Source organism: Heterocephalus glaber, unplaced genomic scaffold, assembly GCF_053883595.1.
Source record: "Heterocephalus glaber isolate CG9 unplaced genomic scaffold, H.glaber_assembly_v1.0 deba00001466, whole genome shotgun sequence".
In the NCBI taxonomy this organism is placed as follows: Eukaryota; Metazoa; Chordata; class Mammalia; order Rodentia; family Bathyergidae; genus Heterocephalus; species Heterocephalus glaber.
The window spans coordinates 197320-339256 of NW_028258313.1; the positions used below are offsets into that span (position 1 = coordinate 197320).

The 141937-nt window shown below is 47.4% G+C and overlaps 6 protein-coding genes, 1 non-coding gene and 1 pseudogene across 9 annotated transcripts; 6 read left to right on the forward strand and 2 right to left on the reverse strand.

Moving 5' to 3' along the window:
• Positions 1-1955: 1955 nt before the first annotated feature.
• On the forward strand, positions 1956-2133 carry LOC147826507 (U2 spliceosomal RNA; annotated as a pseudogene).
• Positions 2134-20188: 18055 nt separating this feature from the next.
• On the forward strand, positions 20189-21162 carry LOC101724510 (olfactory receptor 2AJ1). Its single transcript, XM_021255677.2, is given in 1 exon segment — positions 20189-21162. A coding segment is annotated over 1 exon segment (951 nt). The 3' UTR covers positions 21140-21162.
• A 19300-nt stretch (positions 21163-40462) lies between these two features.
• LOC101724154 (olfactory receptor 2AJ1-like) lies at positions 40463-42014 on the forward strand. The gene has a single exon (XM_004841928.2). The coding sequence runs from the start codon at positions 41055-41057 to the stop codon at positions 42012-42014; it is 960 nt and encodes a 319-aa protein (XP_004841985.2). The 5' UTR covers positions 40463-41054.
• Positions 42015-55265: 13251 nt separating this feature from the next.
• Positions 55266-56285, forward strand: LOC110348495 (olfactory receptor 2T11-like). Its single transcript, XM_087181028.1, has one exon. It carries the CDS (start codon positions 55319-55321, stop codon positions 56225-56227), a length of 909 nt encoding a protein of 302 aa, XP_087037154.1. The 5' UTR covers positions 55266-55318; the 3' UTR covers positions 56228-56285.
• Positions 56286-63518: 7233 nt separating this feature from the next.
• On the reverse strand, positions 63519-81935 carry Pgbd2 (piggyBac transposable element derived 2). Its single transcript, XM_087181023.1, has 3 exons — positions 81755-81935; positions 68358-68419; positions 63519-67641 (listed from the first exon to the last, which is right to left on the reverse strand). The coding sequence occupies exons 2-3, from the start codon at positions 68372-68374 to the stop codon at positions 65889-65891; spliced, it is 1770 nt and encodes a 589-aa protein (XP_087037149.1). The 5' UTR covers positions 68375-68419; positions 81755-81935; the 3' UTR covers positions 63519-65888.
• A 900-nt stretch (positions 81936-82835) lies between these two features.
• Positions 82836-98435, forward strand: LOC106009134 (L-amino-acid oxidase-like). 3 transcript variants are annotated; one of them, XM_021255693.2, is made up of 7 exons: positions 82836-82984; positions 90297-90526; positions 90769-90881; positions 91358-91559; positions 92912-92980; positions 94929-95065; positions 96610-98435. In XM_021255693.2, exons 2-7 carry the CDS (start codon positions 90299-90301, stop codon positions 97439-97441), a joined length of 1581 nt encoding a protein of 526 aa, XP_021111352.2. In that variant the 5' UTR covers positions 82836-82984; positions 90297-90298; the 3' UTR covers positions 97442-98435. The 3 variants fall into 3 exon arrangements, with proteins under 3 accessions (XP_021111352.2, XP_021111353.2, XP_087037150.1); XM_021255694.2 differs by lacking the exon at positions 82836-82984 and adding an exon at positions 87387-89475; XM_087181024.1 differs by lacking the exons at positions 82836-82984; positions 92912-92980 and adding an exon at positions 87387-89475.
• Positions 98436-101171: 2736 nt separating this feature from the next.
• On the reverse strand, positions 101172-101243 carry Trnae-cuc (transfer RNA glutamic acid (anticodon CUC)). The gene has a single exon. It is a non-coding gene; the product is annotated as a tRNA-Glu (tRNA).
• Positions 101244-127973: 26730 nt separating this feature from the next.
• Positions 127974-137732, forward strand: Znf692 (zinc finger protein 692). The gene is made up of 11 exons (XM_013071072.3): positions 127974-128539; positions 128697-128728; positions 128936-129160; positions 129831-129879; positions 129969-130082; positions 130321-130512; positions 130599-130661; positions 130752-130830; positions 131164-131278; positions 132936-133035; positions 133148-137732. Exons 1-11 carry the CDS (start codon positions 128361-128363, stop codon positions 133533-133535), a joined length of 1536 nt encoding a protein of 511 aa, XP_012926526.1. The 5' UTR covers positions 127974-128360; the 3' UTR covers positions 133536-137732.
• The last annotated feature ends 4205 nt before the right edge of the window (positions 137733-141937 follow it).

The window sequence follows — 141937 nt, forward strand, 5'->3', positions numbered from 1 at the left end:
TTAACATCACTGGTCATTCGAGAGATGCAGATGAAAACAACGCTGAGATTCCACCTCACCCCAGAAAGAATGGCTGCTATCATGAAATCAACCAATAACGAATGCTGGTGGGGGTGTAGGGAGAAAGGAACCCTTCTCCATTGCTGATGGGAGTGTAGACTGGTGCAACCACTGTGGAAATCAGTATGGAGATACCTCAAAAAACTAGGACTAGAGGTCCCATTTGACCCAGCTATTCCCCTGCTGGGGATCTTCCCAAAAGAATTAAAAGAATCCTACCACAGCAATATATGCTCACCCATGTTTATAGCGGCACAGTTTGTAATAGCTAAAACTTGGAAACAGCCCAAATGCCCATCAACTGGAGACTGGATAAAGAAAATGTGGTTATTTTTTTAAATGAAATGGAGTACTACTCAGCCATAAAAAATGAGAAATTAGAGACATTTATTGCTAAATGGATGCACATTGAGGGGATACTCTTAAGTGAAATAAATAGGACACACAATGTGTAAATACCGAATAGTTTCTCTGGTGTGAGAAACTGAAAGTGTAAATAAGGACTAAAAGGTATACTAGATAATGTGAAATAGGAAGAAAAGGGGCAAAGGGGAAGGGGAAGTAGGAGGGGTAGGGGAAAGGAAAGAAGGGAATGGAATTAATTTGAGAAAATGGAAAAATAGAAACAAAATCTTTGTAAATAGGGAGGGATGGAGGGGTTGAAGGGAGGGCTGGGCAAGGCTGAAAAATAAGAACCAAGTGAGATTATGTAAAGGTGCAAATTTCCAATGATGAACGTCATTATATTGTATACCTAAAATGTACCAATGATTAGAATGAATAATTGATAATGCCAAATAGGAAGAAAAGGTCCAAAGGGGTAGGGGTAGTGGGAGGGGCAGGGGAAAGGAAAGAAAGGAAAGGAAAAATGATGAGAAATGGAAAAAATGTAAATAAAGTCTTTGTAAATAGGGAAGGGTGGAGGGGGTGAAGGGAGGGCTAGGAATGGGGAAAAGATAAGAACCAAGATGCATCATGTAAAGGTACAATTCCCAATGAGAAATGTAATTGTGTTGTATACCTACAATGTACCAATAAAAGAACTTAAGAAAAAAATAAACAAATAAATAAATAACAACAAAACAAAACAAAAACAATGAACCAAATGTCCAAAGTAAACTGCATGTCACTTTTTAGGAAGTAAAAACTTTGAATCATAGAGAAAACTATATACTGAAAATATTATTTGAATAGAAATACAAATTGTCACTATAAAAGTTCTAAATTATTTATTAAATTTCTCCCACAAAATTAAGAAATGTCATAATTTAATTAATTTGATAGAATAAATATTTATTGAGGGCAACTTTGAACATATTTCCATTATTTCCTTAGTAGACATTTTGAGTAGGTGGGTCTACTCAAAACGAGGAGAACAGTGTTATGTATACTAATTTACAGGATTTTACTGACCTTTGAAAAATCTTTCAGATTAAAATGATCTAGATCATTTTGGAGCACAATATGCCCTTACTGCTAGAATGATTTGAGGTTGTGCCAGGTGTACGCACAAGGCAGTTTCAAATACACTCATCACCAGAGTCATAGCTCAGTAAGCAGACAGGTTTTCTAAATGCAAAAGGACAAATTCAGAGTTCTGTGCTGCTTGGTTACTGAGTTTAGCCACATGGTGGTGCCTGCTCCATCTTATACAAGGTTTGATCAGACAAAGCTCTTTCTTATACCACTATTTAATGCCATGACTGGTGCAGATAGTCAAACGGAAATGAGTCATGCAGTTTTCCCACACATCTGAATTCTGAGCCACCTACCAAACATATCAAATACTGGCATGGATTTTTTTTTTTTTTTTTTTTTTTTGCCAAACCACCAAACTCTAGCATCTATGAGAATTAACAATAGCCATATAAATTCTCTGTAGAATCAATATTACCATCGCTTCTCAGCCTTTTGGCTAAGATCAAGTGTAGAATCAATATTACCATGGAAAGTACAGGATGTACTGTACCCCAGTTTGACATCTACTTTAAATTCTCATTATCAGCACTCCCTCCTGCTGCTTAGAGTTGCTGATGGCTAGATTTTCTGTGATCAGGAGTAATCTCTCCCTACTCAGCATTAAGCCTTTTTCACATTAAAAAAAGAATTTGGCTAAGGGTAGGTGGGAAGTCATAAATGTTTGGAAATGAGCCCCGTAGCTATGATTCTTTACTACTATTGAGGTTTAGAAGCTGGTTTGTATGTCAGCTAAGATCTAACTTAGCCGACTTCTTAGTAATCCATCATTAATGGTCTAGAAGTCTTTGCAGTGAATGACCCAGAGGGACAGAGTCCCCAGACTTTAATTAGCTTTGATCTCAGACCAAAATAGTGTGCCTCAGAAATTAGGGGTAATTGTGTGATGCGGATGGTCCTCACTGTGGAAAATACTGAATTGTTTCCAAATTTATAGTCCTGTCTCTAGAGTGCGATGTTGACAAATGACAAGGAAAATGACCAGACGCTCTCAGGGGTGTGTAATCTACTCAGCTGTGTGGAGACAGGTGTCCCATATCACATTAGATGATCAAATTCTGTTTCTATGTTGTGACACTTCTTTTTTATAAGTGTGTGTTTGTAATACAAAAGTTATATTTATTTTCGGAAATTGGTATGAGAACATATTTTGATAGTTTTCTATCCCTTTGTCTCTCTCCATAAACTTTCCTCTCCCCTGAGATCTTTCCCCATCTCCAAAACGTCTGATTTTTGTTTTTTATCATCTTTTCCTTATTTTACTCTATTTATATTTTGGGTTTCTCAATGTAATAAATACGATGCAATATTTAACTCTCTGTGTCTGATTTATTTCACATAACATTACAGTCTCAAGATCCGCCCTTTCTCCTGCAAATGATACAATTCTTTATGGCTGAGTATGTTCTATTTTGAACATGTACTACATCATCTTTATCCATGGTCTGTGGATGGTCGTGTAATCTGCTTCCAGTGCTTAGCCACTGTGAATTGAGCTGCTATAAACACAGGTGTGCATGTATCACTAGAGTATGATGTCTTTAACTTTTTCAGAAGTATACCCAGGAGAAGTATATCTGGGTCTAATGGAATTTCTATTTTCAGTTTTTGAGGAGCCTCCATAATGATTTCCATAGTGGTTGTACTGCTATGTACTACTATGTACCCAGCACCAATGTTCAAGGGTTCCTTTTGTCCCACATCCTTACCAGTATTTGTTGCTTTTTGTGTCTTTTTTATTAGTCCATATGTCTATTACATAACAGATGCATTTGTTTTGTGGAATTTATCTTCGCTTGATCATTTTCAATCACAATAAACCTCAAAAACAGGAACCAAAACCTAAGAAATGCTATCCTACACACCAATGGCTTTTAGGTTCTCTCTCTCTCCTCTTAGCATTGTTTCTGTTCACCTCTTTCTGGAGGAAAACAGGTTTGGAACACGCCTCTGAATCTCAGGAAGCACTGAGCTGGGATCTTCTCCAGGTGATCCTAGTCTCCACTGAAGAGAAGTCAGAGAGGGCAGCCATGAAAGATCTTCTCACTACTCCACCGTCGACCTGAAGTCCTGCTGGAAGCAGAGAACAGGGTGGGACAGGGATGTCTCCGGGGATGACAGAAGTCATCCAGTCCTCCTGTGAAATTAGGGGATATTTGCAACAACATAGCCAAGGAAGTAATTGGAAAAGAGTCACTTACTGAGTAGTAATTAGCACTAAATGAGGGCCTCACAAATACTAATTTATAGAATAGGTAACAATACCAAGTTCATTCTGCAGGTGGGAAACAGAGGCATGAGGAGGCTGGATGATTCATTTACCTAGGGAGAAGCATAGTCGGGATGCAAATGAAAGGCCCGGGCACTCCGTGGCTGGGCACCTGCCTGCCACAGAGGGCAGGAGTGCTGGCTGGCCTTGTATAAACTGCTTTCCATAGAGCCCACAGTGAGTAGGGACAGCTGCACGTTAGAGAGGAGGGTGCTGAGATGCTGGGAAGGTGAGCTGTGCTCAAGCTGCTGGGAAGAGCAGGTAACTCAACAGTGACTGACCACAGGCTCAGGAGGGCAGGTGTGACACGTGGAACAGGAAAGTGACACAATCCCCCGCACTGCAGAAAGTAATAATAAGGATATGAAAATGCTAAATGCCTTGATCAGAACACATTGTATGCATGTATCAAAACATCACACTATACCCCATAAACATTCAGTTACTGCATTACTTAAGGAAAAATGTATACATGAGATGTTAAAAATGTTTTAAAGGATTACTGATTTTTGAACATTGATTCTGTGCCTTGTAAATTTGATAAAGGCATTGGTGTTAATATTTTGGTTGGCTCCAGAGGGCTTTAGATATGATCCTTTCACCAACAGGAAGTGTTTCACTTATTCCTTTCCTGGTTGGATATCTTTTATTTCTTTCTGGCACATCTGTGCTCTTGCTAGGACTTCCACTAGTGTGTTAGTATAAAGTGGTGAGGGTGAGCACCCTGTCTTGTCTCTGATCTCAGGAGTTGCTTCCAGGGAATCACAACCACGGATAATGCCACCTGCTTGTCATCTATGGCTCTGCGGTGCACACTCCTTCCACAGCAAATCTGGTGAGGAGTTTTATCACGAGTGGGTGTTGAAATTGATTGGGTTTTGCTGCATCTGTTAAGATGACCAGCTGGTCCTCATCCTTCATTCTCTTAATGTGCCACGTCCCGGTTACAGACTTGCTTATGTGTCCGCTTCATATCCCAGGACCAAACTGCACGTGAGCATGGTGAACAGTCCTTATGGCGTGCTGTTGATTCTGTCAGTGTTTTATCTTGGTAATGCTCCCATCTCCATTCCCTGGAGACACTGCCCTGTAGTGTTCATTTGTTGTGTCCTTGTTTGGCTTTGATATCAGAGTAATGCTGTCATAAAATAAATTTGGAAGTATTCCTTCTTGTTCAATTTTAGGAAGAATTTGAAAATAATTGGTATTAGTTCTTTAAATATTTGGTAGAATGTACCAGTAAAGTCATCAGGTACACACTTTTCTTTAAAGAGAGGTTTTTTACTTTTAATTTAATCTTCTATTAATCTTTTCAGTTTTTCTTTTCATGATTAATCTGTTGGTGCTCTCTGTTGCATTTTTCTTTCAATCATTGTATTTTTCAGACTCAGAATTTCTGTTTTTCTGTAATTCTGTCTTAAATTTGTAGCTTTAAACATTTATTATTTTCCAGATTTCACTGAATTTGTTGTATTTTCTCAAAGTCCACTGAGCTTCTTTGTGGCAATTACCTTGAAATTGTCTGTAGTTTGTATATTTCCAATTCTTCGGAGCTTCCCGGGAAGGATTATTGTGCTCTTTTTTTGGTATTATATTTCCTGGGTTCTTCACGGTCTCTCTCACCTTACATCTAATCTGCACATTTGAGAAAGCAGGAACATATTCCAGCCTTTGTAGATACTTTTTCTAGGAAAACATTTCTTTGCTAGGGATCATTTTCTAGGAAAGCCCTTCCCCTGTCAGCTTGTCCAGCATTGAATGGGCGTTCTCTGTGGCCTGTGGGTGGGCTTGCTGCTGGGGTCCTCAGTCAGCCTGGTCCAGTGCCTGAGCTGGTAGGGGAAGTAGGCCTGGCCCTGGTTCTGCAGGGCTGGCCTGAGACTGGGAAGTCGGGAAGCCTGGGATCCACAGGGGATGCCCACAGATTGCAATGAACCTGTGACCTGGACTCACTGGGATTCACTGGGACAGAACTGCAGCCTGGCCTGCAAAAAGGCAGACTTGGAGCCCGAGGCTGAGGAGCTGAACCTGGTATGCCAATGTGGTCCTGGGCCTCACTGTGTATACCAGCCAAGCAGCCGGGTCTTCTGGGGTGGACCTGGACTCTGGGTCCGCTGGTACCAGCCTGGACCATTGGTCTCCTGGACCCTGGGGCCATGTGGACCGGCCTGCAGGATGGACCTGGCCTGGTGCTGAGGCAGATGTAGACCTGTGACTGAGTGGGCAGGTCACAAACCTGGGCTAACAGGAGTTCAGCTCTGGTTTAAACAGTCACTGGCATGCAACAATGTTTTGATTGTTTTATTTTTAATTGCATTTAAACATCATTTATCTTGATTATCTCTTTTACCTGACTCTTCACTTGTAATATTTATCAACATGTTTGATTAATGTTTTTCATTTACTTGTACCTGTAAAAATTTTCATGTAGAACTTTTAAACCTGGGTTGCCCAGTACTTCCCTCCACTCACATGATTATCTCTTCAGATGCCAAGAATTAACCCAGTCATAGTTTCTTCCTTCTCCTTAGAATACTGTAGCTCATGGATGTGTTATTTATCAGATGAAGACAAAGATGGCTGGTCTGTGTGTGTGTGTGTGTGTGTGTGTGTGTGTGTGTGTGTGTGTGTGTATCCAGCAATTTTACTGATACCACAAGGAACCTCATTTTAAGATCTCATCTTGGACTCTTACAAGAGTATTAATTACTATCATTCATGGGATGGTGCCAGAAGATAGCAGAGTGGAAGCAACCTTTGTGTGACTCTGCAATTAAGAAGAGTCAGCCCCACAAAGGAGAAACTATATTCCTTTCAAAGAGAGAGAGGGAGAGGGCCAAGGATTTAGCTCAGTGGTTCCGCTGCCTGCCTCACAAGCTCAAGGTCCCGAGTTCAATCCCTGGTACCAAAAAAAAAAAAAAAAAATTAAAAGGGCTGGAGATGTAGCTCAGTGGTAGAACACCCTGGGTTCAGTCCCCCAGTTCTGCCAAAGAGAGAGAGAGGGAGAGTTCTGGGAATGAGGAGAAGCAAAAGGAAACAAAATAGCACAAACTTGGGAAAGAAATGCTTAGAAAGATATGGAGCAACTTGTAAATTCAACCTGGCCCATGGCTGGGGTCAGGGAACACAATGCCAAAACCAACAGTTAGCAATCCCTGACATTACCAGCTGGCCAGAGGCCCTATCTGAAGGTAAAAGCCCTGGTCCATGTAAACTTTTGCTCCAGCTCAGGGATTTTGTCTGAAGGTGACTCGACCTACATGACATACTGACATGGGAGATTCTGGCCAGAACTCAGAAGACTAGAATACTGACAGAAATGCAGACCATAACGGCCAGGCTCAGGGAGCTTCAGTTGGGAACAAGGGCTCCATTGCAATTGGACCAGAGGCCATGTTTATTACACGTTGGCACACAATTTTTCTTCATTTTTACCTATGTTCTAAGATGTGGGAGACGCTAAGGGGAGTGGACTAACAAATCTGGAAGGAACTTTCAAGGTATCCCAATCTTCAGGCTGTGATGTAGGTGTTGCTGACACCTTTTAGCCAGATTTACAATGAAAAGCAAAAGCAAAAGCAAATGGGAAAGGTTTGCAGCTTCATTACAAAAGGAAGCATCTGAAAAGTTGGGGCCATAGAGAACATGGGTGCTAAAAGGATTACATTGAAAAGAAGCCAACTATTTTGTACTGAGACAAGAAAAACAATGCCTTCAGGGCTTCTCAGAAAGCAGAAATGCTCCGCCAATCACAAGATCAAGTGTGCAAAACTAAATTTCCCATTTGAAAAGATAGTTCCACAGTGCCATGCGCATTCAGGGACACCTAGGAATTTGTGTCCCTGAGTTCAACCATCCAGACACTCAGAGGCCTTTGCATCCATGGCCCAGGGCGATCAGGCTACTGCTTGAACTGGTAGCAGTCCTTGATGTCATCCATGTGGTGCTGGATTTATGGCCATGCAAAATGCAAGGGTTATGGGATCAGAGAGGCTTCCACCAAGATTTCAGAAGAAGGCTCGAGAGGCCATGGAATTTCTCCCTGAGAGGGCAGTGTGTGAAACTGAAAGAGTGAAATCAAAAGTGTAGTGGAGACCCCAGGAAGTTTCAGATGCCAGGAATGTGGAACATCTGCGGAGGGAAGCCATGGGGAGTGAGTAGAGCCAGCCCAAGAGAGAAGCCATGAGGGCTGTGATCAGCGGTGCTGTAGGAGAGGGTCTACTCAAGCTCCTCGGAGCTTATATCTCATCACAACCTGCCCTGAATGCTGACATGGAACTACAGGATTTAACATTTACCCCGCTGAGTTTCTGCCTGGCTTTAGTCCCATTCTGTCTATCCCTCTATTTCTCTCTTTTGGAATCAGAACATTTACCCTATGTCATTGTGTGTTGGAAAGATTTAACTTCATTTTTTATTTTTATAGGAGCTCACAGCTAAGAAATTATAAGAGACTTCAGACTTGAACTTTGCAGCAATGCTTGGAACTTTTAAACCTTTGGTGACTCTTACTAAATACATTTAGCATAATGAGATGGACATGGTTCTTTTGGGGCCCAGGAGTGGAATGAAATGCTTTATATCTGGAATGTTCTCCCAAAGTCTCATGAGTCCAATTGTGGAGCTTTTGGAAGGTGAATTGAGTCATGGGGTGCCATACTCATGAATTAATCTACTAATGGCTTTATAGCTGAATGGTCTGTGGAGGTGGGGCCTGGTCAGAAGACGTGGGTCACTACATGTGTAACATGAAAGGATGTACTCTTGTTCCTGGCTCCTCCCTTTTTTCTCTGTCCTGGCTGCCATAGGAAGAGCAGGTCCTCCTAGCATGCTTTTTCTGTCTTGGAACCAGATGGCTGTGGACTGAATCCCCTAAAAACCGTGAGCCGATATAAACCTCTCCTCTTTAAAGTTGTGGGTGGTGGAAAAGTGACTAAGACAACATTGTCTTTCATTTCTCTCTTTTTCTTTTGCCCTTTTCCTCTGAAATTCCTGTTTTCTAATGTCTTTCATTTCAGCTTTTTTATTTCTCACTATTTTCATACTTTTACTTTATTGTGCTTTTTTCTCCACTCCTTTAGATTTTACCTCATCTTATATTTTTTTTTCCCAAATTTTCCCATTTATTTTTATCTTCTCCTAACTTTTTTCTCTCTTCTTTACATCACTTCTGGTATTCTCCTGGCATTTCCAACATCCTGGGGTCTGCACTACACTTTTGGTTTCGTTCTCATGACTTTATGCTCTGCCCTCTCAGGTGAAAATTGCCTGGGCTCTCAAGCCTTCTTCTGAAATCTGAGTAGAAACCTCTATGATTCCATAACTCTTGCATTCTGCATTCCCATGAAACCAGCACCACGTGGATGACACCACAGTCTGCCACACGTTCAAGCAGTAGCCTGGTCCCCTTGGGCCATGGCTACAATGGCCTCTGTGTGCTGGAAAGGCTGAACTCAGGTACACACTTTCCTAGGCATCCCTGCATGACCAGACATTCTATGGACTCTCTTCTCAAATGAGATATTTAGCTTTGCACCCTTGAACCTGTGCTTAGTGGGGTATTACTGCCTTTTGCCTCAAGGAATCTTTCTTCCTGTCCCTGTACAAAATACTTGGCTTTTTGAGTGATAATATTTTCAGCAGTGATCTTCTTCATGGCCTCACCTCTGTAGATGCTTCCTTACTGGCAAAACTGAAATCTTTTTAAATCATTCATTTCTACCATTTACTCCTGGTTCTCATTGTACATCTGGCTAAAGGCAGCCAGAAGTACCCATGCCATGGCCTTAATGTTGGACTGCCTTAAAATCTACTGCAAAGATTAATTAGTCCATAGCCCTTAATCTTAGTCTCCCATAGTCTTAGATGTGGGGAAAATATACACAATTTTTCTATCAGGAAATAACATATGTCTTCTAGTCCAATGGCCAATGGAGTCCTTTTTCCCAACTGAATTTTTGTGAGCTTGGCTTTTACTCTCTACATTCCTATCAATACTCTAGTCTTCTGAGCGCTGAACAAAATCTCTTATCAAGCTTAGCTGACAGCATTCTAGGGCTTCTCCAGTAGGCATCTCTAAACCTTTCCAAATTCCTCCCACAAACCAGTTTCAAAATTTCCTGAACTACATGGTCAAGAATACAGTTAAAAAAAAAAGTCCCATCTTTCTGGCACCAATTTTTGTCTTAGCCACTTTCTCATTACTGGGACAACATACCTGAGACCCACAGTCTAAAAGAGAAGAGATTTATTTTGGATCATAGTCGGCTGGCTTCAAGGCAGAAAGAAATTTTCAGAAGGGCATGACAATGGAAAAGGTGTTAGTGCATGGCATCCAGGACTAGCAAAGGGAGGAATAGCGGACAAGAATATACTGTTCCTGGTCACGCCCCCAGTTACTCACCTCTAACAGGGCCCACCTCCTAATAGTAAGTCAGCTATGAACTCATTACTAGACTATTCCACTGATGAGCACAGCACCTCTTAATCAAATCACCTACCAAACACATGACACTTTTAAAGGATAATTTAGATCTAAATCATAACAATGAGCCAATTCAATTTTCTTTTGAAGCAGAGATCTTTTTGTAGTCATATTTAGGAGAAAAACATCTAGAAAGAAGCTTAACCATGTATGTTAACCCAGTGTAATTGACTAAACCCAAATGATGCTATTATTAGCAACAGCACAGATGACTATGGACAGGGTGTGGAGGAGAAATAAAGTATTTTCAAACACAAGATGTCATCAGATTTCCTTTAATTTTTCAAGGCCCTCGCTCAATCTGGCTTCAGTAGTGCGGCCAATAAAATACAACACCTACTCTAACACCTTTCTTTATTTCATAAAGTATATTAGTCATAACAGCTTCCCCCTAGATAGGTATGGGGGGGGGTCCAGTATCTTAATGACCAGCTCACTTCCTCCTTCCGAGTTGGGTGTAAATTTTTAGCTTTTCTCTGTTTTTGTCCCAGCATCATTCCCCATCCAACTGACAGATTCTACATCCAGTAAAAATTATGGACAACTGCCCTTAGCACTGCTCCCAGAGCAGAGGAGATGACCCAATCCCAGCACCCAGGAGGAGGCTCCCAGGCTGCCATAGCACTGCTCCCAGCACAGAGGAGGTGAGCTGCTCCCAGTGCCCAGGAGAAGGCTTCGAGGTCACCATAGCACCACTCCCAGAGCAGAGGAGGTGAGCCAATCCCAGCACCCAGGAGGAAGCTCCCGGGCTGCCATAGCACTGCTCCCAGCACAGAGGAGGTGAGCTGTGCAGAAGCCAGCAACATAAACCTCCCCCGCCCCTAGCCCTGTTGAAATGAGAAGACACATAAACAAGCCTCAAAACCAGACTTCCAAACCATCTACAGCAACTCCAAAGGGAAATGAGATGGAACAATCTGATACTGAACCACCTGGACTCCCTGGCAACAAAAGAGGATCTGGAAAAAATGAAATCAGAAATAATTTCTCACCTAACAGCAGAGATTCTGCCCATAGTGAAACACATGATTAATAAATCTAGAGAGGACACAGATTAAAAAAAAATAGAGGATCTGAGGAACATGATGGAATCCCAACATAAGAAACAAATGGAATCCATAAAACAGACAAAAACAGATTTCCAGCAGATTAAAAACTCCATTGAAAGCTTACACAGCAGAATGAGCCAATGTGAGGACAGAATTTCAGATATAGAAGATAAGATTGCAATTAGTGACCAGGAAAAGAAAAATTTCTTTAAAACTGTAAGGGATCACAAAAAATCAATCCAGCAGCTGCTAGATGATGCAAAGAAGAATAACATAAGACTGATTGGAGTCAATGAAGAAACAGGAGAGAGTGCAGATGACATAAAAAAAACTTTTCACAGAAGTGATGGGAGAAAACTTCCCAAGCAGGGGAAAAGAACTTGACCTACAGATAAGGGAGGCATATAGGACGCCAACTAGCCTTGATCAAAAAAAAAAAAAAATCTACACATAGACATATAATAGTTAGGATTCCAGAAACCCAACAGGAGAACAAAATTCTACAAGCAGTGAGAGAAAAGAAACAAATCACATACAGAGGAAAGCCCACCAGAATCACAGCAGACTTCTTGCCAGAGTCCGGCTCCAGTGGGTTCAGGTCCTGAGAGGAGGTGTGGAGTGGGAGACGAGAGCATGAGACAGACACTGAGTGGAGGGTCGGCAGCTCAGCTTGCCCGTCTGAGTTATACCGAAATCACTTTACTTATATATGTTTTGGTTACACAAGGCTTTGGTAAGCAGTGGGTCCATACACAGTATGTTTTCATACAGAGTTAAAGAAAAGCTGGCATCATCTAAGAAACTTATTTTTTAGACCACCCAGTTCTAGATACTCTTCCGGGTGCTGCATGAACTCTTGCTAATTTATCAGATTTGCATTTGAGGAACAGGAAGCATTTTAAAAAGGCCAGGCTACTTCATTAGGCCACGTTTCGTGGGATCTCATTGTTGTGTGCCCTGCGGGTGTTGGCCAAGGCTGACCAGGTGCCCGACAGTGGGGCGCCTGCGTCATGAACTGGTTGATGTCCCGATCTCCCTCTGTGCAGTCAGGGCATGTGGAGGTCACGTCCCCACTACTCATGGAAGTTTGAGTGAGGGGCTTTTCTGTAAATGGATTTCCAATTTCTCCCTATAATCCCGGCCCAGTAACCATTTCTGAAGCACTGACTTTTATCATTTCAGTGATTTCCCGGGGAGCACAGCACCGAGGTAACCACTACCGCGGAAAGCAAAAGCAAAAGACGGAGTCGTGGTTTCAGCCATAGTCTCGGTTTCGCTGAAGCTGTGTCAAGCAGCGAGACTGTGACCACGGCCTGCGCCAACTTCTCAATGCAAACCTTCAAGGCAAGAAGAGCTTGGAGTGATGTATTCCAAGCCCTAAAGGAAAACAGCCTCCAACTCTGATGTACCCTGCAAAACTATCTTTCAAAATGGATGGAGAAATAAGATACTTTCATGACAAAGAGCACCTTAGGAACTTCATGAATACCAAACCAGCACTGCAAAAATTTTAGACAATATCCTAGGAAAAGACAATGAGGATCACAACCCCAGGAATCCCAGCAGAATGAACCATTGGGTGCAATGAGAAATTAAATGCAAAGGGGGAGAATCCAACAAAAATAAAAAGTCATGACAATGATAAGTCAATACATATATTTATAGCCATCAATCTTAATGGTCTCAATTCACCATTCAAAAGAAATAGACTGGCAGAGTGGGTTAAGAAGCAAGATCCAACAATATGCTGCATACAAAAAACACACTTAATTCAAAAAGAAACTCATAGACTGAAAGTTAAAGGGTGGAAAACAATACTCCATGTGACAGGAACCTGAAAAAAAGCAGGAGTAGTTATCCTCTTTGCAAATCAAATGGATTTCAAACCAAAGTCTGAAACACTTCTGGTCCCAAGAATTTCAGGTAAGGAAGAGTCAACTTATATGTACAAATCTATTGTGAACATGTGTTTTCATTAGTTTTAAGTAAAAGCTTAAGAACAGAACTGTTGGTTCTTAACAGTATTACAAGTAATTTCTATATTGTTTTCCAAAATGGTTTTATCATTTTACATTCACATTAGCACTATTTGAAAGTTCTAACTGGTTCACACATAAGCTGACATCTGTTCTTTTAAAACTTTTAACTTCATCTCCCTAATGTGTGTTTAATACGATCTTGTTATTGTACTGATTAGTATTTTTCTGATTCTAGTGTTGCACCCCTTTCATTGAGCTGTACTGGCTATTTATCATCTTCTAGTGCCTACTTTTTAATTCAGTTGTCTATTAATGAGCTGTAAGAGTTCTTTGTTTATTCTGGCTATAGGTTATATTTATTATAAATATGGTCTGTTTAAGGACTATTTTTCATTTTCTTAATGATGTCATTTAAGGTTCTAAATTTTGATGGAATCTCATTTATCAATTTTTTTCTTTTATACATCATGTTTTTTACATCCTAGGAAATTCTTGCCTACCCTAAATTCATGAACATTTTCCCTTACAATTTCTTCTTAAAGCTTTATAGTTTTAGTCTTTCATATTTAGGTTCATAGATCCTTTCAAGTTATCTTTATGTATGGAAATAAAGGGTTGAGGTTAATTTTTTACATACAGATAATGGATGTTCTAATACCATTTCCTGAAAACACTATCTTTTCCTCTGCTCTTAAGTTGAGTTTATATCCTATAAAATGTTAATGTTAAATAATCTTTCAAAATGCAGGGGACCATATGTGGTTCTATTTCCAGATTTTCAGTTTCATTTCAATGATCTACATGTCTTTCCTTATGCCGACACTGCCTTGATTACTGTAGCTTTAGAGGAAGTCTTAAAATTAGGTAATAAATGTCTTCTAACACTTTTTATTTTCTTTTTTTTTCTTTTTACTTTTCTAGGTCCTTTGTACTCCTACATAACTTTTAAATTTCAATATCCAATTCTTCATTTATAGCAAGTATACAAAGACCTGAATTTTTATATATACCTTGTGTTTTCTAATCCTGCTAAATTCAAGTACAAGTTCTAGGGGCTCCTAGAGATTTCTTAGTATTTTCTCTGTAGATGATCATTTCATCTACATATAAAGATTTTACTTCTACCTTGCCAATCCTATGCTAATTGTGTCATTTTATTGCCAGACTATTTTGGTGGGGCCTAGGTTTCAAAGTTTAATGGACAAATGAAGAGTAAGCATATCTGCCCTTACTCCCCACCTTAGGGAGAAAGCATTGTATCTTCTCCATTCATATAAGGCATTATCGCTGAAAGTATGGAGAACATGTCTTATCTGTTGAGAAGGTTCTGTCCTACTTCTAGTCTCCTGATAGCTTTTACTATGAACAGCTGTAGAATTAAGTCCAATACTTTTTCTCCAACTAGTGACAGGATCATATGGCTTTTTCCTTTCCTCTGTTTAAATGATGGCTTTTGGGGGTGGATCTTCCAATGCTGAACCAACACTGCCATCCCTATAGTAAAACCACTTTCTACCTACTGCCACATCTGACTCCTAATAGTTTGTTTTGTTAGACAAATTTCTATCTATGTTCATACTTTTTTCCTCTATTATCTTTATCCAGTTTTGGGATTAGCACAATGTTGATTTCCTAAAATGAGGGGAGAAATGTTCCTTCTTTTTTCTGCTTTAAATGTTTGATATAATTCATCCGTTAAAATGTATACAAGCCTGTTGTTGTAATATAGGTAGGTTTTCAAGCTAGGAATATACTTTCTTTAATAGGTGCTATTCAAATTTTATATTTCCTCCAGAGTCAGTTTTATTAATTTGTCTTCCAAGGTACTTCTTAGAAGTTGTCAAATTTATTTCAAAAAGGATTTTCGTAATATGCTTTCTATATCCTTTTAAAATCTGTGGTAATGTCCTCTAAATTTTGATATTGTAATTTTTAAAATACATAATTGATACTGTGTAATAGGAAGAAAAGGTCTAAAGGAGTAGGAGAAGTGGGGGGGTAGGGGAAAGGAAAGAAGGGAAAAGAAAAAATGTGAGAAAAGGAAAAAAATGGGAACAAAGTCTTTGCAAATAGGGAAGGGTGTAGGGGGTGAAGGGAGGGCAGGGGAAGGGGAAAAAATAAGAACCAAGAGACTCATGTAATGGTACAAGATCCCAATGATGAATGTAACTTTTATATCTAAAATGTATCAATAAACAATGGAAAAAAATTATGGACAACTAAACTTTTCCATAAAAGTATGTTCATCCATTTACCTTGGCCTCAAATGCAGCTCATCATGGTTAAATTTCCTCCATGGATTATTTTCATAGAAAATTCTTACTTGACCTACAAGATCCAACTCAGATAATATTTTTCTCCTGTAAAGTGTTCTTTGATCATTCACCAATTTTCCACCTAGATAAATGTCCTTTCTTCCATCTGCTGGCACAGGGGTACACTTTTATTGCAGTACTTATTTTCCATACTGCAATCTTTTTTATAAATCATTTTGCTATATTATTCCAGGCTTTATGGATTTATTATTTTTACATTAGCTGAAAGAAATTCCCAGTGCAGTTTAGCATTTGATTTTAATGAAATTTATTTTAATTATCAGTGTTAAGTCAGTATCCACTGAGACTACGATCATCTATCTACCAACAGAAGATTGAGGCAAAACACTGTGCTTCCCTACCTTAAAATCCCATTGTAACTGTAAAGAAATGGTGGGAGTTCAGTAACAGTGCAATGCAGCTGTGATAAGCAAAAAGATACAGGCAGACAGACTGACTGACAGGCACAGAGGGAAATCAGAACTAGAAAAATGTTGTGTCCATTGTGGAAATTAAATAAGAGTCAGAGAGAAGTAAGACTTAAATTTGACCTGGAAGTAGGGAAAGATTTTAGGGACATAGGATATAGGGGATTCCAGGCAGAAGAAATTGGTCTAGAGTATAGCTCCCAGGAAGAGAAAAGAAAGAAAAATGTAAGGAATTAGAAAAATCAATAACTTCATGAGTATGTGGGATCAATGATTAAAAGCAAAAGAAATGTTCACAATGAGCCTCTAGGGAAATGACAGTGACGTTAATCAAAAAATTAACAAAAAAATTAATTCCTGAAAATGTAGTTACTAGCTAGTTTGGAAACACCTTAATGGTACCATAGCAGAGGATTCCTGGAGGACTGGGCACCCAGACACACGCGCCCCTAATGGGTGGCAGGCAGTGCTGAGATGCTGAGAATGAGCGAGCTGCCCAGCTGAGGCAGAAGGAGGTGCTGCATCTGTCAGTCGCACTTCCTATGAAACAGCCTAGATTTCAACTGTGTGTCAGCACCAGTGGGCAGAAGGAATTCTGCGTGCTTCACACTTTCCAAGAAATGATAACACAAACCACGAGGCAAGCACCTTGGTAGAGAAGTAAACCAATTTTTCTGGTTTGTGGAAATCCATTCATAAGGATAATTCTGCAGTCATTTCTCAAGAGCATTTGTGAGGCACAATCTTGGCAAACAGGGACCTGACAGCGCGCAAAACAGCTACTGTTCAGCTGTGTGATGAGACAAAGTTGGGCGCACCTTCGTGGATCATTTCCTAGGTGGACATGGTAATGCGGAGTCTCTTCCCATATACCAGTGAGATAAAATGTTGGACAGTGCTTTGAAGCCAATAAGATAAAAATAAATCATTGCCTTTATGTGTAATTTTCATGATAAAGGCCCCTAACAGTCTATGCCCTGGATCCAAAGCCTGAAAGCTTAGTCTAGCTAACACAGTTTCTTCCATCATTAATCTCATGGCTTAGCGGTTGAAACAGATGTTCGTGAACGTAATCAAAAACAACGACACTGACATTTCAATCCAGGCTGTGTGAAGAGAGTTTCAGATGAGATTTTATAATCACAGAACCCAGCCAATCTTAAAATGCTAAAAGCCTTGGGAAGCAGCATTTGAACTAGAAATAAGGTGATTGGAGACTGCATAACATAACAGTTAAACTGCAGAGCCCTGCAAAGTTAAACACTTTTCAAAGGTCCACCACTCTGCAATCTCAGTATCTCTCTATTTAATGATGTCAGGTCAGGCACAGACAACCTATCAACTGCACCAAGACTCACTGTAAGGAAGGAAAGAACAGATGCCAGCTGGAAAATTTTGTTATTGAAAGGTTTTTAATTGACATGCAAAGACTATACATACATATGGGGTAAAGTGTGAAATTTCAGTACCTGGATACAATGTGTGACGTGAGTAATCAATGTATCTGTTACCTCAAACGTTTACATTTCTTTGTGCTGGGAACAAAGTCCTCACAGGTAGTCATGTTGAAATATACAGCATGTCACTGATCATAGCCACTCACTGTGCTGTAGATCCTAGAACTCACTTCTTCTGTCTAACTGGAATCTTGCATCCCTTAGCTCACCTCTCCTTATTCTGCTGCCCCCTTACCCTTCACAGCTTCTGGCATCCATAGTTCTGCTTTTTTATTTCCATGAGATCAAGCATTTTAAATCTTAAGCCTACCTCCACATCTAAAGTAAGGAAGCTCCTCAAGTCAGTCAGACATCCAGTAACATGTCGTAGACATGGTCAGTACACAATCTCTTGATTCAAAACTAATGGTTGTGTAGAGTTCTAATAAAGGCTGGATGTGTAGAGATCAGCAACTTCGGGAGTGCCAGCCCATAGTGGTCCGCTGGTGTCTTTGAGAAGCTGTGCCTCTTTAATGAGTGCACTGCACATGGAGAGTGTACTAAGATCTTTTCTGCTGTAACAACCTCTGGATTCAAAATCAATCTCTATTTTGGTGAACAAATTTAAATCAAGGGTCTGGATGGAAGCAGCGAGTTGAAAGCAAAACAGCACACGAACTGGAGAACTAAGCAACATCCAAACATTTGAGACCACTTTTCACTCTTCCTAAGGGGAAGAAGGCACCAATTCTTCTAGACTTTTCTTTGTAGAGCAAAGAAGATTTGTGTCCTGTTGATGTTGACACATACAAAATAAACAGACCTTTCAGAAGAGGGTAGGATAGAACCTTTTATAATTAGGTTTTTAATGACTTCATGAAGAAATGAGTGTCATGGGCTGTCAAGAAGAGAACAGAATAGGATACTAATGTATCTTATTCTACTATTGGTTTTCTAGGATTCTTTTAAAATCATGATAAAATTTATCAGTTTTGGATAACTAATAGAAGGAGTGTTTTTCCTCTTTAGGCTGTTGAGCTAACTTTATAAACACTTCGAGGTGAATCTTTTCTTACATTAAGTTTATAGTTATGTTTTTAACATATGCTATTGGCATAAATGTCTCTATTTTTAGAATTTCTAAAACAATTTCCATTGACTGCAATTTTCTTGCAATTGTCCTTTCTTCCTACTGTTCTCGTTAGGTTCATGTAATGAGACATAAAAGCTTTAGGAGAAGATGGGTATGTTATCTCTTGTTGTAAACTCAGGAAGAATTTCTGTAGCCATTTAAACAGTTTTATAGATAACAGCAAGGTGGTTATACACGGCATGATCGAAATATACTTAAATGTGTAAAATGTATTACAGTAAGAGACACATTGTTATTAATCCCCATCAAAATACACCAGCTCACTTCAAGCACACTTATCCCATTGTTCTTGCCACTGTCTCAAACCATTCTGGAAGTCTTCTTTCCTGAGTGTCCTGAAGAGATATTATGAAAAATACTGTGAATGTTACTGCCAAGTGGCATCCAATGGAAAGTTGGCCTTGTAGAAACATTACACGTGTCCTCACCCACCTTATTCTCCGGATCTGGCACTGTGAGACTTCTGGCTCTTCCCCACAGTCAGAATGACCAGGAGAGGAAAACATTTTCAATGAATTCAGGAACAGTGCACTAAAGACACTCACAGAAGGGGACTCCGGAACTGCCTCAGAGAGCGGCAAGGGTGATGGGATAAGTGTGTTTGAAGTGAGAAGGATTTTGAGTGAGTTTTATGGTAGTGTCTTTTATTATAATAAACTTTTTTAAAATTTAAATATTCAACATAGTCTTCAATCACACCTTGTACATAGCTAAGGAAGCCTGAGGAAAATGTAACCCTGGAGGAAACAAGCCCTAAAATTTTCCCTGTGCTTGTCATACAAATAATTGCTTTAACTAGGAGTTGAGAGTTGTATGAATTTTTCAACAGCAGGAAACTTACATGATCGCAGAAAAAGAAATCTTTACCCATTACTAACAATCTAAATTTATTATGGACCATGTAAATAAAATGAATGTTTTCCCCAGATAGAATACTGGGCCAATTAGGTTAAAAGCTTAAATAACTGGAGTATGTAAAGCTCCAGGAGCAGCCCTAATAACGGACTGTATTTCCCCTTAGATTACAGTGCCAGAAAGTCTAAGTGAAGCAGAAATATTTTTTTAAATCCTCCTATAGGTTAAATTCACATTCTTTTATTTCTGGCCAACAATATTTGACCTGAAAAATTTTCAGAAATGTTTTAATACAGAAATCACTGAAAAGTTGAAAATGGAGCCAGTATCATTTTCTGAAAATACGAAAAACTGAATAATGTGCAAATGGAGGTTGTGAATTATCAACTCAATGGCATATTTTGTAGAGTAAAGACATGTAAAATTGCTAAAAATTTGTAGTAATATATGAAAATATGAAAAAAGTAAATTGAATGATTTATTATAATATACATACTCTGGTTCTAAATTACATTAGCACATGGACCAGAAGTACAAAATTATTAAGAATTGATTCAAGTGATCACGGATGAATATTTTTTATATTTGCCACTATCATCATAGTCAAGTTCCGTCTCAAGCTTTAATAGCAAAGTGCTTTACCTCTGTGACATTCCTGTCTCTTCCCACTCACTGTCCTTCACAGCCATGGCTAGAGGAAATGACACAGAACCCACTGATTTCACACTCCTGGGCTTCCTCCCTGAGTTCAGACACGTCACAGTGCTGGTCACCATCATCTTCCTGATTTTCACAGCCGCCTTCACCAGCAACACTCTCCTGATCGTCCTCATCTGGCTGGACTCCCGGCTGCACACCCCCGTGTACTTCCTGCTCAGCCAGCTCTCTTTAATGGACCTCACTTTGACCTCCAGCATCATTCCCAAAATGCTCACCAACTTCTTCTCTGGATGGCGGAGAATCTCCTTCCTGGCTTGTGGGACTCAGATTTTCTTCTCCCTGACGGTAGCCATTGCAGAATGCATCCTCATAACGTTCGTGTGCTTCGACCGCTATGTGCCCATCTGTAAAGCCCTCCGGTACACGGTCGTAGTCAGCCCCAGGGTTTGTCTGCAGATGGTTGCCGTGGGCTGGGCTGGAGGGGCGCTCCCGTCCCTGGTCCACACTGCTTTCACCTTACATTTTCACATCTGCAGCCCCAGAGAGATCCCCCACTTCTTCTGTGAAGTCATGGCAGTCCTTAGGATAGTCTGTGAGGGCATCTTGGTCTACGAGAAGGCCGTGGTGGCGACCAGCGTCCTGGTTCTGCTGCTGCCCTTGTCCCTCATCTTGTCCTCCTACGTTGTCATCTTCCTGGCTGTGCTCTGAATGAGCTCCCCAGAAGGCAGGAGCAGGGCTCTGGCCACCTGCTCCTCTCACCTCTGTGTCGTGGGGCTCTATTTTGGTCCTGGGATGTTTATCTACATGAGACCCAGCTCTGTCAAGACTCCAAAGCTGAACCAGGGTTTGTTTCTGTTCGGAACCCTCCTGACTCCTTCCCTGAACCCACTCGCCTACAGTTTCAGGAACAAAGAAGTTCTCGGTTCACTGAAAAAGTTGGTAGGGCCATGTCGGGACAGAAATATCATTGTCAGTTGAAGGAATGGCAGAAGTGCACCAGAAAGAGGATATTTTTCAGTTAAACACTAACCTCTGGGAGACCTTGAAACACTCAACTAATCTTAGAGTCACACTGCAGAAAACTCATGAAAATTTATTTCCTCCCTCTGTCCTGGGATTGTTGTCAGATCACTGTAGGGGATTCTCTGGTGAGGGATAGGAACTGTGCCCTCAGTCCCCTCTCTCATTTGTACTTTAATACCTCACAAATGTCATGCTGGCTCCTCGAGGAAAGGCGCCCTTCATGTCTACATCCTTAGAACCCGGAACACTGTCTGCACACAGAGCATCCGTTCCTTGGAAGTACTTGCTGGGTAAAGGAGGGGGGAGGATAACACACTGAAGAATCAATCAAATGTGCCACCACTGTTCTATCTTACCTAAAGGAACTGTTCATTTCTCTTCTGATCGTCTAAATATGTAAAGTCTTCAATCTGTATCAGTATTTCTAACTTGCATTTTCACTTGCATTAGAGTCCGTTGCAATCTTCGATAATAATAGCAGACCTGTCGATTCGGAGTCTGTGATGCAGGCCCGCGAGTCAGATTGGTGACCACCTAGTGATTTTCCACCTGAATCTGGGGGTGTGAGCCACTGATCTGTGTGTTCACCTAGTTAATCTTCTAGACCAGCTTGGCAAACTAACTCAACAGCCGTAAGTTCCCTGTCTTTTTATAATGAAGCAGTAAGATGGGTTAAGACAGCAGAAACTGATATGTCATTTGCAAAAATAATAGAGGATAAACATATCCTTGTGTTTTGAACAGCACTTAACTTAAAAATTTGACCAGAAAAACATGAGTAAATGGAGAAGTTTTAAAAAAAAGAAATAAACTCATTGTAAAACTACAGATGACTTAAAATGTAATACAGCATAAAATTTGAAGCAAGGATGCACTATAGGAGTTTCCAAAATACTAATATGTGTCCAAAAACCTGAGTGCTCTACACAGGTAGGGAAAACAGTCGAACTAAGTATATATGGTTTCTGACAAGTAAGACAACCACTTTTTCAGTGACGAGAAAACACTCGAGCGGAGCTCTAACACTAACGTGTGACATTTCCCTTCAATATCCCTCAAGCCCTCTATTTGATTAGAGAACCAAAAGCTGAGTTTTGGAAAGTTTAAGGTTTGTTAAAATTTATTTATTTATTTATTTATTTATATTTTTTTGGCACCAGGGATCGAACTCGAGACCTTGCGCTTTTGAGGCAGGTGCCGGAACCACTGAGCTAAATCCCTGGCCCTGTTAAAATTTATTTTTAAGTGAAAATTTTTAATCTGTATATGTATTATGACTAACATGTTGTTTTGAGACTTGTACATTATGGACTGGGATACACTGAGATAATTGATTTACGCATTACCTCATATACTTAATATTTTCATGTGATGAGAACACTTAATCTACTCAGCAATTTTCAAAACTGCGATACACCATCATTAACTATAATCCACATGGTGTATAATAGAGCTCTTAATTCATTCCACCTTTCAAAATGAAACAAGCCTTCTACCCTTTGGCAACTAACTGCCCATCCTCCCTCCCCTGCACCTCATGAACTGCATTTTAGTATTACATCCACTCTGTAGACTCTGTATATGACACATTAGTGCACAATTTGTATTTCTACACCTAGTTTATTTCATTTAATATCATCCAGGCCAGCTTCATCATGTTTTGTGTATGTGCTGAGTTTTCTCTATCCATTCATCTACTGGTGGACATTAGGGTTAAACTGTGGATTGTTCCACATCCTGGCTCGGAGGAATAATGTCACCGTGAACACAGTGTGCATGTATCGCTTTGATATCCTGACTTCATTTCCTTGGGAGATACGGCCAGTACTATGATAGCTGGGTCATACAGTGGTTCTATTTTTACTTTTTGAGAAAATTCTATACTATTTTTTATAATGGCTCTACCAATTTTAACATGATGTAGGTGTTCCCTTTTCTCCACATCCACTTTTTCTTTAAGTCTTGAGGTTTTTAATATTTGCATATAAGAGAAAGCTAAAGAAATAGTCACCTTTTCAGAATTGTCATGAAACTTAAGAGACAGATTCAGATAGTGAGAGCTTTTGAACACTTCTTTCCATGAGAAATCACACAAAGTCATCTCTATTGCAGAGTGTTGAGTACGTTTTTTTTTTTTTTTTTTTTGAGACAGGGTCTCACTATGTAGTTCAGGCTGGCTGTAAACTCACTATTTAGCCCAGGCTGGCTTTGAACTCACAGATTCTCCTGCCTCAGCCTCCCAAGTGCTGGGATTAAAGGCATGAGCCACCATGCCCAGCTGAGGTATATTACTTCTGTACCTAATCTGTTGAGAGTTTTCATCATAAAAAGGATAAGGAATTTTGTCGAATGATTTTCTGCATTTACTGAAGTGATCATAGAGTCTTTGTCCTTCATGCACTCTGTGCTATCTTATGTGTTTAGATCTGTGTATGTCAGAAGACTTGCATTTCGGGGTGAATCTCATTTGGCTGTGGTGAGTGAGCATTACAACACATTGACCAATTAAGTGGCTGGCTTTTTATTGAAGAGGCTTGCATCTGTCTCATTGGGAATGCTGACCTGAAGTTCTTTCTTGCAGTGTCCTTGTCTGGCTTTGGTGCCAAGGTTATGCTGGCCTTAGGAAATCAGTTTAAAAGTATTCCCTCCCTCCTTTTCAAGTGTTTGGAAGAGTTTGAGAAGGAGTTGTGTTATTTCTTCTTAGGATTGGTATAATTTAGAAGTGAAGATGTCTACTCCTAGGAGACACCTTATTACATGACTTAATGTTCTTAATATTTAGTTGTTTTTATTTTCATTTTTTTACCATTCAGTCTTGGTAGGTTGTATGTGTCCATTAATTTATTCATTTCTTCTAAGTTGCTTAAAATGTTTGAAAATAAAGTTTATAGTAGTCTCTTCTGATCCTTTTTATTTCGGTGGTATTGGTTGTAATGTTTCCTTTTCATTTCTTTTTAAAAATTTAAGTAGATTTTAATTGTACAAATTTATAGGTAGTGTCATAATTCTATACATGTATATAGTGTGTAATGAGCTTATTTATTATTTTTACTTTCAGCATCATCTCCCTTTTTATTAGTCTAGCAAAATGTTTGTTAGTTTATCATTTTTTAAAATTTTTATCATTTTTATTTGGAATTCTCATGAAATAGGTAACCCAGGACTATATTCTGAATCTGAAAGGCGTTCTCCAGTTTTTTTTTCCCTTATATTCTTTCATTGGTACATTTTAGGTATACAATACGTCTACATTTATCACTGGGTGTTTGTACTTGCAAGTGACGCACCTTGGTTCTTATTTTTTCCCCATTCCCTGTCCTCCCTTCACCCCCTCCACCCTTCCCTATTTACAAAGACTTTGTTTCCATTTTTTCCTTTTCTCATAATTTTTATCTTTTTTTAAAAAACATTATTTTATTGATCATTTCTTTTTTTAAAAAACTTAAAGATTTTTATGTCACATTTCAAACATGGCAATAATATTAAATAAATAAAATGTTCAAAATTTCTAAGAGAAATATCTTAGGTTGTGGGAATCTAGTTCAAGATGAGGTCCTGAGACTTTGCTTGAAGCTTTGTCCTTACACTGTTTACTGAAGAATGGGAATGAACTCTTAGCTCCCACAAATAATGAATACTACTATGGGCCCATCACCAGCCATGTGAGCTGCCACAATATCCTGGCACTTAGGAGTGGTCCACAGAGAAGGTTGGGTTAAAAGACAGTGCTGGGAGGGAAGATAGAAATGATCAGGGAAGAAAGACAATGCTAACTGAAGAGTTTCCATTTTTAAAATATTTTTCATAAAGCAGGTTAAGTTGGGCACTTTAATAAACAGTTCTATTTTATACAAAGGTCATGGAAATAAACATTTTAACTTTTTTTAATTCTCAGCAAAGAATTATTCAAATGGGTCTCACAAAAGGCACTCAACTTGGATTTTACCAATGTCCTGTGACTCTATTGCTGGAGGGGCAGGTTTTCATGAAGTGATTTCATCCTTGCAAGGAGAAAGATTAAATTTAAAGTTTTAAGTACATAGCTATTCAGAAGAACAGGACTGTACTGTAACAGAATCATTATTCTTTCATTTTCTGGTTTACAATTTCAATTTTCTTCTCAAACTTTCATGTGTATGCATACTCTTCAAGGCAGGACAACTGAAATCTCTCCTTCTGTCAGTAGATGAGACTTATATTCCCACAACACGAGAGGTGGGTGAAGGCCTTGCCTCTTTCCATATTTTTTGAGCATGCCTTGTTTTCCTCTGAGTTTGAGTAAGAAGAATTAAGGTGCAACAGGTGACTGTGTGGTGACAGCTAAGTGCTGATTGCTGAGCTGTGTGCGACCCTCACCTACCTGCAGGCTCCAGCCTGGCTCCCCTTGGCAGGAGGCGAAACTCTCCCAGGTGCACTTCAGCTCAAGCAGGCTCTGGGAAGTTCCAGGCGGCTGTGATGTGAAAGAGCACTGTACACTCATTTAAGAGATATTTTCTGAGCGCCTACTATGTAGTAGTGAGTGTTCTAGGCACTGTGGATGAGGCAGTGAAGTAAATAAAACCACTGCCTTCATAGAAATTATACTTTGTAGAGAACAAACATTAAATAAATATTAAGTATAGCAAGCATAGTAAGATGCTATGTTAAGTATGGTAAGTGTTATGAAGAAAAGCAAAGTGGAGAGTGACCCTAGAGAAAGGTAGTGTTATTTTATTTATCATGATAAGAGAAGGAAGTGTCTGAAATGATCATATAGTGAGTAGAGATCTTAATGAAGATGGCTTTTCTAGAATAATAGTTTTTTAAAAGACCCTTGGTAGAAGCAGGGGCATCTTCGTGGGAAGGTAACAAGACAGGTGGTCATGGGAGTAAGGGTGCAGTCAGATAGCAGCAGGGGCAACAGCGGGGGTAAACTGGAAGGGCGTTAGCATGGCAAGCCCCATTTTGATTACTTCCTTGTCGGGTAAGTTCTTTGCTATCATAATACAGACAGCCTCCTTAGCCTCCCTGACACGTCCTTCATCTTAGCTAAGTGCGCCATGGAGACAAGGCTAGGGGATTTCCATGGGCCTGAGCAGAGACACCGGTGCTCCCGGGACTTCTAGGAGGGAAGGTGCTAGGAAAAGGGGGTGAACAAAGCAGACTCAGGAAGGCAACACAAAGGAGAAGCCTGCCAGGGGAAATCCAGTGTGGTGGTGTCTGTGGGGAAAGCAGCAGGGCGCCTCTTGGCCCTGGCCCTGCTTACAGCCCGGGCCAAGTGGACACTGCCTGGGAAAGGGTACATCCCTGAGGGAAGGGCCAAGCTATGCAGGCAGCTGGGCTCTGAGACCTTGCCCAGCCCAGAGCTGCCCTCTAGGTGCATGTGTCCCAGCCCCTCTGAGGGAGAGGGGGCCCAGGCCAGGCCTCTGCAGGTCAGGGCACCTGAAAGACTGAAAGCCAGAGTGGGCAGTGACTGAGTTAGGACTGGCGGGCCCTTGGGAGACCACTGGAGCAGACCACACAAGGCACTGCCGGCCGTACCCCCAGACACAGCAAGCTCTGCCCACCTCTGGAATGCAGACACAGCCCTCAGCATGGGCCCAAAGCTGCTGCACCCATGAGCTGGGCCTGCGCTGTGTCTGTGGGCTGCAGGACAACTCTCCTCAGGAGAGACAGAGTTGCATGCAGCAGTGCCAAGGAGAGGCAGTGCAGCCAGTGGCTCACAGTGTGGTGCAGGCAGCTGTAAGCACTCACAGGGAATCATGAAGGGAAGGGGGTGGAGATCTACACGTTTCCTTCAAAAATCAGCAGAAAGGTTACAAGGTCAACACAAAAATCAATAGCTTTCATCTACATGAATGACAGACTCACTGAGAGAGAAATAGGGCAAATAATTCCTTTCACAATAGCATCCAAAAAACTGAAATACCTAGGAATCAACCTAACAAAAGAAATCAAAGACCTCTTCTCTGAAAACTATGGCACTCTGAAAAGAGAGATTGAAGATGATATCAGAAAATGGACCGACATCCCCTGCTCCTGGGTAGGAAGGATTAATATAGTGAAAATGGCCATACTTCCAAAACTGCTGTATAGATTCAATGCTATTCCAATTGAGATCCCAGCAGCATACTTCATGGACCTTGAGAAAACAATGCAAAAATTCATTTGGAACAAGAAGTGACCCAGAATAGCAAAAGCAATTCTAGGTAACAGAGACATGGCAGGGGGTATCACAATCCCCAACCTGCAACTATACTACAAAGATACTGTGATAAAAACAGCATGGTACTGGCAAAGAAACAGACCTGAGGACAAGTGGAACAGATTAGAAGATGCAGAAACAATGCCAGACACACTCAGCCATCTCATCTTCAACAAAGGAACCAAACACCCTCACTGGAGGAAAGATAGCCTCTTTAATAAATGGTGCTGGAAAAATTGGGCTTCAACTTGCCAAAGATTAAAACTAGACCTGTATCTCTCACCATGCACTAAATTAAAATTAAAATGGATTAAAGATCTAAATATTAAAATAGAAATGCTGAACCAGTTGGAACAGAGGTTAGGTAGAACCCTTGAAGACATCGGTGTAGGAAAAGATTTTATGAACAAAACCTCAGTTGCCTGTGAACTACCACAAACAATCAACAAGTGGGATCTCTTCTTATTAAAAGGCTTCTGCACAGCAAGAGAAACCACCAGCAGTGTGAAGAGACAACCCACAATGTGGGAAAAAAATCTTCACCTGCTTTTCCTCAGACAAAGGTCTACTATCTCGAATCTATAAAGAACTTAAAAAGATCAGACCTCCCAAATTTAAAGACCCAATCTGAAAATGGGCATCTGAAATGAACAGACATTTCTCAGACAAAGAAGTAGAAATAGCAAATAAATACATGAAAAAATATTCAACATCACTGGTCATTTGAGAGATGCAAATGAAAACAACACTGAGATTCCACTTCACTCCAGAAAGAATGGCTGCTATCATGAAATCAACCAATAACAAATGCTGGTGGGGCTGTGGGGAAAAGAGGAAACCTGCTCCACTGCTGGTGGGAGTGTAGACTGATGAAACCACTGTGGAAATCAGTATGGAGATACCTCAAAGAACTAGGACAGGAAGTCCCATTTGACCCCGCTATTCCACTGCTGGGGATCTTCCCCAAAGAATTAAAAGAATCATACCACAGTGATATATGTGCGCCCATGTTCATAGCAGCACAGTTTGTAATAGCTAAAACTTGGAAACAGCCCAAATGCCCATCAACTGGAGACTGGATAAAGAAAATGTGTTTTTTTATAAAATGGAGTACTACTCAGCCATAAAAAATGAGAAATTAGAGACATTTATAGCTAAGTGGATGCACATTGAGGAGATACTCTTAAGTGAAATAAATAGGACACACGCGTAAATACCGAATAGTTTCTCTGGTGTGAGAAACTGAAAGTGTAAATGATGGAGCCCGCCATCACTAGTTGAACAGCACCTGACTGGGGGAGTGAGGATGAAGAAAAAGAAAGACAAAGAGACAGAGTCGGGGGAGCTCCCAGCATCCGAGCTGCTTTATTAGCTTTACTGCTCTCTTTTATAGCACTCAAGAATAGAAAACATCTTACATAAGGCACATCTGGAAAGTCCCCAGGCCTTGAGACAGTCCCGTGTTTTCTTTTCCCTAGCTCCGTGTCCTTGTGCTGTTCTTATCACTTTCTCCTACGCCTAACTTCTTCAGAGCTGGGCAGCAAGTTCTATAATATTTCACTTAACCCTTTCATTGGAAATCCAAGTTGTCCACCTTAAAGCTTATAGAGCTGTTGGCTCTCCACATGTAAATAAGGACTAAATGTATAATAGGTCATGTGAAATAGGAAGAAAAGGGGCAAAGGGGAAGGAAGTGGGAGAGTCAGGGAAAGGATAGAAGGGAATGGGATTAATAGGAGAAAATGGAAAAATAGGAAGAAAATCTTTGTAAATAGGGAGGACTGGAGGGGTTGAAGGGAGGGCTGGGCAAGGGTGAAAAATAAGAACCAAGAGAGACTATGCAAAGGTGCAAATTTCCAATGATGAATGTCATTATATTGTACACCTAAAATGTACCAATGATTAGAATGAATAATCGATAATGTGAAATAGGAAGAAAAGGTCCAAAGGGGTAGGGGTAGTGGGAGGGGCAGGGGAAAGGAAAGAAGGGAAAGGAAAAATGATGAGAAATGGACAAAATGGAAATAAAGTCTTTGTAAATAGGGAAGGGTGGAGGGTGTGAAGGGAGGGCTAGGAATGGGGAAAAAATAAGAACCAAGATGCATTATGTAAAGGTACAATTCCCAATGAGAAATGTAATTGTGTTGTATACCTACACTGTACCAATAAAAGAATTTAATACAAAAAAAAATCAGCAGAAAACTGGGTGCTTGACCAGTCTCCCTAGGACACAACTGAAGGTATAAGGAGGCCTGAAGTGGGGAACAGAGCAGGCTCAGTGCCCCAGAGAAACCCTGGAGCACCTCCATTCACTGGCAGGCAAGGGAACAAACCCTAGGAGGGGAACCAGCTCAAGTGCCAGTAGCTGCATCCAACCTCCTGGACATCCACAGAGGACGGAGCTCAGCCTCCCCACCTGGCACAAGTTGATTGCTCCACATGGACACCGTCCACACTGCCACTTCCTGAAGTGCAGACAGGGCTGTGAAGACTGCTCTCCTGTGTCCTCCTGTGTCCTCCCTCTCACTCGCCCACTCCTTCCCCTCTCCCTCTCCCTTTATCTTCTTTTCCTTTTTCCATCTGGTAAATATCTAGCAAGTGTTTGTACAGGTGAAAAGGAGAGTAAGAGTTAATTCATACTTTAGTTTAAACAGTATCTTGAATGAGTGGGTCAGGTTGATCCTCACCAAGAATTGTGTAATGAGGACTCAACACAAGCTTCCTTTCTGCATATTCATTGGTTCCAACATCCTCACAGCTTCCTCCAATTCCAATTATACTTCACCTTTCTCCTTCCTTTCTCCTGACCCAGCAAATGCAAACTCAAAGTCCCTCTCCACCAGCTCCCCACTCCAGACAGAGAAGTAACATCCAGAGAGTCCTTTCTGTTTTCCTGTCTGGCATTTGCTTTCCGAACCATTCTCTTCCATTTCTTCTTCCTTTTTCCCCTCCCTTAACTTCTACGTCCCAGAATGTTTCATCTCTACCAATCCACAGTGCTCTTGGGTTATTGAAAAAAACTGTGAAATTGTTAAAACAGTTAACAGTTAAGAATAGTGAAAGTGTTAAAGTGCATGACTGATGAGGGCCGGCTGTGTGGACACTGGTACAGGCAGTGGTTGCTCTCCCCTTGCCCTCGGCGGGCAGGATTGACACCATTGTGCTGCGGAGACTGAAGAGGTTCACAAACAGCAGCACAGAGCAAAGCCAGGGACGCATCCCGGGGACGCACACTAACTAAAGGGACCGCACAGTCTCGATGGCCCACCCTCACCCCCCAGCACAGAAAGAACAGAGACGTGAGAAAACACCACACCGCAGTTCCTCCAGAAGCCCCTAACTCCCCAAAACAGACCTCACAAGCACTGAAATCCATTACTGAGTAGGACACAGCAAAAGAACTCAAAAGCCAATGGATTAAAATGCTGGAAGAAATTAAAAAAGAAGCAAATAAGCAAATTCATAAGATGTTTACTGAACTTAAAAGAATTTCAGTGAACAGATAAGGAAGTTAATTAATAAAATGCTCAGCAATCTTAAAGAAAATAGGACAGTAAGCTTCAGAGCAGTCACACTGAGCAATGGAGTAGAACGGACGGTGCAGAAGCAAACCCGAGCGCCCTCAGCCACCTAGTTTTGTACAAAAACATACACTGGAGAGGAGGTACCCTCTTTAATAAATGATGCTACGAAACTGCTAGCCATGTGCAGAACGGAGACTTTACAGCCATACCTCTCACCTTGTACTAAAATCAAACCAAAAGCACTCCAAGACCTAGATATTGAAACAGAACACTGAAACTGCTGGAAGAAAAATGGTAAAACAATAATCTTGGACTTCCTGAGCAGAACCTCAACTGCACAACACATAATTCCAAGAATCAATAAATATAATTATATCAAGTTAGAAAAACTCCTGCACACCACAGGAGACAACCAAAAGAATGAAGAGACAATCTACAGAATGGGGAAAACAGTTTTCCAGCTGCTCCTCAGGCAGAGAACTACTATCTAGAATATATAAAGAACTCAAAAAATTAGACCTCAAAAAAGTCCCAATAAAAATTAGTAATTGAAATGAATAGATGCCTCAGAAGAAGAATAAATAGCCAATGGGTACATAGAAAAATGTTCCATATCTTTGGCCATTAGAGAAATGCAAAGCAAAACAACACTGAGATTCCATTTTACTCAAGAAAAAAATGGCTATTGTCAAAAACTCAAAAAACAACAAATGTATGAGAAATTGTGGGGGGAAAGGAACCTTCTACATTGTTAACAGAAATATGAACTAGTACAACCACCATGGAAATCAATATGGAGATTCTTCAAATAGCTACAAAAAAATTTCATTTGACCCAGCTATGCCTCTTCTAGGTATCTTCCCAAAAGAGTTAAAGACCTCATATTACAGTGATCCATGTACACCCCTGTTAACAGCAGCACAACTCATAATAGCTAAATCTTGGAAGTGGCCTATCTGTCCATCAACAGATGACTGGATTTTTAAAATGTGGTGTGTGTACATAGTGGAGTACTACTCAGCCACAAACCAGGATACCCTGTAGTCATGTGTAGATCGATGAACGTTGACCCCATAATCAAACATGAAATAAATCAAACACAAAAGGTTAAAAATTGCATGGTTTCTTTTACAGAGAAACCCAAAGTATAAATAATCTAAACAGCAAAATATAGAGCAGATGACAGGAAACAAGAAGATAGACTTTGTGGGAATAGGAAATGAATCTGGAGAGTGGCAGGAAATGGGGGCAGGAGGAAAGGGGAAGGGGAACCAAAAGGGTGGAATGCAATGCAATGTGAACCGATTCTTCAGGATGAATGTGTGTGTCATATGTCACAAATACGTACTCGTGTAAACTTTTAAGAAAAAATTTAAAAATGGACACATGACCATCTCAAAAGATGCAGAAGAGACCGCTATCAAAATCCAGCGCCCTTTGATGATATGGTTTAGATTGAGAATGTTCCCGAAGGCCTCACGTGCTCAGGGGCAGGGCTTCTGGAAGGTAACTGCATCATGGGGCGCTACAGGTGACTCACTATTAGGAGGTGGGGTCTGGTGGACAGAGGTGGGTCACTGGGGTTGCAACCAAGAAAGATACATCCCCATCCCTGTCTCCCCACTTCTTTCTCGCTTCCTGGCTGGTACCCCTCCGCGTGCCATTCTGCCTTGGACCCACCCATGGACTGTAACCATGAACCAGAATAATCCTCTCCTCCTTTAAGTTGCAGGTGTCAAGTATTTGTCCCAGCAATGAGAAAAGTGTCTGAGGCAGCAAAGAAGGATCGTACCTCAAAATGCTAAAAGCCATCTAGGACAAGCCCCTGCGACACAATAAATGGGGGAAAGCTGAAGGTGTTGTCGCTAAAATCAGGAAGAAGACAGGAGTGTTTGCTCTCATGATTCCTCTTCAATGCAGTACTCAAAATTTTAGCCAGAGCAACCAGACAAGGTTGGAAATAAAATGAATATGAATGGGAAAGAATGAAGTCAAATTCTATATATTTGCAGATGATATGATCCTTTTCATAGAAAACCCAAAAAACATTCTACCAGAAAACTCAGAGAGCTACAGACTCAGCAAAGTGGCAGAATAAAATATCAATACACAATAATCAAGTGCTCCTGTATCCCAATAATGAATCTACCATGAAAGAAAGCAGGAAAATGATTCCATTCACAAAGGCTTCAAAAAGTTAAATACTTAGAAATCAAGTCACCAAGTAGGCAAAAAAAACCAAAACTCTAACAAAAACTATAGAAGTCTGAAGAAAGAGATGGCATTAAAATATGGGAAGACATCCCTGTTCCTGGTAGAATTAATATCATTAAAATGGCCTTGTTGCCAAAACTGATTATAGATTTAAAGCAACCACTGTTAAAATACCAACAACATGCTTCACAGAACTAGAAAATACAATCCTAAAGCTTATACAGAAGCAGAAGAGATCCAGAATAAAGGCACGGATGTGGCAAAAGCGCTCCCTACGCTGCTGGCGGGGGTTAAGACACTACAACACCGCAGAGATTCCTTAAACCCAAAAGCAGGAATTCCATTTGACCCAGCGATACCACTCCTAGGTATTTTCCTAAGAGCTAAAGACGTCATAGTATAGTGACACGTGTATATCCTTGTTTATAACAGCACAATTCACAATGGCTATGCTCTGGAACAGCCTCGTGACCCATCTACAGATGAATGGATTTTTAAAGTTCCTATATAAATTTATATATGTATGAATTTTATTCAGCCATAAAGAAGAACGTATTGACATCATGTGCAGGAAAAAGGGTGATCTTGAAACAACGACGTTAAATGAAATAAGGCAGACCCAGAAAGTTAAATATCAAATGGTCTGTCTTATGTATTGAACCCAAATACAAATAAATCAAAGAATAAAATAAAAGGAAGATGGTAGGAAACAGCAAGCAAACTTTCTAGAGGTAGGGAAAGGGGTCAGGGAAGGGGTGAGGGGAGCCTGGGGAGGTTACTGAACATGATCAAGACATGTTATACATGTACCAATTCCCCAAACAAAAGTAAATACGTATCACAAACAGAGATCAATAAAACACATTAATAAAATAATAAACACATAAGTATAACTGTAATCACCCAAAGAATGTCAAGTCTAGTGGACCGAGATCAAAGTGGATCAAATAAATGGTCAAATCATGCTGAGTATGTAGGGACAGGAGCTTGACTATATGGATGTTAAAACCAACTGTGCACCTGAGGTTCTGAATTAGGGTTTTCATTTCCTGACATTTAGACTTGAGTTTAATTTTCCACGTGCAGGACAGTTTTTCTGCATAAGTCAGATAATACAGAAATTTAAGTGTATCCTGTTTATAAGATCTGATGTTAATAATGGTTACTAATAATATCATGGACTCTGGGAACCGGCAGAATTGTTCTAAAGTTTCAGTCCCACTTGTGTACTCAAACACACATTCTAAGACTCTGGGCAGAGTTAACTTTTCTATACTTCAACTTGGGCATCTGTAAGCTGGATGTACCAAGAGCACCCATCTCTGAAGGTTAAATTGGGCTTGAATGCAGCAGTGTATGCAAAAGGTAAACACACTTGCTGCCATCGTGAATATCTAGAATTCATCTCCCTCAGCTAAAAAAATATGGACAGACCATGATCTATATCTTCCTTCTAGTCTTACCCAAATAAATGGTTATTTATTTTGTATGACTTTGCACAGCGATGCAAAAAAAATCAAAAGTATAATTGTGTATTCAATAGAAATAAATTAATATAAAACACAAGTCAAAGTAAATGAGCCCTACGTAATACAATATTTTAATTTTTTATAATCAATAAAAATCATACTTATATGCAATTGCCACATCAGCCAGTTCCTTAGAATTTAGACCATCTAGTGCAACAGCTCTTTTCTGACAGAGATAGTATGGAAAGTCATGCTAACTCCCGAGCTATCATGGATGTGCTGGCCATGATTCAATTTTTTTTCTGCTCTTCCATTATCCATAGTGAGGTGCATTCCCCTGTCAGCGAGCCACTCTCATGTCAGGAAGAAGAATAGCACTGTGCACATGGACAAGACCTCTGCCTTAATATCAGGATAGCTTTGAAATTGAACTCAGGCAAAGCTGGTGCCTAAGACAGCAAGACCTAGCCAGTCAGGCAGCCACCACAGGGTGCTTAGGTTACAACCTCTCTCCAGTCTGCTGGCCCCCTGGGAGGGAGGGGGGTCAGCAGATGCAGATGTCTCGAGAGCATCCGTGGCCACCATAAAATGCAACGTGTACAGGGAAGGTGAGCTCAAAAGTGTCAGGCCCTTTTTCTTTCAAGACAGGTGGTACCATGAAAATTCACTTCCCTCTACCTGGCTTTCTGGTCTGACATTCTCTAGGAAAGAGACATACAACTAGAAAAAAGGCACAGGTGCCAATGAGAGATTCAACACAAGGACTGTAGGGATTGATGAGGTAAATACATTCTATGAGGTAATTCATGCATTATGATATTAAAGCACTGTGGATGCCTGAAGAATTTCTAAACTTGCTTTCTTTTAAGACTCAACTAAGGCCCTTGTTAAAATACACAGTGTTGGGCTGGAGATTTAGCTCAGTGATGCCGCTGCCTGGCTCAAAAGTGCAAGGCCCCGTGTTTGATCCCTAGTGCCAAAAAAAAAAAAAAATACCCAGTGTCACTTCAGTAGGTTTTGACTGTGGTTCCACGGTTGTGTTTTGACAAGAGACTTCTTTACCTCTGATTAGCAGGTATCTTCCGGGAACATTATTCTACAGACTGAGGGCAAGCTCTGGAGTCAGACTTCCTAGGCTTCCTTCAGGACTACTCCACCTCTACAAAACTTTTCAATCTCTTGGAACATCAGTGTTTCTACAGGTAAAGGGGGTTCTGTAATTACTAATCCATATAAATCTATTCTTATCTTAAATGTTGAGATGTATATAATTAAGGTGAATGCTGGCATTTCATATTATGTTATTATTGTCACTGTCTGTTGTTAAGATTATGCCCTGTGAGTCAGACCTGTGGGCTGCTAACAATTTCTTTGAATGATGTGAGCCTGGCCTGAAGCCAGTAGACCTCACTGCTATAGCTAAGGTGGTTAAAACTAAGCAAATGCTGTCCTTGCCTAAATACTCCCAAGATGTCTTTGTTTAACTATAATTTGATAATGAAGTATTGAAAGAGGTGAGCCAAATTGTTGGATGACCCTGAAATGAACTGAGTAGAAACAGACGCATCCGCAGATACCCCGTGTCCTCCTACTCACAGATCATACACTGCAGTTCTGAGAAGCCTCAGCCATTCTCTCTCTAAGTGTACAAGTATTACTCAATTAAATGTCATCTGAGAGAAACATTCAGCTCCTTATTTGACTCTGAACCCACATCTGACTCATAAATAAAAGAGAGGAGAATCACAAGGCAAAAGTGAAGCTAGGCACAGAGTCTAGGTGAGAAGGAGAACAATGCAGTTTGGATGCAAGAGATAAAAGAAGAAGAAAACTAAGTGGACAGAAATAGAAAATCCAAGTGATAAAACATGAGTAAAGTTCAAATCAAAAGAACCAGTCTCATCAGCAAGTGGGGTGAGTGCCTACTTACAGGCATCTCCATCTGGCACAGGCTGAGAAGACCCCAGCTTTTCCTGTCCCTCTGACTCTGGTGCTTGGCATTCACACACCAGAGACCCTTACTTTATCCTCCCTCTTTTCCCTCAGTGGAGAGTTTAACCTCTCCAGCATGTGAACACTCGGTCAGCATTAGGATAATGTGCTAGCAGACTACTCAGAAGGAGCACTTGGACATCATCAGAATATCTGGGAGCCCTGGGCACCAAGGTGGCCCAGGAAAACCAACTGAAGAAGAAAGACTCACTACAAGGTCAGCAGTTTTCTCCATAACTTGGCTTAAATCAGAAAAGTGGCCAAGAATGTAGATTGTTTTCATGGAACACCAGCACAAAAGCTCATCCATTCTGTAGGGTGACAGATTTGTCTGTAACAAAGGTATTGTGGCTATCTCCCACACAGCTGAAGTACGGCAGTTCTGAGAGCCTGGGGCCTGTTAAATGTTTTCGTCTAAACACTTTGGGAACAGTTGTTTCTATGACTCTAACCAAGCTGGATGTCTGCATAACACTCTCCCATGGGGCAATGTGGACCCCTTCAGTAAGAGCACATGGATAACTGCATGGATCAGGGTCCCTGACACAGCCGCAAAACAGCCGGCATTCAGGAGATGCACTTTAACATCTGCATTATTCTAAGAGTCGGCTTCATAACTTGTTTCTGAAGCTTTTAGTCTTCTTTGCTCTGCACGCGTCTTCCTCTTCACTGTCATGCTGACGCCTCTGCCATCTGTCCACCCACAGATGTGCAAGCTGCAGTTTTCTCCTGCTTGGATCCAGAAGCTCTGAGTCCTGCTCCAACAGATCTGCCAATAATGTTACCCTCCGGGCTCCTCTGCTCCATCGCACACAACGTCCCTGACACCAGGAATGCCCTTGGCTCCACAGCAAAGCTCTCACTACCACAGAGCCTTCTCTTTCCTCTGTGTAACTTTACCAAAATGTTCACGATAAAGAAATTTTCCCACATTTTAATATGATAAAGGTACATCTGTTTCCCTCGAGCCAGCTAGGGTCAGAAGTGCGGTCCTCTTATCACTGAATCCTTACAGAGTTTGTCCAGTTTGGACACTGGACTCTGAACAAATGATGACTGAGTGAGGAAAACGAGTGAGGGAGGAAATATAATTTTAATTTCCAACTCCATTAATACATAACACCGGAATATATGAATGCAGAATTCACATGGCTAAGTATAAAGAGGAGTTAAATCTTACAGATGACTACATGGTCTTGTGGAAATGCATAACCTTAAATGCACATTGTAAAGATAGAAAAAATCATGGGAAAATAATCTATATTATTCTAGAAATAAAGTTCAGTAAAGCACTGTGTGTAGCTGGAAAAGACATCAGATAGGGTTCCGACTCGTGTCTGACGGATCGTGTGAACTATCCTTCACTGTGTGAGCACGCTCAAGTCACAGCCTCAACCAACTTCATTCCCTTACAAATATAACAATGAAGATGTTGGACAAAACTGGTGTTTCTCAGCCTGGCCTAACTGCAGTGTAAGAATCACCCAGAGAGTATTTGTCAACAAGGCTGAAAGGGAAGAGATGTGTTTTTATTTTTAACCAATATTTCAAGTATTTTTCATCAAGAAAGTCTAGGAACTTTCAGAGTAAGTGATTCGAGAGCCTCGGGAACTCTAAGGATCAAATATAGCATGACTCATTTCTCTGAAGTGCTAAAGCAGAAAACACAAAAATTCAACGTCTTGGTCAAATATTCATCATCTGTCTCTTCAAGGTACAAAGGAGGCAGTCTTAGAGATTCAAAATACTTAAGAAAAAAGCATAATTGGTCTTCTGAGAAATAAACAATATATGAAGCTTGTACAAGCTATATTTGCTTATAGTTGTGTTATAAGGCAAACCGCAGCCTGTATGAACACAAGAAGAGAGTCAGTGAATGCACCTGGGGGAAGCACGGAAGAGAGAGCATTTGAGAGGCTTTGAATGTGGGTAATAGTACTTGATTCAAATAAAGCTGAATTTTTCTTCCTCCACAAGTTTATTTAATAATATGCCTCCAGGCCATGAACCACTCACCACCCTCTATCACGTTTATGCACCGTCTCTAATTTCTTATGCTTAATATCACTTCTTTTTTTTTTTTTTTTTGGTACTGGGAATCGAACTCGGGTCCTTGTGCTTGCGTAGCAGGCGGCAAAACCACTGAGCTAAATCCCCGGCCCTTAATGTCACTTCTTAATAGCGCCATAGAGGGACAGGTGAACCTGCAAGACAGCTGAAGGCGACAATTCTGATGTTTATGCAAAGTAACACTTCAGTTACACCTAAGGTAGCCAGTGTTTAAGAACTGCTGGCCGGGCAATGTTCTAAAATCTCTGCATCCATTAATTTTTATATCTGTAAATCATCCTGTGTGGCTGGTAGGTTTTAGCCCAATTTTACAAAGGAAGGAAGAGAGACACAGAAGGGTACTCAAGTTCCCCTCGGCCATCAGGTGGCCCCTGTGGTCACTTGGTAAACAGAGTCCAATCTTTTGATACTGAACCTTTGAGGCTGCGATTTGAACTGATGCATAATCTACCTCTGCTTCTAGACTTTATAATTCCAACCAAAGATTTCTTAACAGAAGAGATTTATATGCTTAAAATAAATCACTTTCACAAGCTGTAACCTAACAATTTCCTCCGTGATAACTGTGCATTCCACTGTGCATCACCAGCTGGACTGTCAAATTACCTCAGTTACAGTTTTCCCCTTCAGGCAGCACAGGGCCACTGAAGAAATGGAGAAGTTCCCTTTTTACAATGGAAGAGATAAGCACAGGCCACCTTGAGTTCTGCAAATGCTTTTCTCCTTTCAAGTTATTGAGTTTTCTACTTTTAGTCTTCAAGAGAATCTTTATCTTCCATGATGCCTCACAAGACTAAATGAAAATAATGGCTTTCCAAACTCCAACTGACCATCTCTTCTGTTGAATTTGCATCTACAAAAGACCTCAACGTGGTGAGTTATTTATTTAAGAAATGCTTATAGTAGATTTCCATCAAACTGATTGCCCTTTTGTTGGGAAAACATTGAAATGTACATCTGTTCATTACTAGTCACGGTCAAGTTTACAGGTTATAACATAGCTAAGTTTACTAAGTAATCCATAGAAGGAAATAAATGAAAATCTTGAAATGTTGAGAATGATTCATAATACCGAAGACACAGCAACAAGAAAAGAAGTTGATATATATTCCAGTGTCCTGGGAGTAAAAAAGATAGACTAGTTGTATAGCCATATGTCATTTGATGTCATATTCTTTTTTCAGCTGCACAAATAATTTTGTCTTGCTTCTTTTTTATTGTATGTTTGCAATACACCCAGTGATGTGTTTGGGGTTCACTGGTACATGTGTATCACACAGCTTGACAATTTTCAGTCACTTTTCTCCCATCCCCCTTACCCCTCCATGACCCTCTTCTCCACTTCCAAAAGGCCTACCTTCTTGCACCTGTCATTGCTTGCTTATTTTACAGACTTATTTGTATTTTAGGTTTCTCATATAAAAGAACATTTTACTTTCTTTGTCTGACTTATTTCACTTAATATTATGGTCTCAAGATCCATCCATTTTCCGCAAATGACATGATTTCATTCTTCTTTACGGCTAAATAACATTCCACTGTGTGTCTGTACCACATTTTCTTCCTTCCTTCATCTGTGAATGGGTATCCAGGCTGCTTCCAGAGTTTAGCTGTTGTGAATTGTGCTGCTATTTGTAAGGTATGCATGCGTCACTATAGTAGGATGTCCTTCATTCTTTCAGGAATATAACCAGGAGACATAGAGCTGGCCAAATGGAATTTCTTTTTTTAGCTTTAGGGAATCTCCACACTGATTTTCATGGTGGTTATACTAATTTATATTCCCACAAGTGACATAGAGGAGTTCCTTTTTCTCCATGTCCTTGTCAGCAATTTTTATTTTTTTATGTCCTTGGTGATGGCCATTCTGACTGGAGTAAGAGGCAACCCCAGAGTTGTTTTGATTTGCATTCCCCTAATGGCCAAAGATGCTAAACATTTTATCAATGTGATTATTAGCCATTTGTACTTCTTTTTTTTGGTTTTGTTTGTTTGGTTTTGGTACCAGGTATCGAACTTGGGTCCTTGCGCTTTTGAGGCAGGAGGAGGAACCACTGAGATAAATTATTTGTACTTCTTTTGAGAAGAGTTTATTCAGTTCATTTATTCAGTTCATTTCCCTAATGGCCAAAGATGCTGAACATTTTATCAATGTGATTATTGGCCATTTGTACTTCTTTTGAGAAGAGTTTATTCAGTCCATTTTTGGATTGGGTCATTTGATTTGGGGGGTTAATAATGTTAGTTCTTTACATATTTTAGATTTTAGTCCTCTACAAGAATAGTACTGGGAAAGCTTTTTCCCATTTAGGTTGTCTCTCCACTCTGTTGACTGTTTCCTTTGGCGTGCAGAAGCATTTCGATGTAGAGACATTACAGTACGCTCGCCTGTCCTTTCAGGACAATGGTGATCAGCCATGGAGAGAAACAATGAGACTCTCACCACAGACTTCATTCTCCTGGGACTCTGGCCTGAATTCCACCACCTCGTTATGCTCATCTGCCTCGTCCTGCTGGTTTACTTTTTGGCTGTCGTGGGCAATGGGGTCCTCATTCTCCTCATCCTGCTGGACTCCCGGCTCCACAGCCCTATGTATTTCCTGCTCAGCCAGCTGTCCTTTATTGACTTCGCCTTGATCTCCACTACGGTCCCCAAAATGGCCACAAACTTCTTCTCAGGGCAGAGAACCATATCACAGGTTGGCTGTGGAGCCCAGATCTTTATTAGTCTAACCCTGGGAATTGCTGAGTGCTTCCTGCTGACATTCATGTCCTATGACCGCTACATCGCCATCTGCAACCCCCTGAGGTACTCGGGCATCGTGAGCCACACAACCTGCACACAGATGATCATAGTATCCTGGGGAGGAGGGGCAGTCACGTCCCTGGCTCATACGGCCTATGCCATGCACTTCCCCATCTGCCACCCCAAAGTGATCCCACACTTTCTGTGTGAGGTTATGGCTCTCTTAAAACTCACGTGTGAGGACATTTCTGCATATGTGAAGTCGGTGGTGGTCTCCAGCTTTCTGGTGGTTCTTGTTCCCCTGAGTCTCATTCTGGCCTCCTACACCCTCATTTTCCTTGCTGTCCTCCACATGAACTCTCTTGAGGGCAAGAACAAGGCTCTGGCCACGTGCTCCTCCCACCTTTGTGTGGTCACCCTCTACTTTGGCCCCGCCATATTGGTTTACATGAGGCCTGGCTCCTCTACGACTCCCAAATTAAACCAGTCTCTCTTTATATTTAATGCCATCCTTACCCCTATGCTTAATCCACTCATTTATAGCCTGAGAAACAAGGATGTCGTAGCAGCTTTAAAGAATACAGTCATCAGTAGATGTCCCTCACGAAAGATGAAAAAACCACTGGGATAGCTGTAGTTGATTACAGTTTTATAAGGCATATTTCTTTCAGTTGCTCTTAAGAGATTTAGGACTTGACAAACTCTATCATGAGATCTATAGATAAGTTAGAGGCCATTTACTTCAATGCTCTTGCATGTCACTAAAAATAAAGGGTAAAATAAACTATGCATGACCTCAAAGCACCATCCAAAGGACCACTTCTTCTGACTTAAAATCCTGAATCTAAGTACTGCTCTCCAATTAGTACATTTTGACTCCCATGTGCCTGAGACACAAATACATTCATCTCCCTAAGCATGCTCATGAAGAGGAAGGTCTAATCTTCTCCTTAGAACAAGACAATTGACATTGTTGGGTGGGCTCAGGAAGTCAAACTTCCAGACTGGGAGTCTGAATTGACATGAGATTAAAACCATCTGTTCTGCCTTGAATTGATGAAGGAGTCAGTGAACAAAATCACACAGCTGCAACTCAAGTCATTATGCTTCATGAGTCAAAAGAGAAAAACTTCCACTTTCTTGGACTAACAAGTATTTTTTCTCTGTACTTCTTTTCAGTTTATACTCACTTTTGTGCCTCAAATCAGAGCATGTAATCTTTCCCTGACAATCAGAATGAAATAACAGCACCTCCCTGCTAGCATTGCTGTGGGGATCAATTCAGCTCAAATACGTGAATCCTTCGAGCCAGTGCCAACAGGGAGTGAGTGCCATGTTATGCAGACTGTGCATTTGAAACCCAGCTGTGCTCCTATCACTCATTGCAGAACTAAGACAACTCAGCTTTTTAAGGCCTTCTAGGCATGACGAGTGGGGCCTTATGTTATATGTAATAAAAATGAACCGTAATTATTTTAGGCTGAACACCTAAGATTGGAAGTTAAAATCAGGCTAGTCAAGGATGGGACAAAACATACACCCACACTTTTCTAGAATATAGATGAAATCTAAATTTTTATCTAAAATGTAAGAACAGAAAGTTGGTACTTTCCTAATAAAAATTTAGCAGTCAAATTTAGGTCATGTTGTGTTTGGATCGGAAGTGTCTCTGAAAAACTCATGTGCTGAAGGCTTAGTCCCTGGGGCAGCAAGGTTGAGGGGTGCGGCCTCTATGACTGGGTCATCAGGGCCAGGACACCACAAGAGTCTCAGTGTCATTGGGCCCTAACGTCACTGATGGACTGACCCACTGGCGCACTCACAGCCGGATGGGCTACTGGGCGTTGCTGCGCTCGTCCAGAGGTGGGGCCTGCTCTGGCAGGGTATTCTCTCTCCCTCTCCATCCCTGCCCCCTTCAGAGCGACACGAGATGCCCACTCCCCACCTGTTCCTCACTAAGATGTTCTGTACCCAGGAACCGTGGAACCAAGTACCCATGGACTGAAACCTCAAAATCTGTGAGGCAAAATAAATCTTTTCTGCTTTAAATTGATTTTTCTCAAATTTTGTCACAGCCACAGAATGCTAACACAGACTGTAATTGTTACAGAGAACAGTAATGTATCACCACTGTCAGCCTCTGCCATGCACCTACAGTCTCTTGACTGAAAACGTGTGACATTAAGTAAAGATACCCATTCGGCCGAGGCCCAGGAAGGACATCGCCAAGGGACCTTTGTGGATGAGTCCAAGTCAGCGTGTCATGACCCAGTGCTCCAGCAAGCACTTCCGCTCCCCCTAAGAAGAACCACCTTAAACAAAACTTCCCCCTTCCCTCCGGCCCGGGCTGGACTTGGCTGCTGGGTATGAAGTTTGTGTTTGTTTGGTTGCTTGCTTTACTTTAGTGGATTTACCATGACTTTTAGTTTTAGAAACAGACCCACATCGCTGCCCTCATTTACGACTCCTAGTATATTTTCATGTTCTGTCGTTTGTCACAAATCATCATTTGAAGACAAGTTGACTTGATTATTACACAATAAATGTGTCATGAACAATGCAATTGGCTTTTCAACTGACGAATCATCTTTGCATCTTCACCTGGGTGACAGTGCCCATTGCGTATCAACAATTCTAGGTGCCTTTTAGAGAAGTCTCACCTGCCTTCGTAGTGAGAAAAGTTTGTAAATAAGTTCTTTTATTACTTTTACTGAAGCATAATAAAACATAATATTTGTACAGCTTTTATGCCATACATTGTGATAATTTCATACTTGTTCACAGTGTATAATGATCAAGTTAGGGAAATAAGCACTTCTACCTCAACAGTTAATCATTTTCAAATGACTGGAAATTTCACACACTTGGTTAGCTTGAGACGCAGTGTAGACTTCTGTAACCAGTAGATACTGCACTGTCTTATGGAAACCAGCATGATTCCTCACTTCTGTGTTTGGAGTGCCTTATACGACTGCTTTCTCTCTCCTCCTGGCTCCCCTTCCCAGGCCCCAGTGACCACTCCTTTACCCTCTTCTTTTATGAGACAGACTTTTAGTTTCCACACAGGAGTGAGGACCTGTAATGCCTGTCTTTTCTCATTTAACCTTCAATGTCCAGTTCCATCCTCGTTGCTACACATGGCAGGATTTCATTTTTGTTCCTTACGTATTCTAAATATTAATCCCCTTTTAGATAGTTTGCAGGTATTTTCTCCCATTCTGTAGGTTGTCTCTTAATTCTGTGGTTTTCTTGCTGTGCAGAAGCTTCTTAGTTTGATATAACCCAATTTCTGTGTTCACTTCTGTTGCCTGTGCTCTGGGCTCTTATCCAAAAGAACTTTCATGTTTTCTAATAGAAATCTCACTGTTACAGGTCTACATTTAGGCCTTCATTCTTGCTTCAGATGATTCTGATGTGTACACTACAAGGTAGTTACCTAGTTGATGCTCCAGATATGCACAGCCAGTTTTCCCAACATCGCTTATTGAAGAGACGGTCTTTTCAGTACTGCATATTCCTGATGCATTTGTCAAAATCAGTTTGCTGTACAAACATAGATGACTCTTTGGGTTCTTTATTCTCTTTCATTCATTGGTCTACACGTCAGTTTTTATTCTGGTGACATGGTTTGTTGGTTTCTATAGCTTTCTAGAATATTCTGAAACCTGCTATTGTGATGGCTCCAGTTATGTTTGAAGTCGTTTTGGTTTGTTGTGTTATTTTTGTTCAGGATAATTTAGGCTATTCTAGGTCTTCTGTGGTTTCACATAAATTTCAAGATTGTTTATCTCTCTTCCTGTGATAAAAGTTATAGGTATTATGATGGGAACTGCACTGAATCTACAGATTGCCTTGGGTAGCTATCTTAGTTAAGGTCTCATTGCTGAGACACAAAACCTGACACGACACCCACAACCTCAAGGAGAGGTTTATTTAGCTCACGGTTTGTGGGGCTTTCAGGGCAGAGTTGACTGGCTCCAAGGCAGGGCGGTGTGGCAGAGGGGCCTGGCAGAGGTGGCTTGCTCAAAGCACGCCAGCAGGAAGCAGAGACAGAACGCTCAAGGGCAGAGGAGGAGACAGACCCCTGCAGGGCCCTGTATGTGTGAACATAGATTACACAGGCCCTTACAGGCCACACACCCACTGACCTTCTGCCAGGCTTCACCTCCCAGCATCATATTTAGCTATAAACCCATCAGCGGACGAATCCAGTGATGCATATCAGGCACCCATGATCCAAGCACCTCCCAAAAGCCCTGCCTATGAGATAAGAGATTTGGGGGAATGTGTAGGTATAAACCATGACAGCATGCTTGTTATCAATGTATAAAATGAGACTGGGTTTTGTACACTGATTTTTTTATCTTGAAACTTTACTGAATTGGTTTATTCAGTACTGGCAGCTACTTTTTTAATTAGTGCATGTTAATAGTACAGAAAGATGAAGATCATTGTGGAAATTTAGTGCATGTATTTAACATTTCTTGGTCCCTTAAAATCCCATTAACCCCCAACTTTTCTTACTCCTCCCCAAAATAAATCCCCATCTCCCAAAGTCTGCCTTTCAGTTTCCTGACATAGCTCCCTTCTTCATTTACTTATTCATTTAATTATTTAACTAATTTAATAGGTTTTTCACTTAATAAAATATGCAACATTTAACTTTCTGTGTCTCTTGGCTTTCATAAAATCTTTTTACATTGGTGCATGTTAATATTACATGACAATGGGGTTTACTTTGGGGAGTTGGTGCATACATGTAACATATCTATCAATTTGAATCCCGGTTCTTTTTTCCTCCTCCCTCCCACTGTCTGCTTCCATGTCTCCAGAGCTCTACCCCCTGGTTTCCTGTCCTCTCTTTTATTTTAATTATATATTTGTCAATTTATTTCTAAGGTTTCACACATAAAAGAAAGCATGAGATATTGAACTTTGTGATCTGGGTAATTTCAGTTGGCATGTTGGTTTCCACACCATCCATTTTCCTGCAAATAAGATTATTTTATGTTTCTTTATGACTGAGTAATACTGCACTGTGTATACATGAGATATGATCTATACATGTGGTGAATGTTTAAATAAAACGTGTATTACAGTAGAAGACTCACTGATCCCCTCAAGTCCTCCCTCTCACTTCAAACACACTTACTCCACGGTGCTTGCCACTTTCTGAAGCAGTTCCGAAGTCCTCTTTCATGAGGGCCTTTACAAGGTAGGATCAAAAACACAGTGAACAGTGCTGTCAGCGCCACCCAACACAAAGGCACGCATCCACCTTATTCACCAGATCTGGCACCGCACAGCTTGCAGCTCTTCCTCAAAGTCCAAACGACCATGAAAGGTAAATGTCTTGGATTAAGGACATCATGGCGGCCGCACTGGCACCACTAAAGACACTCGGGAAACAGACCTTCCAGAGCTGCTGCAGAAAGTGGCAAGAACTATTGGTTAAGTGTTCAAAGCAAAGGGGATTATTTTGAAGAGAATTAATGGGAATGTGGTTTTTGCTGTATTAGCTTTTATTTAAACATTTACCATATTTTGTCATACCTCATATCCCACATTTCATTTATTTATTCATTGGTTTATTGTCATCTAGGTTGCCTCCAGAGCTTAGCTATAATAAAATGTGGTGCAATAAACACGCATCACTACAGTGAGTTCTGTAATTCTTTCAGGGATATGCTTAGAATAGGTACAAGTGGATCAAATGGTATTTTTATTTTTAGTTTCTTGAGAAATCTCCATATTGATTTCCACAGTGGTTGTCATAGTTTACTTCCAACCAAAACTGTAGGAGACTTCTTTCCCTTCATCCTCAACAGAAGTTGTTTTTTTCTATTCTTGATGACAGCCAATGATCATATAATTTTTATCCTCAATTCTATTCATATGGTATATTTCATCTACTGATTTACACATGATAAACCACAGTTGCATCCCTGAGATAAACCAACCTGGTCATGGTGTATGATCTTTTCAATGTGCTGCTGAATTCTGTTTTTAAGAATCTTATTAAGGATATTTGAATCTATGTTCATCAAAAATATTGGCCTGTAGGGTGTTTTTTTGCTTTTTGTTGTTGTTTCCTTTTCTTATATTGCCTTATCTGGTTTTGGTATTAGGGTAATAATGGCGTCATAGAATGATTTTTGAACTATTTTTCCCTGTTCTATTACTAATGGAAAATAAATTTTGACAGCATTCGTATGGTGGCACCTCAATTCACGAACTTAATTCATTCTACAATTTCAGAAAACACGGCCATGGTCATGTTTATCACCAATGCAGAGTTCACAACCAAAAAGAACTTTATTCTTCTATAAAGTTCAGGTACAGTTCAGCAGTATGTCCATTGGTTCCTGGGACTTTCCTTGTTGGCAGAGTTCCTATTTTTTAATTTCAGTAGTGTCTCTGTAATTTTGCCTTTTTTGTTTCTAAATATATTAATGTGAGTCTTTTCTCTCTTTTTGTATGTTTGGCTAAGGGTTTATCAATCATATTTATCTTTTCAAAGTACCACCTCATTAATTCATTTGTCTTTGTATTTTTTAATTTCAGTTTCATTAATTTCTAATCTATTCTTTATTATTTCTTCTTTTCTACTGGTTTTAGAATTGGTTTGTTCTTGTTTTTCTAGGACCTTTGAGATGCATCACTGGGTTATTCATTGGGGATCACTCTAGTCTTATAATATTGATACTCAGAGCTATATACGTCCCTCTAGAACCACTTTCCTTGTGTCCCACAGATTTTGATACTATGCATTGTTTTTATTTTTTTATTCTAGGAATATTTACATTTCTCTCCTGATTTTTTCTGTGACTTAGGGATCATTCAAAAGTGCATTATTTAATCTCCATGTCTTCGAATAGTTTCTGTGGTTTCTTTTGCTCTTTATTTCAACTTTCATTCCATTTCAATATGATAGGATGCATGAAACTATTTCAGTTCTTTTGTACTTACTGAAGTTCACTTTATGACATAAAACATGGTCTATTTTGGAGACAGTTCATAGGCTGCTAAAAAATGTGTATTCTGCTGTTGGGTGGAACATTGTAGATGACATTAAATCCATTTCCTCTAAAGAGTAGTTTAATTCTGACATTGATTTTTTGCCTGGTTAACTTGTCTGTTTATGAGAGGGCATGTTGAAGTTGACCACTGTGATTGTACAGGGTTCTATATGTACTTTCATGTCAAGTAACATTTATTTTATAGAATGTGGTGTGCAGGTGTCTGGTGTCTATCTATTTACAACTGTTACCTCTTCTTGGAGATATTTTCCCTTTACTGTAAACTGCAGGGAAGCACTTGTGAAATCCTTCTGTCCAAGGAAGCCTGCCTGAGTCTGAAAAGTCGCTGCTCACCTAGAAATATGTGCAGTACATGTGTACTGCATGACCAGCCATGGTGCAACCCTTACACCAGGAACAAGCTGAGTCTTAATTTCACTTTAAACAATGCTCCCAGTCTGCTATAGTCTTCTCTAGTGCCCTAGGATCACACAATGGCATCATTAATCAGTGACTGTGTAAACACTACAATGTTTAGTTCTCTGAGCATGGTGACAGTACAGTGTCAGCTCCAGGTGCCCTCTGAGATAGCAAAGATTGAGCAAACCACAGCTACTGCATTAACTTTTTCTCTGAAAATTTTGACCCATGACTGCCACCAGATTTGTAGGGGAAAAACTGCTGAGAGAGAGAGCACAGGTACCGATTTCCTGCAGGTGCTAAGCAGACTGTTCCATAAAACAGCAATAAATGTGATCACTTTAGCTAGTGTGAGGGGGGAAAAAGGGAGTCTTGAATCTGCCTTCCCCAGACTTAGAGGAGATCTTCCTATTTTCCTCCATTTCCTGTTTGTATTCCAAGTATTCAACCCAAAAGAGCAACCTACATTTTAAGGAGAAATGGCATATACCCAGTCAAAACAAAACCCTAAAGTTGTTCATAAAGTTGTAATCTTATTTTACCAATAACCAAACTAGAGGGAAGATTGAGTTACTGCATCCAAAACACTTGAAGAACAGAGATTTCTGTGGCCTGTGGGGAAAATCACGAGTGGATGACATTGCCGAAGTGTATTCGGGGCTGTTTGACATTCCAGGGAGCATGCACACTGGGGCTAATGTCACTGCCGTGCTAGTCACCCTGTCACCGTGTCAATGAAAAGCTACCAGCTAATCATGCAGCACCTGAAACCGTCATGTCTTATTATCGTTTGCAGAAAGCTAAGCAAATATTCAAATACTCTGTGACAATAAAAATATTTTCATTCCCAAGAGAATAATATGAGGTCAAATAGTTTTATTAGAAAATTTGAAAGTCAGAGACAAAGAGAGCAAAGGAGAGAATGCTTCAAATTATCTTTTTTGAAGTTGAAGCAAAGAAAACTTCCTTTTGCTTTCTTAAATTTCTTTTATCCTATATCTGGCTCTGCGACTTTATTCCAATGCTTTTTATTGCACTTTTCTGCTCGTGCCCCATTCCCCCCTTCTCCTGATCCACCAAGTGTTATAGAAACACACTAAAGACACAAAAAAGAAATAATTTTTATTTGGAATGTCTTAAAGGTACAGCCTGATGTATAAGAAATCATAAAAAAAAATGAACAAGCTTCCTGCATGAAATATTAGAGGTCAGTTGTGTGGGTCAAGAAAGTGATGCAAATGAAGCTAATTGGCTTTCATCAGAAACTAATCAATGGGTTGAGGTCACAAGTTATGAGACATCCTGAAAATACTTATTATCTCATATATGGACTGACGTTTAACATCTCTCACTTAGTAAGAACTCAAAAGCACTCCTGGTTCCAAGAAGCTATGACAAATGAGCATCCCTGAAATCACTGATCATTGCAGCAATAGACATCAGAGAGTTTGTTTTTGTTTGTAATCACATGTGCAGTGGTTTAAACCTTGTAAATGATGTAGCAAATTTGACTAGCATCCTTAATGATCCCCTGAGGACTTAATAAAGATTAAGGAGACCCAATCAGATAACACTCAGAGAGCCAAGTATGGTGTTCCATTCTTAGAAACACACAAATGTCAGCTATTATCATTTGTGAGGTTGTTGTCTCTACCTTAAATAGCAATCATCTGTTGTCAGTAGAAGGCCATGCACCCCCTACCTAGACTTCCCAAGTCATTCATGCCAGCAAAATCATCTTGCATTTGACGGTAATTATAATGTCTGCCTACCTTGCCGTTGACATTTCAGGACCACAATCAATTTCTTGAGTACATTCTCTGGATATCATCGTTATCTAACTACATATCTGAGTGAAAATATTTACAAAATAAGCTATATGTAACTAATGTTACACTTGTGTGCACACACACACAAACACACACACACACACAGAGCCCATCCAACAAGGAGAATAAGGACAACCAAATGAACCATTTCTTAAGAAGCAATATTTTCCAACCTAAGCTGCACCTGAGATGAAAAGAGGGGAGTAGAAGACAGGGAAGACAGATGGGAGTTTTCCTTTGCTACTGATTGTTTTGGAAGTACCACAAAGCCAGCAGCACTCCTTGGAGGTAAAGCCAGGTCACTGGGAATGGGGCGAGCCCGTGGCCTACAGCCCAGAATCTGAGTAGCTGTGTGATCTTCCAGTATCGTTCTAAGTGCCTGTGGTGTGGAGACAGTAACTCCTATTCTCCACCTGACATTGTGCTATAGAGATTACGTGACAGAATGTAAGTTAAAGAATGTTTATAAAATCTAAATTTCAGAAAAATATAGTTTTGTTTCACCCTCAGGCAGAGCCACATGAATCTCGATGGCTAAGCCATGGTTCCCATGGGCACCCAGTTCAGCACGGAGCCAGAGCAGACCCCAGAATAACCAAGTGCCCGTCGGGGACCTCATCTGCGTTTGCGTCCCATCACCCCTTGGGGAGACACCACAGAACTGTCAGGTGGAGGTTCCTGTCACTGAAGACAACCACACACAGAGAAAACAACAGATTGAAATCTAGAACCAGAGAGAGGGTCCTGAGCACATAAAAAACCCACCTGGCTAACAATTTCTGGATTTTCTTGTATAGAAGGCAACGAGAAACTGTCACTTGTGTCCGCTCAGGTAATTATCTCTAAGAAAATGGACAAGAGTAAAAAATACATAGCTGTTCAAGCTACATAGCTGTAAAATAAACTAGAAAGCCGAGGTAAGATGAGAGGTAAGATTGCTCTCCTTTACAATATAAAATTTACTTTGATAGAGGGTAACACGTCATTGCAGGGTTTTTTGTGTTTGTTTTTTTCTTTTGGTACCGGGGATCAAACTCAGCACCTTGCGCTTGTGAGAAAGGCTGTGGAACCACTGAGCTCCATCCCCGGCCCATCATTAGCAGTTTTATCTCAGTGAAGTCAGAAACCTATTTCTTTGACTAAAATGAAAAAGACTTAAAAGAGAGAGAGAAAAATTTTACCAAGGAGCCAAAGTCACAGGACAGGTTGTTCGAGCTGCCGTTCTAGCTCATAAGTTGCCTGCCGACATGACCACCTTCGTGTCTTCCTACTTTATTGATGAAATTGTTGAATGAAATACATTAAGAAATTTCCCAAAAGTTATAAATTCTAAAAAAAGTTATAAATTCTAAATTTTTGCCTTAAAAAAATAATAAAACCTCCTAGAATTATGGGTCTCTCTAACCAAGTAATAATCTGGAAATGAAACAATGTTCCATCCATCGTAACTGGTTAGTCAGTTGCTCATCAGGAAATAAGGAGACCCATTTCCTTGTACACCACTGACATTTTCTGTCCAAACATAGTTTCCTTTCCTTCTGCCAAGCATCAGAAAAATTAGGGTTTATTCCCTGTTAAAGGCAAGGTGGAAAAGGATATAGGCTGCACGTAGGGTAACTGGGGAGGGGTCCCCTATGGAATTAGAAAGCACAGATGTACACAGTGCTAACTGGGAAGGAAAAGCAGGAAAGGAGTGCGGAAGAGAAGAGCAAAGTGTAAATGAGAGAAAGTCATGGATGAGTGAGGTGCCGTCTGAAGGTTAATGTGGGGCTCTCGTGGCACATGGGCCAGGGCTCAGTACCTGTGGGGCTGAGGGAGAACAGAGCACAGAGCCAGGGTGAAGGGAGAGCTGCGACTCTGTTGCATGTGGAGGGGGTGCTGAGAAACCCACACTCTGCCCCCAGTCAGTGCTGAGGCCGGAGCCCCCACTGTCAGAAGCCCCCACCGTGACTCCTGGTGTCCTTCGTCCAGGAGCCCGGGCCTCCCACAGAGACGGTGCACTAAAGACGGTCCTCCCACAGATCTGCCACTCGTGGGGTCTGGTCAAGCAAAGGATGGCAGGACAAGAAGGCACAGGCTTGTCCACCCACAAGGCTCTGCTGCCCATAGGACAGGCCTAGGTGACTCTTCTGTCACATCACCATCCAAAGAGTTCAAGCACATGTAAACTTGCCAGCAGATGTAGAGTGAGCACACTGGTGCTGGGGGGGACCTGCTTACGATTTTATTCCGGCTGCAAGCCTTGGGACACAAGAGTCTAAGTCTACACGTCCTGATCCTGTACAAGGCTGCAAACCCAAAAGAAGAAAGCTGCACAGTGGGTGGGGACCAAGGCCAGGATGTGTAATGACTCGGGTTTGAATCGAGTAGCAAATCCATAACAGAATGAATTGCCATTGCTGATTTTTCTAATTTTGCTTTCTTAGTAACAACATTTTGTAGCCTAATTGAAACAATTCATTTGTCTAGCATTCCAGAGAGGATGGCTATCAAGTCAGTAATGTGCCAATAAACAGACCTGCTACAATCTGGTTAACGGTGAGTACTTTCAAATTAGCAGATTTTAATAAATGAAACTTATAAATAGGTAACAGTGAAATGCATTAACATTTTGTGTATGTCCTAGATGATCAAACATCCACATATCAACTCTAACTAGTAATTTAAAACTTAAAATTAGTTATATTCATGACTTTCTAAGCATCTCCTTACAGTCCTTATTCATGAAATTGAATGGTTTTACACTGACTTAAAGCATCTTTCTTCTTCCCTAGGTGATCTAAAGTAAAAGAACCAATATGAATAGGTTGAAAATAGCAAAGCTCTGAAAGTAAATAAGAAAATCATTGTGATAATAGACATGTATATGGTTCCTTCACTGTTAATGTGGCTGGTGATCTGCTGCTGAGCAAACGTTTTCTAAATTTTATCACTAAAATAATAGCAATATACAAATAACTGGGGATAAAAGCAAATTAATTTTTAAGAGCATTCTCTGAGTTTAAAATCCAAAAGTACCATAAAAATATAACAAATTCAGAGAATATTTGTGACAGGCAACCTCAAAGATGACCCCAATGGTCTTTGTCTGCCCATGTTCATGGGCTTTACAATTCTCTCCCCTAAATACAGGCTGGATTTTTATCACTTGCTACGTCTGTTACTAGGATTCAAAAAGACTGTGACTCCCAAATTTTTCTCCCTTTCTCTCCTCTCTCTCTCCCTCTCTCCCTCTTCTCTCCAAGGAAGGCAGCTTTCATGCAGTAAGCTGCCCCGATGGAAAGCAAACTGAATGAAACTGAATGAAACCCCCATACAACAGTCAACAAAAAACTGAGCCTCTCAATCCGAGAGTCCACAAGAATGGAACTGACCTCTGCCAACAATAGTTAAGTGTGGAAGCAGATCCTCACCCAGCTGAGTGTTCACATGAAATGTAACGCCAGCCAGGATCTCAATTACAGTCTTGTCAAAATTTTTAGGCGAAGAGAAAAAGTTAAGGTCTCCTCAGATCCCCGATGGGAAGAAACTGTAAAAGAACACATATGCGTTGTTTTAAGCCATTAAGTCTTGTCATAATTATTATGCAGTAATGGAAAACTTTTTCAGTGGGTAGATGTCATATTCGAATGATGTCCTCCATCTAATCTGTCTCCTAACTTGTTGGAAATGTCACAATAAGTTGTGTTTTAGGTAGAAGAATGATTAGACATGCAAACTTGCTTATGGGCACAGATGGCAGGAATCTTGTAAATGTGCCTCAGTGTTGATAACTTATGAGTATTTTTCATAAGTCTTTTCTTTGTTCTTTCCAGGAATCCTCAGTTAGGAATATTAAGAACGCCTCATTAGTGGGGATAATACTAAGAGCCTTTCGTGCATGTAACGATTTCAGTCTACTTACGCTGTTCTTTTCTGCATTTTTCCTCACTTTTTATACACACAAGAGTAGGCAAGTAGACAGACACTTGCAGTCACACCTGAGAGTTGTACACAGGAGAATCATGTTATGCAGTGGTACACTATACGGTGGCATTCAACATAATTTGTCTCCTGGAGATTAAAAAGTATATCCATAAAAATGGATTATTTTTAATTTTTAAATATTTAATATACATTAGCAAATCAAGTAAATTTGAGAGATTTAAATTAGTTTTATAAAAATTATAGTAGAACACTTGCTCCAGACCAAGATCAGAAAGTATATTTCTTTCAACTTTAGCTGTCCTAGACCCGGAATACTGGATGACACATAGAATGTGTGAATGTGTGCGTGGGGCCAACCGCAGGGACACAGGGGAGGAGGGGTCTCCGCGCAGGGAGGGGGACAGGAGGGAGGGGAGGGTGTTGTGGACTCTGGGCTGCCAGGACTGGACAGAGGATGGGCGTTCACCGGCCTGACTGGCGGCACTTTGTTCTGCAGGTAAAGAGGACAGGTGAGGACTGACTCGGAAACATCTCGTAAAAAGAGCCACTGATTCAGGTTCAATTCTTTCTTAGCCATGAAATTAGCTAAAGTGCTATCACTTGCAAAAAGTCCACAGCTTGCTGGTGCTGCTGAAGGATAAGAAAGGACACTTTGAGAAAGAGAATCCAATAAATTTTCATGAGTCTCCAACTCTCGCTTCTTTTCAGAGTTGACGAGTTCCAGCTAATAAGGCAGAGGCATGGATGCAGGGAATGAGTCTTCAAATGCAGATTTCCTCCTCCGGGGCCTCTTCCCTGGGTTGAAACATAGCAACTTCCTGGTGTCCACCATCCTCCTGATCTATGGAGTGGCTCTCACTGCGAACTCCATGCTGATCCTTCTCATCTGGGTGGACTCTCAACTCCACACGCCCGTGTATTTCCTGCATGGCCAGCTGTCCGTCATGGTCCTGAGTGTAATCGCTAGCACTGTACCCGAGATGGCAACTGACTTCTTTCCAGGGAAGAGAAACATCTCCTGGGTGGCTTGTGGGACTCAGATCTTCTTCTTTCTGACTCTAGGAATCGCTGAGTGGATCTTCATCACCCTCATGGCCTATGACTGGTACTGGTATGTGGCCATCTGCAACCCTCTGAGATACGCCCTCATCATGAGCCCCAGGGTCTGCCTGCAGATGGCTGCCACCTCGTGGGCTGGAGGTGCCCTTACCTCCCTCGAACACACAGCCCATGCCATGCACTTCCCCACCTGTGGCTCCAGAGAGATTTCCCACTTCCTCTGTGAGGTTATGGCCATCCTAAAGCTGGCCTGTGAAGACCTCTCTGCCTATGAGAAGGCTGTTGTAGTGACAAGCATTGTGGTACTCCTCATTCCACTGTCCTTCATACTGGCCTCTTATGCTCTCATCTTCCTTTCTGTCCACCGAGTAAGTTCCACTGAGGGTAGGAACAAAGCCCTGGCTACCTGCTCCTCCCACCTGACAGTGGTGAGCCTCTACTTTGGTCCAGCCATGCTGGTCTACATGAGGCCTACTTCCTACCACAGACCCGTACTGGATCAGGTCCTCTTCATGCTCGGTCCCATCCTTACCCCTATGATGAACCCTCTTATCTACAGTCTAAGGGACAAAGAAGTGGTGGTGCTCTGAAAAAGGCCTTGGGATATTGCCTAACCTCAAGTTAGACCACAAGAATAGGACAGAGACTAATCACTAGCTCTACACCAGTTCAATCAGCCTTGCTTAGAAGTCAAGGTCTTATTTCTGGTCTTTCCATACTTAAAATCACAATGGAATGACTGGCCCTATGGATTCGGATCATGCATACATAAAACCGGTAAAACATGTTTAACTATATTTATACATCCCACAGACAACAGGGTCAAACACATGGACCATGGGCCACCAAAATTAGGCATTCCGGAGATGACAGAAGTGGTGGTGTTGGTGATGATGAAATTTCTCCATTAAAGGGAGTTAAAGCAGTGACGCTTTATTCATGGAGATGTGTATCAAGTTTAGTGCTTGAAAGAAGCAAACCACCAATGAAAGTATAGAACTTATCCAACCTCCAAAATATCTTTCAAGGCGGACTAAAACTAAAGAGCTTTCAGTTTTCAATATTTAAAATGAGTTGCCGGGGATTTAGCTCCATGGCGCTGCACCTGCCTCGCCAGTGCAAGGTCCTGAATTCAATCCCCAGTACCGGAAAATAAATAAATAAAAACATACATACATACATACATACATACATATATACACTGAGTGGCTATATTGGATTCTCTAAGGTATTTATTACACCTAAACATAAATTATTTACTTTAAAATACTATTCTGCTACTTAAATTTTTACTTTAAGTTTTATTACCAAATACTATGTATACACTAAGACTAATTCTAGGTTCAACTCTCATTTTTAAGTTAATTTTTCTATTTATACATGTAGTTATATTGGACTTCATAGGAATGAACTGTTATCTGCATATTTACATCACTAGAATGAAATTTGAACATTTTTTACATTTGTATCCCACTTCTGCCATTATAGGAATCGATATTTACATTTCAACAGAAGAAAATTGAGGTGGCAAATTGTTAGATGTGAAATATTACTGTGCTAATCACTGCCAATATGAGCATTAAATGGACTGCAAATGAACCTGAAGAATTTAATAATTCATCAGTATATCCATCACAGCTTAATTGGTTGTGTTATATAACTGAACTGGAAGCACAGAAAATTATTTAGACAGTCATTTTAAAAGCAAAATAGAAAATGCAAAGAAGTAATATACCTCACCTAAAAATAAAACAAAAGGCTCTAAATTAGAAGGGATATTCATAAATCATCTCCTAATCCTCAGAGAAAAGAAAAAGATGATTATATTTAAACTCAAATGTTGTTGTTGGGGATTTGTATGGAAGAAGTGTTTTTATCTACAAAATGGATAAGTAGCAAAGCTATAACACATTCTTCTTAGGGTGGATTAATGTAAATTATCTTTGCAAGGAAGTAATGTATGTGCCAAAGTGGGTGACAGAGAGTGTGGGGGGAGGAGTAGAAACCATGTTTGTTTTTGTTTTGTTTTCTGGTACCAGGGATCAAACTCAGGACGTGGTGCTTGCGAGTCAGGTGCGATGCCACATCCCTGGCCCCACCATGGGTGTTTTTGACAGTGACTGAGTAAATAAATACAAAGACATATGATTTTCCCCATCAGAATCTGCTCAGGTATCAGCCATCAGATGTGACCATTTCTAGTTCTGGAATAAAGCTGAATTTTTGCACATCAATTGTATTTCTAATACAATCATTCTTTCCCAAACTAAACAAGGGAAAGTTTTCAAGTCCCCTAACCAGCAGATTGAAACAAAGAACCTTAAAGAACCAGGCTGACCATCTGCTTCAGTGTGTGACAGGGAAGTGGTAAAACAGTTGGGGCAAGGCCTATCACCGCTCCTACTGCCTCGTTAACCAGGCAAAGTGCTGGGACCCATGCCCACAAGCGGTGTGGAAGAGCCATCTTCACAGCGGGGGAGCAGGAGGAATCCACCAGAAGAAGACTCGATGTCTCACTTGCTCTGAAAGTCTAACAGCATCCCACAAACAGAATTGTATGAGCACCCTCATCACCTCAGCACAAACGAAGAAAGCTGTAACAGACTGACTTGTTTTTTGATAACAAAAGAGAAAGCGTAGGAACGAAAATCACCAGGTGTAACTCCTCCACTCCTCCACTCCTCCACTGTTGCTGGACACATCCTCGTCAGCAGGATTCTGGCGAACAGGATTCTTAACCAACTAAACTCAGCAGTTAGGCAAAGAAAGCCCTGTCATTTCTCTCCATGGAGACCACCGTCATTTGAGAGAAATCCCTTCTTTATCATCTAATTGGAAATCTTCCCCCAGACATGTGCAGGATGGAGCTGCTGGTGCAACCTCGTTCCCTACTGTTCTGAAAAAAGGTGAGATCTTCAAAAGATACAAGAAAAATAAAAGACATTAAGAGCAGCGAGAGAGGGGGGTAAGGGGAATTGAAAGCAGCTCTTTTCTTAGGTATGAATTTCTTTGAAGGGGAAACTTTTCGGTCTCTAATATAAACTGCAATCTCATTGAGACACAAAGGACTCTGCAGATGACTGAAATCACTGCCTCGGAAGTGAACAATTAGGAAAGCAGCATTCCCGCTTCTACTGCTCATCGCTGAACACAGGAATGAGGTCACTCCTGAGCCACAGTGCTAACCCCATGGGTTCAATTCCTTCATTTTTCGGGGGGTTTTTGTTTTGGGGTTTTGGGGGGGCATGTTATGTAGACTTGACCTGTTTGGGCGTTTTTGTTGTGATTTAAATATTCCCCCTCCCATCCTACAGTTTTGTCACATATCCTCGAGGTATGGTTATAACGCCCCCCCCCCCACACTTGCTTCCCTTCCCATTCGAGGAAAGAGCCTGGGCTCCCATTATTACTCCCACAGAAGCCGAAGCCCAGGTAGTTTCAGCCGCATCACTTCCCCCTTCTGCTGACTGACGGCAGAGCAAGCTGCTCCTTGCCTACGTGCACCAACTGTTTGAGCACAAATCTGAAGTCAGACTGGAATAAGCCCACCAGGGCTTTTCAAAAATGCCATCCAATCCCCTGGCTAGAATAGAGAAAATCCTGGTTTCAAGGTAACTTTCACAACACTGCACTGGAGATTCTTGAGCATTAATAGCTAAGGAAATTTGAAGAGTTGCGGACAGGATATAGAGATTTTTTAATTTCAAAGAAGGAAAACCTACATAACCCAGGGACCGGGCAGTTCCCTGTGGTGGGTGATATGAACACATACACAGATCATTTCTCCAGTGCTGAAGGGTGATGGTGTAGGTATAATTTCCTAGGAAAAGCAATGACGACAGGCAGGTAGCCTGATATGGGAGTTGAGGCCAGTCTGCCAGAAGAACTATCCCTTATCTGAGACTTCAACATGATTAAATTCACCCTGAGGAAAGAGAAAAGCCATGGGTGCAGACAAGCCAGGCTCCTGTCAATGGAAGTCCCAGGGGCTCAGGCCCAGGAGCTCTGCGCTATTGCTGAGAGTGGAGAATGCAGAAGAGCCCCAGGGCCAGCTCTTGCTGCTTGGGCTTGTCCAGACCAGAGAACAGTGTGTCCACAAGGACCATGTGTTTCTTTTCCTTCCTGATTAACTCAGGTTAATTAAAGTCTCAGGACTTCATTAAGCCAGGATACTCTCCTGAGATTCAGCATCTCTTATATTGGCATTGCCCTGGATTTACTCCCCATTCCATTTGGATCCATGGACCACTAAACAGGCAATGGCGAGATGTGTTCACAATTAGCAGTTTGGCTGGCATTCTTTCCACATTGGTCATACACTCCCAGCCCAGAGGGTATTAGCAACACACAATGAAGATGATGAGTCCCTCCAGCTTCCCAAGTGGCAACACCAGAAGGGCTTGAGTGAGGAGCTATGGTCTCGCCTTATTGGAGAAATGAAAGTTTGGGACATGTGCCAACCCCCTTAATTCACATGGAGCAGACTTGTCCCTGGTTAGGGATAGCTGATCAAGTAATCAAGGCAGCCATTGTTCAGGGCAGAGGGAGCACTCTTGGAAGGACTGCCAGTCTCTATCCAGCTGAAGGCTCTCTGAGCATGTCTTCATCTCATGTGAAACAACTTTCTGACTCTCTTGCTTGTGAAACAATCCAAACTCTTCAGCACTGCAGCCATGTTCTTGTCTCATCCCAAGTTTCCCTGTCCAGCTGAATGGAAAATGTGCATCTGTGCCTTGGCACTATGTCCTGCACTGCACAAAAGTGCAGACCAGGGTCTGCATGAGGCCAAGGGCTCTGATGACCAGATACCTCATCCAGAACAGGCATGTGGCTCCATGGGGAGACAGTGCCACAGGTGCCAGGAGACTGTCTCCACTCAAAAGGGCCCTTCCGTTGTACCACATGTAAAACTAACTTGAAACAGACTGAAGCCCCAAATATAAGACTCCAAACTTATAAAACTCCTAGAAGAAAACAGGGAAAAGCATTGATGTCATTGGATCTGGCAATGGTTACTTGGATATAACCCAAACAACACAAGTAACAAAAGCAAAAATAGACAAATGAGAATACACAAAACTTTAAAATGTCCACACATCAACAGAACCAATGAAAGAGTGGAAAGGCAATCTACAGAGTGGAGGAAAATATTTGCAAATCATGTAACTGGTTAAGAAATTAATAGTGGGATAAAGAACTCCTACAATTCAGTAACAAATTGAAACAAGCAAATAACCAAGTAGAGATGTGATACTCTACATAGAAGACCCAAAAAACTCTGCCAAAAGACTTCTAGACTTGACAGATTCAGTAGAGTAGCTGGATACAAGGTCAACACTCAAGAAACAATAGCCTTCCAGCAAGTTTAACACAAATAACAGGCTCACTGAGAGAGAAATTAGGGAAACAATCCCTTTCACAATAGCATCCAAAAAAATGACATATGTAGGAATCAATATAGCAAAGGAAGCAAAAGACCTCTACACTGAGAACTACAGCACTCTGAAAAAAGACATCAAAGAGGATACAAGAAAATGGAAAGACATCCCTTGCTCCTGGGTAGGAAGAACCAATATAGCGAAAATGGCCATACTTCCAAAACTGCCATAGAAATTCAATGCAATCCCGATTGAAATCCCAACAGCATATTTCACAGAACTAGAGAAAACAATCCAAAAGTTCATCTGGAACCAGAGGAGACCTAGAATAGCAAAAGCAATTCTAGGCAACAGAGACATGGCAGGGGGTATCACAATCCCCAACCTGAAACTGTACTACAAAGCCACTGTGATAAAAACTAGCATGGTACTGGCAAAGAAACAGACCTGAGAATCAGTGGAATAGATTAGAAGATAGAGAAACAACTCGAGACACACTCAGCCACCTGATCTTTGACAAAGGAGCCAACCATCCTCACAGGAGGAAAGATAGCCTCTTTAATAAATGGTGTTGGAAAAACTGAATTTCAACTTGCCCCAAATTAAAACTAGACCCCTATCTGTCACCATGCACTAAACTAAAATTGAAATAGATTAAAGATCTAAATATTAAAACAGAAACACTAAACTTGCTGGAAGGCAAGTTAGGTAGAACTCTTGAAGACCTTGGCATAGGAAAGGACTTTATGAACAAATCCTCAGTAGTACGGGAACTAGCACAAAGAATCAACAACTGGGATCTCATCTTATTAAAAAGCTTCTGCACTGCAAGAGAAACCATCAAAAGAGCTAAGAGACAACCTACAATGTGGGAAAAAATTTTTACCAGCTGTTCCTCAGACAAAGGTCTACTATCTAGAATATATAAAGAACTTAAAAAATCAGACCCCTCAAATATAAAACCAAATTCAAAAATGGGCATCTGAAATGAACAGACATTTCTCAAAGAAGTAAAAGTAGCAAATAAACATATGAAAAAATGTTCAACATCACTGGCCATTCAAGAGATGCAGATGAAAACAATGCTGAAATTCCACCTCACTCCAGAAAGAATGGCTGTTATCATGAAATCAACCAACAACAAATGCTGGCGGGGCTGTGGGAAGAAAGGAACCCTTCTTCATTGTTGAGAGTGCACACTGGTGCAACCACTGTGGAAATCAATATGGAGATATCTCAAACAGCTAGGATTGGAAGTCCCATTTGACCCAGCTATTCCCCTGCTGGGTATCTTCCCAAAAGAATTAAAAGAATCATATCACAGCGATATATGTGCACCCATGTTTATAGCAGCAGTGGAAACAGCCCAAATGCCCATCAACTGGAGACTGGATAAAGATGTGGTTTTTTAAAAAAATGGAGTACTACTCAACCATAAAGAATGAGAAACTAGAGATATTTATGGCTCAGTGGATGCACATTGAGGCCATATTCTTAAGTGAAATAAACAGGACACACAGGTGTAAATACCAAATCATTTCTCTGGTGTGAAAAACTAAAAGTGTAAATAAGGATCAAAATGTATAACTGATATTGTGAAATAGGAAGAAAAGGTCTAAAGGAATAGGGGAAATGGGAGGAGTAGGGGAAAGGAAAGAAGGGAAAAGAAAAAATATGAGAAAGAGAAAAAAATGGAAACAAATTATTTGTAAATAGGGAAGGGTGGAGGAGGTGAAGGGAGGGCAGGGAATGGGGAAAAAATAAAAACCAAGATGCTCATGTGAAGGTACAAGATCCCAGTGATGAATGTGACTGTACTGTATACCTAAAATGTACCAATAAAGTTAATTTTAAAAATTAGCTTAGTTGATAAGGTGAAGGCAGAAGCCTGACCTGAGAAACAGATTCAGAGGTTTCAAAGAATGTTTTGGGGGCGAAGAGAGCCCATCTTTAGAAAACACAGCAGACTGGGCCTGTGCCTTTCACCTGCAAAGGGGCCATCTTCTCGCCACTAGATTAAGTCACTGTCTCTCTGCCTCTGGGTGGATCACTGCTTTGCTCCTGTGAGCCAAGCCCAAACTTCCTGCAGCTTCACAAATTCCACAGATTTCCACCACCAAAACCACAGCTCCAGACTATAATGTGCCTCTCTCAAGGGGCCTATACTCTGCTCTGACGGGTGTACTTTCAATTGTGTCTGAAAAGCCTCTTTGTGCCTCTCAGGAAAAAGAAACTCTTTTTTTTTCCATGCCAGGAATTGTACCCAGGGCCCCACTTAGCTACATCCCCAACCTCAAAAAATTTAAAAGAGAATCTCCATATGGTATAGTAATCCACTAATGGGTACGTACACAAAAAGCATTAAGAGCAAGATCTAGAGGAGAAAATCACTTACACATGTTCATTGTGGCAAATTTATAAGAGCAAAACGGAGGAAGCAACTCATATCCATGAATGGGTAAGTGGATAAAGAAAACGAGTATGTACATACAACAGACTACTATTCAGCCTTATTTATTTATTTATTTATTTTTAAATTTTTTTTGGTATTGGGGATCGAACTCAGGTCCTTGTGCTTGCGCAGCAGGCGGTGAAACCACTGAGATAAATCCCCAGCCCTATTCAGCCTTATTTAAAAAATTAAACCCTGTCTTATGCTACAACATGAATGAACCTTGGCATTATGCTAGTGAAATAACTCAACCACAAAAATAAAAAGACTGTATGTTTCCACACATATAAGGTACCCAAATTTGTCCAACAAAGGCAGAAAGCAAAATGGTAGTAACCAAGGCTAAGAGGTAGGGGAAGTTGGGTGTTGTCAGTCAAGTTTCTGATTTACAAGCTGAAACACTTCCAAGAGACCTGTTGCACAATGATATGAACACACTACGGAACTGTGCACTTAAGCAATTGTGTTACTTTTTACCAAAGTATTTTTTCTAAATAGTTGTTCACCTAACTTAAGGTCTCATGGTTATTTTGTTTCTGAAGACCTTCAACTTTGTCTAGGCTCCCAGTCTGCCATCAACATATACTGTTTGTCAGTTGTGCCTAATTTATTAGAATCATAGTTGAAATCTCATCTACAACAACCAGCATGATTTTCACATCCTCTGCAGTCAACAGAGTCATTATTTCCGCAGAACTGTGGTGAACACAAATAGATAGCACATCCAGTGATTTCCCACTTGTGGACCTGCTGATCTCCCATGGTTTCCTCTGATGGCTTTAAGTTCACCTCTGAGAATATGTCAACAAGGAACCGCATCTGGCGCTGAAAACCAGGTGTGGGTCTGGCTGAGCCTCCTCCTGGATCTTAGTTTTGGTTTCGGTTGAGGGCCTGGAAAAGCCTGCATGGGCTCCTACATCCGTTACAACCTGAAACTATTCATCTGTCGCAGTGGCATTTCACTCAACCCACAAGAGGAGTCACAACCAACCATTCGGCAGCTTCTGAAAGCTTTACAGCTGCTTCCACAGTCACTTCAAGGCATTCTCTTGGACCATCAGTAAGATAAACATACCTGGCTTAGAGTCTCCAAGTATTCCTGACCATGGTGATGCAGGAGAGAACTGAATAGCAGAATTTTCCCAACAGTAAACTTCCGGATATGAGAAATGCTTCAGTGTCCAGGCTAGATTATTAAAGATGGAAGTAGAGTACCAAATGTATGAACATTTTTCTAATGTTCGTTTTAAATTATTTCAAAATTTTAAAAACCTTCCAGAGGCGTGGCAGCTCCCTTTACCCATCTTCCATGGATACAGACATCTTGAATGGTCACTACACAAGCACCAAAGCAGGAAAGTAATATTCACAAAGTAGTGCAAATTAATCTACAGAACTTATTCAAGTCTCCTCAGTTGTCCCACTGTCAGGGTTTGAACAGTTTGGTAGATCTGGGCTAGGGTCACACGCCCCGTTCTGCCCCATCGCCTTAGCCCATCTAACCTGAGGCAGGCCTCCTCTTGGTACTTCCCAAGGCTGCAACCCGGCTGTTGGTGGGCAGTGCCCAACCTGGGCTTGTCTGTTTCCTCATATCTGAGACCTTCACACTGAGCTACAGTCCCTGGCCTTTTCCTTTTCATTTTGAGACAGGATCCTGCTAAGGCACTCAGCTGCCCAGGTTGGGCTTGAACTCTGTGATCTTCCTGCCTCAGCCTCCTAGATTGCTGGGGCCAAACAAACCAAGTTTTCCAACATAAAACTGCTTCCTTACTTCAGTATTTTCCCCTTAAGTTCAGAAAATTTTACAGGTGGAATTTAAATCAGTGAAGAAATATTTCCCTTCTAACAAATTATGTGGGAAAAAGTGGATCCCTACCATATAATATTTGTAAAAACAGATTCCATATGGAAATATGGAGTTAGGAAAGTATTTTTATCAAAAACATATGAACTCTGGAACTTTAGCTCTTTGAGCAAATACAAGGCGGACTACTGATATATGGTGAGTTGGATAGCCTGGGACCAGTATGAGACACACATCACTAAGAAATCCTTCATTGTATCACTGTGATACTTAATACACTACTGCCTACACCTTAGATTATAAATCATGGCACACAGTGGTAAATCCTTTCACTGTTTATCTAAGTACTTCTTATCTATCCTTACCAGAACTCAAATGTACCCCAAGGCAAGATGTTATTTGAATGTTTAAATAAATGCCAGTATAAAATACAGATTTGCAAACATTTAAGTGTCCTAACATAAATATTATACTACAGGTGGGCAGAACAGCATACAATAAAACAAATAACTAACATAGGAATGGGGGGAAAATACAACACCAAATCAACAGGTGCAGGTCCTTCTTCAACACAGATGATGCCCAAGTCCTCCCTTGGACAAACAGCTGCCCGTGCCTCACCGGGTGTGGTACTTCCTGAAGCACTTGGCATGCACGCCCTTCTGGCACTTCTCACACCGCGTGTTGGTCTGCGAGTGGCAGAGGGCGCAGCGGGTCCTCTTGTGCTGGTGGATGATCCAGTGGCCCGTCATATCGAAGCGGCTCTCGGTCTCCAGCCGCCTGCCCCGCCTGCCCTGCGAGGTTGTGTCGGCGTTGCTCTCCAGGTACACACAGGCCACGTACCTCCGGAAGGCCAACAGGTCCACACGCCTGTCTGGGCAGCAGATCCTGTGCAGCTGCCACGCGTTGTTGAGGGCAGCGTCGATGATGTAGCCGATGAAGCTCGAGTACCACTTCAGGCCACGGATCTTCACCCTGTACTTGGCGATGTTCTGGTCCAGCCGGCCCACGCCGCCTGCCTTCTCCTGGTACAGCTTCAGCAGCGATGGCGGGTGGACCTGAGCCCGCGCCCCGGCCACACCAGTGTGTTGGCGGGCCAGCCTCATGGGCTCAATGCCCAGCGCACTGGAGCAGGTGTTGCTCACGCTGCTGTCATGCCGGCGGCACACGAGGATCTCCTTGTGCTCGTCCACCTTGTAGTCAGAGGACCCCCTCTTCATTTTCCTCAGCAACTTGGGGTCTTTGGGGGGACACCGATCTGTCCTGTGCTCGCGAACCGTTCCTGTGGCCTTGATGCCCTTCTCCCTCAGAATGGACATCAGTTTGACACTTGTGAAAACCTTGTCGAAGAAGACGTGGTAGGGCAGGCAGCCCCGTGCCCTAAGCGCATCCACGAACCTGAGGACCATGCTGCCCCCCAGGTCCAGGCCGCGCTCGGGCCTGGTAAACAGTGTGCCCTGTGAGGGCTCGAACCACACCAGGTAGCCGCTGATGGTGGTCCCGCACCAGACCCTGTAGCCCAGCCGCACAGCGGGCAGCCGCCTGGAGCCACGTGGGTCCAGGCACTCCCACGTGGACTGGCCGAAGCTGTAGAACTCCTCCAGCGGCGCGTGCTTCTGGAAATTGCAGTTCATCCGGACGATGAGAGGCCGGACCTTCGCGAACCGGTCACTCTCGTCCAGCTCACTGTTGTCTGCAAAGTGCAGGTACGAGAAGATCAGCTCAAATCTGTCCCTCCTGATGGCATCGGCCACGAGAGGATGGTGGGAGTCGGGAGAGGTCTCCCAGAACATCCTCCTCCGGGGGTAGGAGATGTAGCCACTCAGAATCAGGATGCCCAGGACGCACTTCAGCTCCTGCGCCGTGAGGCCCAGGGCGATGCCCTTCTGCTGAGCGTACCGATTGGTTTTATCAACAATGAAATTAATTGTTCCTTCATCGAAAAACAGCTCAAAGAGGCCCACGGGGCTCAGCTCCTGGCTCCTGAGGTCCTCGATGTGAGGGTCTGACGCAGTCCAGCTGCTAAAGTCTGGCTGGACGTCTCTCTCGGCCCAGATGCGCTGATCGTCCGCCCCTGCCTTCTGCCTCTTTGAGGCCGGCTGCAGTGCCAGCTCGCCGCTGCCTTCCTCGCTGCCAGAGTCCTCGGACACGACTGAGGCGTGCAGCACGCTGCCGGGCAGCCGGGGGCCCCGCGGGCAGTCTTCGTCTCCAGAGTCCTCATCAGTGAAATCCCCCGCCGCGTTGTCAGGGGGGGCGATGAATATCTCCTCCCTGTCACTGCCTGGCTCGTCCCCCTCCAGGGCACTCAGAACGTCCAGGAGCTTAGCGGCCTTGGCCTTGGGGCGGGCAGCTGTCCCAGGAGGGGCCCCTCTGCAAGGGAAGGAACACAGTCAGGCAGAGCCCTAGGGAGAGCGCGACTTCACAGAGAAGGGCAGCTCAGGGCAGGGAGCGCGGGAGCTGCCAGGGCCTCAGCTCCACCCGCCAGGCACAGGGCCGGGAGGAAGGTTTCTGGACCAGTGCGGAGACAGACGCCTCTGCACAGCTGAGTGAGTGCTTTCAGGGCCGAGGCGCACCCTTCCTCTGCTCCTGAGTGACGTGTGGCAGGCCGGGCACAGGGGCTCCCTCGGGAAACCTGGGTCGCTAGAGTGGTACCCCTGCCAGCACGCCTCATGGCCCAGACACGGACGCAGCCCTGCTGACCGAGGGAGGCCGAGGTCTCAGTGTCCCCTGTCAGAGGGGCGAGCCAGGTCCTCCAGGCCGGGGCTCTAGAGCCTCACTGCCCAAGTGCAGCTCTCCCCAGATCCTAACAGCTCCCGCGTGCGTGCCGATGTTCAAACTCTGCCCACGGGAAGCTGGCAGGGACGGGGTGGCCCCGGGCGCCCATCGGTGTCTTCCTCCTGAAGGCTGCGGAAGGCTGCGTGGTGTTTTGTATCAGGCACACACACAGGCACCACACCCCCCGGCCTCATCTCTTCTCCACCTCCCTCCTTTCTGCTTCCTTTCTCCTTTGTTCTCAGAGCACCATCTCCTGAGGCCAGCAGGACCGAGAGCTAACAGTGTCACATTCCCTCCCACGTCACTCCTACCTCAAGGCTGACGCCATGATGAACTGGGAGGCCGAGGCGGTCTTCACTCAGGGCCCAGGAAGCTGTAAGACAATGGGAGTCAGTTTTAAAAGCAATGGCCTAATAAGCAAAGCAAGAGCATCTTTACCAGCCAAGAGGAAACAACCCCTGCTAAAGGCTCACCAGCGAAGGGAGCAGATGGTACACACGGGAAACAAGGTATGGCCAACTGGCCGCTCAGGAAAAGGCAAGCCCCTTCTCAACACTCACTCCAGAATGTGCCCCTCAGAACTACCCACTTCTGGGCTGCACTGGTCTTGGGGAGGGGAGGGCGGTCCTGCACACTGTGGGGCCTTTAACATCCCAGGCTTCTTCCCACTAGATGGCAGCAGAACACCTCTTCCTCCTAAGGTGTAAAAATCAAACATTTTCCAAACATTGCCAAGTGCTCCCTGGGGGCAAAATTGGCCTTGGGTGGCAACTGCTGTTCTGGATCAGTGCTGCCAGTAGAGCCCTCCTGTGCTGGCAGAAACGGGCTGCACAGGGCTGCCCAGCTCGGCCCCTGAGCACCTGTGAAAGGGATGGTTACTGAGATGCTGAGCTGCCAGTGGTAGGGAAGTCCAGCTAATGCTAATTTAAAGAGTCACCTGTGCCAAGATGGTGAGAGTCTAAACATACTAAATACTAATTGTCAGTAGCACTGAAAACACTGAATCAGCCCACTGCAGACAGGCAGGTCTGCGAACGCAGTCCTGAGGTCGCCAGTAAAGCTGAAAACACTGAATCAACCCGAGATCCAGCAGCAATCCACTGCCTCCCGCCCTGCTCCTCTGGCCTCTTCTCTGTACAGTCACCTGGTTCCACACTACAAAGACGCAGAGGACACCGGACCACCAGACCACGGTACTGGAGCTAATCAAGTTCTTAGCATTTAAAGAATTCCTGCCCAGAGGTAGGGGCTTCTGAGCTGCCGTGCCAATGCTCCTGGTCCAGAGGAAGGGGCTTCTGGGCCGCCAAACGTCCCCCCGCTCCAGGCCCAGAGGAAGGGGCTTTCGGGTCACCATCCCTACCACCGCTCCCGGCCCCTGGCCCACCTCTCCCAGCTCAGAGGAGGTGAGCCGTGCAGAAGCCAACAGCACCCCCCTGCCCCCCCCCAGTTGAAATGAGAAAACACATAAACAAGTCTCAAAACTGACTTCCAGATCACCTACAGCAACACCAAAGGGAAATGAGATGGAACAATCTGATACTCAACCACCTGTACCCACTGAACTGGCAACAAGAGGGGATCTGGGAAGAATGAAATCAGAAATAATTTCTCAGATAAAAGGAAAAATTGTGCTCCTAGTGCAAGACATGATTAACGAATCTAGAGGAGCTGAGGAACATGATGGAATCTCAACATAGGAAACAAATGGTATCCATAAAACAGATGCCAATAGATTTCCATGAGATGAAAAACTCCATTAAAAGTCTACACAGCAGAATGAGCCATTGTGAGGACAGAATTTCAGATACTGAAGATAAGATTGCAATTAATGACCAGGAAAAGAAAAATTGTTTCAGAATTATAAGGGAACATGAGAAATCAATCCAGCAGCTGCTAGATGATGCAAAGAAGAATAACGTAAGACTGACTGGAGTCAATGACGAAACAGGAGAGAGTGCAGACAACATAAAAAAAAATCTCTTCACAGAAATAACGGCAGAAAACTTCCCAAGCAGGGGAAAAGAGCTTGACATACAGGTAAGTGAGGCATATAGGACTCCAGCTAGCCTTGATCAAAAAAATCTACACATAGGCATACAATTGTTAAGATTCCAGAAACTCAACAGAAGAACAAAGTTCTTAAAGCAGTTAGAGAAAAGAAACAAATCACATACAAAGGAAAGCCCATCAGAATCACAGCAGACTTCTCAACACAAACCATCAAGGCAAAAAGAGCTTGGAGTGACATATTCCAAGCCCTAAAAGAAGACAGCCTCCAACCCAGACTGATGTACCCTGCAAAACTATCTTTCAAAATGGATGGAGAAATAAGATACCTTCATGACAAAGAGCACCTTAGAAACTTCATGAAGACCAAACCAGCACTCCAAAGAATTTTACACAATATCCTAGGAACAGACATTGAGGATCACAACCCCAGGAAGCAAAGCAAAATGAACCCATCTGGCTCGACCAGAAATTAAATGTAAAGGGGGAGAACCCAACAAAAAGAAAAACTCATGCCAATGATAAGTCAATATGTTTCAGTTATAACCATCAACGTTAATGGTCTCAATTCACCAATCAAAAGAAATAGACTGGCAGAATGGGTCAAGAAGCAAAATCCAACAACATGCTGCATACAAGAAACACACTTCATTCAAAAGGAAACTCATAGACTGAAAGTTAAAGGGTAGAAAACAATACTCCATGTGACAGGAACCCAAAAAAAAGCAGAAGTAGCTATCCTCTTTGTAGATCAAGTACATTACAAACCAACACTGATTAAGAGAGACAAAGAAGGACACTACATCCTTGTAAAGGGAACAATCCAAGAGGAAGAGATGACAATCATAAATATCTATGCACCAAACACTAGTGCGCCCAACTATATAAAACAAATACTAATGGACATGAAAAGTCATATATGCACTAATACAATTGTAGTGGGGGACCTCAACACCCTACTGTCACAAATAGATAGATCAACTAGACAAAAAGTCAGTAATGAAATACTAGAACTCAATCGAACTCTTAAACAAATGAACTTAACAGATGTTTACAGAGTCTTCCACCCCACAAAATCAGAATACACATTCTTCTCAGCTGCACATGGGTCATTCTCCAAAATACACCACATACTCACACATAGAACATGTTTAAGTAAGTGCAAAGGAATTGAAGTTATGCCCTGTATATTATCAGACCATAGTGAGATGAAATTGGAGATCCACAGCAAAAGAAACTCAAAAAATTTCATAAACACGTGGAAATTGAACAACACACTTCTGAATAACCAATGAGTCACAGAGGAAATTAAAGAAGAAATCAGACAGTTCCTTCAATTAAATGACAATGACAATACAACATATCGGAATCTATTTGACACAATGAAAGCTGTCTTACGAGGGAAATTCATAGCAGTGAATATGCATATTAGGAAAACAGAGTGAGCCCAATTAAACAACCTGATGCTGAACCTCAAGCTTCTAGAAAAAGAAGACCAGGACAAACCCAAAGTTCATACAGGGGAGGAAATTATAAAGATCAGAGGAGAAATCAATGCAATGGAGACTAAGAGAATGATACAAAAAATCAATGAAGCCAAGAGTTGGTTCTTTGAAAGAATCAACAAAATTGACAAACCCTTAGCCAACCTTATCAGAAAAAGGAAAGAAAAGGCCCAAATCCATGCAATTAGGAATGAAAAGGGTGAAATTACAACAGACTCAGCAGAAATCCAGAGGATCATCAATTCCTACTTCCAGAACCTATACGCCAATAAGATGGAAAACACAGAAGAAACGGACAGATTCCTAGATACATATGAATTACCAAAGTTGAATGAAGAAGACTCAAAAATTCTAAACAACCCCATATCAACCAATGAAATTGAAAACGTAATTAAAAACTTAACAACTAAGAAAAGCCCGGGCCCTGATGGCATCACTGCTGAATTCTACAAGACATTTAGAGAGGAATACTGCCACTACTGCTTAAACTCTTCAATGAAATTGAAAGGGAAGCAATACTCCCAAATTCATTCCTGGAAGCAAGCATCACCTTGATCCCCAAAGCAGAGAAAGACCCAACTGAAAAAGAGAACTATAGGCCAATCTCACTAATGAACATAGATGCAAAAATCCTTAATAAGATACTGGCAAACAGAATGCAGAAGATCATCAAGAAGATCATACACCCTGATCAAGTGGGATTCATCCCAGGGATGCAGGGATGGTTCAATATACACAAATCAATCAATGTAATACACTATATCAATAGAGCCAAGGACAAAAACCATATGATTATCTCCATAGAAACAGAAAAAGCATTTGACAAAATCCAACATGCATTTATGATAAAAACCCTACAAAAATTTGGAATAGATGGTCTCTACCTCAAACTGATAGAAGCCATCTATGAAAAACCAACAGCCAATATCATACTAAATGGTCAAAAACTGAAATCCTTCACACTAAAATCAGGAACAAGACAAGGATGTCCACTATCACCACTCTTGTGCAATATAGTTCTGGAAACATTAGCCATGGCAATTAGACAAGAGAAAGAAATAAAAGGAATAAAGATAGGAAATGAAGAAGTCAAACTGTCATTATTTGTGGATGACATGATACTCTATATAGAAGACCCCAAGAACTCCACCAAAAGTCTTCTCGACTTAATAAACAAATTCAGTCAAGTAGCTGGTTACAAGGGCAACACACAAAAATCAATAGCTTTCCTCTACATCAATGAAAGACTCACTGAGAGAGAAACAGGGCAAATAATTCCTTCACAATAGCATCCAAAAAACTGAAATACCTAGGAATCAACCTAATGAAAGAAATCAAAGATCTCTTCTCTGAAAACTATAAGACTCTGAAAAGAGAGATTGAAGATGATATCAGAAAATGGACAGAAATCCCCTGCTCCTGGGTAGGAGGATTAATATAGTGAAAATGGCCATACTTTCAAAACTGCTATTTAGATTCAATGCAATTCCAATTGAGATCCCAGCAGCATACTTCACGGACCTTGAGAAAACAATCCAAAAATTCATTTGGAACAAGAAGAGACCCAAAATAGCAAAAGCAATTCTAGGTAACAGAGACATGGCAGGGGTATCACAATCCCCAACCTGCAACTATACTACAAGGCTACTGTGATAAAAACAGCATGGTACTGACAAAGAAACAGACCTGAGGACCAGCAGAACAGATTAGAAGATGCAGAAACAACACCAGACACACTCAGCCATCTTATCTTTGATAAAGGAGCCAAACACCCTCACTGGAGGAAAGATAGCTTCTTTAATAAATGGTGCTGGAAAAATTGGGTTTCAACTTGCCAAAAATTAAAAGTAGACCTATATCTCTCACCATGCACTAAACTAAAATCGAAGTGGATTAAAGATCTAAATATTAAAATAGAAACTCTGAACCAGTTGGAACAGAGGTTAGGTAGAACCCTTGAAGACATCAGTGTAGGAAAAGATTTTATGAACAAAACTTCAGTTGCCCATGAACTAGCACAAACAATCAACAAGTGGGATCTCTCCTTATTAAAAGGTTTCTGCACAGCAAGAGAAACCACCAGCAGTGTGAAGAGACAACCCACAATGTGGGAAAAAATCTTCACCTGCTCTTCCTCAGACAAAGGTCTACTATCTCAAATCTATAAAGAACTTAAAAAGATCAGACCTCCCAAATTTAAAGACCCAATCCGAAAATGGGCATCTGAAATGAACAGACATTTCTCAGACAAGGAAGTAGAAATAGCAAATAAATACATGAAAAAATGTTCAACATCACTGGTCATTCAAGAGATGCAAATGAAAACAACACTGAGATTCCACCTCACTCCAGAAAGAATGGCTGCTATCATGAACTCAACCAATAACAAATGCTGTTGGGGCTGTGGGGAAAGAGGAACCCTGCTCCACTGCTGGTGGGAGTGTAGACTGGTACAACCACTGTGGAAATCAGTATGGAAATACCTCAAAGAACTAGGACTGGAAGTCCCATCTGACCCAGCTATTCCACTGCTGGGGATCTTCCTCAAAGAATTAAAAGAATCATACCACAGTGATATATATGCACCCATGTTCATAGCAGCACTGTTTGTAATAGCTAAAACTTGGAAACAGCCCAAATGTCCATCAACTGGAGACTGGATAAAGAAAACGTGTTTTTTTAATAAAATGGAGTACTACTCAGCCATAAAAAATGAGAAATTAGAGACATTTATAGCTAAGTGGATGCACATTGAGGCGATACTCCTAAGTGAAATAAATAGGACACACATGTATAAATACCGAATAGTTTCTCTGGTGTGAGAAACTGAAAGTGTAAATAAGGACTAAAATGTATAATAGGTAATGTGAAATAGGAAGAAAAGGGGCAAAGGGGAAGGAAGTGGGAGGGCTAGGGGAAAGGATAGAACGGAATGGGATTAATAGGAGAAAATAGAAAAATAGGAACAAAAATCTTTGTAAATAGGGAGGAATGGAGGGGTTGAAGGGAGGGCTGGGCAAGGGTGAAAAATAAGAACCAGGAGAGACTATGTAAAGGTGCAAATTTCCAATGATGAATGTCATTATATTGTACACCTAAAATGTACCAATTATTAGAATGAATAATCGATAATGTGAAATAGGAAGAAAAGGTCCAAAGGGGTAGGAGTAGTGGGGGGGGCAAGGGAAAGAAAAGAAGGGAAAGGAAAAATGATGAGAAATGGAAAAAATGGAAATAAAGTCTTTGTAAATAGGGAAGGGTGGAGGGGGTGAAGGGAGGGCTAGGAATGGGGGAAAAATAAGAACCAAGATGCATCATGTAAAGGTACAATTTCCAATGAGAAATGTAATTGTGTTGTATACCTACAATGTACCAATAAAAGAACTTTTAAAAAAATACTAATTGTGAAAAAGAAAAACATTTAAACTTTTTAAGTATTAATGACACCTAGAAAAGGGAAGACTGTCTTGAAGAAAACAAACATTTAAGGAAAATGGATAAATTAAACCTCACCCAACTTGTAACAACTCTGTAGTAGGCAGCCTGTCAGAAGCTCCCCAAGATTCTCCTCCCTCCTGGAATTCATCCTCTCCTCCGGGGAAGCCTGGCCTTGTGACCTGCTGTTCACACACAGGATTTGGCCACCGAGACAATGAGACATCTTTTCCAAGGCGAGGCCACAAAGAGACTGGGGCTCCTTCTGCCTTCTACCTCCATCTCTCTTGCTCTCCCTCCTGCTCACTGTGAGGGAAGCCAGCTGCCCTGGCCTGAGCTGACCGAGGCAGGGAAAGGCCGAGTTCAGTCCCAGCCAACAGTCAGCGGGAGCTGAGACACTTCATCCAGCATCCCTTAAGGAGCCGAATGCTGAGGGACAGTCTCTCCGCCTAGCCCCAGCCCACAGCTGGGCTGCAATCCCAGGGACTGTGAGCTGCAGAAACTCCCCCAAGCCATGCCGAGATTCCTGGCCCACTGCAGCCTTGATATGTTACATGCCTGCTGCTTTCCCGTTCTTAGCTATGGGGTGACTCTCGATCCAGCAACAGATGATTAATACAACATCTATCAACAGAACACCCAAAACAATAGCCACTGCCTGCTGGGAGACATTCACAAGGCACACAGCCAGAAAAGAACCAATATCCAAAATACAGTATATAAAGAATTCCTGAAAACAATGAGAAATATAATTTTATCCCGCTGACATGAAAAGTGTGCAAAAGACGTGAAAGGGAATTCACACAAAAGGAATCCTAAATGGTCAATAAATACTTGAAGAAAAACCAGAAAAATGTAAACTAAAACCATAGGAATCAGCCACCTAAACTGACGGAAATGCACGTCTGCCAATACCAAGGGCTGTGTGCAACCTGCAAACCCAGAGAGCTGGGCAAACACTGGCCAGGCTTCCTGCCCACCGTCAGCCTGACGGGCCGATGAAGGTGAGAATCTCATCTTGGCTCAGGCTACACAGCAGCTCTCAGAGTTCATTCTCTCATCTGCAACGTGGAAGTGGAAAACACTAGCAAGGCACAGGGATGGCCATGCAGGCTGGTGCCTCCCTGGGAGACACTAAACTTCCTATGCGTGCTAATTTATCTGGCCTGAGTCACGTGCACACTAGCACCGAGAGACCAGCACCAGCTCCCTGCCACTCGTCTCTCTCCTGCCTGGGGAGCCATTGCCCATCCTGAAAGCCTGCCCTGCCTCCCTGCTCTACCCTGAACAGCACAGTTAGCACAGGACACAGGCCAGGCCCCAGGGGACTGCAAGGACAGGGCTCGCTGGCACTGTGGGAGCAGGACACTCGAGGTATAGAGGTCCTGCACCATGCAGTTCACTCCTGACTCCAGCCTGTCTCTCACCTTCGTGATATCCACCTGTCCTACCAAACCCATCTGCAACTACGTGGGCTCAGAACCAAATTCAGATTTATAATAATGCAAGCTGTCTTTTCCACCATTTTAGTATAATACACCAAACATTCCACAAGCAGCAAAAAAGTAAGACTGTCTGTTATTTAGCATCCCAGTGTTTGCCTGCCATTCTGGAGAATTACAGCACAGCAGTCCTGAAGTCAGCCACACAGTCACCAGCACGACATATGTGAGCCCTTCTGCATTGCTAGCTGTCCTGCCCACAGTGACCTGATGCTGTAGGGGAAGATGCACTCAGTACACAGCTCATGACAAGAGGCCGACACAAAGGCAGGTGTCAACAGTCCTCTACTGCACACTCTACTCCCTGCACTTCACTGAGTGAATGCAGTTCCGGTCTTGCCTCCCCAGCGAAGCCCCTCCCAGCCTGCAGGCTCAGCTGTCACTCTGCCCATGGCCACTGCACACAGCAGGCCCAGGTCCCCTTGTAGTCACTGAGAGCCCCGGCCGTTGTGTCTGCTCCAGGCAGGGGCACTCTCCGCATGCACACACAACACTCACCCACAGGAGGTCGTGTTGATGACCACCATACGGCCGTGCCCACTCACCAGAGGCCCAGGCCTGCTCAGCCCTGACTGCAGTACAGAGTCAAGCAGATGAGAATCCAAAGCCTCCCGTGAAGCCTGAAAGGAAACCTCCACACCATCTTCCTCACTTCCCCGCCCTGCTTCCTGCCCGGCTCTGACACATGGCATCTTGGGTCTCCACCCTCCTCCATCTCCCGGTGGGACCATTCCAGGCAGGGGCACCTCAGGGCCACCTCCCCCATCCTCGAGACCTGCCTGCAGAGGCCCAGGCCTCGGGTGCCAAGACAGCTGCAGTAAGGCTGCCCCGGAGTCCTCCTTCTCCCATGTCAGAGACAGACCAGACTCACACTACTGCCTCCAGCCTCTGCTCCTCATCCACCAGGAGCGAGATGCTCTGTGGGCTGCTCCCCAGGCCAACAGCAGCTCCCAAACCACAAGGCACGTAGGCAGAGTAAAGGGAAGACATGACATGATCAGGACAGAAGAGAACAAGGCGGTGACGAGCCTCCTAAACACATCATGGCCCAAGTGGTTTGCATTTGCCCTCTTTCATTACTGTACCAAAACACCTGATGCAGGCCAACTTTATACACAAAAGAGGTTTATGTAGCTCATAGCTGTGGAGGTTTGAGGGCATGGCGCCTACAATGGCTCAGCTCTGGGGAGGGCCTCTCAACTCTGCCACTTCATGGTGGAACACCATGTGTGCCCACAGTGGCACAACTGAGAGAAAACATAAACAAAGAGCAAAAAGAAAACAGAAAAGTGGCACATGAACACAGCTGAAATGAACACCTCACTGGAGGGGTCACTAGCAGATGCCAACAGGCTCTGACTGCAATCACCAACCCTAAGAAAGGAGCAATGAACGATGAGAAGCCAGCAGACCCTGGCAGACTGAAGGGACACCACCAAGTGCACCAGCTTACACGCGTGGGGAGTCACGAAGCCAAGGAGACAGGGAAAGGGAGGGAAGGATTCGTAGAAAGGTAATGGCCAGTGACATCCAGGTTGGAGGAAGCCATGGAGACGTGCACCAAAATCAAAGCAAGACACCCCCGGGGACCCACAGCAAGGTGTATCAGGCCTAAACGGGCAAAGATAAAGACAGAGAACCTGGAAATAAGCAGCAGAAAAGTAACCCGTCAAATACAAGCATCTCCGTCCAGTAATATCAGCAGATTTCTCATCAGAATCCTTGGAGGCCCAACACAGACACTACGTGAAAAAGGTTCAGCATCTCAGGCCATTAGAGAAATGCAAATCAAAACCATATGAGATTCCATCTTACTCCAGAAAGAATGATATCATCAACAGACAATAAGTGCTGGTTAGGCTGTTGGGGGAAAGGAACCTTCTACATTGTCGGTGGAAGTGTAAACTAGCACAAACTTCCATGGAAGTCAGTATAGGCCAGCCTCAAAAAACTAAAAATACTAATTCCTTTTGACTCAGATAAACCTCTTCTAGATATCTTCCCAAAAGAGTTAAAGACATCGTATTACAGTGAGGCAGACATACTCATGTTATAGCGCAACTCATAACAGTTAAATCTTGGAAGCAGCTTATATGTTCATCAACAGATGAACTGATAAAGAAAGTGTGGTATTTATACACAATGGAGCACTACTCTGCCATAAAGGATAAAGTTGAGTCATTTGTAGAAAAATGGATGCACCTTGAGATCATAATGTTAAGTGAAATAAATCAGATGCACAAGCTTAAATATTGTATGGCTTCTCTTATGTGAAAAATCCAAAATATAAATAACTTAGCAAAATAAAAGAAAGATAGGAGAGAGATGGACTTTATGGAATTGGGATGGAGATTTGAAAGAGGGGGGAAACCAGAGGTAGGTGAGAAGAAAGGGAAATAAAAAGAATCAAAATGTAACATATATATGTACCATAAACCCATGAGGAATATATTCTCATGTCTCACAAACACACACTAACTTAAAAATGTTTAAAAAAGAAACCTTGGAGCCCAGAGAGCAGTGGAATGATATGAAGTAATGAAACAAAAAACACAGTCAACTGAGAATTCTAGCTCTAGAAAAATGTACTTTCAAAACTAATGAAAAATGTTTATTCCGACACTCACTATTCACAATAACCTAAGTGTCCCTCTATTGATGAATAGGTAAAGAAAATGTGATGTATATACACAATAAAGACCTGTCATTTCCAATAACGTGGGGGGCTTTAAGGAGGACTCACGGCAACGTGTCTTTTATTATATTTTTAGAATTTACATATTCACAGTACATTTTGATCATACCTCGTATGTACAGCAAACAAAAGATTTGTATATAGATCAAAGAATCTAGAATAAGCAAAAAAAAAAAAAGGATAGAAGGAAAGAAAGGAGGGCAGGGAACTATATTACAGTTAAACACACATTCCCATTAACACCCCAATCCCTTCCTCCACTTGAAATACACGCATCCCACCATCCTCACAACTTTCTGAAGCAGCTCTGAGGTCTTCTTTCCTCAGTGTCTGTACAAGGCATGATCAAAAATATGGTGAATGCTGCTGCCCAATGCTATCCAAAGGAAAGGCAGCTCGTAAAAACAGGACGCTGTGCCCTCACGCACCTTACTCACCAGGTCTGGCACCACAGGACTTCTGCCTCTTCCCCAAAGTCAAAATGACCAAGTGAGGTATATACATCATGTTTTGAGTGGATTCAGGACATGGAGGCAGCTGTGACGGCACAACTGAAGCCACTCAGAAAGAGGACTTGTAGAGCTGCTGCAGAAAGTGGCAAGGAGTGAGGAGACTAGGGTGTGCCAAAGCCAGCTGGGGAAGTAAGCGTGACCTACTAATGCCAAATCCCAGGACGCATGCCCAGAACAGCTCCCAAAGCCCTGCATGCGGACTTCTCTGAGCAGACTTTCAAGGGATGTCTAGACCTGACGTCAGCCTGAGGAGCGGGTGATAAAAAGGGTGCCACATTGAGTTTTTGCCACTGTGTTCCCTCTTGCTTGGTGAGCCGCCCTCATGCTGCAGGGTGCACTTCTTCTCCTACTTTCACTTCACCCCAACTAGAGCTTCTTTCTTTTCCTTCCTTTAACAAAACTTTGCTACTGTTCGTGCTTGTCTTGATCAACTCTTTGCTTGGGACAGAAAGAACCAAAAAGCACCTCAAGAAGGAGACCCTCAGCACCCCAAAACCCAGTAACACACTGGGTACGGGAGGCTGTGCCAGCCCCAAAGGGTCTGAAGGCCCCGATAGGGAGAGCTGTCTTTATCCTAAGAGCAGCAGAAAATAATACAGTAATTACAGGCAGAACACCATCAGGTTTGAACTTTTAATGAGCTTTCTAACTGCAGAGTACACAACAGAATGAAGACACCAAAGCAGATACAGAGACAAGGACAGAAAACACCCTGCACAATGGTGGCACCCAAGGGGAGAAAAGGGAATGAAAAAAGGAAAGCCAAGCCTGGCAGGGTGATGCACACCTGTAACCCTAGCACTCAGGGAGGCTGAGGCAGGAGGATCATCAGTTCAAGACTGACCTAGGCAACTTCACCAATTAGTGAAACCCTGTCTCGAAATTTAAAAAAAAATAAATAAAGGGGCTGGATGTAGCACCGTGTTCAAAAAAAGACAAAGTAAAGGCAGCAAGTCTCGATGGCTGCCTGAGAGGCAGGGCAAGAGGCCAAGGGGTTAGTTACTCCGAGAGCTCAGTAGCACTAGGGTGGCATTCACTGAGGAGCCAGGCCTGCGTGCAAGAGCCACAGCGAGCTGGCCAGGCGTCAGGACGAGTGGGTTTTCTGAGATCTGTGGCAAGCTGGAGCCGAAAGAGTCCTCGGGAGGACGCCCAGAGGGAAAGAGGGCTTCGAGGCAGTCTGAGAAGGGCAGGGTCTGGAGGAGGAGGAGATGCAGAAGGCAGGGGGCCTCCACCCCCCACCCCCCCCAAGGCCTCAGGAGGGTCCTCAGCCCAGGAAGGGTCTGGGCCTGGGGCTGCCACGACCACCTGGAAAGGTCGGGGAGAGGGGCAGGCGGGAGTGCGCGCTGCCGGAGGAGACAGGACACCCAGGTGCAGGAAGCACAGCGGGGCTCGCAGGTGTCCGCCAGGGTTCTGCGGATTCTTCTGCTAAATGAGATGTTAACAGCTGCCTAGGGAGTCTGGACGAACTGTATACTATGGGAATATTTTTGTGCCACTTGCTACTGTTTTCAAATTCTGAAAATATTTCAAAATAAAAAATTATTTTTTACAAGAAGTTCATTTATTTCCTTTTTTTTTTTTTTTTGGTACTGGGGATCGAACTTGGGACCTTGTGCTTGCGAGGCAGGCGCCGGAACCACTGAGCTAAATCCCCAGCCCTAAAAAATTATTTTTAAAAATCCATGTTGTAGCTGTATATGCCTCAAAGCTAAGCCTGGTGTAAACCGGCTGGAAAGGTCTGTGTGAAACCTGGTCACCTCCCTCCCCTGTACCTCTATCCAGCGCAAGAAGGGAAAACAAAAGCGCCAGAAAGAGCAGCAAGCAGGCGTGCCCCGCGCCGGGAGCTCCGCCCATCCGCCTATAGCGCAGCACTCAGACCAGCCCCGCCCCCGGCCCGGGCCTTGGCCCCGCCCGATCCCCACCCACCCCGCCAATCCCCAGCTCCTCCGGCCTCGGCCCCGCCCTCAGGCCTGCGGCACCAGCGTCCCCACGCGGCCGTGGAACTTCAGCGACATGCGGCCTATTGTCCCTGCCCGGGTCCCGTCCACCTACCGTCCGCGAGCAACACTGCGAGTGAAGGCCTCGGGCGCCGTTGAGAAAACACAACTTCAAGACCCGGGGCCTGCCAGGGGCTTTCCTGCAGCACAAGCGGCGTGCTGCGTACCAGAGCAGGCCGGACCTGACCCCAGCGGGGCTGCGCTGAGCCAGAGCTCAGACCCAGCGCTGGCCTGAGGCGTAGCGGTCTCGCAACGTCCGGCAAGAGCACTGCCTGCGCCTGGGCCCGCCTCCCTGGCCACGCCCCCGCCTGGCCACACCCCGGCCGGGGCCGCCGTGGAGACGCCGGGACCTCCGGGCGCCTAGAGGGACCCGGAAGTACTCCGAGGCTGGTGGCCCTGACTCGGAAGTGCCCCAGCCGGTGGTAGCGACAGCCCCTGCTAGAAGTTCAGTGGCGTGCTTCTCACGTGTGCCCCGAAACTAGCAGCTGCAATCAAGGGGAAATGCAAATCCTGGGAATCACCCCAGAACTCCGAAATCTGAAACAGGGCTAGGGTGTGCAGGGATGTGACTCAGTGGTAAAGTGCTTTGCCAACGTGGTGAGTCCCCGGGCTCAAGCCCCAGCAACAGGAGCAAAAAAAAGAAGAAGGAAAAGGAGGAAAAATTAAAAAATCTACGGACAGGTCAAAATCTGTGCCTTACAAGCCCTGGAGATGGCTGTGATGTAAATTAGGGCTTAAAGACCACTACTGTTTGGCAGGGTCTCTCAACCTCCAAACTGAACATTTTTGCCTGAGGTAAAATACAGGTAAAATTGAATTTCTGGTAATTAGGAAATCCATTATCTCATCTTATGATCCTATCAGGACCTGTATTTTTACGTATTACAAATATCATAATTGTAGGAAGTTGAGCATACCTGGCTTCTACCTAGTAAATCCCAGTAACACAACTCTCCCACCTTGCCAGTTACTGTCAATGGATGAGGTCCAAGGAAGGCTCCCCAAAGGGAATGATGCTCTCAACTCAGGAGGAGGTTTGTCCAGGGCTCTGCCTCCCCTCGGGGCTCCTGGGTGCTGAGCACTTGGCTGAAGCCCTGGCTGCGTGGACACGGCTGCTCCCAGGAAGTGTCCCTCTCCGGCTGAGTGCGGCAGAGGCTGTAGGTGACCAGTTCTCCAACTGGCCTGCCAACCAGAGAGAGTGTTGGCGGCCTCCTTGCTTCGGCCTGGCCTTCCTCCTCTGGACACGATGCCTTCCCTGGCCCAGCGTCTGATGGCAGGCTTTGAGGTGAGCAGCTAAGCAAGGGCCAGCAGAGAAGGGTGGCATAAGGATAGGGTGGGTGAGGCCCTGTCTCCTAGGACCCAGGAGGCCCCTTCCTGCCACTTCATCATTGCCCAAGGGAGAGGTGGCTACGGGCCTGGGGTGGCCCTGGGGAGCTGTTCATGTGGGTGTGTGTGCATGTGTGTGTGCGTGTGCAGGCGCTGGCTCTGGGCTGTGGGAGACCAAAGTGAGCCTAAGAAACGCCATCTTGGCCTGTGAATAAACTCCCCTCATACCCCTCCCCTTACAGAGTGCTGGAACTCCCCACTGGACAGCTGCTCGCTCGCTGTGCTCCTGTAAACGCGCCCTATCGCTCCCCGGGAACAGATGGTGTCTGGTGCCTCCCTGTAACCGCCGAACCCTGCAGCCACAGAATATCCTGTCTTCACAAGATAGCTGGGTTGAAAAAGAGCTGGGTTGTGAAAGATATTTTGCAGCTGGCTGAAGGACATAGTGGCCTCTCCCTGAACTTCTTTGAGTTACCTATGAAAGCCGTGCTGTGCCCTGCTTCTGGGCTTCACTTCTCCTAGAGGGTGGGGTCCACGCACGTGAATAAACTCCTCTTAGCTTTAACTCTGTCTTTGCCCCAGTGTTTGGTGATCTGCTTGGCAGAACAGGCTGCCCACAGCCCGGGAAGGGCATGGGTAACAGCTGCCACCCCCGGGTGAGCACCAGGCCTGTGCCTGACTCTGCCCTCGGACAGGCCTCCCGGGCCAGGGTCTAGGACATGATGGCGACCCTTGGAGACCAGGTGCCCAAACTGCAACCTGTGCCAACCCCGCCATGTGCGCTGTTTTCCGCTGCTTGGCTGCTGGGCCGACGCTAGGGCGCCTTGGCCCCTGAGCCCACGGAGAGGGCTGTGAGCCCGCCTGGTGTCCAGGGGGAGAAAGGAGGGCTGCTTGGCTCCGGGCCCCGGGAGGGGAGGAGTGGGAAGTCAGAGCCAGAAGAGCCACAGCGAGGTCAGGTCGGCGCCCCAGGCTCTGGGCACGCAGAGGTGGCTCCCAGAGAGGCCGAAGTTTGCCAGCAACTCTACCGTGCTGGACTTTTAAGACAAAGCCAGTGCCCTCAGGTCTGTTGCCCACCACTGTTTTACTGAGAATCCCACGGGTGGTCGGGGAGTGGGGCAGACACAGCCCCGAGCCTGTGCAGACCGCGTCCTGCCCGCCCCCGCCACCCAGCTTCTCAGCTCTGGCAGACTGCAGTTACTTTGCCTTCCCTCCTCCTTCACGGCCTCTCTCCCTTTCCTTCTCTCAACACCTGGACAGAGGTGGCTGTGATGCTGGCCTGGGGGCACACTCTCAGGTGCAGATGTTCTGGAATTGTTACAGAGGAACGAGTGGGACGCTGTGGGGCTGCCACACAGATCGAGATGCACCGGATGGCTGCCACCCGGGCCCTTGCTGCAGGGCCTGCGGGGATGTGTCCTGGCCCCACCGCCTGTCAGCAGGCGTCAGTGGAGTAACAGGCACAGCGCCCGTGCTGTCTGTGGTTCACACTGTGCCAGGTGCCTGGAGGCGGCACAGAGCCCTGAGTGTGCGGGAAGGTGGCGCTGGCTGCAGATCCCAGGGTGCGGTTGGTCTGTTACTGTGCGCGGTGGGGGCACTGCTGGGGATCATGGCGAGGACTCGGGGCCTCAAGCGACACCCCAGTGTCTGGCACAGCCCTGAGCACCTGTGAGCTCAGGACACTGGGTGGGGAACAGGGGCCCAGGCTGCACCGCCCCAAGTGCGTGCCCAGGAAGGCCCAGCTCTGCCCCAGAACAGGGCGCCCCGCAGAGAGGGCAGGAAGGCCAAGACTCACCCCATCAAACCCCAGGCTGGGGAGTCTCCTTTCCAAGCTCCCCAAGCAATGGAAGGCAGAGGAGAAAGGTTCAGGCAGGGAGTGGCGGGGCCTGCAGGAGGCGAAGAGGGGCCGCCCATGGGGGCCAGGCCCAAGCCCCTCAGCTCTGCTCCCCACCCGCTCGCTTGGCCTCCTGCAGCAGCCCGCACCCTGGGCCCATGGACGAGCCCTAGGAAGAGGGCCGAGGCCTGGAAAGGCATGGCTCAGGGTACAGCTCATGCTCCGGAGAGGAAGAGGGGAGAGAGAGGGAGCCAAAAGAGGTGCATATGAAACCATCGCTCCCCCAGCAGCCCAGGCAAAGAAGGCAGGAGAGGACAGCACCCCGGGCCAGTGTGGGGAGCCGGGAAGGTGAACCGGGCAGGACTCGGCTGGGCGGGCTCGGGCTACCTCTGCCGGAGAAGGGGCCAGCGAGGGGCCTCAGCCCAGGCAGGCAGGGTGGGCAGCCTGGCAGGCAGGTGCAGAGGAGCACCAGGCTGTGCCACTGTCTCCCGGGTGCAGGCGGGGTCCACGCAGGTCCGCAGAGAGCTGACTCAGCTCACCCCGCACCCGCAGCTGCAGGCTCCCGACTTCCACCCGGACGTGAAGAGCTCTGCCCCACGGACAGCGAGCCAGAGAGGCGGTTACTGGGGGGTCTGGCTTGACAGGGTCTTGAGGGGCCCTCAGAAGGAGACCCAGGGTGTGTGGTCCTCTGTCAGGCCTGTCTGGGGGCGAGGTCAGTGCCAGCCCTGTGTGAGTCCGAGCTCAGAGCTGTCTGTGGACCTCAGCACTGCTGGCTGAGGAGCAGCTCCATGGCTGAGAAGCGCAGCCTCTATTTACAGGCTCATCGTGTCTTTAGGACCCTCTGGAATTGTTTTGAGTGCGTTTCCTGGAACAGAATAAAAGCACCGTGACTTTGGGTAATTCTGTGTCTAAAGCTGCAGTTTAAAAAAAAACGCAATTTAAATTTTTTTCTTTTTCCTTTTCTCCTTCTTAGCTTGCTTTGTTTCTTCAACCCTCCCTCCGTAGTCCTCCTTTGGGGAAGTCAAGCCCCAGCTGTCCCCACTTCCCTCAGACAGACCTCAGAGCCCAGCTCCTGGGGACCCGAGAACCAGGCCAAGATTTTGTGAGGACAGAGCCAGGCCAGGGCTCCGGCCTCGCTCCTCCCCAGCCTTCCTGTCTCATCCCCCTGCCCTGTTTCCCAGACCAGCAATGGAGATGTGAGCTTGACTAGAAAATGTGCAGAGAGTTTTTACATTTTTTTAAAAAAGTTTACAGCGAGAAATACTTTGCTATGACTCCCTCTCGGAATCCTCCCCTACTTGAGACACACTTATCCCATCCCCCTCTTACCACTTTCTGAAGCAGCTCTGCAGTCCTTTCTTCTGATTGCCTTCATAGGATGTGATAAACAATGTGGTGGATGCTGCTGCTGAGCTCCATCCATTGGAAAGGCGGCTCGTAGAAACACGATGCTGGGTCCTCATCCACCTTATTTTCCGGATCTGGCACTGTGCAACTTCCGGCTCTTCCCCAAAGTCAAAATGACCACGAAGGGTCAGCATTTTGAATCCATTTGGGACATCGAGGCAGCCAGGATAGCGCAGGTACAGACCCCCAGGAAAGAGGACTCCAGAGCTGCTGCAGAAAGCGGCGAGGACGTGGGACGAGTGCGTTCAAAGGGAGGGGAGGATTCTGAGGGAGTGAATGAATGGCAGTGTGTCTTTGACTGCAATGCACTTTTAAAATGTAAGCATTTGCCCTATTTTTCACCACACCTGGTAGCAGAGTGCTGTGGACTGCAGTTACCCTACTGAGCTTATCCCAGGCAGCTGAGCTTTGGAACCTGCTGTGCTCCCTCCTCTGCCCTCCTGCTTCTCTACCCTCCCAGACTCTGGGACTCACTGTTCCCCTCCCTCCTGCTCTGAGATCAGCTCCTCAGCTTCTCTTTCCCGCTTTCCTCCCCTGAGTGAGTACTTCTTGCAGTTAAAGATCTAGGATGTGCGGTTTCCACCTCTGCTCCTCAGTCTCATGCCCCACAGTGTGCTGAGTCCCTCCCAGCCCTGGAGTCCACTCAGGTAGGCAGGGAGAGCAGGTTTCCAACTCTGGGCCAGTGCCCGGGCTGCTCCATGATCGCTTTTCCCGAACAGGACACAGAACTCTTTAAGGTTGGCTGACTCAGGAGGGCAAAGGAGGGGCAGAGGGACACCGGGGACCGGGGCTGTGGTTGGCTTCCTTATTCTGAAGTAGTAGACACCTGTGTGTCACCAGGGCCACCACAAGCTTCTTGGATCTGGTTTCCTCTGTCCTGGGCTGTTCGGCAGATCCTGGCGCTCACAGATATCTTGTTCTCTCCCCCTGGGGCACAGAGGGGCTCTCTGCCCACCCTGGCGGGCCAGTGCTGGCAGAGGGAAGAGCTCCACGCGGATGTCCTCCACCCTGGGAAAGTCACTCAAGCCTGCCTGTTTCCCAGAGGCTCAGGCACACAGCTTCCGGTTGGTTTCTTTAAGGGATGGAGCTGCCAACAATTTCCACCGCCACGTTCCAGCTGTGTCGAAATCCTGGTAAAAGGATCAGTGCAGCCTGTGAGCATGTGCTGAGACATCACACTGAGTACCGTGAATATGTGCAATAACACATCCTAATTAATCAAGCAATACCAGCATCACAAGAGAGTGGAGGGAAAAGGGCCAAGAACGGATTTCGAACTGAGTCAGATTCTACTTCCTAGATACAAAAAAAGAAAAAAGGGATGAGTCCCACTTCCATCTTTTGAAGAAGGAAGAGATGGGTGAATTCTAAAGGTGAAGAAAAGCTGGATTCTGCTGTGTGTGTGTGTGTGTGTGCGCACGCGCGCGTGCACGTGCTGAAAGGAATCAGAAAGACAGACACACAGGTTCCCAGAGGGCAGCAGAAGGAACAGGCGAGGCCCCAGGAAGGCAGCCAGCAGGGCCGGGAAGGCAGTGGAAGGCCCTCAGCGAGGCCAGGTCCAGGCAGGGCCCGCCCGCAGGCCTGTCCCGGAATCCGCGTGAGCCTGACTTGTCGTCCCAGGAAGCTGAATCCTGTGTCTGTCCACCCTGCCTCCCATCTGTGGTCCCCCCACCCCTATACCCCAGCTGGGCTGAGTGTCCCTGGGAGCTTGCTCTCTGCAAGGATGGATTTCTGGCTGAAGACAGAGGACACAGACACAGCGAGAGCAGCGTCGTTCGAGCCGAGACACAGAGGCACCGCTGGTCATGGCCCGCTCTGCAGCTGGCCGCCCCCGCCCGGCCGCGCTTGTCCAGATTGGCTGAGCCGATAAGGCTGGGAAGGGACAGAGGCCCTGTAATCTCCCCACGCACCCGCTGCCTTTGATGCTGGGCTCGCTGTCTTAATTACAGCCCTACACCCCCAGTGGCTCAACAAGGCGGGGCTGGCACTCCGAGAGGGTGGGGCCGCAAGGCGCCCCCAGCCCTCAGGACCCCCAGTAACTCAGCCCCGTGGCAGGCGGGACAGTCGGGGCCTCACATCTCAGAGTAGATGTTTCTTTCGTGTCTCTCCAGGAAGTATGTGAGACAGCTGGTACCTGGACGGGGCAGGACGGCCCGGAAGATGAGTCAGGGAACAGCACGTGGAGGGAAGCCCAGGGCCCTGCTAAAGACCAAGCCCACGGGACAAAGCCGGATGTCAGGAGGGAGCCCACGCCGGCTGCCCCAGGTCTGTGGACATACGCCACTTCTGAGACAAGCCAAGGGGGAAAGGTGGGCCCCACTACATGTGAATCTTGAATTGGAGACAGTGTGTTTCCATTCACTACCAAACCCTGTGGACTTACAAGGAAAATGAACCAGGCATGGTGGCGCACATCTGCGATCCCAGCACTTGGGAGGCTGAGGCAGGAGGATCACCATGAGTTCAAGGCCAGCCTGGGCCACAGTGAGATGCTGCCTCAAAAAGCAAACAACAACAAAAAACTCCGTCGGAAAATGAACCCATAGGCTTTTCAAAGACCTATGGTAATGAGTTTGACCCAAGAGAGTCGGGCAAGAGCCAACCCCTCTTCTTCTTCATGGGCAAGAGGCGGGGGAAGGGACTGCCTCAGTGAGCTCGGGCTGCTGTAGCGAAATCCCACAGACCACGCAATTTAATAGCAGAACTTAATCTGCTCAGAGTCTGGGGCGGCAGGCTATCCAGATCGAGGTGTGGTCGGCAGGCCTGGCTTCTTGCGAGATTTACAGTCAACACCCTTCGGATTGTAGACCACTTCCTCCTCGTCCTGCCCTGGCAGGCGTTCCCTCAGAGTGCACAATCCCTGCATGGCGCACGTGTCTGCATTTCCTCCCCTCACGGCACAGTGGTCAGAAGGCAGCGGGATCCACCTAGACAGTTCCCTCTTAAATCACCTTTTCAAAGGCCGAAGTCTCTCAGCAGAGCTGAATTAGGAGCTACTAGGGCTTCAGCATACAAACATTGGGCAGAGGATGCATCTCACCCCAAAATATAGATGGTAGCTTTAAAAGAAAAAACAACAAGAACAGAACAGGCCCCGACAGGGAAGCCGGGCACGGCTGCCCCAGGGCTGAACCAGAGTGGGACAGAAGCCACCAGGAGATGAGGTGGGAATGAAGACTCAATGTCTGGAGGACTGTAAACACGAGGAGTCTGTGAGTCTCCCACGGCCCTGAGATATCCCGCAGCTTGGGAAGCCCGCACCCACGGGGCACAGCTCAGAGCCAGCCAGTTTATTAAACAATGTCTCGAGGCTCTCCTGTGTCAGCCTGTCCTGCAGCAACCGCAGGGAGTGACGCTTTCACAGCAACAGGCCAGGGGCGGGCAGAGGAGCCTCACCTGCCCTGTCAGTCACTCTCCCACCTCTGCAACGCAGCCCCGACTCCCACAGCTGGAAGGGGGAGGTTATGTTGGCTCACAGCGTCTGGAGCTATAGTCCATGGTCCGCTGGCTCCAGGTGGGCGGCATGGCGGAGGAGGACAGCGCTCACGGTGTGGTGGGCAGGGAGCAGAGAGCAGTGAGGAGCCAGGAGGGAGATGAACCTGTCTGGGCCTCACTCGCCACGATCCTCCTCTTCCACCAGACCCCACCTCCCAGCAGCAGGCCGCCTGCGTGCCTCATGACCAGCCACCTTCCATGAGCCCTGCTGTGAGCGCCCGAGGCTTGGGGACCTCTGGGTAGAAGCCCGACCACCTTCCTGCTGTGCTGAGGGCTGGGCCTCTGGCATGGCAGCCCAGCGGGAGGAGGAGGGCAAATTCGCCCCTGCCTGCGCGCTGGCCCCCAAGGGGCACTGCTGGCTGGCAGAGCCCGTGGAGGTGGACTGGGGAACCCCGTGACTAACACGCACTGTGATAGGGGAGGAAGGAAACAGGAGTGGCGGGTGTTGCATCACAGGCCCAGATAAATCCCACTCAGATCGAGGGTTCAGACAGGCTGTCCCCGTCCCCAGCCGCTTGCCTGATTGCTGTCTCCACAGCCATGTCCCCAGGGTGGCTGGCTCTTGCCCTCCTGAGTGTGCTGGATGCACAGACCCAGGCCTTCAACCCCCGGCTGGTCGAGTGTTTCGAGGACCCCCAGTATGAAGAGCTGCTGCAGCTGGCCCGGGATGGACTGGGGCACACGGCCAACAAAAAAGAGGTGGTGATCATTGGGGCTGGCATGGCCGGGCTCACTGCGGCCAAGACTCTGCAGGACGCCGGCCACCAGGTACACATAGGCTTGGGGAGTCACGTGGGGGACACAGGCTGGAGAGGGAGGGGGACACTAGCAGTGGACAGCCCCGGGGCACGGGCCAGAGGCCAGGCTGGGGCTCCTTGCCAGGTGAAAGGGCAGGAGAGCAGGCGGCTGGCCTTATAGCTGAGGGACCTCAGAAAGGCCCAGAGGGGAAAGCGCCAGCCCTGCCTGGGGATGGGGTGTGAGGGCAGCCTCCAGCCACTGGTCTCTTGCAGGTGACGGTGCTGGAGGCCAAAGGGAACGTGGGCGGCAGGATAGAGACCCACCGTGTCCCCGGAGCAGACTGGTACATAGAGCTGGGCGCCATGAGGATCCCCAGGAACCACAGGTACAGTGGCGAGAAGCGGGCACGGATGAGGAAGCCAGGGCTCGGGGTGCTGGCACTGAGGCCAAGAAGACAGCAAGGGGTGGAGTCCTTTCCTGGAACCCAAGGGGCCAGCGTCAGTTCCCAGCCATTTCCCAGCTGCAGGCTCCCAGGAAACTTCCCTGTCTGAATGGATTCATTTACACAATGGCCTGGCCACACCTGCTGGGCCTGCTGGGGACACTGCTGAGGGACGCCAGAGCTCACGGGGCGGGGGCCACTGGAGAGGCGCGGCCGAGGGACACCTCTGGGAACCCTTCTGGCTCGTCCGGGACCTACGGTGGTCCCGAAACCTCCTGGCCACGTGGCCCTGAGCCTGGCACAGCGACCGGGACCCCGCACCCCTCCGTGGAGCCCAGGGCAGCCACGTGACTCCAGGAAGCAGGGAGGCTGCTCGATTCTCGCCCCAGCCCCACCAGCTCCTTCTCCCCCTCGTGCAGGCTGTCCATCGAGTTTGTCCGGAAGCTGGGGCTGCACCTCACGGAGTTCTGCCCGTGCAACAACCAGACCTGGGTGCTGGTGAACAGGGTGCGGCAGCGCTTCGGGACCGTGCAGGCCAACCCCGACCTGCTGGGCTACGTGGTCCGAGCCCACGAGGCTGGGAAGACAGCCGAGCAGCTCTTTGAGCAGTCCCTGAGGAAGGTGAGCTGGGCGGAGCTCCTGCGCTTTCTCCGGTCCGAGGGGCGCACAGGTCCCCGACACAGGGGCAGAGAAACTTCAGGGGCCCCGGCTGCCTGGCCTTGTCCTGTGCCACTGTGCACTGGGGGACCCCAGACGTCTGCACCCTCGCAGAGGAGTCCAAACCTCGCCAGTGAAATCACGGCAGGTCCAGGCTTCGGCAGCAGGGGGACTCCCACAGGCTTGCCGGGGGACCGGGCAGGTGCTGCCATTTCTGTGGCCGGCTTCCATGGAGCAATCCCACTGCCAGAGCCCCTTCTGGCTGCTGGGGACCAAGTGTGAGACCTGAGCCAGGCCACAGCCAGCAGCGCAGTCAGCTGTCCTGATGTGAGGCTTGTGGTCCGGAGGCGGGACATAGCCACCCGTGGGCCCAGGTTTGCCTGGCATGGGCAGCGTCTTCGCCTCACGTGCCCCGTGCCCCAGAGGGACCTCGGGGTGACCGCGGCCCGGGGACGGGGACCCTGGCTCTGCAGTATCACCTGCCGTGGCCCCGATGGCCACGTTGAGCCCTGAGACCCCATCCGGCCTCCCTCTGCCGCTGTCACCCACTCTGTTCATGACAGCCTCAGGGCCACCGGATGCCCCCAAACGCAGCAACCAAACGACAGAGACCAGGATAGCTGGGTTCAAAGTAACACATTTACGAAGCAAGAAAAAATTCTATCAGCAGGAAATATCATGATTGCAACTCAACAAAAGTTAGTGATGGGCCCGGGGATTTAGCTCAGTGGTGCTGCCGCCTGCCTCACAAGTGCAAGGACCCGAGTCCCATCCCTGGTACCAAAAAAAAAAAATGAGTGAGGTGATTTCTACCACCCGGTTCATTCCATATCCCATCTTCCTCCAAAGTGTCCTTCGAGATAACTTTCCAGATCAGCGTTTAATCCAAGCAGTGGCAGCTTGTCCAGCAATTCCATTCTTTTTACCTAAATATTGTTTTCTTGTGTGATACCTATTTAGTTAAAAGATGTTGCATTTTGTGATTTTTATATTGTTTCTCCACACTCTATATTTCCCGGTCATTATAAACAAGACATAAAGTGCTCATTAAACCTAAAGGTTCTTGGGTCAAAAGAAAAGTGTCCTCGAGTCAGGACATGGCGTCGTGTCCCTTCTGGGGCGGCAGGAGAGCTGCCGGTGAGCCCGAGAGCAGAGGTGGCGTCTCGGCCATCCGAGGCACCTTCGTCCTTGGGCACTGTGGGGACCGGGCCACCAGAACCTGGCTCCCACACAGGCGGAAGCGAGGCCGACACAGCGGGGTGTGCAGGCCGGGCAGGAGGCTCAGCGCGTGACGTCCCTCCTCCTCCCGTGCGCAGGTCGAGGAGGAGCTGAGGAGCAGTAGCTGCCGCCGCGTGCTGGAGAAATACGACTCCTTCTCCACCAAGGTCAGTCCGGGGACCCTCGTCTGAGCGGCCCTCGCTGCCCCTGGTGACCACCCCGGCAGGACCATGCCCAACACTCGGAGATCTTCTGCACTCTGCCTCCTCAGCTGAAGGAAGCTCTAACCTAACCCTAAGGCAGGCCCTGACCTGGACGCTGCTTGCTCAGTGCGGTACACAGGGAGGCAGCCTGCTGGGGGAGGCTCCAGGGGAAGAAAGCCTCAGGCAGCTCTGCAGCGTGGAAGGAGGGGCCGCATCAGAGCAGCACCCCAGCCCGCGCCTCCTCACTGTGCGGAAGGCCTCACTCACACCAGCGAGCCCGGCGGGACGTAGCGCTGGCGGGTGGCTCAGGTCCGGGCTGTGTGCTGTCCTGGGACAGGGTCACAGGCGCGTGGCCATGGCTGGCGGGACAGCCTCTCAGAGCCCGGAGGCACAGCGCTGGCCGGGCTGGGTCCCCTACACACCACACACAAAGGCCACCGCGGGGAGGGGTCCGCTATGCCTGCCTGCAGGCGGACGGCCCCGGAGTGTGACTTTGCCTCAGCTGCGGTCCTGAGAAGGAAGCGGGGTGGGGCAGGGCGTGAGAAGCAGAGGCTCTGGTCTTGAGCAAGACCCGACCACCAGAGGTTTCCCCTTTGGCAACTGCACCAGAGGTCGGGGCCAGGGCTTGCGTTTGCACGTGGACGGTCGCTGTGTGCTCAGGTCCAGAAGGGAAGGGGACAAAGGCGACAGGGACTGCGGAAGGAAGATGACCCGAGATCTCCAGGGCGCCAGGTCCCCAAATCCCTGGAACAGGCGCCCCACTGGGGCCGTCTGGCTCTGCCTCCTGACCCTGGGCGTTAAGGGCTGGCGCTGCTCTCCCCAAGCACGTCCCTCTAGGCACTGCCGGGACGCGGGGCCTTCACACCAGGCCACATCCCCAGCCCTTTCTCTTTGTTTCTTTTGAGACAGGGTCTCATTAGGGTCACGGTGCCCTGGCTGGACTCAAACTCATGATCCTCCTGCCTCAGCCTCCCAAGAGAGCTGGAGCACAGGCGTGTGCAGTGCCTGGCTACCTGGCCCTTCTTTTGGTTTGTTTTTTTGTTGTTGTTGCTACTGTTTTGTTTTTTGGGTCCCGGGGATTGAACTCGAGTCCTTGCACTTGTGAGACAGGCGGCAGAACCACTGAGCTACATGCCCGGCCCCCTCCTGGCCCTTCTTGAGGGTCTCTGCTCTGCCTGGGCCACGCTGCCCTGCAGCCCAGGCGTGGCTGTTGACTCCAGCTCGGTGGAGGTCGGCACCCAGCCCCGTCAGGCCCTGCCCTGGTGCCCAGGCACAGCACAGCCCGGCCGCGCCCACTGAGGGCTCCCTGGAGGAGGGGCAGGGGCCGCAGGACGGGGAGTCCCTGCGGACAGACAGGACAGGCCAGCAGGCGGCAGGGAGGCCGAGAAGGACGCTCGGCACTCAGACTCCCCGGCCCGGGTCCTGGCCGAGCAGCCAAGCCGTCCTGCAGAGGAGCAGAAAGATCCGGCCTCGGCCCGGCTTCTTACCACTGCCTAGTAGGACGGCGTCCCGTGTGAGCTGCTGCGCGTGCCTGGCACACTTCCCTCTTCCCATCCCCTGCCTCCGTATCTTCTCCCGTCCGTTTCCCATCTTCCACCTTTCATTTTGCTCTGTCATTTGTGAATGCATCGCGTTTCTTTAACCCCGAGTCGCTGCAGCTCCCACGTCTGGTTCAGGCTCACAGGGCGGCCCGAGGTGCACGCACCTCCCACAGGAGGTAACCCCAAGGAGGGCGCCCGAGTGAGGCCTGAGGGGCTCCTCTTCTGCCGCTTTCCCGCACTGGACTGAGCATTCGCCCGTGCCCAGCCGAGCCCCGAGTGTGGGCGCCCGGGGCCATGGCCCAGGTGGGCAGCGGGGCGGGCCTCTTGGGGCTGCCCCGCCGCCTGACGCTGGCCTCCTCTGCGCGTCCCAGGAGTACCTGATCAAGGTGGGGAACCTGAGCCGCGGTGCCGTGCAGATGATCGGGGACCTGTTGAATGCAGACTCCGGCTACTACGAGGCCTTCATGGAAACACTGCGCGGCTTCATCTTCTTCTTCCACGAGCCCCAGTGGGGAGCGGGACAGGAGGGTGGGCAGGGGCAGAGGTCGGGGCTCCTGGGGTGGGCTGGACAGACGGTGGGGAGGAGGGAGGCGCCTGGACCACCACCCCCACAGCCTGAAGCCAGGCCACTGGCTCCCGAAGAGAAGGTTTTCAGGACATCAGAGACAGGAAGGGATTCACTGGGCACAAACCCAAAGCTACAGGAAGCAGCTGACAGTGGCTCCCAGGGGCCCTGTCGTCTGGACCTGCCGGTGTTTCAGGGACTGGGTGACGTCCAGACGGGGCTGTGGGCTGTGCGTCCTGCTGCCCGACTGGCCACCATGGGGCTGTCACAGTGCCGACTCCCTGCGTTTCACACTGAGATCCCAGGCCCAGCAGCACTGCTGCTCCCTGGGGGGGGGGGGGGGCAGGGCAGGAAGTGAGGCTCGGGGAAGAGCACAGGCCCAGGGCCCACTTTACAGGCTCACCGTGCCTTCAAATTCCCTTAGGAATTTTTTCCAAGTGAGTTCCCTGGAAGGAAAGGGCTTGAGTAACTTGGGTCCTAAGCCTGAAGATTTTCTTAAAAGTGCAGTTTTAAAATTCCAATTTCCGCCTGCTGTGGTGGCACACACTTCATCCCCAGCACTTGGGTGGCTGAGGCGGCAGGATGACCATGAGTTCAAGGCCAGCCTGAGCTATATCCATGTCTCCAAAACCCTACCCAAGTCCCAATTTCCTTGTCTCTTTTCTGCCTCTCTTTATTTCTTCCATTCCACCTCGAAGAAGGAAGAAATAAACCAGGTGAACATCCCTGAAGGAATGGGAGCCGGGAGGTGGCGGGCAGGGATTTCCGAGCTGCCGGGATGGGGCCGGCACCCCCAGGGCCAGGACCTGAGGCCTCGCCCCGCAGCGTCCCAGCGGCACCGGTCAGAACCCCACTGGGAGAGCAGGAGCCAGCGAGTCCGCCCCCTGTGCCGCAGACTGCAGCCTCTGCTGGGCCAGGGCTCCACACAGGGGCTCTTGACAGCTTTGAGTTCAGGAAACTGTGCCGGGGGTGGGGGTGCTGACCCAGAGCCCGCCCCACCCCGGTCGCTGGCCCCGGAGGGCCTGTGTGGATGAACCCATCGACTCAGAGATGCAGCAGGCCCAGACCTCCTGAGGCCCAGGGCGCCTAGCCGGGGAGCCCAAAGGGGGACACGGAGGCACCCGGCTTCCTGCGCACCCCCTCCCGCTTCTCAGCCTTGGGTTCAGGGTGAATCCACTGAAATTCAAGCCAAGCGCTACCACAGGGAAGAGGGAGCACAGGAAGTCTTGAGCACGAGGAGTCTGGGGTGTCCACCCTGCATCTGGGGCCCTGGCTGGGTGCTGAGGGGCAGCAGGGGCGTCCTGGGTCTCTGCCAGCCTTGGCCCCAGAGCGCAGGTCCGGCAGGTGCGGTGGGGCTGCCCTTCTCTGCAGGCGCGGGCCTTCCTGTCCGGGCCTCCCCGTCAGCACCGCCTGACCTGCAGGCCTGGGGACCCGGGCTCCTGGGACCTCCTCTCCAGCTGCTGCCCTCTGCCTCCCTCCCACTCCAGGTTCTATGAGATCATCGGGGGCTTCGACCAGCTGCCCCAGGCCCTGCACCAGGCCCTCCAGCCGGGCACGGTGCGGCTGCACTCGCCGGCAGAGGAGGTGGAGATGGCCGGGGACCGTGTGCGCGTCATCCACCGGACGCCCGACCCCCTGCGGCCCAGGGCGCACCTGACAGCTGACTTCGTGCTGGTGGCCACCACCGCCAAGGCTGCCCGGCTCCTCCGGTTCCGGCCGCCCCTGTCAGGCAGCAAGGAGGAAGCGCTGCGCTTGGTCCACTACAACAGCGCCACCAAGGTGATCCTGGCCTGCACCCAGCGCTTCTGGGAGCGCGACGGCATCCACAGCGGCAGGTCCGTCACCGACCGGCCCTCCCGCTTCATCTACTACCCCAAGCACGTCTTCCCCAATGGCACCGGGGTCATCCTGGCCTCCTACACCCTGGACGACGACGCCCGCTTCTTCTCCACCATGGACCAGGCGCGGGTGGTGGACATCGTGCTGGGCGACCTGGCCGCCATCCACGACCGCCCCAAGGAGGAGCTCCGGGCCCTGTGCCCCTATTCCTTTGTCAAAAACTGGGGCCGCGACCCCCACTCCATGGGTGGCTTCACCTTCTTCACCCCCTACCAATTCGTGGACTACGCCAAGGAGCTCAGCCAGCCGGAAGGGCGGGTGCACTTTGCAGGCGAGCACACGGCCCTGCCCCACGGCTGGATCGACACGGCCATCAAGTCCGGGCTCAGGGCGGCCAAGAGCATCCAGGCGGCTGCGGGCCTGGCCGAGGGACGGGAGCCCGGGCTCGCGAGAGGGCCCCGCTCCAAAAGTGAGCTGTAGGCCAGGCGCGAGTCCAGCCAGCGTGGCTCGCCAGGCCCCGCTCTCGCTTCGTGCTCACTTCCAGCGGACCCAGGCGCTGCCTATGTTACCCCCGCGCCCCGACGCTGTCTCCACCGAGAGCGCCCGGGAGGCAGCCATTAAAACCACAAAGCACGCTTTGAGTTGAGACTATCACCAGGTGTCCGTCTACATCCCGGGTGGCATCTGTTATTAGCTTTCCCATCGCAACACCCACACGCACGACTTAAAAGTTCGCTGGCTCCAAAGCAAAACTGTCCCGCGGGAGAGCACGGTGGACCCCACTGCTGACTCCTGGAAGCTGGGAAGCGAGGGGGAGCTGTGCCGACAGGAAGGGCGCAGGGGCCAGAGGTGGACCCCAAGGCCGCCCAGACATAGTCGCCCCTCCCAGCTCCGGGGGTCCCAAGCCAATCAGGCTGACGCCACCCGACCCCCAGAGGAGCTCAGCCCAGCGCCGAAGGCCAGACGCTCGCCTTCCGGGCCCTTCCGGTCCTCTGCTCTCTCTCTCTCTCTCTCTCTGTCTTTAATCCCAGCTCCCCACCCCACGTCCCACCACTGCGAATCGTAAGAGGCTGGGGACTCAGGGACCTCCCCAGGCTGCACCACCACAACCCCAAGGTGCACCTTCTGATATCACTCTGTGTTCAGACGAGGAAACCTGGCTCTCAGACGAATACCGGTCACAAATGGTGCCCATGGCCCGGAGATTTAGCCCAGTGGTTCCACCCCCTGCCTCAAAAGCCCAAGGTCCCGAGTTCTATCCCTGGTACCAAAAAAACAAAACCCAAAAAACAAATGCTGCCCGAAGTGATTCAGACTTGAACCTGGCTTCAAGTGTAATTCCAAACCGTCTTGCTTCTTCTAGGCTCTGCCTCTCTCTTATTCTTTTTGTGGTCATGGACAATTAGCAATTCTCTTTGGAGACATCCAGCAATGAATGTATTATGTGGTTGAATGAATAAAAGTTCTCACCATGCCCAGGGCTGTAACTTTCCTCACTTTCGAAGCCTTTCCATCCTGGTAGCCCTAGGAAGTGAAGAGGCAGACAGATGGACACACAGACGGACAGACAGACAGACGGATGGCAGTAGAGAGATTCGCCGTGGATGAGGGTCTGGGAAGCCCAGCACTAGCAGAGCCCTGCCCTGAATTTTGTCCCTAAGGGACTCCCTGGGGTGGGGGTCAGCCACCCAGGGGGCACAGGAAGAGGCCAGCCGGCTACCAAGTGGGGCCGCTTGGCACCAGAGCCCTCAGACACAGGGGAGACGGAGCCTTCCTCCTTGCAGCTGAGTAAGCGCTCGCCACCCACCACGACCTGCACCGGCCCCGCCCGCAAGCCAGCAGGTGAGCCTGCCAAGGGTTGGCAGAGCTGACAGACATGGGGCTCACAGGTTGGGATGAGGGATGTAGGCAGGACTGCCAGGGGAGCCCGGTGCTCAGGTAACTACCGGCAGCCTACTCTGGGGGGTAGACACCCTGGCATCCTCAGTCTGGCTCCCAGGGACAACCCAGGAAAGGGTGGCACACTCAGAGAAGCCGAGGATTCGGGGTGCACGCAGGCCATGGGCGCCTTCTTCTCCGGGCAGTGACCCCCACCCGGCTCCCCTGCACCTCGCCCCAGGCTCTCGCTACCCAGTGTGGAGGGTGAAGTAATTAAAAGTAATGACCATGGTTCCATCACACGAGCATAGCCTCCTCGTGAGTCCTGCCCCAGCATTCCCAACTCTGGCCACCACCGATCCGCGTACCGTTACCACGATCTGGTCATTCCTAGAATCTCATGTGTGAGTTGGGGGGTTGTTTGTCCGGTTGGTTTGGTTGGTTGTTTGTTTGAGAAAGGGTCTCCCTCTGTAGCTCAAGCTGGCCTGGAACTCACTGTGTAGCCCAGATTGACCTCGAACTCTGGGCGATCCTCCTGCCTCAGCCTCCCAAGTACCAGGTTTCCAGGTCCCTGCCACCACGCCCAGCTGTACGTGAGCTTTTGAGATGGACTTTTTACACAGTATAATTCCAAGGTCTATCAGACTGTCTTCTGTATTGATGGATGTGTTTGTGTTTATTGCTAAGTAGCTTTTTTTTTTTTTTTTTAACAATGATGAGGGTTAAACCCAGGACATTTATGTTTTTATTTTGAGACAAGTCTCAGGAAGTTGCTCAAACTGGGCTCATAGTTGTGATCCTCCTGCCTCAGCCTCCCAGAGTGCCGGGATTCCAAGCCGCACCCCCTCGCGGGGTTTCCGGTAGCGATCCGCGGCGTGGGAGCACCACCATGTCAAGCCCCCTCACACAGGAACTTCAGTTATATTCAGTTTGGGGCCGCTACAAATAACAGTGCAATGAACACTCGTGTGTAAGTTTTGTGCAAACAAAGGTTTGTGCTTCTAGGGGACAAATGCCGCGGAGTGTAACTTCCCGCTCGCACGCTGGGTGCAGACTCAGGTCTGCAAACCCCGACCTAGCTTGCAGAACGGCTGTGCGGGTTCACACCCGTGGCGCGTCCGAATGCGTCCCTGCGGCTCGCCAGCAGGGGGCGCTGCACTCCTTACCCGGGCCAGTCTGACAAGCAGGAATTCAAGCCTCCTAGGCGCTAAGAAGTCGTACTCAACCCTCTGGAGCGTCTTTCGCTTCATTTCTTTGGTGAAATATCTTCTCAGGTCCGTTTCCTTTTCCAGTTGGACCGCTCACCTTCCTCCCGCCAGGCTGGGCGTTCTCCGAGCGTGCTGGGTCAGAGGCCTTCGCCCGGCTGCGCCCGCGGGCTGTTCTCCCTCTGGCCGCCCTTTCTTCCCAGAGGGGTCCCACAGAGCGAGTTCGGACCCCGCGAGCTCCGCTTTAACAGCGCTTTGCACTGTGGACCCCGTCCCAGCCGTCACCGAGCGCTCGGCCCTGAAGATCTCCTCCTATTTTCATCTGCAGGTTTTATAGCTTCACATGTCACGTTTAAATCTAGGATTCCTTTTGAGTGAATTTTTGGACAGGACGGAAGTAGTTTTTCAAATAAAATATATCTTTCTACCAATAAATTCTATATTCTTGTGAGAGAAAACTCAGCATGTGCATGACATTATAACAAGGTTTAAAAACTCACAGTGCCAGCACCACAGGAAGTCAGTCACCGTCACCGGCACCGTAGGTCTCTCCGCCTCCCTTTGTTCCGTGGGCTCGTTTCAATTCAGCTGGAAGATCAGGCAAGATTTAAACCCAGATTTAAAGATTAGCTAGAATTTCACCCTTCCCCGGCCCCTCCTTCCCGGGGCCTTGGCGTTGAGCTGAATCTCGCCCTTTGACTGCTAGGGTCTCACTCTGGTACTTTGCCCGTGCTGGGCTGAAATTTGGGATCGTCCTGCCTCAGCCTCCCGTAGGGCTGGGATTACAGGCGTGCCCCGCCACGGCGCTCTTCCGCATCCTTTGGCCACTTTTAGGGAGAGCAGGATTCGTGGGCTGGAAACCCGGGGGTAGGGCGGAGTAGGCGCGAGCTAGGGTGCGGCGGGCGCCGCCTGGGTTTGCGCTGCAGCGCCAAGGAAAGGGAAAGGGAAAGGGAAACGGAAAGGGAGACGGAAGCCACCAAGGCGCGCCCAGCGCCCGGCTTCGCGGCGGCCGGCCGAGGAGTCCTCGGGGAACACTGCGGGCCGCGGTGGGCTGTCCTCGGGAGACCCACGGCGTTCGCAGTGAGTTCATCTCCGTTCTGTTCTTTAGGAAAGAAACAAAAGAAGCCTTCCCTGACCGGGAATCGAACCCGGGCCGCGGCGGTGAGAGCGCCGAATCCTAACCACTAGACCACCAGGGAGGTACTGCTAATGTTTGTCCGCGAGCGCTGAAGGAGCCTGCACCGCCCACGGTGCCCGCGAGGCGTGGCAGCGAGCGCTCAGGCCGCCTGCAGCAGGGGAGGCGGCTCGCATCGCCTGGCCGGGGGAGGTCCCGGGGGGAGGAAGGAAAAAAAAGGGCTTGTCAGAAGTGGGATTCGAACCCAGCCTCCACGCGGAGACCAGAACGCCCGCGGGCAAAGTGCGAACCTGGCGCCTCAGACCACTCGGCCATCCTGACACTAGGCAGCTGGCGGGGCCCACTCGGCCTGCAGCCTGCGCCCCGCCCCGCCCCCCGCCGCCGCGGGCCAGCACCGACCACCCGAGCCCTGCAGCCGGGCGTCGGGCTGAGGCACAGGGAGAGGCTGAGGTAGGAGGATCGGAGTTCGAGCCCCTTCTGGGCAAACTGACAACTTAGACCCAGTTTCAAAAAATGAAAAAACCAGACCTGGGGATGTAGGTCAAAGGGAAGGCCCCGGCACCACAAATTAAACCTAAAGGCCCGGGCCTCAGAGACCGCAGGACGACGCCCCGGGGAAGTCGCTACCTGCACTCGGTTCCGCCTCTCCGCCCGCCCCGCCCCGCCCCGCCCCGCCCCGCCCCGCCCCGGCCTGCAGGCGTGTGGCGTGCGGCAACTCCCGGGAGAGGGCTGGAGACGCGCACGTTCTCGCGGGAGCCTCCTCTCGCGCCCTCCCCGCGCTACTGTCCAGTGCGTGGGAGGCGCGAGAGGTCCGGCCTGCGGGGGAGCTTCCGGCCGAGCTAGTGGGGGGCGGGCTCGGGGCGGGGCTCAGGCCGCATTTGCGGAGCGGGTGGAGTCCGCCTCCCGGCAGGACCGCCGTATACAGAGCGGGTCGGCGCTGACTCGGCTTCCTGGGCCAAATACCACCCATCCATCCATTTCTCAGCCAGCCACCCATCTACCCATCCACACGCCCTTCAGGCACCATCCATCTATCCACCCATCCATGGAAACTTCCTGTACTGCAAACAGTTTGAAAGACCCAGATCCCCGTGCTGGTGCATAATCAGCACAGATGTGTCTCCAATGTGGAGAAAACAGAGTGCAGTCGTGAACAGGGCCAGCGTTCTATTTTAGAACGGGCTGCTAAGTAAAGCCTCACTCAGGTGACTTGCAAATATATCTCACTAACAAAAATACGCGGTTTATGCAAATATAAAAATGCACGCGTGTCAAGATTTTATTCAATTAATGTTAAGAAATTTACACGTGTTTCAAAGTAAATAAGATCATTCGAACTATTGTAATAGGATCTTGCAACAGGGGAGAGAAACTGGCCTCAACTCCACTTCAACAAAGACAGCTGTGGATTTATGGCCCTTGCTGGAGAGCCTGCGGGTAAGAGAGACCTGAGGGTTAGGGGATTCTCGCTAAACCTGCCTTACAGGAGTCTTGCTAAAATTAGGCCAGGGATTTAGGCATCACCAGCCTGACAATCAGATTTAGTGAGGCCTGCTACGGCCGGACGGGACAAGCCAAACATGGCCTATGCCTGGCCCAAAAGAGCCCAGAGAGCCAGGCAGAGAGGGACACAGCCAAGGCAAAGGAGAATTTTAAGAGATTTGAAACGTAATCATCCAGCCAAACACATGCTGCGAAGCATTTGCTGATGCATGTAAGCCCGCTTGCTAATATCCTAAGTGTAGTTATTGCAGGTAGGTAAGTTAATTGCATGTTTTGTAGACAGACAGGGCCAGCCCTTGAGGAGCCAACATGGAGGACAGTCAAGACACACTGAAGGCCAGCACTGTAACAGAAAAGGAACTACCACACCCGCGTGCTTCCCCTCAGGCTGAATAGCAGTGACTGATTCTCTAAGTAGGTATAAGCACCAGTGTGGGGGACCTAGCTCTTACCCAGCCCTCCAGGAAAGGTCCCCGACTGAAAGTCCTTGTGCACTTGCTATGTGACTTGCTGCTCGTTTGGATCCCGCTTATGCAGTATTACCTAAGCAACTATAGTTGTAATCTTACTTGTTGATCATGGTTTTGCCCACCTTGTGATTTCTCATTGGATCAGTATTGTCTGAGTGACTGTACTTGCAATCTTACTAGTTGACTATGGTTTTGTCCCACCTTGAACCTGCCTCAGCTCATGGCTTTGTCCTACAAAACACCTTTGAGAAGCGGGGTTGGCCAATCCCCTCTGTCTCTTTTAATAAATTTTTCCTACTCTTAACTCCATTGTTCCTAGAAATCATTCTTCAGTTTTTTCCTCCGTACCAGGGATTGAGCTCAGGACCGTGGGCTTGGGAGGCAGGCGTGGTGCCACTGCGCTAAATCCCCGGTGCTCGCTCTTTGATTTTAGAGAACAGGAACTTGTGCCTCGGATACCGAGCAGGATTGGGAGTGTTGCACCTATTCCCCTGTATCACAGTCGCCTGTAACGTTGGAAGTTACGGGTGCTGCCCTGAAGTCATCTTTTTTCTGCTGCAGAGAAACCAGTTGTATCTCTTGACAAGTTCTATTTGCGGTGCTGTGAATAGGAACCCCTAACCTTGCTCAGAGAAACCACCCTTGTCATGGTTAGTCCCCCGTGAGGCCACCTCTACTCCCCTAGGAGCTGTCAAACAGCCAGGTGAGGCAGTGAGGGGCAGGCTCAGGCCCAGGAGTCAGGTGACCTCGGAGGGTCTGTCTCACAGCAAAGCAGGCCACAGAAGGGCGCCTCGTGACCTCTTTCGTCTATTTCGAAGATGAGGATAATATTTCCAGCTTTTTCAAATTTTACTTTACTTTTAATTGGCAGGTGACAGTTGGAGATATTTATGGAGCACAATGTGCCGTTCCCATACACGCACCCACCGTGAAGTGATCACATTAGGCTAAAGAGCATGCCCGCTCCTCATCGTTTCTGTGCAGTGAGAGTTACCAGCTCCCTCTAGCTCTCAGCTCTGCATTTTGGGGCAGCGAAGAGGGAAGCCCACAGAAGAGCAAGCAGCGAGCCGTGGAGAACGGCCGCATGTGTGCGGATCAGCAGGAGTAACGGAAAGCTCCCTGCTGTGGGCTCAGGGTCTTTATGTAGCTTTTGGTGCTGGTGCCCGTGACAGAAAGCAGGGAGGCCCTTAGCGCTGGGTAGGCCTTGGTGTCTGGGGCATGAACTGCTTCATTCGCATTTTATTTTTCCCAAGGTCTCTTTCATTTGTTCAAGGACCTGATTTTTGCCTCTTGAATTTTATTAGGCCCTGATAGCCTATTTTGCTATGTTAACTCACTTGGGCCCCAGCTTTTAGTTTATTTTAAGTTAACTGTTTAGGACCTGTGTCCTATCTGGGATTGTTTTTGTTTTAATCTCTTGGTTTTAAGAATTTTTAAAATCCGCTCTTGTGGCAATTTTGACATTCAAAATACATTATTGACTGTAACAGCGTGCGGTGTGATCTTCCCCAGGGACCACTCTTTCCACCAAACTGAAATGTGGGCCCTGTGGCCAGCGCCTCCCTTCGGTGCTCGCCACACCCCGCCCGCTCTGATAAGCAGGGTCCCAGTCTCTGCTTCTGAGGCCCACACATACGTGCCATCACACGGTGCTTGTCTTTCTGTGCTTGGCTTATGACACTTAGCAGGGGTCTTCTAGACTCCTCCATGTTGTCACAAATGGTGGAAGGTTGTTCTTTTTTAAGGCTGAATAGTATTCCACGCCAGGTACCTTCATCCCTTGATGGGCACTTTGACTGTCTCTGTATTTTGCCTGTTGTGAATAATGCTGCGGTGAACATGGGGTGCAGATACCCCCTCCTTGTGTGAATTGCAATTGTTTGGGTACATATTCTGTAATGAGGTTGCTGGGTCACATGGTAATTCTACTTTCTGGGTCCCCCCTTACCGGGAATCAAACTCAGGATCTTGTGCTTACCAGGCAGGCACGGCGCCACTGAGCTACATCCCCACCCCTCACTTTCTGTTTCTTGAGGAATCTCCACATCGTTTTCCATAAGCCTGTACTACTGTCCCCACCAACATGTGCAAGGGTTTCCCTTCCTCCACATCCTTGCATTTGTTCAAAGTGCAAGAGTGGCTGTTCAAATCGATGTATCTGCAGCGGGGTGAGGGCTGGGGAGTCCTGTTCTCTCATCTCACTCCACTCCTGCAGCAGATGTTGTCACTTCAGCCTCTTGCCCGAGGGCAGGAAGTAAGCGTCCTGGGAAAATGGAGGGCACTGTCCACATGCCCTCTCCATTCTCTTCACACTGACCGCGCCCAGTGAGCAGCCTGACGGGTTGGCCTCTGTCCCCTCGGCACGGCCTGGAAATCTCCCTGGCTGGAGTTGAGCTCCTGGAGGCCAGCAACCCTGAAGAAAGCAGAGAATAAAACGAAGTGAAAGGTGTGATTGAAATACATGGTGATGCCGGGGATTTGGCTCAGTGGCACCACGCCTGCCTCGCAAGCGCAAGGTCCCGAGTTCGATCCCTATGGTGAACGTTTAAATGTTTTAAACAGGTATTACATTCAAAGATACATTTCCACGAATCCCCTTCAGAATCCTCCTCCTGACTGCACACACACTTATTCCATCATTCCGGCCACTTTCTGCAGCAGTTCTGCAAGTCCTCTTTCCTTAGTGTCTTTAGTTGTGCAGTTGTGGCTGCCTTGATGTCCTGAATCCACTCAAAGCACGGCCCTTTCATGGTCATTTGGGCTATGGAAATGAGCCAAAAGTCACACAGTACGAGATCCAGTGAGTAAGGTTATGATCTTTTAATTTAAACATAATTAGAGGAACAGAGTCACTGCTTAACTGATGGAGGGGAGGCTGAGAGGGGCTGAGGGCAGAGGAGGGCGCTCGGAGTTCCAGGTGCGGCCTTGAGAAGTCGGGGAAGCCGTCAGGCACAAGCTCCGAGGCCAGGTGAGAGGCCAGGCTGGGCTCCAGTCCATGACGAGGGGTCGGCTCCCCGGGCAAGTGGGTCTGGAGGCGGAGGACTGGGCCTGTGACCTTCCAACTGGAAAGGGAGAGGGAGGGGCTGAGGAGAAGCAGCCAGCGGAGGACGGGCCAGGGGTGCGATGCGGTGCAGAGTCGGGAGAGCTGTGCAGGGCCCACTGGGGGGGGGGGGGGGAGGCGGCGGCGGCGGCCCGGGGCAGCGTGAGTGGCTCGGGGCGCAGCGCCATCCGCGCTGGCAGCACCGGGCGTCCTTTGGGCCTTCCGATGGGAAGGGATCCTCAAAAGGTAGAGTTAGCTGCGGGTGACCCCGGGATCAGGGAAGACTTGGGGTTTCTTTTCTTTGCATGCTATGTGGGGCTCGGGGCATTGAGCCAGTGTTGTCTGACTTCTCAGTACTCTTTGGGTTCCCCAGGTTATGGGATGACACCCACAGAAAGCTGTACAAAATTGTTTTTGTAATTTTTAAAAAATAATTTATTATCACACACACACACATACAAAAAATTAAAACCATTCAAAGAAGAGCAATGCAAGGGGAAAAAACCTACAATGTTTTTGTAATTTTTAATGAGGTTAAACTGACATAACACAAAATTGGCCATCTAAACAATTCAGCAGCGTTTAGTACCTTCACAGTACTGTGTAACCATCACCTCTAGTTTCACAGTGTCTTTGGCATCTTAAGAGGAGGCCTGGTATCTACCAAACAGGGGCCCGCATCCCTTTTCCCCTTGCTGCAGCCCCGTAGCAGGCACCAATCTGCTCTCCATCCCTGAGAATGGCCCAGTCACTTCCTTTGTCCCTGAGCCACTATACCAGACACCCACAACTTCCAGGAGAGATTCATTTTGGCTTACGTTTTCAGTCCATAGTTGGCTGACTCTGAGCAGGAAGGCAAGGTGGAAGGGCCTGGGGGGAGACAGCCGCTCACATCATGGTGGTCAGGAAGCAAAGGAAGTCAGGGAGAGGTGACCACTTCTTCCTACCAACCCCAGCTCCTTGCAGCAGGTCACCTATTTGGTCCACGATTCAGTCACTTTCCAAAAGCTCTGCCTACGAGTGAATGAGGCATCAGGGAGACACCATCTAAACCCTAACAAAGGATTTGCCTGCTATGGACTTTGCGTATAAATGGAATCACTGCAGTATATACTTGCTTCTGATAGCTGTATGGTTAGGGTTTACATTTAAGCCACGGGTCCATTTTTAGTTAACTCCTGTATATGGTGTGAAGTAGGGTTCCAACTTGGTTCTCTCACCTACCAATATGCAGTCATCCCAGTACCATTTGTTGAAGAGAATATTTTCTCCCATTCTTGAGAACCAAATGACGGTTTGCTTCTAGACTCTCACTCTCTTCCACTGGTCTCTATGTCTGTTGTTATGGCAGTGACCCACAGGTTTGGTTACTTTGGTTGGAGCTTTGCAGTAAGGTTTGAGTCCTCCAACTTTACTCTTCTTCTTCAAGACTGTTTTGACTATTTGGAGTTCCCTGAAATTCTGTATGAACTGGAGGACATGCTTGCTTTTCTTTTCCTTTCTATTTCTTTTCTTTCTTTCCCTTTCTTTCTTCCTCTCTCTCTTCCTCTCTCACTCTCCCTTCCCCCCCTCCCCTTCCCGCTCTCTCTCTCTTTCTTGGATTACAGGTATGTGCAACACCATGCCTGGCTTCATCCCTTATTTTACTGCTGATGCTATTAGTAGGCTTCCTCTCCCTTCTTTCCCAGAACTTCTAAGTAGACAGGACAGTGGGAGGGAAGCTGAGGGGACCATACTTATAGCTGAGTCCCCAGGGTTCTTAGAGGAGAACCCCCTCAATGTGGCATACTTTTCACGAGGGTCTGGAGGACAGGCCAGATGGTAATTATGCTCCCCATAAGTTCCAGGGAAGCCTACGTGTAGCCCAGGGGCAGTCCTGCTGAGGAGGCACGAAGCCCAAAACAGGAATCAAGAAGACCCGTCTGCTCTGGGCTTCACAGGAGATGACCAGCACCAGCTGTGCCAGGTGCCCCTCCAGTACACGGCAGGCTGGCAGTGAGGAAGAGGGGGACCCCTGGTCCCTCGAGCTTTCCGGTTCTCACTGTGGCAGGGCTTCATGGTCACTAGCTAAATGAGCAGGCTGCAGAGGGCAAGGTCTACCCAGTCCTGGTGGGCAGAGACAAAGGAGAGATCTTGGGAACAAAGACAGTGTGATGTGGCCCGATGTGGTGGTGAACCCCTGAAGTCCCAGTGCTCTGCAGGTTTGAGGCAGGAGGATTGCAGGTTTGCCTGTGCGCGCGCGCACACACACACACACACACACACACACACACACCAGAAGAGGAATGCACCAAGAACAGAATATGGAGGAATGTCTTCAGAATGTTGGTAGCTCACAAATCCTCCTGTATAGAAATCTAGTGACAGCAGATTAGAAGAGGAAGAACTGGATCCATTTTTGGATCAAGCATAAAACTTTCAAAGTTCAGAGGAAAGAGAGGAGACAAGGAGGCAAAGAAACGAGAAGTCAAAGGAAGGAGAGGAAAAGAGGCAAAGACACAACAATAAATGGGATGAAAGCAGAGAGAAAACGAAGAGAATCGACACAGGAGGCAGGGCAGGGCAGGCACGCCGGGTGGAGGCCGCTCCCTCCACCTCTGGGGTCCTGTGCAGGTCCCTTCCCCGCCCTGCTCACACACCTGGCTCAGGGGCCCCTTGAGCATTCCGGTCCCCTGGACTCAGCCTTCCTCTGGCTTGCTCACCTCTCCTCTCTTCCTGAGTGTGCACAGCGCTAGAGCACAAAGGACCACGGGGCAGAGAGGGCTAAAAGGAAGAACACTGAACTGAGGAAGAGCAGGGCTGCAGGGAGGGGGTGGGCACTGGCTGTGCCAGAGGAACCCCAGCCTCTGACCTGTTCACCCTGCAACCCGCACACCCGCACAGGAGGCCGCTTCTACTGACCACAAGCCTGGTTCCCCGTTTCTGTCTTCACCAGGGTGGGGCGGCAGGAGGGGTGCGGGGCCCGACCCAAGTCTGGCCCGTTTGCCTGTGTATGATATACAGACTTCCAAATAACACCTGGGGAATGGAACTCTCAGCCTGCTAGACGTCTGACGCACCCGGTTTGTGTTCTCTAAAATGGAAGAAAGAACTCCAGGAACAATGGAGGTTAAGAGTTGGAAGAATTTAGTGAGAAAGACAGCTTCTGTCTGAGACAGAAGGGGGCTTGGAAAGTGGGCTGCCCACAGATGCCATGTCTCAAGGGGGTTTTACAGAGCAAAGCTACGAGGTGAAGTGGGCATAACGTGAGGTGGGACAAATTACTGCCACCTAACAAGACTGTAAGTATAGCTGCTTGGGTGATATTTATCCAGTGGAAAATGACACAGTGTGCACAAGGTGGGACAAAACTATAGTCAGCCAATAAAATTATAAGTACAGTTGATTAGGTAATACTGATTAAATGGGGAAGCAAGTCACACAGCAAGCGTACATGAAAGAACAGGGATCTTCTGGGAAGGGATGGCTTAAGGTCTTGGTCCCCCACCCAGGTGACTGATGCCTGTTACAGCATCAATTATTCTCCATCCCCGGGGAAGTATGTGGGAGCGGTTGACTCTGTCTTGAAGCCTGGCCCTCCGGCCAGCTGCTATCTGCACTACCTTCTGAGGGCCCAGCCCTGTCCGACTGCCTCTAATATTTCCAACAGCTGTCTACAGGATTCTCCCTCTAAAGAGGTACCCCTAACTGCAGTTAGGGGAGAATGGGTGGTTATTTTGAGCTGAGAAGGATTAGTGTGGGGATGACCACAATCAAAGGTCCTTGTCTAGGGAACTAATGTAAGCGGCTTGAGCTAGAAGTGATGTTGTACTTTAGGGTTATGAATGCCCTTCACAAGGTCAATCTGGTGGATCCCAGTAAAAGGAGCCTAGCACCTTTGTTGTTGCTTCTATCTGCATGATCACTTGGCATTTGGCAACCTCTAGGCAAGAATGAACAGATTTTTAAAGAAATTGAAGGACGTATAACTAACTACAGCATGAGCACTAGAATGGAAAGGCACGTTGGGGAAAGAGCCATGCCTAGAAACTGTTCCTAAGGGACTGGAATAGTGACTGTAACCTGGTGGCTCTTAGAGCCCTCTGTAGATGGAAGTTATCTGTAAGTCTGATATTTTTTCATCAGTCTTTTTAGTTTTAGCTGTAAGAACATGGAGAGTTTGGGTGCTTTGAAGGACATTCGTGAAGAATTTAAAGACTCTTACCGAGCTTTTGTAGCTTTTACCAGTTTTCAGCCACACTGAACCGTAGCAGTGCTCAGCTACTGGTGGAGCTGGAAACTGCCAGAAGGGACCAGCAATTGGAGCTCGTTTTTATATTGTTTTTATACGTCTTTTGGTTATACTTTTCTGCTGGGTATTTAAGACCAAGTTAAAATGAGACCTGTATTAATTAAAATTAACCTTTTGCTGTCTATCAAAGTCAGTAAAGACTCCTCAGGCGTTACTTTGGCATGATGCACAGAGCCTCTCAGCTCCTGTCAGTGTCAGCCGTCAGGATGGGTCACGGCTGTGCTTGACCATGCTGCTTTCAGTGAAAGGTGGGAGACTTTTCCCTCTTGGTGACCTTCCTTTGGCACATGGTACCTTTGTTGATTCTGTCCTCTGGGGTCCAGAAATCCCCCTGCTCAGGAGGTGTGTGCCTCACCAAAGTTGTAGGATCCTGTAGAAAAGGTTCCTTCATGTCCTGGGTCCTTGTTGAACTTGGAGGGCCAGGGCCAAAATATTGGCTGTCCTCTTAGCCCAGTTACCTTTTTAGTCTGATCTCCAAATTGTAGTTGTTAAATACCCAGAAGAGAAGATTAATGACATCAGCACTGCAGGGGGGGCAATGAGCTTAACCATTATTTTATTTGGATACCAACACTTTGAAATATAAAGTATAGCACAGGACTGCTATTTTTTATCAACCGTGGTTGTTTTAGTAGTTGAATCCCAGCAGAATGTTAACAGACATGATGATGATGCTAACAGATGTTAACTGATGTTAACAGAGCTGTATATACTGAAAACTTGAGATCGAGAGCCACACACATTTCAGCATGACAATCACGATGACACTGTCCTGGCAACACACGCCAATGTCCACCTTAGAATAACCTTTCTAGTTAAACATCTCTATCTGATCACATTAAATGACACAAAGAAACTCTCATTTAATTTGTTATTCTTTAATAGGGTGCCATCTAAGGAGAATGTATCAACCCATAAATGTACCTTAGAAATTTATAACGTCTGGCCCATAATTTTTTAGTGTGTGACTTTGTTTGGACGGCTTGGTGCCTGAGCATCTCTAAACGTAGTGACACACATATAACATACACATCACGTAAGTTTTTCTTTTAAAGAAACTATTATTTGCCTGGTGGTCTATGCTGGCTTGTCACATTCCTCTTCTCTTAAGTAGCTGGAGCACAAGAGCAAGGCAGATATCTGAGTCTCAAAAAAGGTTGGCACAGGGCCGCGGATGGAGCTCAGTGGTTCTGCCGCCACCGCCGGCTCACAAGCGCAAGGTCCTGAGTTTGACCCCCGGTACCAAAAAAATAAATAAATAAAAATAAATAAAAATTGTAAAAAGTTACCATAAACAACCCTGGTTTTATATCTTAGAAGACCTGTACACCCGGAAGGCACGAATCCTTTTAGTACACCATGAAATTAGCCATAATTAAAGGGCCGGCCAGGGATATGGCTCAGCGGTGCTGTGCCTGCCTGGCAAGCTCAAGGTCCTGAGTTCGATTCCTGATACCAGGAAAAACAACCAAAAGAAAAAAAAAAAGGAAGAAAATGTCCCTGATTTTGGCTGGGGATTTAGCTCAGTGGCGCCACACCTGCCTGGCAAGTACAAGGTCCTGAGTTCAATCCCGGGTACCAACAAAAGAAATTAGCGACAATGAGTGTCACAGCTATGTGAAACCTTTGCCACTTAGTTTAGTTTTGTACCAAGACCATCTTTTAATGAAACCTTGTTGTTTTTTCACAGAAAACTTAACTTTTAACAATGAACAATCTAAACATATCACAATAATATGTTTAGTGATGTTTATTGGGGTATGTCTGCTACAAGGCTGTGGAAATTATTGGGATCCCATTAGTGAACAAAGACTGGAACAAAGTATTTCTAGGCAGTTGCTCCTTTATTTACCAAAAGGAATCTTGCCCAGCAGTTTCCTTAAGCCTTAGGCGTCCCTATTTAATTATCTTAACCATTTTTAGATGACCTATGAGAATGAGATCATAACAATATATTATCTTTGACCAGTGAAAGACTCCCAAGTCATGGTACACAGGCAACAATGTATTGTGTTTGTAAAACCAGTCTTGAGACCATTTTGATCAGCTGACAACCTGGTGGAAGCATGTTTTTACCTTTAGTGACATTTACCTATAGGCCAACTTAACTTACAGACAAATATTTTACAAATCTTAAAATGGCAAAAAGAAGAGCAAAAATCATTGATCTCAAACAAAACAGCTGTAATTACTGTATCCACTTACAGACTGGACAGGTGGACAAACACACATAAGATGATTTGTTTATAAAACCAGAGTATACTTGGCTGTATTTGGTCAAATCAAATTATAATAATTCTTTTACAGTTTTTAGGTTTGTAACTATAAATAAGACCAGTCGGATCTCTTTATAGGTCAATTAACAGAGATCTCTTGTACTAAGAGTCAGAAGGAATAAAAGCCTTTTACACCTGTGAAAGCAAAGACAGTTTTCAAGACAGGCTCTAGGCTGATGGTTTTGTCTGATAGTCATAGGCTCCCTTTGGAAGAAAGAAATCTTGCCACATTGTGAGGCACATATACAGTAAGGTATCTGCCTAAAGGCGGCTTGGATGTCTGCAGCCACGGCTCTAAGACACGCAGGCCATCCCTTTGTTTTAGTGTCTAATTTATGACTTGGATATACGACAGGCTGTTGAGGTCTCTGATCTTGCGAAAGCACTCTCAAAGCCATGTCTCACCTTTTATCAATGTATAACTGAGACAGTGTCCTGTTGGTAGGCTCCATGTTAGGGCATTCAGAAGTGCTAGTTTGAGCCTCTGGAATGTGGTCTGGGAATCAGGTTCCCAGGTTAAAATATGGGTATCTGCCTTTGGGGCCTTTTTATAAGGTGATAGAGAGGTCCTGCAATTTTACCATATGTCGCCATCCAAAGGTGACAAAAGCTTGTAATTCCTAGGGATACCCTTAGTTGTTTTAGAGTCTTGGTTTGTGGGAAGGAAAGAGTTGGTTCAACTCTTTCTTTCCACAGCCTTTGGGTTCCCTTTGATATGATAAGGCCCAGATATTTTATCTCAAGGCTGCAGGGTTGTGCCTTAGATCTAGAAACCTTATAACCCCTATCTGCTAGAAAATTTAGCAGAGCATGCCTTGGTTAGGGAGCTCCTCTGAGGGGGCACATAACAGTATATCCTTTATACACTGCTAAGACTGTGACTTGGGAAAAACGACAGTGTTTAAACAAGATAAAATACCTCTCCCCAGGAGGGGAGCTGGACATTGAGGCATAATTAAAAGGAATGTGTAAAAAGAAAACCGTCCCAGTTACAGTATAATGGTGGTGAGGAATAGCAAGCTACTTCCTCTCCAGTGCTTTTTTACTGATGGAAGACAGCTGGAAGGAAGGCCAGGGTTGAAAAGAAGGATGGAGAGATGTGCAGCAGTGTCCAGCCACACGCTAGTTTCTCTACCTTCTACAGCTACGTTTACTTGGGGCTCCTCTGTGCAGATGACAGTCGGGCCAGAGGGAGAAGGCAGTGCCCCGGGGCCCTTCAGCATTGCTGGGCCAACTTGTATGATGGGGCTAGCTCAGGCCCCAGACTTTAAGTGGCCACCTTGGCGTGCAGGTCATGGGTTGGGGGCTCTTATGTCAGGCTCTTGGAAGGTGGCCTGGCTTTTTGGAGTGGTAGCAGGTGGGCTTAGTTGTCAAGCTTTTCTTAGAGTCCCGGGAATCAGACTTGGGGTCTATTTCTTTGAAGCCTGAAACAAAGGTAGGCATTTTTCCTTGGTCTCTTTGTTTTTTCCCTTGGTTTCCTCTTGGTCTCATTTATAAAATGCTGAGGAGGCAATTCTCTCTAAAGTACCAAGGGAGCTATCTGGAGCAAAAGGCATCTTTTGTTTTGTTTGGGACCAGAGATTGAACTCAGGACCTTGCACTTGTGAGTCAGGTGGCAGCTCTGCTGAGCTTAATCTCCAGGCCCCAAAGGCATCTTTTGTAACTTTTTCCTAATATCTGGGGCTGACTGGATAACCAACTTTTCTTTAAGAATAATGTATCCTCCCATCAAATCAGGAGCTAGGGATGTATGCTTTACCAATGGCTCTCACAAACAAACGAGAAGGCAGAGGGGTTCACATCCTTCTCTTGATAAACAGTTGACAATTTAAAAGAATAGAAGGGCTTAGCTTCTTGTCCTTTTCAGACCTTCAAGAATACATATCTGAGAGAGAAGGTGAGCTGGTCCCAGCACCCAGAGGGAAGCTCCCCCACTGCCATCCCAGGCTCCTAGGGCAGAGAAGGTGAGCCGCATGGGCATGAGAAGCACCCCCCTACCCTGTGGAAATGAGAAAACACATAAACAAGCCTCAAAAACAGACTTCCAGATCACCTACAGCAACCCCAGAGGGAAACGAGATGGAACAATCAACTCAACTCAACCACCTGGACACTCTGAACTGGCAACAAAAGAGGATCTGGGAAAAATGAAATCAGAAATAATTACTCAGATAACAGCAAAGATTTTGCTCATGGTGCAAGACATGATTAATAAATCTAGAGAGGACACAGAAAAAAAAAATAGAGGATCTGAGAAACACAATGGAATCCCAACATAGGAAACAAATGGAATCCATAAAACAAATACAAACAGATTTCCAGGAGATTAAAAACTCCATTGAAAGTCTGCACAGCAGAATGAACCAATGTGAGGATAGAATTTCACATTTAGAAGATAAGATTGCAATTAGTGAGGAGGAAAAGAAAAATTGCTCTAAAATTGTAAGGGAACATGAGAAATCAATCCAGCAGCTGCTAGATGATGCAAAGAAGAATAACATAAGACTGATTGGAGTCAATGAAGAAAGAGGAGAGAGTGCAGATGACATTAAAAAACTGTTCACAGAAGTGATGGCAGAAAACTTCCCAAGGAGGGGAAAAGAACTTGACATACAGATAAGTGAGGCATATAGGACTCCAACTAGCCTTGATCAAAAAAAATCTACACATAGGCATATAATAGTTAGGATTCCAGAAACCCAACAGAAGAACAAAGTCTACAAGCAGTGAGAGAAAAGAAACAAATCACATACAAAGAAAAGCCCATCAGGATCACAGCAGACTTCTCAATGAAAACCCTCAAGGCAAGAAGAGCTTGGAGTGATGTATTTCAAGCCCTAAAGGAAAACAGCCTCCAACCCAGATTGATGTACCCTGCAAAACTATCTTTCAAAATTGATGGAGAAATAAGATACTTTCATGACAAAGAGCACCTCAGGAACTTCATGAATACCAAACTGGCACTCCAAAAAATTTTAGACAATACCCTAGGAAAAGACAATGAGGATCACAACCCCAGGAAACCCAGCAGAATGAATCCATTGGGTGTGACAAATTAAACACAAAGGGGGAGAAACCAACAAAAAGAAAAAGTCATGCCAAGGCTTTTAAAACTTTTAACTTCATCTCCCTAATGAGTGTATAATTCAATCTTATTATTGTACTGATTAGTATTTTTCTGATTCTAGAGTTGCACACCATTCCTTGTGCTATACTGCCTATTTATCATGTTATGTCTACTTTTTAATTGGGTTGTTTATTAATGAGCTCTAATAATTCTTTATGTATTTTTTTTTTTGGTACCGGGAATCGAACTCAGGACCTTGCACTTGCAAGGCAGGTGGCAAAACCAGAGCTAAATCCCTAACCCTTATATATTCTGGTCATAGGTTATATGCACTGTAAATATGGTCTGTTTAAGGACTACTTTTCATTCTAATGATGTCATTTAAAGTTCTAAATTTTGATGGAATCCCATTTATCAATTTTTTTCTTTTATACATCATGTTTTTTGTAACCTAGGTAGTTCTTGCCTACCCTGAATTCATAAATATTTTCCCTTATAATTTCTTCTTAAAGTTTTATACTTTTAGGCTTTCTTATTTAGGTTCATAGATCCCTTCAAGTTATTTTCATGTATGGAAAAAAAGGGTTGAGGTTAAGTTTTTATATATGGATACCAGGTATTCTAGTGCCCTTTGCTGAAAACACTATCTCTTCCTCGGCTCTTGAATTGAGTTTATATTCTATAAAATGCTAATGTTAAATAATCTTTCAAAACTCAGTGGACCATATATGTGTAGTTCTATTTCTAGATTCTCTGTTTTATTCAAATGATCTATATGTCTTTCCCTACACCAACACTGCCTTGATTACTGTAGCTTTAGAAGAAGTCTTAAAATTAGGTACTAAATGTCTTCCCACACTGTTTTTAACTTTTCTAGGTCCCTTGTACTCCTACATAACTTTTAAATTTCAATATCCAATTCTTCATTTATAGCAAGTATATACAGACCTGAATTTTTATATATGCCTTGTGTTTTCTAATCCTGCTAAATTTAAGTACAAGTTCTAGGGGCTCCTAGAGATTTCTTAGTATTTTCTCTGTAGATGATCATTTCATCTACATATAAAGATTTTGCTTCTACCTTGCCAATCCTATCCTAATTGTGTCATTTTATTGCCAGACTATTTTTGTGGGGCCTAGGCTTCAAAGTTTAATGGACAGATAAAGAGTAAGCATATCTGCCCTTGTTCCCCACCTTAAGGAGAAAGCATTGTATCTTCTCCATTCATGTAAGGCTTTCTCACCGGAAGTACGGAGTACATGCCTTTAATCTGTTGAGAAGGTTCTGTTCTACTTCTAGTCTCCTGATAACTTTTACCATGAACAGCTGTAGAATTTAGTCCAATACTCTTTCTCCAACTAGTGACAGGATCATACGGCTTTTTCCTTTCCTCTGTTAAAATGATGACTTTTGGGGGTGGATCTTCCACTGCTGAACCAACACTGCCATCCCTACAACAAAACCCCTTTCTACCTACTGCCAGATCTGACTTCCAATAGTTTGTTTTGTTAAACAAATTTCTATTTATGTTCATACTTTTTTCTTCTATTGTCTTTATTCAGTTTTAGGGTTAGCACAATGTTGAGTCCCTAAAATCAGGGGAGAAGTGTTCCTTCTTTTTTCTGCTTTAATTGTTTGATATAATTTATCAGTTAAAATGTTTATGAGCCTACTGTTGTCATATAGGTAGGTTTTCAAGCTAGGAATATACTTTCTTTAATAGGGGCCCATTCAAATTTTATATTTCCTCCAGAATTAGTTTCATTAATTTGTCTTCCAAGGTACTTCTTAGAAGTTGTCAAATTTATTTCAAAAAAGATTTTTGTAATATGCTTTCTATATCCTTTTAAATTCTGTAAAATCTGTGGTAATGTCTCCTAGATCTTAATATTGTAATTTAAAAAATGTAAAACTGATATTGTGTAACAGGAAGAAAAGGTCTTAAAGAGCAGGGGAATTGGGAGGGGCAGGGGAAGGGAGAAAAGGGAAAGAAAAAAATATGAGAAGAGGAAAAAAAATGGAAACAAGGTCTTTGCAAATAGGCAAGGGTGGAGGGGGTGAAGGGAGGGCAAGGGAAGGGGAAAAAAAATAAGAACCAAGATACTCACGTAATGGTACAAGATCCCAGTGATGAATGTAACTGTATTTTACACCTAAAATGTACCAATAAATTTAATGGGGGGAAAAAAAAAAAGAAAACATGTCTGAAAATGTCTCATTCCAATCCTCCATCTGGCTGGTAGGCCAGTAGGGTCTCATAAAGGGATTGTTTGGACTGCAATAGAAAATGGTTGTTTCCTTGGCTGTCTGTCTTTTGACCTTCTAAAATTAATACTCATTCCCAAATGTAATAGCAGCTTGTAATGCTACTGGTCTCTCATTAGAAGTCGATGTTTAAGACTAACATTACATCTTTCCAGTCTGGTTCAGAGGTCTGAGTAAGTCTTTTCAAGACCTCAATGTACGTATTAGGGTCATCTGAGAACTTCCCTAGGTCTTATTTGATCTGTCTTAGGTCACTGAGGGGAAGGGACATATGAATGCGGGTAGTCCCCTATGGCTTGTATTTATATTTTGAACACAAGAATTATTTCTTAGCTAGGTATGGTGGCGCATGCCTGTAATTCCCACACACAAGAGGCTGAGCCAGGAGGATTGCTCCACATTTGAGGCTAGCCTGGGCTACACAGTGAGTTCAAGGCCAGCCTGGACTACGTAGCCAGACCTTGTCTCAAAACAAAAAGCAAAAAACAAACAATTCTTTATTAATGCAAAGAACGTCTGAACATAAGGTAACTCTGACCATTTTCTCTCTTTCTTACAGTATGATTCTAGTTGTAAAATACTATCATAATCAATTCTTCCTATTTTGGCTCTAGGGAATAGGCAGGCCATGTATGGATGCACAAAAATATTAAATGGTTCTTTTTCAACATGTAGGCAGCGAACATTCTCCAGTGCTTAAGAATACATTCCAAAGTTGTAAGAGATTTTGACGTAAATTTTTACCGTCTGAAATAAGAGAAAAAAACTGGTGTCCCTTTTAATTTTTACTTGACTTTTATATCCTCAAGGCATCCTCAAAGTGACCAGCTCCAGAGCAGGTGGCTGCTGTCTGGAGAGAAACCAGAAGACAGGTCAGGGTTGGACTAGCCACCCTTACTGGCTCAGGACCCTATCTTTCCTGAGAAATTGAATTGTTAACTTTAGCAGGTATTTTAAAAGCACAAATTGGAACTGATCTCAGCTGTAACAGTCATGTTTAAAGAAGGAAGCACTGTTAGCAAAACCAATAATCAAGAGATCTTAACCACTGCTTTCTAGTTCTTTGAAAAAGTGAGGGCAAATACCAAAGAGTGAGTTGGAAGTACTTGGAGCACTTCCCAGCCTGTAAAAGAGATCACCTCTAGAGACAGAATCAGGTAAAATGTCCTGGAGAAATCTTGCCCTGGGTCTTAGGACGCAGAAGCCTCTAAGACATTCCTGTTATCTACCTAATCACCTATGCATCCTTCCTTAGTAGCAAGACAAGGCTATGCTTTATTTAAGGTCTAATCCAAAATTTCTCTATCTCTGAAGCTCACAGGTTATACTCATTACCTAGCAACCAGAATTTACATGTTAGTAAAGGCACATTTATCAGTTTTCCATGCATATGTGAAAGAAGAGAAAGGCTGACTAAAATCCCTTTTTTACTCTTAGCATGCGCAAAGCACAAGCGTAAGTTGCTAGCTGACTGCTATTCTCCTCCATGAAAGGCAAACAGTTGTTTTAAACTGCTTCGGCCTGACTTCCTGGAGGGAGCAGCCCTCTAACTACAAAGTGGTTCCAAAGTTAACTCCCAACGAGTTGGAGTAAAGCTTAGGGGGGAGTTTCTAACTTACTAGCAGAGAGAAAAAGCCTCAACTGTCTAAACTGCACCCCTAAAATAATTACACAGCATTTTACAAGTTTAGAGTAGAAGTTTCAAAGTCCACAACTTATTAGCTAAAGTATTTTCCTCCCCTACATACATAAATGGTGAAGACCAGACTTAGGAGGGGAGGAAGAGAGAGAGCCAGGATGTCAGGGATTCTCCCTTAAACAAAATGTGTTTTGTTCCTTTAAAGAGCTTAGGAAACAGCTCTTTTCGGTCTCACCTAGAAGTTGATTCTTTCCACGGGATCGCAGGTTGTCTCCTGAGGAAGACTCTTGCCCACAGCACTAAGTGGGGATATCAATTTCATGTGTTCTCAGATGGGCAAAATCCCGATGTCTCATCTGACCCAGGGACAGGGTCTGTGTTCCTCGTCTAAGATGACTTCCCTGTCTTCGCCGTTGGCAAATGCTCATTTTCTATAGGCTCAACTTAAAGGTTCTTAGTTGTTGGACAGGAAGGAAAAGCTGGGACATTTTAAGGTTCCTTTTTCTCTAATCTTACATGCCTTTGAAAAGGAAAATATAAAATGGCAGGGAAAGATCAGAAAGAAGATCAGCACAAGGAAGTCTTTTCTTCTCATGCTCACGGTGAGATACTGAGACAACTTGTCACGAGTCGTCACTCTCACCCTGGGAAGGCGAGAACAGGGAATCTCAAGAGCTAAAACTGTCTCCTCACCCATGGAGGATCAGACCAAACGGAAACTGAGGCAGACCAGGCTCAACATTTCCTCTAGAATATAGATTGGGCCAGAATGTCTCAGTGAAACCTGAGTCTCAAGAATGGCTGCAGGGGTAGGGGGTGTAGCTCAGCAGAGCCCTGGCTCCCTGGCAAGTGCAAGGCCCTGAGTTCAATCCCCAGTACAGGCTGCTGGCAGATTGCCTTTATTACGTGGCAGAATGGGTACTGTGTTTTATTAATAGGCAGGTATATTTTTAAGATATCAACTAGATTTCATCTACTTAAAAAAACATTTTACAGAATTTTATATCAAAGTCCACTGGGGGGCTCTAATGCTATTGTTTCTAGTGCTGTTGTCTAACAAAACAAACCGTAACAGTCAGATGAGCGAAACAGGTCAAGCAAGGAACATCAATAAATTTGACAACTAGCGCAAATGCAACACTTAAATCTACCATTATTATTATTATATTGTTTTGGTACCGGAGATTGAACTCAGGTCCTCGCACTTGCACAGTAGGCGGCGAAACCACTGAGCTAAATCCCCGGGCCCAATCTACCATTATTTTAACAAAGGACAATGCATCATAAGAGACAAGCCCTAAGCAATTAACAACCCTAAACCATAAAAATGTAAAGCATACGCAACTGACAAAACTTTCAAGACATCAAGTATAAAATTTAAGACAATTCTAATTCCCTACGTGAGCCACAATCCACAATCTATGAAACCAAAGCTAACTCTTACCTCCATCTAAGTATCCTGGTAGGAGACCTCCAAGTGATATAGGGTGTAGGATATATGGAGCTCCAAATAATATAAGAAAAACATTATAATTCTCAACCTGCTAGATGCCCGATGTGCCGACTTTGAGTTCACTACAGTCGAAGACTGAATTCTAGGGACAAAGGAGGTTAAGAGTAGGAAGAATTTATTGAGAGAAAGATAGCATGTCTAAGAGAGAAGGGAGCTTAGAAAGTGGGTTGCCCCCGGACCCTGCTTCTCAAGGGGGTTTTATAGAGCAAAGCTACGAAGTGAGGTGGGACAAAAGAGTAAAGTAATAGGATTATAAGTATAGTTGCTTGGGTAATATTTATCCAATGGAAACTCAAAAGGTGGGTATAAGGTGAGACAAAACTACAGTCAACCAATAAAATTGTAAGTGTAGTCAATTAGGTAATAGTGATTAAATGGGGATCAAATGGGGAAGCAAGTCACATAGCAAGCATACATGAAAGAACAGGGATTTTCTGGGAAGGGATGCCTCAGGAATCTTTCCTGGAAGGGATGGGTTAAGGTCTTGGTCCCCCACCCAGGTGATCGATGCCCATTCAGAGTATCAATTATTCTTCATCCCCAGCGGAAGTATGTAGGAGTGGTTAATTTTCTGTTCTGAAGCCTGGGCTTTAATGAATGAACCTCCAGCCACAACTGCCATCTGCACTGACTTTTTTGAGGGCCCAGCCCTGTCTGACTGCCTGTATTTCTAACTAACTTAGTTGTCTACAACAGAAACACTTTTGTTTCCCCTGCCACACGCCCAAGACACAGGTGCAGGGATCTCTGTGAGGGTGTACACAAGGTATCACAAGGTACAGTGCCTAAAAGAAATCATTACGGGACAGCCTCCTGAATCCCCGTCGTCAGTCTCTCCCTCATTTCAAACACAATCATCCCATCCTCGGGCCACTTTCTGCAGCGGTCCTGGAAGTCTTTCCTGTCTGTCTGAGATGGGATCAGACATGATCAACGGTGGGGCCAGGTGCCATCCAGCAGAAAGGCAGCTCTGCATCTGGCACCAGGGGACTTCTGGCTCCTCCCCAAAGTCAAAATGAACATGAAAGGGAAACGTTTTGAATCCATTCAGGACATGGAGGCAGCCAGAACAGCACAGCTAAAGACGCTCACAAAAGGACTCCAGGGCTGCTGCAGAAAGTGGCAAGGGCCATGGGATAAATGTGTTTGAAGCCTGGGGGAGGATTCTGAAGGGGATTCATGGCACCGTGTCTTTTACTGTAATAATGTTTTTGGTTTGTTTTTAACAGTACTTGTTGGCAGTACACACCGCTTACATTCCCTGTGGGCTGAAACTGACATGGGGGAACAGATGTAGCTCCCAAACGAGTTCCTGTCTCTAAAATCAGAGTGAATTCCAGGAGCAACGAGGTTGAGTAGGAAAACTGAAAGGCAGCTTCTGAGAGAGAGCAGGGAGCAGAAAGTGGAGAGGAGCAGAAGGCGGGCTGCCCACTGGCCACCCTTCTCAAAGGTGTTTTATGGGACACAGCCAGGCAGTGAGACGCACTGGAGGTGGGACAACTGCAGTCAACTGGTGAGACTGCACGCACGGTCCCCTAGGTAACACTGGTCCAGTGAGAGGGAAATCACAAGGTGGACATGAGGTGGAACAAAACTATCATCAACCAATAAGACTATGACAAGTCCAGTTACTTAGGTAATACTGATTAAATAGGGATCAAATATCGAACAAGGGACAAGCAAGGATTTTCGGTAAGGGATCTTTCCTGGAAGAGCTTGGTCCCCACACAGGCGATTGATACCTATTTAGAATATCAACCACTTGGGGCTGGGGATTTAGCTCAGTGGTTCTGGTGCCTGCCTTGCAACCGCAAGATCCTGAGTTTGATCCCTGGTACCCCCCCCAAAAAATCAATCACTGCTATTCATCCTACACTGGAGTGGTAGTTTCTCTTCTTTTATGGTGCTGGCCTTCAGTGAATGTGTCTTGACTGTCCTCCACGTTGGCTCCTCACAGGCCAGCCCTGCCTAACTGCCTACGAGACATCTACTTAACTAACCTATCTACAATAAAATCATCACCAGTTTTCACTCAGACACCGTAGTGCAGCTTAGATGCTAACCGGGGAGGAGCTGTAAATGCAGGATTTCCCACAGGAGCATGGCTCCAGCGGACTGAGCTGTTCTAAGCTGGGGTTGCTGGGGAACGGATCACTGGGCACCTCGAACCTGCCCCATCTCCTGATGTCACAGACAGCCCCACCCTACCCAGACTGGCAGAGTATAGGCACTGCCCCCTCCCCAGGGGGTGCGGACAAACACTGCGATGAAAAGCTGGGCTTGTGTGTGCCTAGAGGGAATTCAGCGGCATCCACTTCCAGCCGAGGCCAACCAGCTGCAGCTGTGAGCTCATCCTCTCAGGACTTCCACGCTCAAACGCTGGCACAACCTGGCTCTTCTTCCTCCGGCCAGGAGAGCAGACGGCTGACGCTCTGAAGAGAGGATGCTGAGAGCCCAGAGTACAGGAAGCAAGGCAGGAGATAAGAAGGGGCCTCTAGCACCCAGGAAAAACAAATGTTATGGAGGTAAATCTCCTCCACACAGATCCCTGCACCGAGTTGCCCAGGCTGGGCATGAACTGGAGACCCTCCTGCCTCAGCCTCCCAGTGTGCTGGGATTACACTGTGCATCACTGCCGGGTCCTTAGGAACTTTACATGTGAAAAACAATTGGCAGTTCGGGCAGGCTGTCAACCTGCTCTAATCCGACAAAGCTACTTGTCACTCAAGTTTAATCTTAGTCTTTGTAAGTGGATACTAAAATAAGAGTTCAAGATCTCACGATTCCCTGAGCTCACTAAAGGCAGAAAAATAGTCTGACTTGATTTCTGATAGAGTTCTCTACCAGACAAAATGGCCCCAAGGGTCCTAAAATGGTTCCCACTTACAGAAATGAGCCACTTCGGAAAAATGAAACCTCCCCCCTCTGAAGAAGCAAACCTAACTGTTGCTCCACCCTGCTACCCACCTGATCTTCCTCTTCCAATCACCTGGCACCTCGTCACTAGCCCCACAGCAGGACCAATCCTCACCTCTCACGATACTCTCCCCAATGCACTGCCCAATAGAAACCTCACCCAGGTAGTCTCAAACCTCTCTCGCCATTGTTCGAGGGAGCCTGGCAGCTCTTTCCCCCAATAAAGCTTTGCCTCGGGTGCTCCTGTTTCTGCTCATTTTCTTTCAATTTCCTCACTCAAGCCTCCAAATAGCGCTTCTCTGGAGAGTCTAGAAAGGTGGGACTGGTCGACTGTTTTTGAGAGAACTGGTTCATTCCCAATTCAATCATGTAAGAAATTGAAGTGAGGTCCAGAGAAAAAGATTTCTTTGGAGAGGATTAGGCATTGGACTTTTTATTTTGAACAAGATGAACCAGAACCACAGATGTTCCTGGGTCCCAAAGTGAGTAAAAGATGTTTTATTATCTAAGAGTAACCCAGAATTATGGGACCTGTGATTTTATTGCAGATAGGTAAGTTAATTAAATATCTTGTAGGCAGTTGGAGCCACTCCAGAAGGAGCCAACAGGGAGGACAAGCAAGACACATTCACTGAAGGCCAGCACTATAAAAACACAGAAACTACCACTCCCACATGCCTCCCCTAAGGATGAACAGCAGTGATTGATATTCTAAATAGGTATCAACCACCTGGGTGGGGGACAAAGATCAAGATAGATCCCTGACCCACCCCTTTCCACTAAAAATCCTTGCTCAGTTCCTTCCACGCTTGCTCTGTGACTTGCTCCCCCATTTGACTTCCATTTAATCAGTATTACCTGGGCGACTGTATTTGTAATCTTATTGGTTGGTCACAGTTTTGTCCCACCTCATGCCCACCTCGTAAATTTCCACTGGGTCTTATACTTTTGTCCTGCTTTGTACCTGCCTCACCACACGGCTTTGCTGTACAAAACACCTTTGAAAAGTGGGGTGGCCGGCCGGGCAATCCACTTTCTGGTCCCCTTTGTCTCTCTTAGACAGTAGCTTTCTTTCATTAAATTTTCCTACTCAACCTCCACTGTTCCTAGAATTCATTCTTCGATTTTAGAGAACACGAACTCGAGCTTCAGATACTAGCAGGGCTGGGAGTGTTATGTCTTTTCCTCCTGTGCCAATTTCACGCAAGGGACACGGAAACTAGAGTTTTACAGACATCTATGAAGAGACCATGGGGTAAAAGGATAAAGGGGTTTGTTTTTTTTCTTGTGTGTTCTATGGAGTTCTGCTCTTCTGCTGTAAAGGTTACACCTTCATCAATGAGTATAAAGTACCTGGAACAAGGTGGGTGATCTTCCTTCCCATCTTTTACCAGTCAGACAGGTACGTTGAATCACTGGTTGGTACACAAATCATGAGGAACGTGGACAGGACATCTGGGCTTACCCCAAGAGTGGGTGGGTCACCCCTGGGTGGATTCCATGCCGTTTGGGGTGTCTAGGTTGTAGAGAAGCCTGGGCTAGCCAAGCAATCATACACCAACAGACAAGTCCCTAAGACAATTTCAGAGAACGATGAGTACTGTTAAGGAGATAGAATGGGGAGATGATTGTTAATCTGTATGTACAATAATTAACTTTATAAGGATGTATAAGATAAATTAATATGATGCTGGCAAAAAAATAAAAGGGGGAAGGGGAAAAAACAGAATTGAGTTGTGCTATGTACATGAACCAATTCCCTACAATGAATGGAACCGTATCTACTGCAAACATGCACTAATAAAAACTTTAAAAAGAACAGGGGCAAGTGGGGTAGAGAATAAAGATACATTTCTGAATGGGTAACTTTGCAGCTGAGGTTTACATGATGAGAAGGAAGCAACGACATGAAGAAGTATGATAAGTTCTCTTCAGAGAAAAAAGAACCCCCTCCAGTACGCTTGGCATATGTTAGAAATAGCAAGGAGATGTTGTGGTTAGGAGAGGGGACAATGTGGGGAAATGTGGATGGAGCTACTTCAGCAGCAGCCAAGGATCAGCTCAAATAGGGCCTTGTGGCAACAATAAGGATTTAAAAGGCTTTAAAGGAGAATGGCAAGGTTTTAAGCTAGAGACCTGCTCCTCGAAGTCACTTTCCCTACTTGGTGATAACAGTAAAAGGAGAAGGCAGACTCATTAGAAGGGCACGGACTCAGACCACAGCAAAGATGATGGTGGCTTTATGGGCTAAAAAAGTCCTAGAAGAGAGATCCATGTCCTAATCGCTGGAACCTGTAAGGTTACCTTATACTTACAGCAAACACTCTGCAAATGTAACTGTTTCAGGATGTTAAGATGGGGACTTGGACTATACAGGTGACTTTAAATGCACTTCCAAACATCCTTCCAGTAAGAGAAGCAGAGAGAGATCTGACATAGAAGAGAAGGCACAATATGGCCACAGAGACTGAGACTGAAGTGAAATGTCCACAATTCGGGGGATGTCAGCCACCACTAGAAGCCTGAAGAGGTAAGGACAGAATTTTCTCCTACAGTCCATGTAGGGCATGAGGCCCTGCGACACTCCAGAACTCTAAGGGGATACTTTCTGCTGCTGTCAACTATGGAGTTGGTGGCGATTTCTTACAGCATCCACCGAGGAAAGGTGACTTGGAGGAGGGGTTTAGCGGCGGAGAAAATCACAAGTGACTGGACTCAAGATACTGGCAACGATAAAGAGCTGCCTAGCACGTGGAAGGCCCTGGGTTCCGTCAAGCCCAGCAGGAAAAGGTGTTCCAGAGCACCATGTTCCAGTGTTCGCACTGGCAGAAAGTCCAAGTACATCTGCACGTTCCCTGCACTACCTATGCCCCAGATTCCTCAAGGCAGCGGCCCCTTGGACAACTCCTGGCATCTACGTCCCCTTTTACGTCTTTGCTCTTCCCCACTGGAGGCTGAATCTCTTTTCAGACGGCCCCTCGCCCCAGCATAAAATAAAGAGCCTCGTTCCCCACACAAAGACTGCCCTGGGTGGTCTCTCCTCTCCGCGTCTCTAACACAGGTTCAAACCCCAGCAACACACACACACACACACACACACACACGCCCTTTTGGAAGTAGGATCAACAGGACTTGCTGTTCATGGTTTAGGGTGTCCTGATCGAGTGGATGAAAACACCATTCTTGAAGAAGGAAGAGGGAACAGAGATTCTTAGGGTCATGTTTGCTGCAGTCCTGTTTGACAACTGTAAGCTGGCATGTGTCCCGGCTCCTGACCCGTACGACCCGCATCGACCAGGAGAGAGCAAGTCCACGCAGTCAGGCTGGGAGCGGAAAGAGGGATGGAGACACGGATTGGAGCCATCCGAGCTTCGGGCAGGGGTCCTAACTAGAGCAACAGAAAGACAAGGGGCGCATCTACCTCGAGGAAGCCACTGTGGGGCTGACAACGAGGCGCCTCCGGCAGGGGCTGCGGGCGGGACGTCCGGAAGTCAGTCTCGGCGAGTTTGACGCCAACGGGGGACGGGCAGCCGTGGCCCCGCGGTGGAGGGCGCTCCAGCTGGATCTCAAGGCGGCGGACTCTGAAATGCTCGCTGCTGCCTGGCGAGAACTAAGAAGGGGAAGCTTCGGGAGGCCGGGCGGGGGCGCGGGTGGGGTACAGGAGACTCCGAGCCCACCCGCGCCCCGCCGCGCCAGCGCCAGCGGAGAGGAAGCCCTGACCTCACGGCCTTCCGCCCGGCTCCGGGGTGTCGTCCCGGCAGGCACCGCGCGGGCGCAGGGCGCAGGCGCCCCCCCGCCCCTTTTCCCCAAGTCGGCTCCGCCCCCGGCGCCACCCGAGCGGAGGGGGATGGTTTCCTCTTAAAACAGCAACGGCGGCGGGCGCACGCGGTGGGCCCCGGCCCCGCACTGCTCTCCTGGCCCGCTCGCGAGGCCGGCGAGGCGCAGGGGAAACCCCGGCGCGCGGGCAGGGAGCGGGGACCCCAGCGCTGCAAGCGCACTGCGCCGGCCGGCGGGGGGCGCCCCGCAGCCCCGCCCCCCCCGCCTGCAGGCAAAGGCGCCCCCGCCGGCCGATCCCGCCCCGTCCCTCACCGGTGGGCAGCGGCCCGCGGGCGGACCTCGAGCGCTCCGGGACTGGGGGCTCGCGGGGGTCGCCGCTCAGCGTCTCCCCGCTCGGCAGGCCGGCGACGCGACCCCACGCCCATGGCGTCCGCCCCCGCGGAGGATGCGGCGCGCGGGCGGCGGGAACGGCGCAGGCGGCTGGACGCGCGGCGTAGCAAGTGCCGCATCCGCCTGGGCGGACACATGGAGCGCTGGCGCCGGCTCAAGGAGCGGCTGGGCTTCGCGCTGCACTCGCAGCTCGCCAAGTTCCTGCTGGACCGGTCGGAGGGCGGAGGGGTCCACTGGGCAGGGGCTGGAGCCGAGGGGGCGCGGGAGGGCTCCTGCGGGTGGGCTGCAGGGCGGCCGGGCCCTAAGTGTGGGCGTCCCCTGGGCGGAGGGCTACTCAGCCCGCGACCTCACCTGCCTGTCGCCCTGCAGGTACTTGTCCTCCGGCTGCGCCTTCTGCGGAGGTCTGTGGTAGATGGGGAGCGGGAGGGCGGGGGCAGGGGCTGTGGTGAGGGTCGGAGTCCGGGCTAGTGTTGGATCCCATCCCCTGAGCGAGCTCCGGAAGGGGCTGGAGTCCAGCGTCACAGGCGGCCGTGGGGACCTTCGGGCGTGGGTGCTGGAGTGGGTGCAGGGCCAAGGGGGCACCTCCCCACCTGACTGCTCCCCCGCAGACCCGGAATCTCTGCCCCCCAAGGCTCTGCACTGCCTGGTGCTCCTCTGCCACGCTCACAGCCGCGAGTGCGACTTGGCGCCCGAGCTCCGGGGGCCTGCAGGCCGCGGCGCGCTGGTGTGGGAGTGCTCCGCGGGCCACAGCTTCTCCTGGGAGCCCCCCCTGAGCTCTGAGCCTGCAGGGAGGGCTCCCAAGCAGGGCCAGAGGCGTGGGCAGGAGCCTGCAGGTAGGATTTGTGGAAGAAAAGGGGGAAGGTTTTAGTCTTCCCTAGCTCAGGCCCCTGTTTTTTTTTTTTTTTTTTTTTTTAGTACCACACATCGAACTCGGGACCTTGTGCTTTCGAGGCAGGCGCTGGAACCACTGAGCTAAATCCCTGGCCCAAGGCCCCTGTTTCTTAGGGAGCGTTTATGTTAGCAAGGAAACTTGCGCTCACATACATCTTAGGTATAGAAAGAAAACGAGCTAGGTGTAGTGCTGCAGGCCTAGTCCTCGCACAGGGAGAAGGGGCAGGAAGATGAGGGTTCAATGTCAGCCTGGAATACAGAGCAAGACCTTGTCTCAAACAAAAAAAGTGAACCAAAGAAGAAAGAATAAGATGCACAGTATGCACTCATTAATGGAAACTTTAAAGAAGTGCATGTCGGGCTACCTGCATATAATTTCCCTGGAAGGGGGAAGCCAGGGTGCCTGTGGGAGGAGTTAGTGCTGCTGGGCAGAACTGGAAAGGAGACTTCTTGGTGTGCTGCTTGCCCTCTGTGTCCGAACCGTGTCCGTGTGGCCCGAATTGACACCCACCGAAGTAGCCTCTGGCCCTCCTCCCCCTCTTCCCCCACTGCAGACCGCGCCTGTCCTTGTGCTTGAGCCCGGGCTCCTTCTAACCCCCCCTGTATCCCCAGGTCTGGAACCCGAGCATGACGAGGGCACTCCGGAAGCAGGGCCGCCCAGGTGAGGCTGGGAGGCAGGTGGGCTAGACCAGCCCCTCGAGGTCACGGGGTGCAGGAGTGGAACCTCAACTGCCTTTTTTGGGCCTGCAGGGGTGCAGGCTCCCCACTGGAGCCCGTCCCACCCCCAGGAGAGGAAGAGGATGAGAACGAGGAGGAGATGCTGAGCGATGCCAGCCCGTGGACCTATAGCTCGTCCCCAGATGAGCAAGTCGGGTCGGGGGTGCTGAGCAGCGCAAGGGGGGCTCCAGATGTGCAGACCTGAGGGAGGACAGGCTGTGGTGGTGTGCAGCAGGAGGGGACCAGAAGCAGGTGTGAGGGAGCTGAGGGCGGGTGGAGCTGTCCCAGGTTGGAGGGCCTGTGATTCAGGGCTTAGGCTTAGGCGTGGGCGTGGGCTGCTCGAGGACCCAGAGGTAAAGCCCACTCTCCTTGGTTCTCCTTTCAGCGAGCCAGATGTGCCCAGGCCACCCACGCCCCCTGCCACCTGCACACCTGAGGAGGGGGAGACACCAGCAGTCCCCACTCCTGCTGCTGATCCGTGCCCATCAGCGTCCCCACTGGGTCCCGGGCCAATGACTGCAGAAGCTGAGGTCCAGCTGGAGCTCAGGGAGAACCCTCAGGCCGAGCCCCTGGCCAGGTAACCAGATGGACACTAAGGTGGAAGAGGGGGTTGGGCCCTGGACCTGGGCCTCCCTCCAAGCTCTGTTCCCTTCTGACCCGCAGCCCAGGGAGTCAGGCCCTGGCCCAGGATGAAGATGCAGCACAGATTGGGCCCAAGAGAATCCGGTAGGACTCCGGGGGCTGGGGCCAGGAGGGCTCTGGAGAGGGAGGCGAGGGAGACAGGCAGGAGGCCCGCTGCTCCCATCTCCTCCCCAGGAGAGCTGCCAAGAGAGAGCTGATGCCCTGTGACTTCCCTGGCTGCGGCCGGATCTTCTCCAACCGGCAGTATTTGAATGTGAGGGGAGGTTGGCCGGTGGGGTTGCTTGGGTTGGGAGAGGGCAGAAAGAGAAGCTGAGGAGGGGGCCTGGGGCTGGGTGTACCTGCCTGGCCCAATTTGATTCCCAGCGCAGTGACCCCACAGATTGGGGAGCCGGTGCCACCCAGGGCGGCCCGTGGAACGGGGAACATTGCGGGCAGTTGCCCTGCGGCAGGGCTGAGCAGCCCGGGCGGGCCGGTCCTGCCTCGAGTGTGGCGTGGTGAGGCCCGGGCCAGCATGGCGTCCCAGCTGGGATGGGGGGCTGCCGGGGCGGGGCTGGAGGGGGACCGATGCCGCCTCTCCTCCGAGAAGCACCACCAGAAGTACCAGCACATCCACCAGAAGTCCTTCTGCTGCCCGGAGCCGGCCTGCGGGAAGTCCTTCAACTTCAAGAAGCACCTGAAGGAGCACGTGAAGCTCCATAGCGGTGAGGGTGACACCCTTGCGTTGGGGGCTGTGGGGAGAGGAGCGGGCAGGGCCCAGGGGAGCAGGAGAGCAGCGCGGGCGGAGCAGAGCCCGGCGGGCTGGCACTGGGGGGGGTTGCACCCCTCCGCCGGTGGCAGGAGGCTCGGCGTGCCATGGGCCCTGCAGGGCCTTAGGGTGTGTGGTCGGGTCCTGCCGGGCAGGGGCAAGCCTGTGCTTGTGGACAGGAGGCCAGGGCCGTTGCGCACAGAGGGGTGGGTGAGCGTGCGTGGGACCTGTGGGCAGGGCAGAAGGTGATGGCTGCCTGAGGCCTGAGGACGAGGGAAGGGCCTGGCCCTGGGCAGTGGGGAGCCTGACTTGGGTCCCAGGAGATGGGCAGGGAAGTTCCGGAGAAGTCAGGCAAGAATATCAGGAATATCCACAGGGTGCTGCCAATAGGAGGGGCAGCTGCCTGGGAAGGCAGTGGGCATGGCAGGAATGGAACCCTCCCAGCAGCTCTAGAGCGGCTCCGGGCTTGGGGCACAGAGCCAGGAGCGGCGGAGCAAGAGATAGCCCTGGCAACTCCAGGGCTGGAGGGACCTTTGGAGAGGCCGAGTGTCCTGGCCGGGTGAGGCGGCCCTGGGAGTGCAGTGGGCACGGGACACGCTGGCCAGTGGACGTTCTCTCCTGGCCGCCTCCTTAGAGACTGAAAATGGGTGACATTGTGAGCCAGGGCGTCAGGGACAGCGGAGAGGGGCAGTAGTGTGACTGGTGTTCAGGATCCCTGACAGTGGGGTGCACCGGGGGACACAGGCGCACACGGTGCCGGGAGAGGCGGGGAGGACTCGTGCCCACTCGGGGCACCCACGTAGGCCAACTGGGGTGCAGCTGAGGGGAGGGCAGGCGGACGGTGGGTGGGCACAAGGCTGGGCTGTGAGGACAGCCCCGAGGACACTGCAGGGGGCACCAGGAGAAGGTATCTGCTGTGGCCTGCAGCCGTGGGCCAGTTGTCATAGCAGGACAGCCTAGGAGGCCCTGGCCAGGACAAGGACGCTGCAAGGTGTGGTGTCCCGGGTGGCACTGTGCTGGGTGCCCCTGGGAGAGTGGCGGAGGAGGGCTGGGGCGGGCGAGGCTGTGAAGGTTGGAGGGCAGCAGGCCGAGTGCGCCTGAGTCGGTTGTCAGAGCCGCTGGGTGACGGCCGAGGGAGGAGGCTGCTTCCTGTGTGTGGCTGGGTGGCTGCACCCTCGGGGAGCTGGCGGCAGCAGTGGGGCAGCCGGAGAGCTAGGGCCGGCCATCTTAGGGCAGCGCTGCGGCTCCGTGATGCAGGAGCCCAGAGCAGCGGGGATGTGGGGCGGACAGGCTCAGGACCGCCGGCTGGGGCGCGTGGGGTCCACAGGCGCAGTGGCCGGGAGGGGCCGCGCAGGCGGAGGGGCACTGACGGGCCAGGCGTCCTTGGATTTGGGTTCCAGGCCCTTGGTCCTGTCCCGAGCCCAGCGCGGCACTGTCTGCCCACGAGGACCTGGTGCAGGGAGGAGCGCGCGGCAGGGACAGTACCGTGCGCGCAGCCGGGGGCGCAGGCGGAGGCCGGCCAGGCTCCCTGGCCAATGACAAGGCAGCCCAGGCCCGAGCTCGGTGCCGCGCTGTGGCGCGGCGGGGGTGCTGAGCGTCCCGTGTGCCCGCAGACGCCAGGGACTACATCTGCGAGTTCTGTGCGCGCTCTTTCCGCACCAGCAGCAACCTGGTCATCCATAGGCGCATCCACACCGGGGAGAAGCCGCTGCAGTGAGTGCCGCCTCTGAGGGAGGGGGCTTCAGGGCGCGGGAGGGGGGGGCGGGCCGGAGGGAGGGGCGGGGCGGTCCAGACCGGGCTCCCTCCTCCCGCCCGCCGGCCCCAGGTGTGAGATTTGCGGCTTCACCTGCCGCCAGAAGGCCTCCCTCAACTGGCACCGCCGCAAGCACGCGGAGACAGCGGCGGCCCTGCGCTTCCCCTGCGAGTTCTGCGGCAAGCGCTTCGAGAAGCCGGACAGCGTGGCGGCTCACCGCACCAAAAGCCACCCGGCCCCGGCCCCCGCCCCGCAGGAGTCCCCGGGCCCCGCCCCGCCCTGCGCGGCCTCTGCCTCCGAAGCCCCTGGGTCCTCCCCTCCCTCGAAGACCGTGGCCCCGCTCCCTGAGCACAGAGTTCGGCCCAGGGAGAGTCAGGCGCGCGGGGCCCCAGGACCGGGCGCAGGGAGCCAGGCCGGGGCGAGACTGGCCCTGGAGAGCGGGTCGGCCTCGGCTTCCTAAGGACGGAATAAACGGTACCCTAGAGCGCGCCAGCGGACAGGCCCGCACTTCTGGACTCGCCAAAGCCGACTGGTGCATGTGCTAGCTGCAGCGGGTGGCTCTTAGGGCTTTCTTTCGTTCTTGGCGCTTCCCTGTCCTGCCCTGGGCAGTGTGGCCCCTGCCCTCGCACTGTCACCCCGGCGGGTTACACTGGGCACTGGCCAGGTCAGGGTAAGGCTTGTGACCGTGGCCCGTCATGCATTCGCGTTGCGGGCCCGGGAGACTGGCCTTCCCCGCAGCAGGGAGGGCCTGGCCCTCGAGGTGCTGCGGCCTTCCGGAGCCCCTGGGACTGATCCCTCCAGAGTGCGAAGGGCAGCCCTCCAGAGCCCTGGCAGACGCCTCATTAACCAGCCGTTAGCACTGGCTTGTGGACACAGGGCCTTGACCCCAGCCTGGGTGGACGTCCTTCACGCAGACGGAGTGGGATTAATAGGCAGAACTAGGGCAGGAAGGCGGCGGGGCCGGAAGGGTGACTGGCGCAGTCTGTGATCGTTACCGACAGGCCGAGGACAGGAGGCAGCCCCCGGGCCCTGGGAGGCAGTGGGGCAGCGACGGGCCATGGCAGAGCATGCGCGCACACACACACACACGGGTCTCTGCGGCCGGGCTCCAGGCAAGCTCAGAGGCGACACCCAGGCCTGGTGGTTGCAGGTGCAGGTCACACGTGAGCGTCCCCAGTGCTCAGGGCCAGGGCACATCCTTCACCTTCAGGCCTGGAAGGAGGCGGTGGCAGGGAGGAGCGGAGCCAGACACAGGCCTGCACCTCCGGGCTCTGCCGCTCGCCGGGCATGTACCCCGCGCCCTTGGGAGGGCATGGGCCTCGGGGCCCAGTGGCTGCGCTGTGGAGACGCGGGAACAATCCCGTCCCCGAGAGCCACAGGACTGTGTAGGACGCCCACGGGCAGAGCAGGCCACTCCCCTCCGGGAGAGCCCCTGTGGTGTGGGTGCTGGGCACAGCACCGATGCGCAGCACCCAGACACAGGGCAGTGGATGCGGCTGCGCCCTGGGCAGCATGACAGATACCTCCCGAAGCGCACCTTGGGCTTGATAGCACCCGATAAGCTCCCCATGCGTGGTCCCTGCTGGAGAAAGCAACTGTGGATCCAGGGAGAGCGAGGAGGGAGCGAGTCCAACTCAGGACAGCAAGGGTGGCAGTGGCCCCTGAGCGGTGCTCTCGCCTTTCCAGGAGAGCTGGGGGCAGAGGGGTGCCCTGTCTCATCTCAGGGTGTCCGAGGGGTTTGTTCACTGCCCCAGCCAGGTCTGACCGGCACTTTGTGGACCCGGGCTGCACGGTGGGCCACTTTGTCTCCCATGGTGCCCAGTCCTCGAAGCTCCTTCCTGCTGGAGCTGGCCTTGTCCCCCAGGCCTGAGCCCTCCAGTCTGAGCACAAGTGGGCTCCTCACTGGCTGCCTGCCCTATGCTTCCTGAGGCCCACGGACTGCTGTCCTCTCTTCAACACAGCCCTGGGGCACCTGTCCAGTCAGGGCAGTCGGCAGGCACTGTCTCGCAGTGAATGAAGTTCACTGCCCTCGAAGATCAGTGCAGGGAGCGCAGAGGATGCGTGTGGATGGGCCGTGTGGACGGAGCTCTGAGGCAGGCAGACCTGCAGATGCACTGGGCCCTGCGGGGTGAAGCAGAGAGAGGCCCTGGGAATCAGAACTGGGCAGGAGTGCTGCAAGGGCGAAAGAAGTTTCCGCGCGAAGGTTTTTTGGTTTTGTTTTTTTTTTTTTGCGGGGGTGGTATTTTCAAACATAAAAATCCAGCAAGAGTGGTGTCAGGTCACGCACTGCTTTCCCACTCCTGCTTCATCTGTGATGCCACTCTGCCTTCTCATTTGTTTCTTATTTTTTTTAACTTTTTTTTTTTGGTACAGGGGATCGAACTCAGGACCTTGAGCTTTTGAGGCAGGTGCGATGCTGAACTAAATCCCTGGCCCTTTGTTTTGAGACAGGGTCTCAGTGTAGTCCAGGCTGGCCTTGAACTCGTGGAGATTCTCCTGCCTCAACCTCCTGAGCTCTGGGATTACAGGGGTACACCACTACACACGGCTGCTCTCCTCTTTCAGGTGTGGCTCTGCAATATTTTAAGCCCCAGACATTGTACTCAAAGATGACACTTTTTTTTTTTAATCTTTTTTTTCCCATTAAGGCTATTGGTCCATTTTTGGTATAAAATACAGTTACATTCATCATTGGGATCTTGTACCTTTACATGAGTATCTTGGTCCTTATTTTTTTCCCCTTCCCCTGCCCCTCCTTCACCTCCTCCACCCCTCCCTATTTGCAAAGACTTTGTTTCCATGTTTTTCCTCCTCTCATATTTTTTCCCCCTTCTTTCCTTTCCCCTACCCCCTCCCACTTCCCCTGCTCCTTTAGACCATTTGTTCCTGTTACACGATATCAATTATACATTTTTAAAATTACACTATCAAGATCTAGGAGACATGACCACAGATTTTACAGAATTTAAAAGGATATAGAAAGCATATTACAAAAATCTTTTTAATTAAACGATGACACTTTGTTTTGTTTTGACTGCTGCTGCTGAGGATCAGACTCTAGGACTCACAACTGGGCAAGTGCTGTATGACCCACCCCTTTCATTTGGAGGCAGGATACCCCTAAACTGCCTGGCTGGCCTCACACTGAGATCATCCTGCCTCAGCCTCCCCTTCCCAGGAGTTGGGATTGGGGGTTTGAGGCCAGCTAGGTAACATAGGCTGACCCTGCCTGACACACACAAATTACAACCATGACCCCAATTCATGTATTTGCTGGCGATGCACTTTTTCTTGCCTAAGTAGTAACCAACCTAATGTTTTATTCTGAGACAGGGTGTCACTACATCGCTAAATAAAGAGGTTTTTACACACACCCAGCAAACGGTCTGCAACACTGCTGCAGCCTTCAGAGGGGTACCCTGGGTCGTGGAGGGAGCTTTTCACCACTCACTTGGCCGCTGATTCCAGCTGGACATCAGTCCAAAGGGGCCTGCCTCTGTCCTGAGAACAGAACCCCTGGAGACCTTGGCTAACCCCAAATGCCAAAGAAGCACTGCTGTGCTGGGTCAGTCTGCATCCCCGCAGTGTCAGGGAGTATTGCTCAGCCCAGGTTTCTGGGAGCCCAGCCCACTGCTCCCTTGCCACGCCCATGCCCAGGGGAATCGGGACCCAAGCACGAGCAGGTCAGTGGCGCGTCAGCGGAGTGCCCCTCTCCCCAGTTCCCGCCTGGCGCAGGCTGCAGGTGCAGGCTGGGTGCCCTGCGGATCTCTCCTCTGCCTCACCCCACGCGGTCCTTGCAGCAGACGCACAGGAATATTTCTGTGCAAACCTGAAAGGAAAAGTATTACTGTGTCCAAAAAGAACCATTCCTAGAATATCCCTGGCATCACCCTCTTAGTGTGAGTTTCGACGTTGTAAGGGTGTGATTTTCTTTCACTTTAGGGAGAAGAATATGTACAGGGAGACTTGGGGAAGGGGAGGAGGTGGTTACATGTGAGTCTGAAGTCCTGAGAGTTGAATACGATACCCACGTACCCACGTGCCTTTCAAGCATTTGATTCTTACAAACTCATTACATAGGACTAATAAAAATGCACACTGAGAAGAGAAGCTAATGAGAAGCTAATGTTTATAATAGATTAAGATAACTTCTGGGTTTGGTGGATCACTTTATTGTGTTTCTCAGAGGTTGAAGGTGTTTCACGCCAGATCTAACTGATCACAAAGGTCACAAGGGGAAGGTTACTCAACCAGTCAGGTTTAGAATATTAACAATCTGGTGGATGGGAGGTTTTCTTCCAAGTCGCAGCCTTCGGTCAGGACAGAACAGGATTTCTTCCCTGGGCAGCTGCCTCACTGTGCCAACACTTCTTGAGTGGGAGGAGAGGCCTGAGGACATCAAGAAAGTGACCATCTTACCATCTGCATCTCGAAGCGAGTCGGGTGAATCAGTCTGGGCTGCAAGGGGTGAAGCTCAGGGGACCTTTGCAGAACTGGCTTGGCTGGCACTGTCGCCAAGGAAAGCCTTCCCATGGGAAAATGACGCACAACACCTCATCGATAATGCTTGATACAGATTAGGATTGAAATGATAATTTTTTGGATATATTTTGTTAAGTAAAGGATATTATTAAAATTTTATTCATTTTAAAGGAAATTTAAGGTTGCAGATGTGACTAGCATTTTACTTCTATTGGGCAGTCTGTCCCGGTGACCTTTCCAGATCCGGGGCAACTTACATAGCAAGGGTGGCCTAGCTCACGGTCCATGGAGGGCTTGGGTTAAGAAAGATGGCTGAACTTGGAGGCCTCAGAGCCCCGTGGGAGCTGAAGGCCCTTCCTCCCCGACCACCTCCCCCAGAGGAGCCGGACTCTGCCGGGAAGAGGGTGTCAGGAGTGGCACCTAGGGATCTGCCTGGGACTCAGGGTGGTGACCGGGCGACACGTCCACTGTCAGCACTCTAAGGGTGAGGCACCCCAGCTGGCACGGGCGCCTGTGCAGTGACACACACACCTCTGGGTGCATGTCCTTTTCATCCTCCCAGCACTCTGAGACGGTGCCAGCCGTTAGCAATGTAAGCTGAGGTTCCCCACAGGGCAGAGTCAGGCTGGGGACTGGGGACTGGGGACGAGAGGGGCAGAAAGAGAGCTGGCTGGCCCCGCAGGTTCCCTGGAGCAGCCCTTTCCCAGAGACCTCAGCCCTGGGCCAGGAGAGGGAACTGCCCTCCAGAGGGGACAGGAGCTGGTGTGGAGTGCAGGAGGTGGCAGCTTCGTCCAGGAAAGGGACTGTTCTCCCGGAGTCTCCCTGCACCCTGCCCCTGGGAACCCGAGATGCTGCTGGCTCTGGGATTCTGACATCCCTAGGCCAGGTGAAGCCAGACAAGCGCCCACTGCTCACGGTGGATGGTGTGCAGCAGAGAGGTCTACTCTAGTTACTGTACACTGTGCATCCTTCCCCTTGGAAAGCCACGCCTTCATTCACAGTGCTTCAAATAACCAGGAAAGCAGCCTCTGCCACCTGTACCCTCCCAGCACTTCACTCAGCAGCATTTGAATGAATCGGGTGAAAGGACAGGAAACTGATTCTCCTGCTTTCTGGAAAGACAGAACCCCTAATCCTTGGAGGTGAGGTGGGGAATGGAATTCAGAGCAACAGGATGGGAAACAAGGCTAGCACTTCAAAAGAAGGTGCCAAGTCCTCAGGGTTCCAATCCTGCCTGACCTGTTTAGACCTGGTGGACAGGAATGAGGCTTGGCCCTCACCCCTAGGGCCTAGTCTGATAATGACTCAAATATCCTTCGGGAAGTTTGGGTTTCAGTTTTTGTCATGAAATGTGAGGAGTATGGAGAAGGCTGCTGTGTAGGTAGGGGTAACAGTGCAAGCTTGCGCGTTGCTCTTTTGATACGGGCAAAAGTGAGGCTGGAGTGGCCAAAGCATCCCAGGGGCAGGTGGGAGAAGAAACTCAGGCCTCCTGCGCCTGTGGGGCTATTGGGGAGCTGGGCATTAGAAACGACGCACAGTGGTGAGTCACGCAGTGATGAGGTAAACCCTGAGAAATGTGGGCTGGCACACGTCGGTGCCCATCCTGCCTGAGATGTTACTGTTCGGTGTGCTGGCTGCAGTCTGGCCCCTGCCTTCCCCGCTGGGGTGCAAGGCTCCTGGAGGCTCCCAGGCACCTTCCTGTGGCCATCCGTCCTCCTGAGGGCCCCAATGCACATGCTGTCCATTTTGCTTTCCTCCCGATGAGGGGAATCGGGGAAGCAAGTGCCCACATTCGGGTTCTTTGCTACCATTCCAGTGTGCGACCCTACACAGGACCGGAGGCTCTGATCCTTCACCTGGATAAACTCAGTGAAGGAGGCTATTACTGAGTTTCGCGTGCAAAGGCGGAAACTAAAATATTCCTGCAGCTCGAGGCCGGCTGCTGCCCAGCTCCGAGGCTTCCTGTCCTCGGGAGCGCCCTTCTCTGGGCAGACCTGAGTCAGTGGCCCGAGCTCTTGTGCAACGCCAGCCTCCTAGACGGGTACGCCTGTCAGCAGCGACCTCAGCGGGGATAAACAACCGTGCTCGAACGAAGGAGGCTGCGCGCCTAGCAGGTCCTTCACGGTCTGCCAGCCAGGGCAGGGCGAAGGTCCACCAGGTGGAGGTCGCAGAGAGCTCCAGCCAATTGCTCGCGCTGCCGCGCCTCAGGTCACCGGTTGCTAGGTGGTGCTCACAACCCGGAAAACAAACCAGAGTCTCCCAGGCTGACCTCGACTGTCCAGGACCTTGGTCCCAGGCCACCTTCTCCCTCCGGGCTCTGCGGCCCCTCTGGTCCCCGAGGGTAATCTCTGGGCAGGCTTTGGAAATGTTCAAGACATTTGTGGAGGGCCTACTACAAAACTGCCCAAGAGTGTTTTACAGCTCAAGGATGCATCTGGTGTGACCTGCTTAGTGAATCTCCCTGGACCGCAACTCTGGTTTGGGTGTTGTTCCTGCTCAAACACAATCAAAAGTTTGCATTAAAGGCCTCAGGAGGCCTGCTCTCCTGGTGTGACAGCAGGGCCTTCTTCCTGCTCCAGCCTGCCCTCTGCTCTGTTCCCTCAGGTCCCCCGCTGGGTAATTCCTCACCCTCTGCACTGCTTTCAGCTTGGACCACAGCCCCTGCTCCCCGATTCTCTTCCCCAAAGTCCTCATCACCACCCAGCAGTCCTGTGAGCAAGTGTTTATGCAAAGTCTGTGGTCTTGGCAGGTCACATGACCTTTCCATATTCACTGCAGAGAATGATGTCATGGTTCACCTCTCATAGTAGGCCTTAGGCCTGGGGCCTGAATGTGCATTTCTGAGTACCAGCTAGGAAGGAGCTGCATGTTGGGCTTGGGAACAAATAGAGGCTGAGTCCTTGGGACACACTGGGGGAAAGAGCCCCTGGACCTCCCCTCCCTCCTGTGTAAACTATCAGGTGTTGTTCCTAGGGTGGGCCGGAAGTGTGAGATCATTCTGCTCCAGGTCATCAGCAGAGGTCAGTGAGGAGACTTATCAGGGACCCAGGTGGCAGCGACCCTGGTTTGTCACAAAGCAGGAGCTGTCAGTGTAGGCTACGGGACTGGGCTGGGCAGAGCGCTTCCTGGGAAGGGAGAGGACCTGCTCTTGACCAGACTGAGGCTGGTGTTCGTAGAGGAGGTGTGGAATCCTGTGGGCTACTGAGAATGGTAGAAGTGGAGTTGTTGGGAGTGGAAATCAAAGACGCTTCAGGCTGAATGAAGGAATTCCTTCTTTCCACAAGTTTTAGTTTTGGGGGCTGGGGATTGCACCTAGGACCAGTACATGTTGAGCAAGTGCCCTATCTACCAGCAGGCAACATCCTTGAGCCTCCACAAGCTTTCATTGGGGCCACTGAGTCTGCACCTGGCTGGGGACTGAAATGCAGAGGTGACCGAGGTATCACACGCCCGCCATGGGCCTTACAGTATGGTAGAGAATCTGTCCCAACCCAAAAGACAGATGTGGGCTGGGGAACAGTCATAGCGCATCAGGCTTTACAGGGACGCGATACTACGGGAGTGGATGGCATTCCAACCACGCTAGGCTCTTCCTTACTGTTCTTTAAGAAGTATTGTTGAACATTTTTCTTTTGCAAGACAGGAGCCTACCATGGATAACCGCCAGCCGACAGGGCTGGCCTGATCACATCCACAAGAGCAACTCTCACCCTGCGACCCATTCCCCTTAACATGCCTAAACAGCTGCTTCTGCGGAAGGGGGAACAGAGCGGGGCTCTTCCCGGACTGCAGCAGTTACTACGTAAAATCTGCTTTCACTGCTGTAGCTAATGCCCAGCGGTGTCCAGGGAGACCCTGCACAGCCCCGGAAGCCCGGGCTGCATCCTTCCTCACGGTCCACTGTTGCAGGAACTCAAGAGACTGGAGAGACCCACGGACTGAAACAGGAGGACTTTATTTCAGGTTTAGGGTAAGCACCCGCTCGGCAGACGGCTGCCCAAAGAAAGAGCGCTGCACCAAGAAGCTCCAGCTTGTGAGCGCTCTGTCGAAGGGGGTGGTTTTTCTAGCGATGTAGCAAGCGAGTTTACCGGAACAGGGCAAGGGCAGACAGTTTTCTAACTCTGCCTTGTAAGAAGACTCTCTTACGAACTGTACGAGAACAGTGCCAATTTCCTTTACAGAACACGGTCCTCAATTTTGCCAGTGCCAGAAGGAGTTGCAGACGGAGGGGAGAGGGAAGAACGGGGGCTGCCCGAGGCTGGGAAGGGCTTGTTTTCCGTTAAGTCCTGCTCTGCCACCTAGGGGGCCTGGCTGGGGCTGGGGAAGCCGGGTCTCCATCCTTCTCAGCAGCCCTTCCCTCCGAGACACCCTGGCCCTGTG

Bases quoted from the DNA above. Each gene is read 5' to 3' on its own strand.
- LOC101724154 (XM_004841928.2), top strand. From the start codon at position 41,055: ATGGAGAGAAACAATGAGACTCTCACCACAGACTTCATTCTCCTGGGA.
- LOC110348495 (XM_087181028.1), top strand. From the start codon at position 55,319: ATGGATGCAGGGAATGAGTCTTCAAATGCAGATTTCCTCCTCCGGGGC.
- LOC106009134 (XM_021255693.2), top strand. From the start codon at position 90,299: ATGTCCCCAGGGTGGCTGGCTCTTGCCCTCCTGAGTGTGCTGGATGCA. The intron at 90,527-90,768 runs GTACACATAGGC...GGTCTCTTGCAG, and splicing joins TGCAGGACGCCGGCCACCAG to GTGACGGTGCTGGAGGCCAA. The intron at 92,981-94,928 runs GTCAGTCCGGGG...TGCGCGTCCCAG, and splicing joins ACGACTCCTTCTCCACCAAG to GAGTACCTGATCAAGGTGGG.
- Znf692 (XM_013071072.3), top strand. From the start codon at position 128,361: ATGGCGTCCGCCCCCGCGGAGGATGCGGCGCGCGGGCGGCGGGAACGG. The intron at 129,161-129,830 runs GTAGGATTTGTG...CTGTATCCCCAG, and splicing joins GCGTGGGCAGGAGCCTGCAG to GTCTGGAACCCGAGCATGAC. The intron at 130,831-131,163 runs GTGAGGGGAGGT...TCCTCCGAGAAG, and splicing joins CCAACCGGCAGTATTTGAAT to CACCACCAGAAGTACCAGCA.